This window comes from Mobula hypostoma, chromosome 12 (genome assembly GCF_963921235.1).
Source record: "Mobula hypostoma chromosome 12, sMobHyp1.1, whole genome shotgun sequence".
In the NCBI taxonomy this organism is placed as follows: Eukaryota; Metazoa; Chordata; class Chondrichthyes; order Myliobatiformes; family Myliobatidae; genus Mobula; species Mobula hypostoma.
The window spans coordinates 53,281,871-53,403,766 of NC_086108.1; the positions used below are offsets into that span (position 1 = coordinate 53,281,871).

The following is a 121,896-nucleotide window of genomic DNA, read 5'->3' on the forward strand; positions in this document are numbered from 1 at the left end:
CCATTTTTCAGCCCATTTTTCCAGCTGGTCCAAGTCTCTCTGCAAGCTTTGAAAACCTTTCTCACTGTCCACTACACCTCCAATCTTTGTATCATCAGCAAATTTGCTGATCCAATTTACCACATTATCATCCAGATCATTGGTATAGATGACAAATAACAATGGACCCAGCACTGATCCCTGTGGCACACCACTTGTCACAGGCCTCCACTCTGAGAAGCAATTCTCTACTACCACTCTTTGGCTTCTCCCATTGAGCCAATGTCTAATCCAATTTACCACCTCTCCATGAATACCTAGCGACTGAATTTTCCTAACTAACCTCCCACGCAGGACCTTGTCAAAGGCCTTACTGAAGTCCACGTAGACAACATCCACTGCCTTCCCTTCATCCACTTTCCTGGTAACCTCCTCGAAAAACTCCAATAGATTGGTCAAACATGACCTACCACGCACAAAGCCATGTTGATTCTCCCTAATAAGTCCTTGTCTATCCAAATGCTTGTAGATTCTGTCTCTTAGTACCCCCTCCAATAACTCACACACTACCAACGTCAAACATACCGGCCTATAATTTCCCGGATTACTTTTCAATCCTTTTTTAAACAACGGAACAACATGAGCCATTCTCCAATCCTCCGGCACCTCACCCGTAGACGCCGACATTTTAAATATATCTGCCAGGGCCCCTGCAATTTCAACACTAGTCTCCTTCAAGGTCCGAGGGAATACCCTGTCTGGTCCTGGGGATTTATCCACTTTAATTTGCCTCAAGATAGCAAGCACCTCCTCCTTTTCAATCGGTACAGTTTCCATGATCTCACTACTTGTTTCCCTTAATTCCATAGACTTCATGCCAGTTTCCTTAGTAAATACAGACGCAAAAAACCCATTTAAGACCTCCCCCATTTCTTTTGGTTCCACACATAGCCGACCATTCTGATCTTCAAGAGGACCAAGTTTATCCCTTACAATCCTTTTACTCTTAATATACCTGTAAAAGCTCTTTGGGTTATCCTTAACTTTGACTGCCATGGCAACCTCATGTCTTCTTTTAGCCCTCCTGATTTCCTTTTTAAGTATTTTCTTGCACTTTTTATACTCCTCAAGCACCTGATTTACTCCCTGTTTCCTATACATGTCATACAACTCTTTCTTCTTCTTTATCAGAGTTGCAATATCCCTTGAGAACCAAGGTTCCTTATTCCTATACACTCTGCCTTTAACCCTGACAGGAACATACAAGCTCTGCACTCTCAAAATTTCTCCTTTGAAGGCTTCCCACTTACCAATCACATCCTTGCCAGAGAACAACCTGTCCCAATCCACACTTTTTAGATCCTTTCTCATTTCTTCAAATTTGGCCTTCTTCCAGTTCAGAATCTCAACCCTAGGACCAGATCTATCCTTGTCCATGATCAAGTTGAAACTAATGGTGTTATGATCACTGGAACCAAAGTGCTCCCCTACACACACTTCCGTCACTTGTCCTAACTCATTTCCTAACAGGAGATCCAATATTGCATCCCCTCTAGTTGGTCCCTCTATATATTGATTTAGAAAACTTTCCTGAACACATTTTACAAACTCTAAACCATCTAGACCCCTAACAGTATGGGAGTCCCAATCAATAAGTGGAAAATTAAAATCCCCTACCACCACAACTTTATGTTTCCTGCAGTTGCCTGCTATCTCTCTGCAGATTTGCTCCTCCAATTCTCGCTGACTATTGGGTGGTCTATAATACAACCCCACTAATGTGGCCATAACTTTCCTGTTTCTCAGCTCCACCCGTAAGGACTCAGTAGACAAGCCCTCTATTCTGTTCTGCCTGAGCACTGCTGTAACATTTTCCCTGACAAGCAATGCAACCCCCCACCTTTCATTCCTCTGCCTCAATCATATCTGAAACATCGGAACCCTGGAATATTAAGCTGCCAGTCCTGCCCCTCCTGTAGCCAAGTTTCACTAATTGCTATAACGTCATAATTCCACGTGTCAATCCATGCCCTCAACTCGTCTGCCTTCCCCGCAATACTCCTAGCATTGAAATATATACACCTCAGAAGATTTTTACCATCACTCACAACCATTCTATTTGCGGCTTTGCTTGAACTTTTAACATCATTTATTTTCACCCCAGCCACACTGTCAGCTCTGGCACTCTGGTTCCCATCCCCCTGCAAATCTAGTTTAAAGCCTCCCCAACAGCACTAACGAACCTCCCTGAAAGGATATTGGTCCCTTTGTAGTTCAAGTGTAACCCATCTATCTTGTACAGGTCCCACCTGCCCCGGAAGAGGTCCCAATGATCCTGAAATCTGAAACCCTGCCCCCTACACCAGTTCCTCAGCCACTTATTCATCCTCCAGAGGATCCTATTCCTACCCTCACTGGCACGTAGCACAGGTTGCAATCCTGAGATTACCACCCTGGAGGTCCTGCTTTTCAACTTCCTACCAAGCTCTCTATACTCACTGTCCAGGACCTCCTCACTCTTCCTTGCTATGTCATTGGTACCGATGTGCACCACGACATCTGGCTGATCACCCTCCCACTTCAGAATGTCATGCAAGCGACCAGAGACATCCTTGACCCTGGCACCCGGGAGGCAACAAACCATCCTGGATTCTCTGTCACGACCACAGAACCTCCTATCTGTAGCTCTAACTATCGAGTCCCCTATCACTACTGCTCTCCTCTTTTTCCACCCTCCCTTCTGCACTGCCTTTTGTTGATTCATGCTGTGTGTTTGAGTTTGGAACACAGTTTGGAATGGTCAGTGCTGCCTGTCCAATTAGCGACCGTAAGCTCTGTAGGGTGGTGTTTGCTGAAGGGTTCGGCGCTTGGTTCTGCTGAAGTGCTGAACCTCTTCGACTGTTGACATCGGAACTGAATTGCCATTGTTTTGTCTGGTTCGCACACTTGGAAAATAACGTGAGTCAAGCTGGAAGCTTGAAGTCTTGACTGAGAGAGAAATTAAACTTACTGGGAAAACTTTGGCAACTAGAATTAGCAACTTTCAAAAGGACTATAATAAAACTGTTAAAAAGATTAAACATTTAATATTGATAATTAGAAACCTTTTACATGTAGAACAAGTGCAGTCTCATTTGGATGATTCTAAAAATCTTTGTGAAGGTGTTACTAAGCAACATAATTTTCTATTGTCTTTAATGCCTATCTCTGAGCAAGGTAAATTGAAAACTATGTGAACTTTGATACAGTTATTAATACAGTCACAGCAGAGGCTGAACAAGGGTTGAAACAAACATGTAATGTTCAAGTTCAAATTGCTGGAGGAAATGAAAATATTTATATAAGTCACCGAGCATACTGTGGCCATATATAAAACATGACTTTCAGGATAACGTAGATTCTAAAGACAGTGTGCCTAACATGCATGCCATAGGTTCTATTGCTAGCAGAGCATCCAGTGTATCTGATACCTCATTGGCACGCATTAGAAAGGAGGCTGATTTAACTGAGTTCAACAAATTTTGAAGGATACACATATATTGGAGGAACAGGCAGGGCAGATGGAAGACCAGCTTCAGAGAAACCAGGAGCACTTACAAAGATAGATGGAGCAGCTTAATTTGCAGGAAGAAATTGCAGCCAAGATGGCCAAAGGGAAAGCACTGAAGGCTTCAAGTGCTAAACATGCTCCTGCAGGACAGTTTACAGTGGGAGTTCCGATGTCGACATGACACAGAGAAAATCTAACAGACTCAATGTCAATATGGATACCTTTGTTCCTCAAATGTCCATGAGCCATGAGTTTCAACCCCAAAGGGTAGTTCTGAGTGTTCACTCTCAGCCTGCACCTAGGAGGCACCCTGAACCTATGCCATATAACCATATAACAATTACAGCATGGAAACATAGAAACATAGAAAATAGGTGCAGGAGTAGGCCATTCGGCCCTTCGAGCCTGCACCGCCATTCAGTATGATGATGGCTGATCATCCAACTCAGAACCCTGTACCTGCCTTCTCTCCATACCCCCTGATCCCTTTCGCCACAAGGGCCATATCTAATTCCCTCTTAAATATAGCCAATGAACTGGCCTCAACTGTTTCCTGTGGCAGAGAATTCCACAGATTCACCACTCTCTGTGTGAAGATGTTTTTCCTCATCTCGGTCCTAAAAGGCTTCCCCTTTATCCTCAAACTGTGACTCCTCATTCTGGACTTCCCCAACATCGGAAACAATCTTCCTGCATCTAGCCTGTCCAATCCCTTTAGGATTTTATATGTTTCAATAAGATCCCCCCTCAATCTTCTAAATTCCAGAGAGTATAAGCCTAGGTGATCCAGTCTTTCATCATATGAAAGTCCTGCCATCCCAGGAATCAATCTGGTGAACCTTCTTTGTACTCCCTCTCTGGCAAGAATGTCTTTCCTCAGATTAGGGGACCAAAACTGCACACAATACTCCAGGTGTGGTCTCACCAAGGCCTTGTACAACTGCAGCAGTACCTCCCTGCTCCTGTACTCGAATCCTCTTGCTATGAATGCCAGTATACCATTTGTCTTTTTCACCGCCTGCTGTACCTGCATGCCCACTTTCAATGACTGGTGTATAATGACACCCAGGTCTCGTTGCACCTCCCCTTTTCCTAATCGGCCACCATTCAGATAATAATCTGTTTTCCTATTTTTGCCACCAAAGTGGATAACTTCACATTTATCCACATTAAATTGCATCTGCCATGAATTTGCCCACTCACCCAACCTATCCAAGTCACCCTGCATCCTCTTAGCATCCTCCTCACAGCTAACACTGCCACCCAGCTTCGTGTCATCCGCAAACTTGGAGATGCTGCATTTAATTCCCTCGTCTAAGTCATTAATGTATATTGTAAACAACTGGGGTCCCAGCACTGAGCCTTGCGGTACCCCACTAGTCATTGCCTGCCATTCTGAAAACGTCCCGTTTATTCCCACTCTTTGCTTCCTGTCTGCCAATTCTCTATCCACATCAATACCATACCCTCAATACCGTGTCCAGCAGTTTCCCCACCACCGATGTTAGGCTAACCGGTCTATAATTCCCCAGTTTCTCTCTCTCTCCTTTTTTAAAAAGCGGGGTTACATTAGCCACCCTCCAATCCTCAGGAACTAGTCCAGAATCCAAAGAGTTCTGAAAAATTATCACTAATGCATCCACTATTTCTTGGGCTACTTCCTTAAGCACTCTGGGATGCAGACCATCTGGCCCTGGGGATTTATCTGCCTTTAATCCCTTCAATTTACCTAACACCACTTCCCTACTAACATGTATTTCCGTCAGTTCCTCCATCTCACTAGACCCTTGGTATCCTACTATTTCTGGAAGATTACTTATGTCCCCCTTAGTGAAGACAGAACCAAAGGTCTGCCATATCCTTGTTCCCCATGATCAATTCACCTGTTTCTGACTGTAAGGGACCTACATTTGTCTTAACCAATCTTTTTCTTTTCACATATCCATAAAAGCTTTTACAGTCGGTTTTTATGTTCCCTGCCGGCTTTCTCTCATAATCTTTTCTCCCTTTCCTAATTAAGCCCTTTGTCCTCCTCTGCTGGACTCTGAATTTCTCCCAGTCCTCAGGTGTACCACTTTTTCTGGCTAATTTGTATGTTTCTTCATTGGAATTGATACTATCCCTAATTTCCCTTGTCAGCTACGGGTGCACTACCTTCCCTGGTTTATTCTTTTGCCAAACTGGGATGAACAATGAAACAGGCCATCTCGGCCCTTCTAGTCTGTGCCGAACGCTTACTCTCACCTTATCCCACCGACCTGCACTCAGCCCATAACCCTCCATTCCTTTCCTGTCCATATACCTATCCAATTTTTTTAAAATGACAAAAGCCAACTGCCTCCACTACTTCTACTGGAAGCTCATTCCACACAGCTACCACTCTCTGAGTAAAGAAGTTCCCCTCATGTTACCCCTAAACTTTTGTCCCTTAACTCTCAACTCATGTCCTCTTGTTTGAATCTCTCTTACTCTCAATGGAAAAAGCCTATCCTTGTCAACTCTATCTATCCCTCTCATAATTTTAAATACCTCTATCAAGTCCCCCCTCAACTTTCTACGCTCCAAAGAATAAACACCTAACTTGTTCAACCTTTCTCTGTAACTTAGGTGCTGAAACCCAGGTAACATTCTAGTAAATCTTCTCTGTACTCTCTCTATTTTGTTGACATCTTTCCTATAATTCAGTGACCAGAACTGTACACAATACTCCAAATTTGGCCATACCAAATCCTTGTACAATTTAAACATTACATCCCAACTCCTATACTCAATGCTCTGATTTATAAAGGCCAGCATACCAAAAGCTTTCTTCACCGCCCTATCCACATGAGATTCCACCTTTAGGGAACTATGGATATTAGAGGAAGGTTTTTTACTCAGAGAGTGGTTGGTGCGTGGAATGCACTGCCTGAGTCAGTGGTGGAGGCAGATACACTAGTGAAATTTAAGAGACTACTAGACAGGTATACGCAGGAATTTAAGGTGGGGGCTTATATGGGAGACAGTGTTTGAGGGTTGGCACAACATTGTGGGCCGAAGGGCCTGTACTGTGCTGTACTATTCTATGTTCTATTATTCCTACATCACTCTGTTCTACTGCATTCCTCAATGCCCTACCATTTACCATGTATGTCCTACTTTAATTAGTTCTACCAAAATATAGCACCTCACACTTATCAGCATTCAACTCCATCTGCCATCTTTCAGCCCACTCTTCTAACTGGCCTAAATCTCTCTGCAAGCTTTGAAAACCTACTTCATTATCCACAACACCACCTATCTTAGTATCATCTGCATACTTACTAATCCAATTTACCACCCATCATCCAGATCATTAATGTATATGACAAACAACATTGGACCCAGTACAGATCCCTGAGGCACACCACTAGTCACCGGCCTCCACTCTGACAAACAGTTATCTACTACTACTCTCTGACATCTCCCATCCAGCCACTGCTAAATCCATTTTACTACTTCAATATCAATACCTAATGATTGAACCTTCCTAACTAACTTTCCATGTGGAACTTTGTCAAAGGCCTTACTGAAGTCCATATAGACAACATCCACTGCTTTACCCTTGTCAACTTTCCTAGTAACCTCTTCAAAAATTTCAGTAAGATTTGTCGAACATAACCTTCCACGCACAGATCCATGTTGACTGTTCCTAATCAGACCCTGTCTATCCAGATAATTACATATACCATCTCTAAGAATACTTTCCATCAATTTACCCATCACTGATGTCAAACTCACAGGCCGATAATTGCTAAGTTTACTCTTAGAACCCTTTTTAAACAACGGAACAACATGAGCAATATGCCAATCCTCCAGCACCATCCCCGTTTCTAATGACATTTGAAATATTTCTGTCAGAGCACCTGCTATTTCCACACTAACTACCCTCAAGGTGCTGAGGAATATCCTGCCAGGACCCGGAGACTTATGCACTTTTATATTCCTTAAAAGTGCCAGTACTTCCTCTTCTTTAATCATTATAGTTTCCATAACTTCCCTACCTGTTTCCCTTATCTTACACAATTCAATATCCTTCTCCTTAGTGAATACCGAAGAAAGGAAATTGTTCAAAATCTGCCCCATCTCTTTTGGCTCTGCACATAGCTGTCCACTCTGATTCTCTAAGGGACCAATTTTATCCCTCACTATCCTTTTGCTATTAATATAACTGTAGAAACCCTTTGGATTTATTTTCACCTTACTTGCCAAAGCAACCTCATATCTTCTTTTAGTTTTTCTAATTCCTTTCTTAAGATTCTTTGTACATTCTTTATATTCCTCCAGCACCTCATTTACTCCATGCTGCCTATATTTATTGTAGATATGTCTCTTTTTCCGAACCTAGTTTCCAATATCCCTTGAAAACCATGGCTCTCTCAAACTTTTAACCTTTCCTTTCAACCTAACAGGAACATAAAGATTCTGTATCCTCAAAATTTCACCTTTAAATGACCTCTATTTCTCTATTACATCCTTCCCATAAAACAAATTGTCCCTATCCACTCCTTCTAAATCCCTTCACATCTCCTCAAAGTTAGCCTTTCTCCAATCAAAAATCTCAACCCTGGGTCCCGTCCTATCCTTCTCCATAATTATATTGAAACTAATGGCATTGTGATCACTGCTCCCCAACACATACCTCCGTCACCTGACCTATCTCATTCCCTAAAAGGAGATCCAACACTGCCCCTTCCCTAGTTGGTACCTTTATGTATTGCTGCAAAAAACTATCCTGCACACATTTTACAAACTCCAAACCATCCAGCCCTCTTATAGGATGGGCTTCCCAGTCAATGTGTGGAAAATTAAAATCTCCCACAATCATAACCTTGTGCTTACTACAAATATTTGCTATCTCCTTACAAATTTGCTCCTCCAATTCTCACTCCCCATTAGGTGGTCTATAATACACCCCTATAAGCATTACTACACCTTTCCCATTCCTCAATTCCACCCAAATAGCCTCCCTAGACAAGCCATCTAATCTATCCTGCCAAGGCACCGCTGTAATATTTTCTCTGACAAGCAATGCAACACCTCCCCCTCTTGCCCCTCCGATTCTATCACTCATGAAACAACGAAATCCAGGAATATTTAGTTGCCAATCACACCCCTCCTGCAACCATGTTTCACTTATAGCTACAACATCATATTTCCAGGTATCAATCCATGCTCTAAGCTCATCCACCTTTCTTACAATGCTCCTAGCATTAAAATAGATGCATTTAAGAAACTCTCCACCTCTTATTTTCTGTTTTTCCTTAATGGTGCAAACAATTTTATTTTCTTTTTCTATCCTTCTCCCCTACATCTTCGGTCTGAGCGCTCCACTTCTCTGTCACCTGCCTATCCTCCCTCAGATTGTCTACTAGCTTTCTCTATTTGTGAACTCTCCTCTCTCCTAGTCTCTTCAATTTGATTCCCACCCCCCAACCATTCTAGTTTAAAGTCTCCCCAGTAGCCTTCGCAAATCTCCCCGCCAGGATATTGGTCCCCCTAGGATTCAAGTGCAACCTGTCCTTTTTGTACAGGTCACACCTGCCCCAAAAGAGGTCCCAATGATCTAGAAACTTGAATCCCTGCACCCTGCTCCAATCCTTCAGCCACACATTTATCCTCCACCTCATTCCACTCCTACTCTCACTGTCGCGTGGCACAGGCAGTAATCCCGAGATTACTACCTTTGTGGTCCTTCTTCTCAACTCCCTCCCTAACTCCCTATATTCTCCTTTCAGGACCTCTTCCCTTTTCCTACCTATGTCATTGGTACCTATATTTACCACGACCTCTGGCTCCTCACCCTCCCACTTCAGGATATCTAATAGCACAAAGTGCTTCTGAGGACATTAATTTACATAATGGTGACACTCATATTTCAGACAATAAAAGTCTAAATGCTGAGCTGGAGGCTATAAGTACACAAAAGGAAATAACAAACGTATTGATGCAATATTGCATCTCTGCCTAAAAGAAATTCAAATCTTCAATGGTGGTCCATTGTAGTATCATTCATTTATGAGAGCTTTCAAGAATAGCACTTTAGACAAGACGGATGATTATGGCAACTGTCTCTATTTTCCTGAATACTACACTGTAGGTTACCCTAGAGAGCTTGTCAAAAGTTGCCAGCAAGCCAGCCCTGAGGAAGGGTATCTAAAAGCTCAAGCTTCACTACGGGACATTTTGGAGATGAGCAGAAAATTACTGTGGCCTTTATGGAAAAGGCCCTTTCTTGGCTGCATATTAAATCGGAAGATGTGAAAGCTCTTTGGTAAGACTAGTCTTTTTCTTAGGAGCTATTGAAATGGTATGGAAGACATGCAGGGCATGCATGAGTTGAACAGGCCTGCTAATATGACAATTGTCATAAATAAATTGGCTGCTAAACTCAGGGGAAAATGGAGATTGGTGGTTTCTAAACTGCAAGAAAAGCACAACTGTAAGGTTGCTTTCACTAATATTGTTGATTTTATTGAAAGGCAAGATTGCTGTACACCTAGTGTCTGGGAATGTATACGACACCACACTACCAGCAATAAGCAAAGGTGTGAACAAAACTGGATTACAAATTCATTCTAAGGCTAAAGGAAACAGCTTTGCCACATCTGTGGCTATGGTGAAAACTGAAGCTAAAATTGAGCCTGGAACTGATGAAAAAGGGTGCAGATTTGAAAAAAGCCATGAATGAATCAAACATGGTAGCGAATAACACCCTGTATCCAATGGTCTTCTGGGGGTTGGTGATCATGACTGTAAACTTCCTGTAATTCCAGTTCCGGTGAAGTTAAGAAGAGTAACAAGACAGTGCTTTCCTAGATCCAAGTAAGTACAACAATGTTCTGTACAGTGAGCCTGAGCCTGTACCATTAAGAAGCTGAACCTGAGTGGAAAAAGCACACGCATTGTCTTATGCACCATGTGTCAGAAGAAGATTGTGAGAAGCTACGTCATTTCAGGATTGGAAGTGACTGGCTTAGATAGTGAAAACTATTGTGAACTGCCTAACATCTATATGCAGGAAAGTATGGCTGTCTACAAAGAGAACATTCCTCATCACAGAAAACTTCAGGAATGGTCTCATCTTAAGCATATTCATTTGAGAAAAATTGAGTCAGAAATTGAGTTGTTAATAGGGGTGAGTGCACCTCAGGCTTCAAAGCCATTGCAAGCGATTCAGTGTTAATGATGGAGCCTATGCAATCAGAACAATACTGGTTTGGTCTGTTAATGGACCATTGAAAGGAGACCATGGTGGTAGAAGAGACTATGCTCAGCCAAAGCTGACGGTTAACGGGATTTCAGTTTTGAACTTGAATGAACTTTGGCAGCAGCCTATCAAGACAGATTTTCCTAAACAACACACATAAAAGTTGCTGGTGAACGCTTTTTTCCTAGATGCAGTCAAGAGGAGCAACCTGGTTTTGTCAGGAGATCATGATCCAAGATAATCAGCTTACCAGAAAGATATCCATATGAATATTGAGATTTCATGTCTCCTGCATCTTGGTAGCATGTAGCTGTAATTATTATAGTATAATAATTTGGATCTGGAACGTAGGAGCAATGCATATGTTTTCTATTTGCATTATAATCTATGTCACGTGTTTATTATGGTAACTAGTCACGTGTGTGGGTTTGTGTTAAAAGCGAAGGGAATAAGTTACTTATTCGTGCTCTGTTTGGGGCAGTTTGTAGCTGGGGCCAACAGAAGTTGTATCTTTTGTTGACCACTCTATTACACTTAATTTCGCTTAAGTACACTTATGTTTCATCACTTCAAAATTGTATGTTTGCTAATTGCTAATAAAGGATCAAATACATATCTTAGACTTTTGGAACAATCATTATTGGAGCTGAGGGTGTGTCACACGAGTATAACAAATCCATGGGGGTCATCAGCAACAGCAATTTGGTATGGTTAGAATTGGCTGCAACATCTCCTTCCAATCAACTATGGCCAGCTCCTGTCTCATGCCTCTGTAATTACCTTTAGAAGAAGAAGAAAGCTCTTAACTCCGAGTGGAGTCATCGGGACGTAGTCATATCGGCGTTTTTTTTTAAGCAGCCTTTCTTATTTTTACGAAGCCGAGTTGCTAGCTTGACGCTCAACTCAGCACGGATGGAAAGCGTGCAAAGGAGCCAGCTGGATTCGAACTCAGGAGGCTTCACTCCGAAGTCCGGTGCTGATGCCACTACGCCACCAGCCAGTGAAATGACCTTTACTCCACTCTATTACTGATGCAGTTGGCCCTCCTTATCCGCGAGGGATTGGTTCCGGGACCCCTTGTGGATACCAAAAAATGCGGATACTCAAGTCCCTTATTCAACCTGTCTCAATGCAGTGGACCTGAGAACCCAGCGGAACCCCGGACCTTATTTAACCTGTCCCAGTGTGGTGGATATTAGGACCCGGTGGCGGAGCTCTGAATCCGCAGTGTTTCTGTTCACGAAAATAATCACAATCACGATTGAAAATAAAGTGGAAATAATAAAGCGATCGGAAAGAGGTGAAATGCCATCGGTCATTGGAAAAGCGTTAGGCTACAGTCGGTCAACGATCGGAACAATTTTAAAGGATAAAGAGAGAAAGGTCCTGCCCGATTAAAGGTACAATTATTACTAAGCAACGCAGTGGTTTAATTATTGAGCTTTGGGGTTTTGGGTTTTTGATTCTCACATCAACCTGGCACGGATGAAAAGCGCGCTTGGGAGCGGTCTGTCACTGGATCGAGTCCAGCGCTGCAGCATACGTTTCTTAGTTGTTTTATACGCATAGAAAGGTAAAATATATACTATATGCTAAGACAAATGTTTGACTAACTGACACTAAATAATACCGGATGTACTTGTTCCGACTTACTAAGTAAGAGATCTTCCAGTTTTTTTTCCATCCCGATCCAGGATAACCTACGCACATCCTCCCGTACACTTTAAATCATCTCTAGATTACTTATAATACCTCGTACAATGTAAATGCTATGTAAAATAGTTGTTATACTGCATTGTTTAGGGAATAATGACAAGAAAAAGAAGTCTGTACATGTTCAAACAACAAGTGCTGGAAGAGCACTTCCGGGTTTTCTCGATTCGCGGTTGGTTGAATTCGCGCATGCAGAACTCACGGATAAGGACGGCCGACCGTATATCCGATTTAACTGCAGGGTGAATTGTCATATTATGATCACTGCTTCTGAAGAGTTCCTTTTAGCTGAAGCTCCCTAAACAAATTATTACATAATATCCAATACAATGTGTATCCTTGGATGTTAAGCTCCCAACTATAATCTTCTTTCAGCCACGATTCAGTGATGCCCATTTCATACCTGCCAATCTCTAACTGTGCTTACAAAATCTACCTTATTTCGTAAACTGTGTGTATATAGATGTAACACCTTCAGTCCTGTATTCATCACCCTTTTCCATATTGTTCCCATTACATAGTAACTCCTTCCATTGACCACAAATTTGCCCTATTGTCTGCCTGTCCTTCCTGACAGTCTTGCAACACACTGCCTCTGCTTGTATACCAACTTCCCCACATTCAGCCTTATCACTCAGTTTCCCATCCCTCTGCCAAATCATTTAAAGCCTCCCCAACAGTTCTAGCAAATCTGCTCGTAAAGATATTGGTCCTCCTCAGGTTCAGGTGTAATCTATACCTTTTGTACAGTTCATATAGTTCCCAGAAGAAAATCCAACCCAGAAACCCTGAAACCCTGCCCCGTGCACCAGCTCCTCAGCCATGCATTTATCTACCAAATCATCCCATTCTTACCCTTACTGGCACATGGCACAGGTAGCAATCCAGAGATTACTACCCTGGAGGTCCTGTTTCTCAGCTTTCTACCTAGTTCCCTGAATTCTTTCTTTCGGACCTCCTCCCTTTTCCTACGTATATAGGCATCCATTAGTCTTATGAGACCATGGATTTGCGCTTTGGAAGGTTTCCAGGGCACTGGCCTGGGCAAGGTTGTATGGAAGACCGGCAGTTGCCCATGCTGCAAGTCTCCCCTCTCCATGCCACCGATGTAAGGGCACTAGGGCCGATACAGCTTGGCACCGGTGTCGTCGCAGAGCAATGTGTGGTTAAGTTCCTTGCTCAAGAACACAACACGCCAACTCAGCTGAGGCTCGAACTAGCGACCTTCAGATCACCAGACCGACATCTTAACCACTTGGCCACGCGCCAACACCTACATATATAATTGGTGCCAATATGTATCAAGACATCTGGCTACTAACCCTTCTACTTTAGAATGCTGTGGACTAAATTCAAAATGTCCCTGACCCTGGTACTTGGGAGGCAACATACATTCGGATGTCTCTACTGTGTTCACAGAATCTTCTGTCTTCTCCTCTAACTATGGAATCCCCTATCACTATTGCTGTCCTCTTCTCCCCGCTTTCCTTCTGAGCCACAGCACCAGACTCAGTGCCAGAGACCCGATTGCTGCAGCTTTTCCCAGTCACCCCCCACAACAGTATCCAAAGTGGTATACCTGTTACTGAGGGGAACTGCCACAGGGATACTCAGCACTGGCTGCCCATTTCCTTTCCCTCACCTGACATTCATCCAGGTATCTGCTTTCTGCAGCTTAGGTGTGACCACCTCCCTGTAGCTCCTACATATCATCTCCTCAGTTTCCAGTTTGAGCTGAAGGTCATCAAGCTGAAGTTCCAGTTCTTCAGTATGCTCTTGGTGCACTTGGTGCAATGTGGTTATCTGGAAAGCTGGAGATCTCCCAGAATTCTCACATCTCACACAAAGAACACAAAACACCCCCTGGAACTATTGTCATTGCACTAACTACAAACATATGTACTAACAGAGAAAGAATGAAGAAGAAACTTACCAGATACTTATCTCGCCCAAGCCTGATGAGCCAAAGCCTCCCCACTCCAACACTGATCCACTCACACAGTGGCTGCTCTGCCTGTTCCTGCCTTATTTCTATTTGGCCTTGCTAAAGAATTATAATTTGATTGGGCCACCGGAGAATGCTGAAAGCCCAGTACTTTTTAAAATCATACTCATGGACCTGTGAGTAGCCTCTCTCACTCCAATTCAATGGGGCTACTGGAAAAATTACCTTCTACAAATGCTACCTGACCTTCTGAGTTCTTCCAGCATTTTGTGTGTGTTGTTCATAACATCTAGGTTGCTGTTTCAGCACAATACACATTGTCGTATTTTCATGGATGTTACAACCAAGACCCAGTGTACACAGAATACAGGACATAGAAATTTACAGCACATTACAGGCCTTTCATCCCACAATGTTGTGGTGACCATGTAACCTACTCTAGAAACTGCCTAGAATTTCCTTAGCGCATAGTCCTCTATTTTCCTCAGCTCTATGTACCTATCTAAGAGGCTCTTAAAAGACCCTATTGTATCCACCTCCACCACTGTTGCCGGCCATGCACCCACCACTCGCTGTGGGAAAAACTTACCCGACATGCCCTTGGTACCTATTTCCAAGCATCTTAAAACTATGCCCCCTCATGTTAGCCTCTGGCTATCCACATGATCAATGCCCCTCATCATCTTATACACCTCTATCAGGTCACCTCTCATCCTCTGTCGCTCCAAAGAGAAAAGGCTAAGTACTCTCAACCTATTCTCATAAGGTACACCCTCCAAACCAGGCAACATCTTTGTAAATCTCCTCTGCACTCTCTCTATAGTTTCCACATCCTTCCTGTAATGAAGTGACCAGAACTAAACACAGCACTCCAAGTGCGGTCTGACCAAAGTCTTATATAGCTGTAACATTACCTCACGCCTCCTGATCTCAATCCCACAGTTGATGAATGCCAACACACCATACGCCTTCTTAACAACACTGTCAACCTGCACAGCAGCTTTGAGTGTCCTATCGACATGGACCCCAAGATCTCTCAGATCTTCCACACTGCCAAGAGTCTTACCATTTGTATTATATTCTATCTTCAAAATGAACCTGCAAAAATGAACCACTTCACACTTACCTGGGTTGAAGTCCATCTGCCACTTCTCAGCCCAGTTCTGCATCCTATCGATGCCCCGCTGTAACCTCTGACAACCCTCCAGACTATTCACAACACCCCCAACCTTGTGCCATCAGCAAACTTACTAAACCATCCCTTCTACTTCTTCATCCAGGTCATTTATGAAAATCACAAAGAGGAGTGCACCAGAACAGATCCCTATGGAACACCACTGGTCACCGACCTCCATGCAGAATATGACCCATCTACAACCACCCTTTGCCTTCTGTGGACAAGCCAACTCTGGATCCACAAAGCAAAGTCTCCTTGGATCCCATGCCTCCTTACTTTCTGAAGAAGTCTTACATGGGGACCCTTAGTAAATGCCTTACTGAAATCCATATACACTACATCCACTGCTCTACCTACATCAATGTGTTTTGTTACATCTTCAAAAAAATTCAGTCAGGCTTGTAAGGCATGACCTGCCCTTGACAAAGCTATGCTGACTATCCCTAATCAGATTATGTTGCTCCAAATGCTCATAAATCCTGCCTCTCAGGACCTTCTCCAACAACTGAAGTCAGACTCATTGGTCTATAATTTCTCACAATTGCAGGAGCATTCTTCTGGTGTTGTGGTTAAAATTCCTCTCACAATGAATAACAAAATGCAAATTAATATCTTATCAAGCTGCTGTATCTATAAACCTGCAATGTTTTAAAAATGATCTGAAAATGTAGAGAGTAAGCTCTCAAATGTTGAGACTAAATCATGTGTACAAACTGATTCACAGTCTTATGGAAATTAATTGGTTTGGTAAGATACTAGACTCTATGACTGTGACTAAAAATATTCCTATTAAGAAGTTACGATATGAAGGCAAGTATTGAGCAAACATAAACTTAATACTCAAATGAAACCTTTCCAAACAAAATATTTGCACTCGCTTATGGCAAATGTGATACAGGCAGCAGGAAAGGATTTATTATTTCAAGAATCACACAACGGAAATAATTTTTGGTACTGGTAGTAAGCTATCCTCTGAGGGATATAAATTAGTACCTTCAACTTTTTTCTGAAATAAAAACTTGGCTAAAGTTTTCAAAGCTTATTTTCAGTTATTCCAGGCCGATTCTTATTTTAATTGTGAGAGATTGCTTGTCAAGAATAGTACAGTGCACATCAGTTATTTTTTTTTGCCAAATCAGACAACAGAGAATGAGATTGTTTGTTTACACTCATTATACTATCTACTGAAGATCAGATTTATTCACAATTTTAGATAATCCACTGAAGCAGGAAGGAGACTGGTTTGTTTTTTTTACCGCAGTAGGCAAGTTTTATCAGGCACTACTGGTTGGGAAAGAACCACTGTTTATGAAGTGCTATACAATACCTATAGTGAATGGCAAAGATGAACAAAAAGCTGAAAAGTGCTTGAAAGCTCAAGATTAAGAAATCTGAATTTCCTTCGAAGTCCTAGCAATTGTTTGAAGCAGTCAAGCAAACAAATTATTACATATTAGTATCTTATGAGTGTTGGTGCGTGGCCAAAAGGTTAAGGCGTTTGTCTGGTGATTTGAAGGTTGCTAGTTCAAGCTTTGGCTGAGGCAGCATGTGTGTCCTTGAGCAAGGCACTTAACCACACATTGGATTTCTTGACAGAGAGACCACAGTCAGTCAGTGTTGGCAGGAACATCTCTGACTCCATCACACTGAGCACTGGATCCCCACAAGGCTGTGTGCTTAGCCCATTGCTGTTTACACTGCTCACACATGACTGTGCAGCCAGATTCAAGGAGAACCTGATCATTAAATTTGCAGATGATACCACAGTGGTGGGGCTCATCAGCAAAAATGATGAAACAATGTACAGGGAGGAGGTCAAACACCTAGAGAGCTGGTGCAGGGATAACAACTTAATGCTTAATGTCACCAAAACCAAGGAGATGATCATTGATTTCAGACGGTCTCAGCCTGAGCACACACACCCCAGCATCAGCGGCTCCACAGTGGAGAGAGTGGAAAACGTCAAGTTCCTTGGGGTGCAGATCTCGGACAATCTCACCTGGTCCAGGAACACCACTGGGATTGTGAAACGGGCCCAGCAGAGATTGCACTTTCTGAGGAAGCTTAAACAAGCATCACTCCCCACTAACATCTTAACTACATTCTACAGAGGCGTGGTTGAGAGTGTGCTGACCTTTTGCATCACAACCTAGTACTCCAGCTGCAGTGCTGTCCCAAAAAAGCCTTGCAGAGGGTGGTTAGGGGAGCAGAGAAGGTTATTGGGATCTCCCTACCTTCTGTTCAAGACCTCTTTCAGAGTCGATGCCTCCAGAAGACACGGTACATCATTAAAGACCCCTCACACCCTCTCCATGAACTGTTTGTTCTTCTGCCATCAGGCAAACGTTACAGGAGCATCAAAACTAAAACCACAAGGCTACTAAACAGCTTCCTCCCACAGGCAGTCAGACTGCTAAATAGCTGCTGTACCTGACTCTGCTTTGGACACTTTTAACTTGCACTGGACACTTATAACTTGATTTTAACTGACATGTGGCTGTTGTGTTTTACTATTTATTGTTATGTTTATTATTTAGTGTTGCGTTTGTTATGTTATGATTGCACTGCTCCTGAGAAACGCTGTCTCATTCTGCCCTGCAGAGCTGATGTACGGTTAGAATGATAATAAAGTTTTTTGAATCTTGAATTTTGCTCTGCAACAACACCGGTGCCAAGCTGTATGGGTCCTAATGCTCTTCCCTTGGACAACATCGTGGCATGGAGAGGGGAGACTTGCAGCATGGGCAACTGCTGGTCTTCCATACAACCTCGCCCAGGCCTGCACCCTGGAGACCTTCCAAGGCACAAATCCATGATCTCATGAGACTAACAGATGCCTAAGTTTCTTATGAAGCAATGGAAGAGGCTTGCTGCCAGCAACTCAGTTTATAATAAGCAATCTGTTTTAACAACTGACAATATCATAAATTATTTTACTCAATAATCGTGGACGTTGATTGGAATTCTGCGTAGATGCAACAGAAGCATTTCCGTGCAGGTCCGGCAAAGATCTTTAAAAACCCAGTCTCTATAAAAGAGGGGTACCACCTAGCGGAGCAGTCATTGTGGGAGCAGTCGTCATCAGAGTAGTAAGACTTTGGCTCAACAAGGCTTCAGCGAGAACAGGTGGAGGCAAGGTAAGTAGGTAAGTTCATTTCTCATTTATTTAAATCTTGAGAGAATAGGGGATATATCTACTGAGCCAGTGTTCTGTTCTGGATGTCAGACGTGGGATTTTTAGAAGACTTCCAGCCTCCCCGATGTCCACAACTGTACTGGGTGTATCGAGATGCAGCTCCTTAGAGACCATGTTTGGGAACTGGAACTACAGCTCGATGACCTTCAGCTTGTGCAGGAAAGTGAAGCAGTGATAGACTGGAGCTACAGGGAGGTAGTCACCCCATGACTACAGGAGACTGATAAATCAGTGACTGTCAGGAGAGGAAAGGGAGAACGTCAGATAGTGGAGAGCACTCCAAGGGCCGTCCTCCTCAACAATAAGTACTCAATTTTGAGTACTGTTGGTCGGGGGGTGGGGGGGGGGAATGACCTACCTGTGGAAAGCAACAGTGGCTGCGCTTCTGGCACTGAGTCTGGCTCTGTAGCTTAGAAGGATAAGGAACTGAAGAGTATGGCAGCAGTAATAGGGGCTCTATAGTCAGGGGGACAGATAGGCGATTCTGTGGATGCGAAAAGGAAATATGCATGGTGGTTTGCTTCCCAGTTTTCTGGACACATCCACAACATCCTGTAAAGGGAGGGTGAGCAGCCAGAAGTCGTGGTACATATTGGTACCAATGACATAGATAGAAAAAGGGAGGAGGTCCTGAAAGAAGAATACAGGGAGTTAGGAAGGAAGCTGAGAAACAGGACATCAAATGTAGGAATCTCAGGATCGCTGCCTATGCCACACGACAGTGAGGATAGAAATAGAATGAGGTGGCACATAAATGCATGGCTGAAGAATTGGAGCAGGGGTCAGGGATTCAGATTTCTGGATCTTTGGGACTCTTCTGAGGCAGGTGGGGCCTGTACAAAAGGGACTGGTTGCACTTGAATCCAAGGGGGACCAATATTGTTGCAGGCAGGTTTACTAGAGTTGTTGGAAGTGGTTTAAACTAATACGGCAGAAGGATGGGAACCAGTAGGATAGAGCTGAGGATGCACCAGCAGGTTTACAAGTAGTCAAGTAAAGTCAAGTCGCTTTTATTGTCATTTTAACCATAACTGCTGGTACAGTACACAGTAAAAACGCAACAACGATCCTCCAGGACCATGGTGCTACATGAAACAACACAAAACTACACTAAACTACGTGAAACAACACAAAACTACATCAGACTTCAGGCCTGCACGGGACTACATAAAAGTGCACAAAACAGTGCAAGACAATACAATAATTAATAAACAAGACATTAGACACAGTAAAGGACAAATTACAATATAATAATAAATAATGTAAATGTAAACAATGTTTTAGCAGGAATTAAGAAAGAAATGAGCAAAAATTGCTTAGGGATTGGAGTGATGTTCAATTGTGTGTGTGTGTGTGTGTGTGTAGGTTGGTGTCAGACTAGACTCTGGACTCTGAGAATTGAGCAGTCTAATGGCTTGGGGGAAGAAACTGTTACACAGTCTGGTCGTGAGAGCCCAAATGCTTTGGTACCTTTTGCCAGATGGCAGGAGGGAGAAGAGGGAGTAGATAATGGCCGTAACATGAAGGTAATGAAAGTCAAGCCAATGTTTGGGTACAAATGCAGACACAGCAATGAGTTAAATTGTACCACAGAGGCAAAATTCAAAAGGACAAAGAATGCAGGACTGAAGGTGCTGTATTTAAATGTGTGTAGCATTCATAACAAGGCTGACAAACTCATGGTGTAATTAAAGATTGGTCGGTATGGACGTTGTGGGCATCTCTTTCTTGTGGTTGAAAGAAGGCCATAGTTGGGAGTTTAACATCAAAGGATACACTTTGTATCAAAATGACAGGCAGGAAGGCATAGATGGTGGTGGTGTGGCTCTATTGGTAAGAGATGGAATTACATCTTTAGAAAGAGGTGACATGAGGTCAGAGAATGTTGAATCTTCGTGAGTGGAGTTACGAAACTGCAAGGGTAGAAAATAAATTATGGGAATCATATATAGGCCTCCAAATAGTAGCCGAGATGTGGGGTTGAGATTGCAAAGGGTGCTGGAAAAGGCATGTAACAAAGATGATGACACAATTGTAATGGAGGACTTCAATATGCAAAGGGATTGGGAGAATCAGGTTGGTGTCAGATCGCAATAGAGGGAAATTGTTGAATGCCTATGAGATGGCTTTTTAGAGCAGCTTGTGCTTGAGCATACTCGGGGAAGGGCTACTTTAGAATGAGTGTTGTGTAATAATCCAGATTTTATTAGGGAATTTAATGTAAAAGAACTCTTAGGAGGCAGTGATCATAATATGATTGAATTCATATTGCAATTAGAAAGGAAGAAGCATAAGTCACATGTATCAGTTTCGCAATGGAATAAAAGGAATTACAGAGGCTTGAGAGAGGAGCTTGCCCAGGTGGATTGGGGAAGGATACTGGCGGGGATGATGGCAGAGCAGAGGTGGCTGAAGTTTCTGGGAATAGTTCACAAGGCGCAGGACGGATATGTCCCACAGCAGCTTTTAAAATCCAGCAAAAGGCAACTAAAGAAGCTATAAGAAGGAAAAAGGTGCAATATGAGGGCAAACCAGCCAATAATATAAATAAGGATACCAAAAGTTTATTCAGTTACATCGTGGTGAGAGTTGATATTGGACCACTAGAAAATGATGCTGGTAAGGTAGTAATGGGGGACAAAGAAATGGCAGATGAACTTAACAGGTACTTTGCATTTGCCTTCACTGTGGAAGACACTAGCAGTGTGCCAGAGGCCCTTGAGTGGCAGGGACCAGGAGTGAGTGCTATTGCTATTACAAAGGAAAAAGTACTAGGAAAACTCAAAGGTCTTACGGTGGATAAGTCACCTGGACCAGATGGACTACATCCCAGAATCCTGAGAGAGATTGCTGAAGAGATAGCAGATGCATTGGTTATGAACTTTCAAGAACCACTTGATTCTGGCATGGTCCCAGAGGACTGGAAAATTGCAAATATCACTCCACTGTTTAAGAAGGGAGGAAGGCAAAAGAAAGGTAATTATAGGCCAGGATACTTGGAGACTAATGACAAAATAAGTCAAAGCCGACATGGTTTCTGTGAAGGGAAATCTTGCCTGACAAACTGTTAGTATTCTTTGAGGAAGTAACAAGCAGGGTGGACAAAGGAGAGGCAGTGGATGTCATTTACTTGGATTTTCAGAAGGCACTTGATAAGATGCCACACATGAGGTTGTTTAACAAGATAAAATCCTATGGCATTACAGGAAAGATACTGGTATGGATAGAGGAATGGCTGATAGGCAGGAGGCAGTGTGGGAATAAAAGGGGCCTTTTCTGTTTGGCTGCAGGTGACCAGTGGTGTTCCTCAGGGGTCAGTATTGAGACCACTGGAATTTAGAAGAATAAGTGGGGATCTCATTGAAACCTACAGAATGTTGAAAGGACTAAATAGGGTGAATGTGGAGAGGATGTTTCCTATGGTGTGAGACACAGCCTCAAAATTGAAGGGTGATCTTTTAGAACAGAGGTAAGGAAGAATTTTTTTTTAGCCAAAGAGTAGTGAATCTGTGGAATGCTCTGCCACAGACTGCGGTGGAGGAGTAGTCCGTTATATCAGAAGTTGATCATTTCCTGATCGGTCAGGGCATCAAAGGATATGGCGAGAAGGCAGGTGTATGGATTTGAGTGGGACTTGGGATCAGCCATGACGGAATGGCAGAGCACTTGATGGGCTGAATGGCCTAATTCTGCTCCTGTGTCTTATGGTCTTATGAAGAACTCCAAAGTCCATATTGATCTGGTGGCTTTCTCAGTGACAGTGCCAAGTCATTCTGACCCCAAAAGAGAATAGATGTGAAAGACAGTCATTTATTTGGGTTGTTTTTCTCTGGGAGATGTTTCAAATGCAAAGAAATTCATTAGCTGGCAAAAGAAGACTCTAGCAGGAAAAAGCTGTTGAACACCACAGCCTCCTGCATTGCATGTAACAACTCCTAAGTTTGTATAGAGGAAGTGTGTTCTATTAACCCTAAATCAGATTAGGGAAAACACTTGAATTACCAAGGGAGATAAGATTACAGCCCCGACATTGGCAAATGGGATTGGTCTAGATAGGTACAAGGATGGTGTGGATTTGGTGGGCTGAAGGGCATATTTACCGTGCTTGATGGCTATGACTTTAAATGTTGCATGAATTAAGATTCAGGTTCCTGGTTGTTTCACCAATCAAAGGAACCAGTTTTACCAATAAACTCAAGAAATCAGCCAGTTTGAATCCAAAATAAACAAATGATTTGGGATCATAAGAAAAAATTCCAATTTTTGATTGCATCTTCCAAACCAGAAGAAGGGGTCATTATCCTGCAATGATCAACAAATGGGACCTTATAAGTTCAACTTAAGCACTAAAATGAAGAAAAGAGGGAATGAATCCAGACAAGAGAAAAAGATGGCTGGCTAGATTTAGCAGTTATTAAAAAAAATGGGCACAGATAGATTGACTAAAGGTTCTAAGTTGGTAAAGGCAATTTTACTAAATTGGTTTAGAAAATAATAGACTAAAACAGCTGCTGGAAGGCTAATCATTGTCAGGGCTGTGGGAGGCTTTCAATGAGAAGATGTTGAGACTCACAACAAACAAGTAATCATGAGAAGAATTTCCAGTTCTAGCTGCCCATGGGTAGTACGAGACAGGGTAAAGTATAAGACAGACAATGAGCACGGTGCTGCAGTACATTTGAAAGTACAGGGGTGAAACTGAAAAGTTAGGAATATAAAGAGGTGAATGAAAAAATAATGGTAGAAAGAATCAAGGCATACCCTGATACGTTCTCTACATACATGAAGGGAAAGAATATGTTATTTTTTTACAGTATACCGCAACTGCAGTTCAAGTGTGGATGCAAATGATGCTTCAAGGTGCCAATAAAAGATTTACCTTCATAAAGTAAGGTAGAATACGAAAAAGTTGGACTGTTAAGCAGGGGCAACTTTGACTTTGCCAGGTCTAGAACGTTATAGTAATAAGAGAATGAATATTTTTCCTTTGGAACAAAGAGTAAGGGGAAATGTAATTAAGGAGTGTAAAACAGAAAGGACCTATTTCCCATCAGTAGAGTACTTAGTAACTCAAGGATTAAGATGCAAATTAGTAGAGGGCTAAGGAAAAAAACTGTATCACACAGTAAATTTTGGGGAACTGGATATCATATCTGAACAGGTGGTGGAAGCAGAAATCATCTCCAGCCCTGGAAACATCCTCATAAATCTCCCCTGCACCTTGTGTCGTGCCATTACATCCTTCCCTTAATGTGATAAACATAACCATGCATAGCATTCTAGCTATGGCATAAATAACTTTTGTTAAGTTTGAGCACGGCCTCCCATTCTTGTATTTGATGCATGGATGAATATGAGAAAACCATGAGGATGTGGACAAGGCTATAGACAAAGAACTTGGAACTGAGATAAAGCTAAAGTTTATGTTTGGCCTGCATAGAAATGAGCAAAATGATCTTCTTTTGTGCAATTAGTTTCTATGATTCTAGTAGATACTTGTGCAAGTAGATGATAAAAATTATTGTTTTAACATAAGATAAGCAGAATTCCAGTTGTCAGGGGAGTACTAGACTGGACTTGTGGAAAGCACAAAATGAAGCAATCCTATTCTAGGTGACTATGGAATCAATACTTTTGAAATACACTATAGATTCAGATACGATCAAAGATAGGGATACTTGGATTGAGTGCACCTCAGAGTAAAAGAACCTTATTTTGTAACAGATGGGTGTACTAAACCTGAACAGTCAGGGGGTTCTCAGCATACAATGTATGTGAGATCATCAGGAAAGGGAAAATGGTTCAGCTAGATCTCGTAGCATCTGTGGAAAGAGAATGTTAACATTTTAGGTTGAAAACCCTTTGTCAGTTTTGAAACATTAACTCAGTTTTGTTTTCTCTTTATTAGATTTCCAGCATCTGCAGTTTTGATTTCTGAAGAATGTTTCACTTCAATCTGAATGATAGTTAGAGAAGATGTTTCAAATGTTGATCCCAATTGACACCTCTTTTAACAAATAACATTGATATTTTAACTTAACTATTGAGTATAAGGTTATTTCAGGAGTATCCCTTTGGAGACAGTACACATGAAATTCAGTTTAATGTACAGCACTTTAACAAATGACAATTTTAAGAAAAAAGATTATTAATGCATCACGAAGGACAGCTATGCAGCTTTGAAAGATACAGTGAAAAAATGTATTAAAAAGTGAATTCAAAGATTTACACTTTCATCTCTCCTGAACTTTAGCAGTTCTTTTGCTTCTTTCAACTTGTGCCACTGCAACAAAAACAATAATGTACCATCATAATCTGCACTGGAACTTCACACATTTTCAGTGAGAATTAGCATTGAATACAGGGTTGATTTAGCCGATGCCTGTGAAATCATGCCTCAAGTGACCAATGGCACTCCAGATATTTCAATCATGGTAAGTGGAAAAAAAATCCAATCTATGGGTGCCCATTGGTACCAATCCCAATTTAATCTTCACTTAACCTTTATGGATAATCTCTCTAGATCAGTCAAGGTCAGCAGTATCTTATTTTTCTCCTTTATCCAGAATATGCAAAATGAAATGTATCATTTTAACAATTCTTTGCTCCAAATTAATTCATTTGGAGCAAGTGTATATATCATTGAATCATTCTAGAAACATAGAAAACCTACAGCACAATACAGGCCCTTCGGCCCACAAAGTTGTGCCGAACATATCCCTACTCAAAAGTCTCTTAAAAGACCCTATCGTATCTGCCTCCACCCCCGTTGCTGGCAGCCCATTCCACACACTCACCACTCTCTGCCTAAAAAAACTTACCCCTGACGACATCTCTGTACCTACTCCCAAGCACCTTAAACCTGTGCCCTCTTGTGGCAGCCACTTCAGCCCTGGGAAAAAGCCTCTGACTATCCACACGATCAATGCCTCTCATCATCTTATACACCTCTATCAGGTCACCTCTCATCCTCTGTCGCTTCAAGCAGAAAAGGCCAAGTTCACTCAACCTATTTTCATAAGGCATGCTCCCCAATCCAGGCAACATTCTTGTAAATCTCCTCTGCACACTTTCTATGGTTTCCACATCCTTCCTGTAGTGAGGCGATCAGAACTGAGCACAGTACTCCAAGGGGGGTCTGACCAGGGTCCTATATAGCTGCAACATTACCTCTTGGCTCCTAAATTCAATTCCACTAAACTGTTTTTTTTTGCTATCCATCCATACCTCTCTAGTTTAGGAATCATTTCCCTAGGCTTGATATTTTGAACCACTTGTCCATACTTATTTAGAAAATAGTACGAAGATACTCTCTCATCTTTACTCCCACTATAAGCCCTTACATTGTGATTTGAAGCCTAACCACGAATGTTAGTGAAATCAATAAAACAAGATTATATGCAGAAATGGTCAGTCCTGTGCCACTGCACCAATCTACACTCTGACTTACTACTATTACAATATCTAGTGCAATTAGTAACTTATTTTCAAAAATAATCTGAAAAAAGAGACTTTAATTGTATTATGTATAAGGCAATATCTGTGCACACAATGGCTACGTTTTTTTTTCATCTGTCCCCAATTCAGTTGCAAGCTACATCATTCCCATTCCCTGACATTAAATATTTGTCAACAAATACAAGTAGTACTAGTTATCCTACAGTTAACACAGGATTCTGAAAATTGGAAAACAAAACTCTGATACTTACTAAGTTCCCTGTTTCTGCGGAGCTCAGTGGCTAAGTCACCTGACTTGTTCCAGGCACCAATGATATACCCAAACTCTTTAGTGTTCTCTAAAGCCTGAAATAATAGCAAGTGACAAGCTTGTTGCATAATAAACAAAACCTATAAATAACATGGGGACATATTTTAAAAAACTACATAACTTTGTATCAACAAACTCCTTCAGCAATGTCTATTATTGCTCTTGCTTGGTTTATAACTCTACACGAGTTGACATAGAGATTTGTCACCCCTCAAAAGACTGCACACAGATACTGACCTTGAATCATAAAGTGCAGTATTCTGAATTTACTTAGAGGATTCCTGTATGTGTTGGGGGAGGGATGTTTAAAGGAAATGGGCAGGATAAGTTATGGGTGGGGTAAAAAGTTGTGGGTGCCTAGGGGTGGTGGTGGAAGCAGGCAGAATGGAAGAATTTAGACAGGCACATGAATGTGCAGGGATTGGAGGGATATGTATCATGTGCACACAGATGGGATTAGTTTAATTTAGCATGATGGTCAAAACAGATTTCATGGGTTGAAGAATTATTCCTGTGCTGTATTGTTGTATATTTTATGGTTCTGATTTACTTCTTAAATCAATAATAAACTATCAGGAGACATAATTCACACACAGGGAACAAAATCAGCTTATAGTAACAATAGGCATATCCAAAAGTTGCATTTCAGGAACCACACAATTGCTCTTATCTTCAGCTGGGCCACTAAATAATTCTAAGAGATTAAAGGTTTTTGTCAAAACGGAACTAAGAATCAATCTGACTGTATCTGCATATACATAAGAAATGGGTTGTGCAATTCTGGCAAAAATTGAAGGTGAGAAATTGAGATTGTTTACAGTGTGTTTGTTGCTCCAAAAAAGTTGTTTTTTCACAGTTCTGATATTTTTGTAAGACCTGTGAAATTTCCGACAGATAAAGGTCTCTGAAAGACAAAAGTACTGCCGATCAAGTTGTGTATTGTAGAATTCATTGGCTATAACAGCTAATTTGATTATGAATGATTGTCAATTCTGCTCCAAGAGCAAGTAGTGAAGAAACATGCAGAGAAATACGGCAACATTTTAAACGCGCTATTCATTATTTTTAATCATATAATCCATACTAACCTTCAAAGCACTCAGTTTATCTCTGATTGACTGGATAACCAAGACAGACTTCTCCACCTTTGACCTTAATATATTTAATCTATATTAAAGGAAACTATCCCAATTAGAACATGTATAAGACATCAGTACCTAGCAAATGATGTATATTTATAATCCTTTTTGAGGAAAGACTTGGAAAAATTTTTGAAAAGGAAGAATATACAAATGTGCAGGGAAAGATATGAAAGGGATTATAGTGAACAGCTCTAGTTATCACTTGACATCATGTCCGTAAACTGTATCATCTGTAATTTTTATAAATAGCGGATTTGAAATCTTGTACATGTAATCACCACTTTTAGTTTGTTACACTTTGGCTGTTCTTTTCAGTGTATTCTAATGCTCTGAGTGATAACATAAACACATTCCTATTACATATCATCTTATAAGTATATTTAGGTGGTAAATTAATTTTCCCCAGAGTGTCGGATTGCTAAGCATAGCCCTTCTTCCACTTAGCAACAGGAGGCTTCCTGTTGATTCAGTGACTCACTCTTTCTGGTCTGAATTCAGCTGCCCTCTTGTGGATACCGTTGTCTTCTCTGTCTGCAACTCTGGAGCACCTATAGGACAACAGAAAATGCAAAAATTTCAAATTGATCTTTGGAAAGTACTGTTGAATACACAATAATCCAATTTCCCAAATGTTCTTCTTGTTTGATTGACACATCTTTTGTGAAAAGGAAGAATGAGTAAATGACATGACCCTACGATCTGGCCAATGCTCCTCTGAAATTGCCTTTGGTAAATGCTCAAGACACGATTAGTATCCAGTTTTTTCTGCACCCAAACAATTGAACATTTGGTTTAAAATCAGTTTGCCTGTTTGTGCTGGAAATAGTGCAGAGTATAATCAGAGTCAAAATCAGGTTTAATATCACTGGCATATGTCATAAAATTTTTTTTGAGGCAGCAGAACATTACGAAACATAATAATAAAAACTACATGCTATAATCTATATATATATAAATTAAAGTGCAAAAAGAGAAGGAAAAATACTGAGGCAGTGTTCATGGGTTCACTGTCCATTGAGAAATCTGATGGCGGAGGGGAAGAAACTGTTGAGTGTGTGTCTTCAGGCTCCTGTATCTCCTCCTTGACGGTAGCAGTGGGAAGAGGGCATGTCCTTGGTGATGGGGGTCCTTAATGATGCTATTGCCACCTTTCTGAAGCATCACCTTTCAAAAGTTTCCTGGATGCTGGAGAGATTAGAGCCCACAATGGAGCTGGCTAAGTTTACAACTTTCTGCAGCTTTTTCCAATTCTGTAAAATGGCCCCTCCATATCAAATGATGATAAAACATCAGTACATCTGCAGAAATTTGCAAGTATCTTTGGTGACATACCAATTTTCTTCAAACTAATGAAACACAACCGCTGCCTTGCCTTCTTTGTAGTTCCATCAATATGTTAGGGCCAGGAACCTGAAACTGCTCAGCCTTTCCACTGCTAATCCCTCGATGAGGACTGGTGTGTGATGCCTTGACTTCCCTTCCTAAAGTCCGCAGTCAATTCCTTGGTCTTACTGACATTGGGTGCAAGGTTGCTGTTGCAACACCCTCAACCAGATGATTTATCTCACTCCTGTGTACCTCACCGCACCTGTCAGAGTGCAACTTCAGGTCAGCGTATTCAAAAGAACCTTGAAAAGAAAAAATAAGAGATATCAAAGACAGAAATAGAGCTGTTTCCGAAGATGCAAAGGAGTCGCTGTTTAGTGCCATCTTGACTTTGCTCCACCCTCCTCATAGACTGAGGTGATCCAAAGCCGAGTGGAGAACTAGCGTGAATGCATCTGCTGTAAACCTATTGTGGCGATATGTCAAGGTCCTTGCTTAGGCAGGAGTTGATTCTAGCCAATGTCTCAAAGCACTTCATTACAGTAGATGTGAGTGCTACTAGGCAAGTTGTTGAGGCAGTTCTTCTCGGACATAGGTCTATTTATTGCCCTCTTAAAGCAGGTGGGAACCTCCAACTGCAGCACTGAGAGACTGACGATGTCCTTGAACACTCCCACCAGTTGGATGGCACAAGTTTTCAGAGCCCTGACGCCTTGCAAAGGTTCACCCTCTTGAAAGACGTTCTTACATCAGCCTCTGTGATACAGATCTCAGGGTTACTAGATGCTGCAGGGACTCACACAGAAGCAGTTTTATTCTCCCTTTCAAAGCAGGTATAAAATGCATTGAGCTCATTGAAGAGTGAAGCATTACAGCCATTCATGATGTTAGATTTCACTTCGTAAGAAGTAATGGGATGCAAACCTTGCCAGAGTTGATGTGCATCCGATTCTGTCTCTAACCTCAATCAGAATGTTTTTTTTGCCCTTAAAATAGCTCTCTGTAGGTCGTACCTGGACTTATTGTATAGTTCTGGATCACTGATCTTGAATTCCACAGATGTTGCCCTCAGCAGACTGCGAATCTCCTGGTTCATCCACGGCTTTTAGGTATGTGTGGTATATTCTTGAAGGCACACATTCACCCACACAGGTCTTAATGAAGTCAGTGACAACTGTGGCGTATTAATTCAGACTCGAAAATGAATCTATGAATATTGCCCAGTTCACCAAATTAAAGCAGTCCTGTTAAGCACTCCTCCATCTCCTTTGACCATACCTTCTTGGTCCTCACTACTAGTGCTGTGGGCTTTAGTGTCTCCCTACACACTGGGAGTAGAAGTACAGTCAAGTGATCAGACTTTTCTAAGTGCAGGCATCGGATGGTACAGTAACCGTTCTTGATCGTGATATCACAGTGGTCATGTATTGACTCCTCTGGTTCCACGGGTGTTATGTTGGTGGTGGTTTTTCACAGACTTCTTCAAGCTGGCCTGGCTGAAATCCCCCCACGATGTTAGGGAAGGCATCAGGGTCCGTTATTTCGTGGCTGCTGATTATGTTGCTCAGCTCCTCCAGCGCCTGCCTGAAATTGACCTGAGGTGGAATGTACACCACTACCAGATAAAACAGACAACATTTGACCACTAGATATTTCAGGTTGGGTGAGCAGGACTGAGACAAAATTAGCACGTTTATGCACCACAATGAGTTAATCAAAAAGCAAACTCCACCTCCTCTATCTTTAAAAGACAGAGCTGTCCTGTCTTTGTGGAGAATGATGAAGACATTGGGCTGCAGCACTGCATCCAAAATTGTGGGTGTGAGCCAGATTTCTGTAAAGCAGAGGACACAGCAATCTCTGATGTCCCTGTGGTATAGCAATCTCCAGTTTTATTTTCCAGAGACTGTAGATTTATCAGTAGGATAGTCGGGAGTGGAAGTCTAAAGCCACTGCATTTCAACTGTACCTGTGGACCAGTGCAACATCCTCACTTCCATTTTCTTAATGGGAACTTACTCATGACCCAAGTCTGTCATACGAAGTTTGTCAACTTTGAGTATGGATAGATTTTTTTTTTGTATCTTAAAATGATGCTGCTTACTGAAGTATCCATGGTTGTGTCTGTGTATTTTAGCTGTAGTAGTCCTAAACAGGAATACATGATGATTCCCATCTGAGCTGCACGCAAAAGTCGCAACTTAATGGTGCCATTTTACCAGAAGTTGGATGTTGCCAAGGGTAGAATGGTTTAGTTATGAACAGATATTAAGTCTGCTTTCCATGGACAGCAGACTAAGAAAGGACATGACTGAGGAATATAAAATTGAGGGGTTAAGACAGGGCAGACTGCAAGAAACATCTCCCCTCAACAGAGGTGATTAAAATTAGAAGACATAGATTTAGGCCTGAAGAGTTACAGGGGATCTGATTTTTTTTTTAACCCAGAGACTGGTGAGGATATGGAATACACTGTCTGAGAGAGTGAATGGAAGAAGAGTCACTGACAGAATTTAAGAAGTAACTGGAAGAGTACTTGATGACTTACACATAGAAGGCTATGGGCCAAGTGCTGGAAGATGGGATTAAAATGGATTGGTGGCCACTGGTTGCTATGGATGTGGTGAGCTGAATGGCCTATTCTTATGCTCTATGTCTCATAGTTGAAATAGATGAGATCAGAAGCTTGCATATAAACCTTAGTAATTCAGATATTGAAAGTGTAGAAAATTAAAGTATAAATGTATTCTCTTCAGCATAGCATTTTCACATTGAATCATATTTTTACACCCATCATAAAGAAAGAATAAATTTGCATACATGAGGAAACTTCCATTAATGCCCCACCTCCCCTTCGTACCCCATCCGTTATTTATTATTTTATATATATATATATTTTTTTCTCTCTCTCTCTCCTTTTTCTCCCTCTGTCCCTCTCACTATACTACTTGCCCATCCTCTGGGCTTCCCCCCTCTCCCTTTCTTTCTTCCTAGGCCTCCTGTCCCATGATCCTCTCATATCCCTTTTGCCAATCAACTGTCCAGCTCTTGGCTCCATCCCTCCCCCTCCTATCTTCTCCTATCATTTCGGATCTCCCCCTCCCCCTTTCAAATCTCTTACTATCTCTTCTTTCAGTTAGTCCTGACGAAAGGCCCCGGCCCGAAACGTCGACTGTACCTCTTCCTATAGATGCTGCCTGGCCTGCTGTGTTCACCGGTAATTTTTATGTGTGTTGCAATAAGTTTGCATATTTATGTTTAATCAACATTGTTTTCCTTCTGCAGCCTTCCTTACATTTATTGAGACTATTAAATTACCATAATTTTGTATGCATTTTCCATTATGAATATTTCTGAAATTATCATCGACTATGTGGATTACAGCTAGTTTTGTAAAGTAATCTGTTTGTACAACAATAACTCAGCAAAACTGGAACACCAATTATACCTATTAGAAAGTAACGAAAATGAGTAAACACTGAACAATGTAACTGAATAAGAGATTAAGCAAAACTAGTGTCCAAATACATTATTAGTGTACCAGAGTATGTCCTAAAATGAGAATCCTTGGGAGTATAAGGACTAAGACGCTGTGTTCCAGTGACTGGTGAAAACATTTCCTTGGAAATCATGGGTTTCTTCTTACATGGTGTTTTCTCTGCTTCCTGCAAAATAAAAAAAAAACTCTCCCCTAGACACAATAATTCCTTTTGTTTCATTAACAAAAGTATTTACAAATTTTCATTTCCACAACACTTACCTTTTTTTCTAACTGGAGAGACCGTTTAACTCTAAAATATTAAAATAAATAGGATTTGTTAAAAAAGGAAACAAGTAAATAACTTCTAAACTCCAAATCTAATATAATTTCTCATTCCAATGTTCTCTACATTGTACATTCAGTAATGTATAGTACATTACTGTACTATATTATCTACAGTATATGAGATAATTTTTTTCATGTTCAGCGGCATTGGTTGCTTTTCAATTCCATCCCACAATATACCTTAAGTTCACCCAATATCCATTGAAAAATATTCTCATATGGGATATTATCCAAAATACAGTTTCTAAATGAGTACAAAATCAGGCAATGTATCAATACACTGTTTGGTAGTTAAAGGTTACAGACCAATGACCTAGTTCTTCTGATGTCCATTCATGTATACAGAACAAACACCGAGGCAAAACATCAGTTCCATCTCTGCTTCTCAACACAAGTTCATGATTAACACTGTAGTACATGGATTCTTCATTTCCCCTTGCAAAAAGATGAGGTTGGTTTGACAGATGAATAATTGAGTTTAATTATTGATTAAATGACCTAATAAGACTCCAAGAACAATCAATTGCAGCTGATTAATTGAAATATTTTTATGCTTAAAATTAATGACTGACCTTTCATTGATCCACTGACATGAAATCTGGCTTTGTCATTTAATGATCCTGTTTCACATCACATCAACAACATTGTTGCAATAACAAAACAATTTTTTGCAGGTTTGGGAATGAAGAATCAATACAACAATCAGATTAGCCATGATCTTATTATTGCTGTGCAAGCTTGAGAGACTGAGTTAGCCGAGTATAAATCTGCGTGTTCCAGTGTATGTTCAAATCATCATCCAATCAGTACTAATTAAGAAGCTTCAAAACCTGCACTCTCTACACATGACTGTGGGGCTACGCACAGCACACACAACATCTATAAATTTGCTGATTTTGTTGTTGTTGGCAGAATCTCAGACAGTGATGAAGAGGAATACAGGAGTGAGACACATCGGCTGGTTGATCGCTGTCGCAACAAAAACCTCACACCCAATGTCAGCAAAACCAAGGAACTTATTGTGAACCCTTACCAGCCCTCACTGAGGCATCAACAGTGGAAATGGTGAGCAGCTTGAAGTTCCAGGGCATCAGACATCTTGAAGGATCAATCATGAGCCCAACACATTGATGCAAATCATGAAGAAAGCACACTAGCAGCTATACTTCATTAGTTTATGGGGATCTGGCATGTAATTAAAGACTCTTGCAAACCTCTACGGTGAAGAGCGTTCCGACTGGTTACATCACTGCATGATATGGAGACTCCAATGTGCAGGATCAAATGAGACATAGTAATTTTTATTCCTGCACTGTATTTTGCATGTGTCAGTGATAATAAACCTGATTCTGATTCATATTCATGCAGCATCTTTAATAAAGATGGATATTCCCAGGTATTCCATAATACTGCAAAATAAAGTAAAAATTTGGAAAGGCTGGCTGGAACTGCATGGTCAGAGAAGTGCGATTTTAGAAGTGTGTTAAATAGCAAAAACAGAGAAATTCCAAATTATTTGGCTAAAGCTAGGTCTGCTAATAGCAAGGAAGAAATGTAGAAAAGGACAGAAGAGGATGTTTCAGCAATAAAAGATTACAGAGATACAGAATCTCTTTTGTTTGAATTTGCACAAATGAGTTAAAGTGAATTTTTTAGGAATTGGGAACCAATGTGATTTGCTCTGTTGGGGCTCTAAGATTTTAACCAAATGTGTTGGGAGAGCAGGGAATCATTGGAAATAAGAAAAAAAAATTGATAAAGGTTTCATAACTCATCCAAGAATGAGTCTTTCCTATCTCTGACTCAGACACATCAGTACTAATTTTGTAATATACCTTGGGAAGCATCTTGAGAAATTTACTTTATTAAAGATGTCATATAAATAGAAGCAATAACTTTTAGATAATTAGCCAAATACCATAGAGGTAGTGAAAGGATTAAAAAAAAAGCAAAGCAGTTTGTAGTTGGTACCATCAGCCTTATATGAACATACTGCAAAGCTGAAACCTAAGCCAATGGGATGAGCAAATGTATACAGTGTAATCGCAATCATTTTCAATAGAAGGGGAATCAGAATCAGCTTTATTCACTGACATGTTGTGAAATTTGTTTTTTAGCAGCAGTACAGTGCAATACAAAAACATATTGTAAGATAATAAAGATAAAAACTAAATATGTAGTGCAAAATGAGAGCAAAACAGCAAGGTAGCATTTATGAATCGTTCAGCTCGGCAGAGAAGATATTGTTCAAGAGTTGATTGTTGCTCTTCATCCTCCTTTGCCTACCCCGATGGTAGAAATGAGAAGAGGGATGCTCCAGGTGGTGAGAGTCCTTAATGATGGATGTTGCCTTCTTAAGGCATCATATTTTGAAGATGTCCTCAAAGCTGGGGAGGCTAGTGCATATGATTGAGGAGGCTGAGTTTACAACCCTCTGCAGCTTCTTCCAATTCTGCACATTGGCACTCCCAAAGGTGGCAATGCAACCAGTCGGGATGTTCTCCAGGGTACATCTGTATTAATTTACTAGTCTTCAGTGACCTAACAATTCTCCTCAAAGTCCTAATGAAATATAGTTGCTGGTGTACTTTCCTGATAATTGCATCAGTATGTTGGGTCCAGGATAGATCTTTAGAGACATTGACACCCAGCAACTTGAAGCTGCTCACCCTTTTCACTGCCAACCCCTCAAGAGGACTGATGTGTGTTCTCCCAATCTTCCCCTTCCTCAAGTCCATAATCAATTCCAGTCTTACTGATATTGAGTGCAAGGTTGTGGTTTGACACCACTCAATCAGCTGATCTATCTCACTCATGTACACCTGCTCATCATTATCTGAAATTCTGCCTATAACAGTTGTGTTCTTAGCGAATTTATAGATACCATTTGAGCTCTACGCAGTCATGAGTGCAAACCGTAGAACAGCGGGCCATGCATGCATCCTTGAGGTGCACCAGTGTTGAATGTCAGTGCGGAGATATTAATAGGAAAAGCGGGTGTGGGAAGCAGAGAAGGGAATGTACATTGTGAACTTAGTGCTGCACCTCTTCCCCACACACCACTTTCTCTACTTCACTCTCGCTTTATCCAATTACCCCTGCCCCACAATCCCTCCCTAACTCTCCGCGAACCACCCCAGTGAGCCCACCCTTTTATCCAGCATTCCTTTCTCCATCCATCCTACTCTTCTCTCCTCTCCCCTCCCACTTCTCTCTCCCACTCTACTCCCGCCATTAATCCCAATCCCACTCCCCCTCCGCCTGCCCTGCCACCATTTCCCAGTTTCACATCCCACTTTCTCCTCTCTTCCCCCCTTTTCATCCCTCCCCTTTTAATTCCGCTTTTACTCCCTCTTTCCCCCTTCACTGCCTCGCACCCACTTACGAGCGTTTCGGTCCCATTCTTAGATTTTGCGCCACGTGTTGCATTTTTATGTACCCGGAGTAACATCAGTTAGTGAAACGGTCCGTGCTTGGGGAAACTGCATCCTAATCTCCATTATCTTAATTTCGAATTTTAAAGAAGAGATAATTTGACAGTTTAAACTGGCAGATAGAACAACGCTTGAAGGAATTTTCGATAACATGCAAATAGTTACGGGCCGTTGTTTACGATTGGTCAACAATTAACTATCTATCAGTGTGCTGCATAAAATCATTTTGTATTTGCCTTGATTGGAACTGGAAAAGAAATAATCAAATCCAGGAGGTTCCGTAGACAACGTTTCAGGAACAGTTTATTTCCTTCCGCCATCAGATTTCTGAATGGACAATAGACCCTCAGTATTTTCCCTCTCTTTTTGCGTTTATTTACTGTAATACTTTTTTATTTACATAATAGTCATTTATATTTTTTATTATTTTGTATTGCAATGCACTGCTGCTGCAAACAACAAATTTCACGATATAAACTCGTGATATTAACTCTGAATCTGATTCTGAAAAGCGGAACCACCGTTTTGAGCCGAGTCCTTTTCGCAGTGGGACCGCGAGCTTCCGATTGGTTGCAGTTGTTGCTATGGTTGCGGAACGGCCTGGTCTGGGAGCAAGTGGTTAAGTGGGCGATTCAGCTCACCAACACTTATTTAGGTATTATATAGTCATAAACGACAACGTCTTAGAGAGATCAAATTTTTAATAAGCAGCCTTAAATGTTTTTCGTAAATAGGGGTGGTTTAACAGCACGCGTTTTGTTTACCATTTAATAACTGGAGGAAGTGAAGTTAAAAGTTGTGAGGTACTGGAACGGAGAAAAGGAGGACACTGAACAGGTTTTCAGAATATCAATAACGTTATGGCAAGGTGAATATGAAAGCTTTGGAGAACAGGTTTTGGAGATCATTTTGGTCATGGGTTTAGAGTGTATTTCCAGGAGATGTGAATGAAATAGAAGCCATTCCAGTTTAGAGGGAAGTTGGACAAATATTTGAAACAGTGGAAATTCCACAAGTGAGTCTTCACTGATATTAAAGTAGAATTCTATCCGTGTGAATAGGCATGCAATAAACCTCACATCTTTTAATTAGAATATGTTCAATTAAAATATCTGATTATAAGTTTCAGCTCAGATATTGTCAGTTCAGAACTATTAATAAATAAACAAGGATGAAAAGAATCCTAATGTTTTATGCAGGTAGATCTCTTAAATGAATTTCCAAGATTGTGCTTCTTCTATATATCAAGTGTAATTAATTTGTTCGTTCATAGTAAGCAATCTAACAAAGCCTTAAACCTGGCTTCTCAATGGACATTTGCTTGCTTTCTTAGAGGGGGTCTTTGTATTACTGGTATTGTATATTTAATCTAAATGTTAATAAAAACAATGTGTCCCAACTCCCATCTTGGTTAAGATTAGTTAAATTAGTGGATCATCATTTGAAACCAGGACTTTCTAAAGTTACAACAAGCTCTGCCTTTATTGAAATTCTACTTATTAATATATGACATATCTTACAACAGGCATTATAAATGTTAAGTATATGATACAAAAGTAATTTTGCCATTGTTATTCATCTTTACTGGCTTGCTGATAGTTTTGGCAATGGTCTGTATTCCATAACAACCTTAACTCACTGCAAAACTACTGACTGAAAATTTTAAAATGTCACAACTCTTTGTGAATTTTCCAGAATGTCGAATCGGCAAGGATGGATCACACCTACTACAAAAAGATCAGCACAATCTGAAGCTGGCAGATCTCAGTGCATTGAAGAAGAGACGTTTTATAGAAATTGCAGAGCAGCTTACCTGACAGTGTTTGGTACCACTTTGGAGAATATAACTTCCAAGGATCAACTCTGCCTGGGTAAATTTTATTTAATCAAGTTCATACACTGTTTATAAATTAGTGTTTTGCAGTCAAACAGAAAATATATAAACACCCTTGCAGAGTAATATGGGATGATGATAGATGAATGAAAGGGAGGTAACTTTAAATTCAGTTGTTTTATTTTTTTGCCACAGAAATTGCCAGCAATAAATAAACGATATGATTAGAAAAAATAATTGGGCAACATCTTTCTTCTGAATACTTGACAGTACCAGAGAAAAACATTGTGGATGTGGGAAGTTTAAAATAATAGCAGTTCCTAGATATTCTGAGATGAGTCAAATTAATTGAGAAATAACTGGTGTAAACATGAGCATGTTTACACTGATTAGAATTCCATTAAGTTAGTGACCAGGTCTTTTGTTGACATTGGGGGGAAAGGTTGTTGTCATGACGCTGTGTCATTAGGCTCACTATCTCCTTTCTGAACTCCAGCTAGTTGTTATTGAGATACAACTTTCTACAGTGGTGTCAAGGGATATGGGGAGAAGGCAGGAACGGGGTACTGATTGTGGATGATCAGTCATGATCACAGTGAATGGCGGTGCTGGCTCGAAGGGCCGAATGGCCTACTCCTGCACCTATTGTCTATTGTCATCCGAAAACTTGTTGACAGAGTTACAGCAGAATAAGTGGGCTGTAGTCATTAAGGCATATTACTTCATTATTCTTAGCTACCAAGATGATAATGGTCGTCTTAAAGCAGGTGGAAACTTCAGATTGAAGAAGGGAGAGGAAACAAAGTCTGCAAATACCCTCCTCAGCTGATCTGTGCAGGACCTAAGGATATGGCCAAGGACAGTGTCTCGGCCAGTTGATTTCCGTGGATCATTCTTTGGAAGACTGATCTTACATCTGTAATGGTTGTGAAAGGCTATTTATAAATGCAAGTCTGTATCTCTGTCTTCCCTTTTTTTTGTTAATTGTTAATGTGCTTAAATTATAGCTCTCCAGCAAGCTGGAAGGAATCCTTCCAGAAGGACACTTGGAAAGTACTGGACACAATTTACGAAGACGTTAAATTTTGATGACTTTTGTGAGATCTTGAAAAAAGAAGAACTAACAGATAAGAATGAATTGATGAAAGCTTTCAAAAAGATTGATTTAAATAATGATGGTTATATTGTGCAGGAAGAACTTTATAAAATACTCACTACTGTAAGTGCTTTTTTCAGCCTTTGTTCAAAATAAATATTGGTCATTTCAAAATGCACCAAAGTTAGAAATTGAATCTTTCAGTAGTGTTATCAGAAGCCAATGTACCAGTCCAATATATTAGAATGCAAGGTCACAATGTATGGGACAAATACTTGAATATTATTTTAACTGAATACATGGACCTGTTTTCCATGTAATTCTAAACATGGCTAGGTTGATTTGTGGACTTGTTACTTGATGGCAGGTGGATTGACTGAATGTAATGAAGCTTTGCATCCTTGCTCCCAAACGCCAAAATTGCAACATCATGTGCTCTGACCTCAAAAGGAATATTTGATTTTAAGTAATATACAGAAGAAAGTCTCCTCTCTGTCTCCCAAATGCAATCTTTTTAAAACATGTTTCGAATTCTTTTTTCTCAATGAAAAAGGAATTTTTCACTCTGGTTTCCTGGGCTGCATACGTCCAGGGAAGACCATCTCTGGCCCTGCCAAACATGAGGCACAAGCCCCACCCTCTATCTGTGTGGATGCTGTTACAAATTAATGCCACAAAGTAACAGACAGTACACTGTGTACGATTAAAGGAATTGTATTTATGAATCTTAACTAAAGGGTTAGTAAAGAATAACAAAAAGTAAAGGGCCCATTCTAATTAAACAGTCAAATGTGCACAAGTTGGAGCTCATCTTGAATTTCTCTGTCACCCACCCGCTGGGCCCTTGGTCAATGTGAAAGCACACGCTACCTTCCAAACTTCGCTCGCAATTCATCTCGAAAAAATGGGTCTCCCACTGGATCGTATGCTACAACCGGTTCTCCCCAGCGTATTCTCTCTTTATCTCCTCTCAAACAAAAGCCCAACACCAATCTTATTGTCCCTCACTGAGAAAAACCTCCTGCTAATTGGATGGCACACATTCCACATCATCCCTTATCTTCAACAATAACACAAACAGGCTGAAAGTAGAACAAGTAGCTCTTACAAAGCTGCTAAATGAAATACCTACAGCATAACAGTAAAGATGTGAACCAGGGCACGGCATGAAGATGACAACAATTCAAGAGCTGGAAAATTTCAGAGTAACTGGCTTGTTTTTTTTTGTAATTTTTTTAATTGAAGTTCATCAAACAAACATTTCCATCTGATGTACTTCAGATACTGTACATATATATCTAATATTTGTCACAAATCTCCACATAATATTTGTCTGAGGTATACACTTATAGAAAGGAGAGGAAAGAAAGAACAATCGAAAGAAGAAAACTATGTACAAAGTAGGGAGTGATTTTTTTTTACAACATATTCATTGACTTGTGAGTATAAAATCAGGCCGATGAGGTGTTATGGAGTTAAACCATTTTTCCCAGTATGAATCAAATTGTTCCAACTTATGATTAACAGATGCTGTTACCTTCTCTATTTTGTAAATGTCCATTGTAATTTCCATTCATACATTTAAAGTTGGACTTTCCTGTGATAATCATTTCCTGGTAAGGGCCTTTTTACCAGTCACCAGCAGTATATTCACTAAATATTTATCTCTTTTCAACCATTCTTGAGGTATATACCCAAAATATATGGTCTTACTCTCTAAGAGTATTTCACATTTAAAGATGTCTTGTAGGGCATTATGTATCCCACTCCAATAGTCTCTGATAATGGGGCATTCCCAGAAAATATGATAATGGTTTGCATTTTGATTTCCACAATTTCTCCAGCAAACAAGGAGGTTACTATCATAATGGGATTTCTGAGAGGGTGTAATAAAATATCAAGTGTTTCCACCCAAATTCCCTCCATTTCTGTGAACTGGTACACTTCCATTGATACCTCCATAATATTGTCCAGTCTTCCTCAGATATTATTATCCCTCCTTCCTTCTCCCATTTTGTTTTAAAGTATGAAGTTGAATGTGTTTTAAGATTTGACAAACCCTTATACACGCTTGAAATGATTCTACTACCGTTGTCTGAATTATATGCTTTTCTAAATACAGTAACTCTATCAGACATGTACTTTCCTTGGTTACATTCTTAACCGTCCTATTAACATACTGTCGCATCTGTAAATACTGGTAAAAGCCTTGTTTTTCTAATAAGTGTTTCTCTTTGAGCATTTCAAAACTGAACAGTGTTCCTTCTTTCATTATATTGCAAATAGTTGTCATTCTTTTAGCTGTCCAGTCCTTAAATCTAGCATCCAGTTTATTCGGCGCAAAATCCGAGTCATATGCACACCATTTAAGAATTGCAATGTTTCTGGCTATGTTTTTATACATTAAGTAAGTCTACCTCAATGCAGCATGTAAATCTGATCCTGTACACACATCAATGCAATTTACGACAAAGGGTGACTGAAGAGTTATCAACAAAAATAGTCCTGGTGCTTTTATTTTGCCCCATCTTTTATTTGAGCCTGTCATAACATTGGTAGTTCTGGTTGCAGTTCATCATTATAGGATGATGATGAACCAATAATCTGTCCAATTGGTATGAGTTTTCAAATCGCACATAAGGTTGATCTCTAGGCTTAGTGTATACCTTTTTTGAACTTCCTAAATTTTCTTCTCATGAGTCAACAGTGTGAAAATAAAAGCAAGGTAGAATACAAGAAAGATACAAGAAAATGAAGGTGCTCCATACAGGATCTTGGCCATACCTCTGCCTTCATTTATGCTGCCTGATCTGCTGAATTCCTCCAGCAGTTTGCTTTTTTGCTGTTGGGGAATTGAGGTCTAAGAAATTACAGAAGGGTTTTTTTTTTCTGAAGCCTCAAAGTCTTTTGATCAAACTGAAAATTAAGCTTGCTCATTATGAATTATGTCTGTTGAATGCTACTCCACAGTATATTGTTAGGAGATTAAAACTCCAGGTCAAAAATTGCATATGAGCCATATGATTCAATGCTGCACATTATCTTATTGAGATTTAATCAGAGAATTAAACATGACAACCCACTGTATTGCTGAAGAAGCGCCATACTATCAGAAAAGATGTTAAGCCAAAGTTCTAGCTTCCCCTTTAGATGAATCTTCCCATGGTGTTTTTACAAGAAGGATAATCTTCCTAGTGTGCTAGCAACATTTATGTTATTATTGCATTAGTTGTTGTATTTATAACTGAGCAACAATGATTACTTTGGGACGTTCTGAGGGTCTTGTAAGATGCCATGTAATTGTAAGTGATGTTTTGTTCCTTTGAGCATAGCAAAGTTCAAAGTATATATCTGTCACCATATACAACCCTGAGATTCATTTTCTCGTGAGCATACTCAATAAATTGAATAACCATAATAGATTTAATAAAAGACCACACCAACAGGATGGCCAACCAGTGTGCCAAAAGGCAACAAACTGCAAATACAAAAAGAAAAATAAGTAAATAAAGAATAAATATCAAGAACATGAGATGAAGAGTCCATGAAAGTGAGCCCTTAGATTGTGGGAACAGTTCAGTGATGGGGGAAGGTGAAGTTGAATGAAGTTATTCCCTCTGATTCAGGACCCTGATGCTTGAGGGGTAATGCCTGTTCTTAAACCTGGCGGTGTGAGCGCACTGACCTCCCCATATTCAAGAAAATCTTCAAAAGGTGGTGACTGAAGAAGGTGGCATCCATGGTGAAGGACCCTTCATCCATGATGAAAGACATGCCTTCTTTGATTACTATGGTCAAGGACGAGATGCAGGAGCTTGAAGATGTTCACTCAGCATTCTAGGAATAGTTTCTTCTGCTCTGCCATCAGGTTTTTGAAGACCTGAGACCTGAGGCTCCTGTACCTTCCTCCTGATGGTAGGAGCGAGAAAAAAGCTGGGTGGTTGGGGTACCTGATGATGGATGCTGCTTTCCTGCAACAATGCACAAAGGTGGGATGGGCTTTACCGTGAAGGACTGGGCCATATCCACTACTTTTTGGAGGAGTTTCTATTTATGGACATTGGTATTTCATATGGAGCATAGAAGCAGTGCATTTGTCTTAAGTCTTAAAGATGCCCTACTCGGCTCTTTCTCTGTTTAACTTTCCTGTCTCATTTGTGTTAGGAATTTTAAGAGCAAGAAAGGAGTATTAGGCACAATATGACTGTCTATATACTGTAGATCCCAATGTCACCAAACTGCCATATTGGTTTTCTTTTGTGTAACCCTTTTTCTTTAGGATTCAATACACTTGTTTTTCTTGGTGATTAATTTCATTTGTTTGGGAAAAGTCAATATTGGCTTTCTTTATAATTCTGATGTCCTATATTTAATATCTATGTTCCCTAATAACTGAGTCCTTTCTTATAAAAATTAAATGACATAATTTCAGCATTTCATTTCACATTGCATCACTTCTTCATTGTGAAATGTTATTAGTGGATGAGTAATTTTTACATGGCATTCTAGTCTCACAAATATTTGTGCTATTATTTTTCTGCAGAAAGGCGAGAAGATGACACATGAAGAAGTTAAAATGATTATGGATGAAACTGATGTTAATAATGATGGAAAATTGGATTATAATGAGGTATTGAAATGTAACATTAAGCTGTTCTTACATTTATCATGCTTCTCATGGAAAATCCAGGAGAAGTGTGCTCTACATTTCTGGAAGGTATTTGATCAATTTTAGTGTCCTGGAGCAATTGTAAAATATAGCTTCACCTTTTCTCCAATTTTGTCTCCTTGAAGCTTCTGAATTTATACTACCACACTTACTTCTTCTTTTAATTGTCTTTCTCAACTGAACATGTCCACTTACCTGTTGAGATTATGATTTTCCTCCTTTCCTTCTACAGACTCTGAATCTAATAATTCCACTTTTTCACAACTCTTTCCTTTTGAATTCAGTTTTTCCATTCTCCTCTAATTTGTCTGCTATCCAACCATTTTGGGTATCAGCCCCTGTGTCTACTTTTTAACCATATTCATGGATAATCTTTTATCCATATCATCTCACATTCTTTAAATACCACAGAAGGTGCTGACAAGGTAAAAGGCCAAGCATGCTCCTATCAGATCGTGGAGCAGACATAGAGGGCCAGCTCCTTCTGTTTCTTCAATATTTATGGTATTTGCCATGATATTTTGCTTAAAGAAAATTTGCAGGAACACACAAATCCTTTTGCCAGAATTACATTGTGATGTGAGAAAGCCTATTGTCTGCTCTGATGGGACAGAAGCTGAGGAAAACAGAGCATAATTAATGCTGTGCAGGGAATAGAAATGCCAAAGGAGAAAAGTTATGGGAGGGTGATGTATTTGCACGTGTGCATTGTCTAGTCCATATGGTAGGGTCTTCTCCATAATCATTTTGGACCTTCCTGCCATTGGACCAAGACTTCGCTTTGTTGAGATATGATAGCTAGTGTGCAGCAGCCATTGACTGTTAAAAGAAATCACACAGGGGCATCTCCTGTTTCTCGGAACTGGAAGCAAGGCATATTGATCCTGAGGGACACCTAAAAGGATATTTATTGAAATTTCAAGCTTGAATTTATTTTTTTGCCAATTATAATAAACGGCCACTGTAGTTCTGCATTAATTTTTATTTACGCACTAGTAAAAATCTTTGTTGCCAATTTTATCACAGTCATGTATTTTACCTCAAGAGTACAGGTTCTAAAATGCAGAGAGACTACTGGACTATTTATTTGTGCATGTTCATCAATATTGGGTGCTAGGAGAAAAACCTGGATTAATTAAATCATAAGAATCAGTGAATGACTTTGAATGTGCAGGAATTGTATATTGTCATTACCAATTTACTTATAGTTTATTATAGAACTATGAAAAAAGTGCATTTACCTGAAGTTTTTATAAACTGAAAATCCTGCTGCTGTCTGTAAGGAGTTTGTATGTTCTCCCTGTGACTGCATGGGTTTCCTTCAGGTGCTCCTGTTTCCTCCCACAGTACAAAGACATACTGGTCGGTAAGTTAATTGGTCATTGTAAATTGTCCTGTGATTACATTAGTGCTATACCTGGGATTGCTGGGTGGTGCGGTTCAAATGGCTAGAAGGGGCTATTCCATGCTCTTTCTCAATAGTAAGTAATAAAATAATAATTTACCAAATACACATATGAAAGCACATTTCTCAGCAAAACCTAAGAGTAATGCTCTTATCAGATCGTGGAGCAGACGTGGAAGGACCAAATGGCCAACTAAGAAATCAATAAAAACTTAAGAATTCTTGCTGAACATATAGTGGAATGTAGATGATTATTATTCAGCGTTTTGATATGAAAAAGTAGTTAATTGGTTGTAATTTTTTTCTGTTACCTGTAAGGCTGTGGGGTTATTTCTTTTTCAAAGTTCCATAAATTAGAAATTTATAAACTAATGGCTAAGTTTGTTTTGTAATGTTTATATCATTTGTTAAATGATTGAAATTAAATGTAGGGTACATATTTTGCACATGCAGATAGAATATAAAATAATTAGAAGGTAAAATACTCAGATAATTCCTGATTTCCCACCCCCCCCCCCAACAAACAGTATTACCTGCCAGGAATTCAAAATCACATTATCCCTTTATACCAAAGCACTTTAGTATGAGAAGTTACCCTTCCTTTAATTTAGTATAGAAAATAGTGCCATAGTTGTTGTAATATAAATATGTTAGAATTTCTCCTGGTTAAGATAGAAACACCTCAAGGTAATGTTTCTCCAGAGAGAGCAGTGCTGTAAATAACAGCTATGGGAAACTCGTTTAACTAGGTCTGTAAAAGGTATCAGGATGATTAATCAGTAATGACCAGAATTGAATTAGAATTGTTCAGTTACTGATGCTGTAGAATCCACTTTCCTGTACAGTATATGTAGTGTAAAATCTACAGAACAGCATGTTATAGAATTACTACTACCCGAAGCTATGTTGGAACATAATGGGATATTAGCATTGAACTGGATTTTATGATTTTAAAATAGTAGTGTGGCTATCTGTGTTCACCATTATTAAAGCGGGACCAGCTTCCTGTGTCTGCATGCATACAGATAATTGTGGAAATCAAGAAGTTATTGGTTTCCTTGTAGGATCTATGAATCAGAATTAGACGAATCGGAATCAGGTTTAATACCACTGGTGTATGTCATGAAATCTGTTGTTTTGAGGCAACAGTACATTGCAATACATAATAAACTATAAATTACAATAAGAAGTATATGCGTTTATTAAACCATATTAAGTAGTTCAAAAGGTGACACACTGAGTGTGTGTCTTCAGGCTCCTTTACCACCTCCCCGATGGCAACAATGAGAAGAGGGCATGTCCTGAGTGATGGGGGTCCTTCATGATGGATACCACTTTTTTGAGATACTGCCTTTTGAAGATGTCCTTGATGCTGGGGAGGCTAGTGCCCATGATGGAGCTGGCTGTAGCTCACAAATTTCTGCAGTTTTTTCCCGTCTTGTGTAGTGGGCCCTCCAAGCCAGACAGTGATGCAGCCAGTTAAAATGGTACACCTGTAGAAATTTGTGAGAGCCTTTGATGACATACCAAGTCTTCTCAAAATTAACAATGAAATATGGCTGCTGTCGTGCCTTCTTTGTAATTGCATCAATATGCTGGACTCAGGATAGATCTTCAGAGATGTAGAAACCCAGAAACTTGAAAGAATAGTTGCTGGGCAAGTCCTAACAGTTTGCCTGAACGGTTAAGTCCAAGGTGGGGAATCATAAGCAAAGCAGGGAAAACTCCAAATTCCTCGTGCACCAATTCCTAAACAATCCTTTGTTTTAAAAAATGCAGTATCTTCATAAGGAGAAACATTTCTCAACATAATACAACTTTTTTTTCCAAATGATTTGAAAACACACAAGAAATGAATCAGGTTTAATATTACTGGCATATGTTGTGAAATTTGTTGTTTTGTGGCAGCAGTACATTGTGTTGGCATTTCTCATTCTATATTGGTGATTCAACTACATAGCGTGTTCATGAAATTGCAGTATTTGGTTACCCACTAGACATGCTAGGGAAGTTAAATATTTATTGACTTTTTCTTTTAAATATTTTGTAATAGATTATAAAACATATTATGATCAAATTATAATTTGATTTTCCTCTTTCTTATTTTGCTTTGAATATGATTTGTCATTGAATTAACTATTCCAATTTGCCTTCAGTCATGCTGTTTATGATTTGTCAATTCTACACTGGGTGGTCATTTTGTTAGATGCAGGAGTGGCCTATGCTTTATGTGGTCTTATGCTGCTGTAGCCCATCCACTTTGAAGTTTAACATGTGCATTCAGAGATGCTGTCCTGCACACCTCTGTTGTAACAAGTGATTATTTGAGTTACTGTCGCCTTTCTGTAAGTTTGAAACAGTATGACCATTCTCCTCTGACCTCTTTAATTAACGGACTGTTTTTGTGTATAGAACTGCCACTTAATGGATTTTTTTTTGTATTTTGCACCATTTTCTGTAATCTCTAGAGACTGTTTGCATGAAATCCCAGGAGATTAGTAGTTTATGAAATACTCAAACCACCCCATCTGGCACCAACAATCATTCACACCAAAGTCATTTAGGTTTCATTTATTCTTCCTTCTGATGTTTGGTCCAAACAACAAATGAACAAGTTGGCCATGTCTGCATGCTTTTATGCACTGAGTTGCTGCCACATGATTGGCTGATTAGATATTTACATTAACGAGCAGATGTATCCAATAAAGTGGCCACATAGCATATGTTCTGATTTGTTAAAGAGATACCATTACTTAACATGATGTAGAGATACGAGATCCCTTGCCAATACCTCTAGAAAGTCTGAACAAGGATTAAAAAAACAGCTGATTCTCTTTACTTTGCCTTTGACTGCAAATCTGAAGTATTATATTCAGGTACCTTAATGTCTACTTTTATTGAAATTAATGTACTGATGATTCAAAATTGACTTGTATAAGCCAAGTGGATTTGTCTGTGGTTTTATTTTAATATAGATTTTGATTATATTTGGTCTTTGCTGATAGATAGAGAGAAAACAAGTGACCTGAATTGCTGGCACCTCTCAGTGTCATTTACAATTGTACATTAGAGAAAGTTATTATGCAACTAGTCTAGTAATAGGGTAAGTTTAATTTGAGGCTTAGAAGCCATCTTTTTTGGCCAATTGGTTAAGATTGACAGTCCCACTCTAAAGTACTTGTCATGCCCCTGTGTATATTTCCTCTTCCTTCAGCTGTATACACAAACTTGAACTTAAATGTGTTATTACTGGCATTTATTAAATGGGATTTAAACAGATCTAGCATTTGAAGACATATTTGTAGTGATTGATTTCAGCTGTGATAAATTGTACTTCAGTCATGTGCTTGTTAATCATTTTTAGTTCCTTGTTAAACAAAGTCACAATTTTGAAATACTCGTTCATTTTCAAATCTCCGTGCTCATCCTTCTCTATTTCTGTAATTTCATCTAGACTTGTAACCCTTCAAGCTATCTGTGCTCCTTTAATTACAACCTCTTGTTTATTCCCAAATTTCATAACTTGCCATTGGCAGCTGTGCCTTCAGCTGCTATGGTCCTAAGCTCTGGAATTCACTGCCAAAACGTCTTGGCCTCTCTATCTCTCTTTCTTTCTTAAGGACATCCCATACAATCTACCACTTTGACTGAACTTTTCACCTGCCAAATAACATTATGAGTGGTTCACATCAAATGACTTAAGAAATATTGCTTTGTTAAATATGCCATGAAATGTAAATTGTTGCAAAAACACGTGATAAAATCTCAAAAGTTAAGTTTAAGGTCAAGTTTTAGTTACCTTCTTCATAATAACATTGCAATCCTCTGAATTATCTAAAGGAGATTGACCATTCTGGGATGTGCTTTGAAGGTACAATTTGGACATAATCTGTTATTTTTGGTCCCAGACAAGAAATTACATCACTTGCACATGTATAGCTGCATCTTCCAGCTTTTATTGATAGCCATTGAAATATTTGATTCTTACTCTCCTTATAATTTTAGAAGTTATAAACATTCAGTTTGTGCTGCAATCTATGCACTTTCAAATGCTCATTTGCTGTCACTTCACTTACAAATGATTTTCTTTCTCTCTAACCTCTTATGTTTAATCTTGTTAATCTTTTCCTCTTGTGACCTTGACTAACTTCTATAAAACTTAGCAATTTACATTTAATTATGGAGCCTGAACCTGTATTATGAATTCAGAATAGCAAGTTTTCATATCAATAGAAAACTCAGTATCTAAAACTTCTGAAAAGAAAAAGATTTTGTAATTTTAACTCCTGCAAGTATATGAAGGAGTAGATATTCTTTTCCATTTTTAATTTACTGGAAAATGTTCATAATGCTGATTGTGCAAACACAGTACTGATTTATATTGCACCTCTACAGTTTTGTAGATTATTTCTGACAACAATTGAAACAAGTCAAAAGAATGCAGTAGCAAGGTTAGATGCTAATGCAAAGATGAAACAACAGCAATTTGGAAACTTGACGTCACTTGAATTTTCATCCTTACCTTCAACAAAATCACTGCAGGGAGCTTCTCAAGATCAAGAAACTGAAACAATTCCCAGAAAAGGTAATATAGCCACAACATTTATTTTATATAATATGTCACATTTTGAATAGACTGCTGTATTTTTAAAAAATAGAATCGGTACTTTAAAAATTTGTTACTTTATATTACAACTTTTAATAATGCCATGATAAATAATATAACCCACAGAACTGCAATAAATACCAGAATGCACCTGTATTAAATTTAAACTAAACTGCAATATACTGCAGTTTCATTAAAATATTGAATCCTATGATAGAGAAATATTTTGTTGAATAGATTTAATTGGATAACCTTTGTGATTGTGAAATGGCGATTCATAGTTTAATTATAGGTTTCTTAAAATGTCACTTCCAAAATATTGCAATTATATTGATATCCAAGTTAAAACAAAGGTTCTGACATTTATGTTAATTATTTGGTAGGAGGTACAGATATGAAAGGAAAAATGGCAGTTAACTCTTGAAGTTATTTTGGTGTTTTGAGAATGGATGCAAGTATATCCAAAACAAACATTTTTTTTTCTGATCAGAGATATAGGAAATGTACCTTTGAGTGGAATTACAATAATTGGTTAAAAGATTGTATTTGTAATATACGTAGCTATGCCTTTTATGTTGTTCCAAGTTCTGTGATTCTTAAAATATAAATGTAAATATAGATTCTCATTTTATTCACAATTCTATTACAGGTGATGTTAGACTTTCATCAAGACCCTCAACTGCCCAAAGTCGAAGGACATCTGTTTCTTCTACAATTAACATGGGAGCTATTACTACAAAGAGTCTTAAATTAGCAGAGCCCAAAACAATAAAGGTAATTTTCATATCTATGAAATCTGTTCTTTTATAGTTAAAAGTAAAAATTGCAGATAATGCCTCAGAAATACATACTCAGTTTGTATGTTTGTGAAACAAATAGTAATGTTTTGTTTGAGATCCAAATTCAGCATTGCACATATTATTTGTATCTTTAGCTATATGTATAAGGTCTAGTAAGGTGATAATAGAGCTTCAGAAAAATTTCTAAAGATAAAATTGTGTTGAATAAAGGGAATGAAAATTTTCACTATTTAAACTATTCTGAAAATATTGCATTATTACTTCATGTAATTCTCAGCAAAATATAGTATGATTATATAAATGTTACCTATCTACAGGTTTGTGAGTCCATACTAAAAATAATAGCTCAACATAATTAATGTTATTTACACCATTGGCTCTATTGAAAGAAGCACAGAAATGACACGGTATCCCTCAGGACATTATATCCTATATTTCTCAAGCTACTGTGGTGACATTATTGATTACTGGTTACTCTGACATGGAATTTTGTGCATTTCTTATATCAAAATGGAATGGACATAATTTTCTCCTATTGTGGGAATTCTGTGAATTTTGAAAATACTCTTTAAAAAATAAATCACATTTAATTGCAAAGTAAAGCAAAAATCTACAAATGTTGGAAATCTGAAATAAAAAAAGGCAAAATCCTGGAAGTATGTAGTGAGGCAGTCATGAAGTGGTATTTATTTGCTAACATTTCCCTACTTTTTCCCCTCAATACATCAAGCTCACTCAATGCTACAGTGCTGGCTGACCTTGGGTACCTTACCTAAGTGCCATTCTTCAAAATAAGCCCAGATAGTGTGTGGTGATATGCTGTCTGACTGACTTTAACAGGTGGTGTAGCTGAGCCTTATTTTCTGGAGTTAATTTTCAATGTCATGAATCACTTCACTCTTGTGTGAAGCTGTTGCTATTCTTTGCATGTCAGTATTGAAAGAGTTGATATTGCACCTCCAGTTGACAAAACCACAAAGCTGATAAAAGATAATAAAAGTTATTTGTCTGTAAAGATTCATAGATTTGAGAATGCCCCAGTGCAGTAAACCATCTTGGTTCACTTTATGATATACTCAACATTTATTCTGGTGATCATTTTAACTTCCTGGTGTGGTGCTACGGTCTTAGAATTTTACAAATCTAAACATGGAAAAAAAAAATTAGCTTTCCACCAAAGCCAAGTGGGATTAGGCAGTGCATATTAACCTATGGAGTTAAATGAATGAAGAAATGTTTAGGAAAAAAGGTTTAAGAACTTGTTCATTTCACTAAGTGATGTGATTATGACCTATTTTAACTTGCAGGCCCAGATTCTGTCCCAGATCTGTGCTGTGTCAGAGGTTTAATCGAAGATGATGTTAGATTGATTTTTTTCCTTCTGGGTGAGGAGAAGCTGGTTTGGGTTTTGTGGTCAGTAGCCAAGTGGCACTGCTTGACATTGACCTTATAAAAAGCAACCTTGAAATTTTCAGAAGATTTTTTTCCTAATGCCTTTGTCAAGCGTCAACAATGGAAGATTTAAAAAGCTCCTAAGAAGAGATTTTTTTGTGTAATATCAAAACAAACAGTTTCTATGAATATATAAACAGGAAGAAGGTGGCTAAAGTAGTTGTGTATCTCTGGTAAATTATCTTATTATTGTGTCATAAATCAAAATACAATGAAAAGCTGATATTTGCATGCCGTCTGACAGTTCATTCCATACATAAGTAGGTCAAGGAAGCATAAAAGATTACAGAATATAGAAACAGGTGTGGCCTCCTATATACCAGTGAGACACGATAGAGTTTGGGAGACCGCTTCACCAAGCATCTACACTCTGTCTGCTAGAAAACGCGGGAGCTCCCAGTGGCTGCCCATTTTAATTCCACTTCCCATTCCCATTTTGACATGTCAGTCCTTGGCCACCTTTACTATTGCAATGAGGCCACACTCGGGTTGGAGGAGTAACACCTTATATTCCTTCTGGGTAGCCTCCAACCTAATGGCATGAACATCGATTTCTCGAACTTCCGGTAATTTCCCTTCCCCTCCCCGCACCACTATTCCCCGTTCCCATTTACCTCTCACCTTATCTCCTTACCTGCCTATCACCTTCCTCTGGTGCTTCTCCCCCTTTCTTCCGTGGCCTTCTGTCCTCTGCTATCAGCAGGCTAGGCAGCATCTATGGAAAAGAGTACAGCTGATGTTTCGGGCTGAGACTCTTCATCAGGATTGGGAAAAAAAGATGAGTCAGTGTAAAAAAAGGGGGTGGGGTCCAATCAACTTCCCCAGCTCTTTACTTCTCCCTTCTCCCTCCTTCCTGGTTTCACCTATCACCTTGTGGTTCTTCCTTCCCTCCCCCACTTTCTTACTCTGACTCCTCATCTCTTTTTTGTCCAATCCTGATGAAGGGTCTCAGCCTGAAATGTCAACTGTACTCTTTTCCTTAGATGCTGCCTAGCCTGCTGAGATCTTTCAGCATTTTGTGTGTGTTGCTTGCAGAATATAGTATTACTGTTTCAGGGAAAGTGTACTGAAGTTAGATAAATAAGGTGCAAGAGCCATGACAATGTAGATTGAGAGATCAAGAATTTATTTTGTTGAGAGATCTGGTTAGTAGTCATAACAGTGAAATGGAAACTGCCTTTGAACCTGGTGGTGCATGTTCTTAAGCTTCTGTACCTTCTGCTTAATGGGAAGGAGAAGAGAGAGACTGACCTGGGTGGGAGGGCTCCTTGATTATGTTGCCTGTTTTCCTGAGGCAGCAAGAATTGTATAGACAGAGTTAATGGAGGGAAAGCTAGTTATTGTGATAGTTGTGAATGCATCCCAGTCTTTCTTTAGTTTCCTATGGTCTTAGGCAGCGCAGTTTCCATACTAAAACGGGTTGCATCCAGATAGGATACTTTCTGTGGTGCATCTATAAAATCTATTGAGGATTACTGGGGCCATTCCAAAGGCTAATGGATTAATAACAGGAAAAAGGAAGAGGCAGCAAAGTTAAATCAATGTCTTGCATGTGTCAACACCATGGAAGACAACTTCCATCCTCCCAAGATAGTACATAGGTTAATTTCAAATACAGAAGAACTGATAGAAATCCCAATCCCAAGGGATAAAGGCAGAAAAATCACCGGGACCCAATGGCCTGCTCCCAAGCATTCTAAAGAGGTGGGTTCATAGATAGTGGACCTATCAGTTGAAAATTCACTAAATTCTAGGTGATTACATTGGATAATAACCATTGTAACTCCCTTGCAGTAGGGAGCAAAACAAAAAGCAGAGAATTATGGGCCAACACGAGGAAATCTGCAGATGCTGGAATTTCAAGCAACACGCAGCACACATAAAAGTTGCTGGTGAGTGCAGCAGACCAGGTAGCATCTCTAGGAAGGGGTACAGTCGACGTTTTGGGCCGAGACCCTTCGTCAGGACTAACTGAAAGAAGAGCTAGTAAGAGATTATGGGCCAGTTAATTTTACAAGATGGCTAACTCAATAATCAAAGAGGAAATAACCTTTTAAGAAAGCTGAAGATAATTAAATCTGGTCAGCATGATTTTATGGAAGTTTTTTTAATGTTCTTTTGAGATCTTTATTGTCTAAAAATAATGCCATTATCCAGCAAGAACAACAGCCAATTATGTGCAAAAGATTCTTGGACAAACCAAGACGTAAATACTGTTGTTGCAAAGATAAAAGACTGGGACATATGTGATATTAAGGTAAAAGGCTACAATATAAACAATGAAAATCTGCAGATGCTGGAAATCTGAGCAACACATACAAAATGCTAGAGGCAGGCCATGTAGTATCTATAGAAAAAAATGACAGTCGACGTTGCAGTCCTGCAGAAGGATTTCGGCCCGAAACTTTGATTGTACTTTGATTGTACTTCCATAAATACTGCCTGGCCTGTTGAGGTCCACCAGCATTTTGTGTGTGAGGCTCAAATATAAACTTAACACATTGAGTTAATTTTAATTTTGATTTGGTTATCTGAATGAATGACTGTTGTTTACTTTTGAAGGGCCATGAAGATTGTACATCTGCTCTCACCCCATCCTCCTGCCACCTTACCAGGGAAAGAGTTCCTCACGTCCTCAGCTTCCACCCCACCAGCCTCTGCGTCCAGCACATAATTCCCCACAACTTGCACCATCTTCAACGGAACCCCACCACCAAGCACATCTTTCCCTCACTTGGCACTTTTTGTTTCTGCAGGGATCGCTCCTTATGCAACTTCCTTGTCCATTCGTCCCTCCCCACTGACCTCCCTTCCTGACACTTATCCTTGCAAGCGGAACAAGTGCTACACTTGCCTCTACATCTCCTCCGTCACTACCATTCAGGGCTCCAAACAGTCCTTCCAGGCGAGGCAACACTTCACCTGTGAGTCTGTTGGGGTCGTATACTGTGTTCAGGTGCTTCCAGTGTGGCCTTCTGTATATTGGTGAGACTCGAGGTAAATTGGGAGACTACTTCACCAAGCACCTACGCTCCGTCCAGCAGGAAAAAAGGGATCTCCCAGTGGCTACCCATTTTAATTCATACTTCTCATTCCCATTCCGATATGTCTATCCATGCCCTCCTCTACTGTCGCGATGAGGCCACATTCAGGTTGGAGGAACAACACCTTTATATTTCATCTGGGTAGCCTCTAACTTGATGGCATGAACATCGATTTCTTGAACTTGCGGTAATGCCTCTCCTTTTCACCATTCCTCATCTCCTCCCTTTCTTACCTTATCTCCTTGCCTGCCCATCGCCTCCCTCTGATATCCTTCCACCCTTTTTTTTCTCTGATGGCTTTCTGTCCTCTCCTATTAGCTCAGTTTGAAAATGAAAATAGGGTGCAGAGATTTTAAATGTAATAGCAGCTATTCTTTAGTTCTTTACTTCACCCTTCCCTGTCCCAGTTTCTCCTATCATCTTGTGCTTCTCCCTCCCATCTCCCCAGCTTTTAACTCTACTCCTTGTCTTTTTTTCTCTAGCCCAACACATCAACTATACTCTTTTCCATAGATGCTGCCTGGCCTTGCTGAGATCCCCCAGCATTTTGTGTGTGGCTTGGATTTCCAGCATCTGTGGATTTCCCTGTGTTTATTAAATAGCTTGATACACATTTAGTAAGGTGTAGCATTTTCCATTTTGCTTTAACAGAGAGGGTGACTCTTAAATATCTCACTTCTTATCAGTTGTAACACACAGACAAAATGCTTTAGGAGCTCAGCAGGTCAGGTAGAATCTGTGAAGGGAAATAAATAGTCAATATTTATTTCCCTCCTGATAAAGGGACTTGGCCCGAAGCATCGACTATTTATATCCCTTCATAGGTGCTGCCTGACCACTGAGTTACTCCAGTGTTTTGTGTGTTCCTCAAGATTTCTAGCATCTACAGAATTTAATGTGACTTTTTATCAGTTCACTGATTACATCAGCAATCTCTGCAAAGGGTTCCTATGTTTAAAACTGCATGCTATCATGTCATCTTTTGAGGACAAAAATCAGAATATCCAAATGTAAATAAAAATTTAATCTGTTTTATACAGTTAAATCTTATTTATTGACTGATGGGCATGTGATGGAATACAAAAGTGTGATCAGAATTAAGGGATGAGAAAGTAATTTTGTAAGTTTTTGGGAATATTGAATTGACTTTGTTACTTATATCCTTCATATACATGAGGAGTAAAAATCTTTACGTTATGTCTCTGTTCAAATGTGCAATTATAGTAATAAAAATATTATGTACAACAGGATAGTCAATATAACATAGAAATACAATTGCATCAGTATGAATTAAGCAGTTTGATGGCCTGGTGGAAGCAGCTGTCCTGGAGCCTGTTGGTCCTGCTGTTATGCTGCAGTACCGTTTCCTGGATGGTAGCAGCTGGAACAGGTCGTGGTTGGGATGTCTTGGGTCTCCAATGATCCCTTGGAACCTTTTTACACACCTGTCTTTGTAAATGTCCTGAATAGTGGAAAGTTCACATCTACAGATGCACTGGGCTGACCACACCACTCTCAGCAGAGCCCTGCGATTGAGGGAAGTACAGTTCCCATACTAGGCAGAGATGCAGCCTGTCAGGATGCTCTCAATCGTGCCCCTATAGAAAGTTCTGAGAATCTGCGGGGCCATACCAAACTTCTTCAACTATCTGAGGTGAAAGAGGCGCTGTTGTGCCTTTATCACCACATAGCTGGTATGTACAGACCACCTGAGATCCTCAGTGATGTTTATGCTGAGGAACTTAAAACTGTTCACTTTCTCAGCCCCAGATCCATTGATGTCTATAGGGGTTAGCCTGTCTCCATTCCTCCTGTAGTCCACAACCAGCTCCTTTGTTTTTGTGACGTTGAGGGAGAGGTTGTTTTCTTGACACCACTGTGTCAGGGTGATGACTTCCTCTCTGTAGGCTGCCTCATTATTACTTGAGATTAGGTCAAACAGTGTAGTGTTGTCAGCACATTTAATTAGCAGATTGAAGCTGTGGGTGTCGACAAAGTCATGGGTACATAGAGAGTAAAGGAGAGGGCTTAGTACACAGCCCTGAGGAGCACCTGTGCTGAGGGACAGAGGTGAGGGAGCCCACTCTTACCCCCTGCTGGCGATCGGACAGGAAGTCCAGGATCCAGCTACACAAGGCAGGGTGAAGGCTGAGGTCTCTGAGCTTCTTGTCAAGCCTGGAGGGAATCATGGTGTTGAATGCTGAACTGTAGTCCAAGAGCAGCATTCTCACATATGCATCCCTCTTCTCCAGATGTGTAAGAATGGTGTGTAGAGCTGTGGCTATTGTGTTGTCTGTTGATGAGTTGAGTCAGTAAGCGAATTGTAGGGGGTCCAGTGTGGGTGGCAGCAAGCTGCAGATGTAGTTCTTGACCAGCCTCTCAAAGCATTTACTTATTATCGAGGTAAGTGACTTCTGCGGGTCAATTGGTGAAGTATTTATTTAAACTGTTCTGCATCTGTTTGAAGTTCAGTTTGAATTTTTATATCTAATTTGAGCATCTGCCAATTATAGCAGTGTCCGATTTTGTAGGTTTAATAATTTTGATTTTTGCCTTATGTTACACTATGTGAACAAAAAATATAGAGAAGAAATATTGACTGCTGTTTGCTTCAAAACTAGAAGCAACCTCTTTCAATTTCCGTTCCTAAGGGGTAAAGATAACATGATATTGACTTTGTAAAGTCAATATTTGTGTAGTGTTAATGTTGATTTTTTTTGTTTTCTTTCCTCCTTTCATTGGTTATATCTTCCTTTCAACATCCAATACAATAACAGTTGTAAATGCTTGGAGAGAAAATTGGAAAATGCTACTGTTCTGGTTGTGAATGAGAGCCTGGAGACCTTCTGTAAAAATTGTGCATTGATGATTTTTGTGCTGCAGTGTGGAGAAACAACAGAGCCACATCCCACTTGACACCTTTTCCCCCATACCTATCAACCCCAAAACACAAAGGCAGCATAAATATATGATGAAATAGAAAAGACGTCATGCCTTTCTATATTAGATGTCTGAATGCAGGGTCTCAATGGGACTGTATGTCACATACTCCTTCCAAGTAATTATACCCCTTAGGTTCTTTTGAAGATAATTCCACCCCATTAATAGCTTCCACCAAAAAAAAGACATCTGATGCAAGAAAGGCCCTGGTGTTATTTTATTTTGAAATCATGTTTTGTTTAACAAAATGGTAGAATGTTGTAAATTTATTGCAGAATACATTGGAGTTTGTTAAAAGGATTGCATGTTAATTGCTTATGAATTACCTGGTCAGTTAAGCATTTTTGGGAAGAACAGAAATAGTTATGCACCACAGAAGCAGGAATATTCCTTACTTGAGTTTATGCAATCCTATTCCCATTTACCCTTGTTAAGCAAAGATTAGTTAAAATGACACAGCATTTGTAGATGCTTTTAGCTGGGGGTGACAAACTCCTTTAAAAATGAACATCTTAGCACAATAGCAAAGTGAAATATATTTTTTTTAAAAATAGCTGCAACTACATTTAAAATCTGTGCATCCTTTTCTCATTTTCAAACTGAGCTGAATATTACGCCTGGGGCATAGGGATGTTATAATGTATTACAGCCCAGCCTCTGTCTGCTCTTTGTGATCAGTAGGTCTGTCTTGTTTTTAATCTTTTGTCCCTGATACAGAAATTTTTAAAATACAAAAGACATTCATAATATATCGATCTTACAAGATATTATCTGTTCAGCAGAGTTAAAACAGATTACATTTTACTTGTAAATTATGATGAAAGTTGTGTGGTGACTTCATCAATCACACCTCATTGCTGTTAACTGTGTGGAGAATTTCACATGGCTGATGCACTGTTGCAGGAATTCTTACACAGGTGATCACAAAGAAAGATTTTGGCTTGGATATCCTGATACTAATCAGATTTTTCTATTACTTGGTTTTATTGTTGTCCCAAGTGGTTTGTTTATCTTCAAATTAATTTGGGTTTTAAGTAGTTCAAGGCTTAATGCATTTCCTGGCCATTTAGACTAGGGACTATGGATTCAATTCCAGTTGATGCTGAATGAACGATTCTCATCAGTAATAACCCTATATGTAATCCAGAGTTTCTGGGCTAGAGAAGTAAAATAAAACCCAGTGTCCAAAAGTTCATTGGTTTTCCAGTGACCCCTGCTGGAAGAAGTATCTGCACATACTGTGAAGTCTTTCACCTTTGAACAAGCTGGAAGTATTCTCTATTTTGGTGTTAAATGAGGTATCTCAGGGTCCATGGTATCTGGTATATCTCTGTATTAAAAAATAAGAGTCAAGCCCACAGATAAACAGATATTTTAAATCACTCCACTGGATTTTATGATATCATAATCTTTTGATTTGAATGTTTAGTTTAAAAGAAAGGTAAGAGTCCACGTAAATTTTCGCTATGCACATGTGAAATGAAAGAAAACAGATTAAGAACGTATTTGTTTTGCCACGATATTAATGAACTAAATTGCAAATGTTGACTTTAATTATCTGGCAAATTCTTCTCCAGGTTGGTATGCAAATTTTAAAGAGACCAAGTTTAAAAAGTAATTGTTTGAAGCTTTAAGATGAAATGTCATTCATCAAGGAAGTATTACCTTCCTAGAACGTCTATTAAACCTGTGAAAGATTCTATGTGTTTCCAGAAGTCAAGAGTTAAAGGATGTGATTAACAAGTCAAGCAATAAGATTGAAATCAACAATGAAATGGTAGAATTGCTTTACCAATATTGTAACTTTTTATATCTTGCACTATATGGCTGCCACAAAACAACAAATTTCTTGATGTATGTCAGTGATAATAAATCTAATTCTGATTCTGAACTCTCTTTTGAATGTTGCAGTTGAATCTGCTTCCACTACTACCCTGATAGTGCATTGTTGATGTTACCTGTAAAATGACCCATGAGACCTACAAGGTCAGAGCAGCTTTTTCAGGACATTGCATTAAAATCATTATCTTTCAGTGGAAAGAACCCGGAGCTGGATTTCATTTGACTTGACCAAGCTTCCTGTTTATTCATGTTGGCCGGTTCGAATTATTATAGGCTGACCTCATAAACACTCTGCACATTAGTTTAGCAATAAATGAAGCTTTAGGCAAGAGGGTTTAAGGAGTGTAGTCTTTTGATCCTATCCCTGGAATACCATGATAACTTGATGTAGATTCATCTCTGATCAAAGCCAGAACTGTAATTTAAAATTTTACCAAAGGAAAATTTTAAAATAAAATTAATTAAAATACAAAGAAGTAATTAAAATATTAAAATAAACTAAAGAAAAAATTCTCCTAATTTCATGACTGGGCACCTGCATTTGAATATGGACTCTAGCCTTACACAGGCATATGATTGGACAGGAGTGTTCCCTAGCAAGACCTATTCAGTTGCTGGAAAGTGAGTGGGATAAGTCTCAAACTTAATTATTCAGTTGTATTAGTGTGGGATTCTGAAACTTAGAGGTTTAAACATCTACAGGTCATGACTCCAGTCAGAAGAATGCGTGTCTGAAAATCTAAGTGGCTAGAGCGCCACCTGGTGCATTATGAGAAACAGAATGTCAGTGGAATGCTTTGTGAAATTTTAAGTGAAAGTAAATAAATACAACAATTTTTTCAACTCACATTTCTTGATGCATGAATAGAAGTCATAGCTTAACGAAATGGAAAACTGCGATACAAACCCCTCCTCCCAACCCTTGCAATCTGGGGTTGGGGGGGGGGGGGTCACCTGCAGATTACGGTGCTGTCCACTTATCCATTTGAAGAATTATTGATCTTCCAGGACTGGGGATTGGAAGATACTGACACACTTTCCTCAATCTGGAATGGACAACAAAATGAAAAATATCACTGCGTACTATGAAGCACAACAAATTATTTTAAATGAGTTCAGCCAAACAAAACAGATTGCTTTTTTAAACATTTTGCATATTGTTATCTCGTAGGAAAAAAATCACAGAACAAACCTAGTATAAGCTTCTAAGCCAAGTTCTGCCAGTTTACTTAGAACTTCCACTGTCCTTCGTTCATTTTTGTTTTATAAGGGGGCCACACATGCATTGATAAGGTGTTACTTGCATGGATGCTACTGAGTGATGGATTAATTATGGCTGTTGAAAATGCCTTAGCAGGAAATAAACCAGGTAATCATAGGTATGAACACCTTAGGCTTGTTCAGTACTGTCTCACATGAAAAGAAGTAGGCAAGGCTTTCAAAATTCATGCCTTAACAGAGCTGTTATATTTTGTGTGGCAAAGAAAATAATCTGAAAAAAACTTTTGAAAGAGGCAGTGGAATGCTATTAAGTAGTTGGGGGCAACCATTTTAGCAACATTATATAAAGAGAGCAAACAGAAGTGTGATGGCAGGTTAGAGAATACAGCATATTGAAATGATTACTGTCCAGCATTTAGGTGAGCTTTCATTCTGAGTAAGTTATTATTTTGGGCTCCAGTTTAGCACTGCTCGTTCTGTGACCAAGGGACTATGAAATTATTTTCTTCACTCGATGCAACCTATTCCCAAAGTGAATTTATTATTAATGCTTTTGAAGATGTTTCTCTTTATTGAGTCTTTTAAGTTGCCTGGAATAATCCATGTTATTCGTGTTTTTTTTTCTTAATGTGTAATTAGACGTAGATTAATAAGATTCCGTGAAGGTTAGATGGTTTTTTATTAGTGTACTCTAGGAAGTTGGAAGTGTCTCTACCAGTAAAAAGCTTGCTGCATGGTTATATGTTTATTTGAGCACATATTTATTTGTCATGGAATATTAGAAAATAAAAAATGCCTTTTTCCAAAATGTCCCTTCTATTAATTTTAAAACCACAATTCTATGTCCCAAGTATTTTGCATTCATGTCTTGTGTATTCCTCATTCTCACTCAGGTTACCTTGAGAAGGTGTTGAGTATTGCTAGATAACACTTGAGTAATTAATTTAAAATTGTGTACAATAACTTTTAAAAGATAAAGAAGATATTGATTTCCTAAGAGTATATAAAATTATTTTAATGGCTAATTTTAAGGATTTTGTGTGCAAATTACATGTGAGTTTACAGTCTTTAAATCTCTGTTTTGAAATTGACCCAGAAATTTTTAATATAGCATCTCTCAATTTTATCCTCAGTATGATCAAAGTTTTTGGCTATCCCAAAAGCAACCATGCAAGGCATTGGAAGTGAGTCAATTGCACTGTGAAGGGTCTTTGTGATCCCATTTAAAAAAAACATTGTGACTCTAGAGTTAGAAACTACTACCTTAACATAAAATTGTAGGCCACTCTACATCCAGAATCTTACATGATTTTTTAAAGTTAATCAAATTTCGAAGCTCGCAAATAACTAAAGTGTGCAAAATTTCACTTTTAATATATTTAATTATTTTTTCAAATTGAAATGCTATTTTGATGTCTGCCTGCATTAATGAACATTAATAAAAATCATGTCATGCACTTCTTATACAAGGCAACTTTTGATGTTTCATATTTATACCTTTTTATTATAGAATTGGCAACATGCTTGGTCAAAGGGATGCTTTTTCCTTGAAGATAATGATGGAATTGTTAGTCATCGTTATAGACTGGAATTACATCAAACTACTAATGTTTTTCTTACCATCGGACCATTAAACCTTGGCCAAACTGAAGGTATAATTTGTCAAGAATTCTGCAACAACTAAACTACAGTGGGTTGATATTTTAAATACTGCAAACAGTTTAAACAAAAAAAATATATTTCCCCGAGATTAGTTGGTCTGCTGGAAAAGGAAGACAATTTGCTTCGTGTAAGTAAGATGAGGAAAGGTATTTTAAATTAATATGAGATTTGCAAACAAAGATATAATGTGTGATTGTTTCTTGGCTCAACGTGTCTAAGAGGCCACAATGATTACAGTGTCCCTGCAGGTATACATTCATCAGTAATCATTTCAGTAATAAAAATTCACTCTTTTATCACAAGTCACCACCAAAAGATTTGAAGGAGTAATGTTAGTTCATTATTACAGAGTTTTTATGGGGAAAAAATAAAAAGCATAATATATACTTAATAATTAAATTAGTTTATCAAGGACGAATTTCTCAAGTCGCTAGTTCACAGCAGGGGGGCCTCTTCAGGGATTTGCTTTGGAAACTGACAAGTCAATCTGTTCTATTGGTACTTTATCCAGCAATAAAAATCCATTCTCTAGTTATTTAAAACAATGATCTCCCCCCACAATAAAATCAGAAATCTTTTGTCAATACACTGTACATCTACAGTGGCATTAATGTCGTGAGAAAAACTTCCCTTGAGAATGCATCTCTGTTTATAACATGGGATTCAATGGGGAAAAAAGGATTTTGCATTCCAGAAATCGCAATAGAGGTAGTTTTTTATGCCCCTTCTTAACATGGAGGTATATTGAATCTTGATGAGGTATCTGTAATTTTCCCAAGAAATGCACCTGAAGCAAAATAATCACCCTTGAATTTGAAATACCTAGGAATATATCCTTAAAAGTATCACGTTCAGTGAAATGTGGGTATTTTTTAAACAAGAAAAATGCAAATCAGACTTCCTGGTAAAGGGACTCATTGATGCTGCCTGACCTGCTGAGTTCTTCCAGCATTTTGTATTAATCAGATTAACAGTCCCTTTACCAGTGAACTGCCCAACATACTGCTTATCTATGAACACTTTGTGTATCATTTTCCATTGAGAACCTGCTGCAAGGTCTCAACTCTAAGCCCAGTGACAATGTTCAACTCTGTGGTCTATCCTATATTGGGTGAGACAGAAGTAGCCCTGATATAAAGTTTTTTATTACTAGTTATAGTATTTCTTCCTGTATTTTATTGTGGGCATAATAGTTATGGAAACTTACTCAAATAACAAAAACAAATGCAGAATTGCTGAAACGTATCTGACATTTTCTTGAAGTCTCACCTCCAAGAAAGAATAATGTTTCTGACAGTAGATTAACATTCTACAGTAAATGTCTGATGAGTTTTTAAACTTACTTAAAGCAATTTAAATGAACTCAATTTATGAAATCTAAAAATATGAGCACTTTAATCCCTTGAAACTGTTCCCCTCCATTGAAATCAAAGAGGAAAATATTTGAAACAACTTCAAATAGACTCCCCTTCTTCGCAAATGAAAATCATGCCATTGGAGCTGTGGGAAATTGCTAATGTCAGCTGCCAGTCATTTCGGGACTTGACACGTACATGGAAAGTCCAAATTAGCTGGCACTTGTACAGGAAAATTATGTCAATTCTACATGTAGCTACTGGCATTGTACTGCAAAATCCTGCCCATTAGAAGTAAAATATTAGGGAGTTGTACAGCACAAAAACTGGCCCTATGGTCCAACTTATCTTTGTTGACTAATTTGTCTACCTAAGCTAGTTCCACTTACTTATTTAGGCCGTTTCCCTAATCAGCCAATGCAATTTATTCAAATCCAGTAAAAAGGAAACAGAAGATAAACACTTGGAGAACACAGTTAGAGAGATACTCAGATTACTATAATGAGAGAATAGAAGTTGTCTAAACAACAGTAAAATGTCTTTCAGAAGTGGAACAATAAGGATGCATTTAAGGATATGAAACAAAAACGATCAACTTGAAAATGTGAGCAAGCACGAGTTTAAATATTCTGTTTGGCTAGTTTCTACAACTATTCACAAGAGGAAGTATGTCTTGTATGCTGTCTTCATGATAACACCTCAAGCAAAAACAAACCAAAATACTCAACATTAGACAGTATTTCTCTCTGTGCTTAATTGTGGGTATAATATTTATGGAAATTGCTTCAAATGAGTAAAACATAATTCAGAGCAATGGGGGTAAGATCTCTAGAATTGCATGAATGCTGAATGCAACAATGAGAATGAACTTGGGTTTGTATGGATCGATAGATGAATACCTGTGGACTGATAGTTTTCATAATTTATAATTATCTTGTAATTATGTATCAGCCAAGAATACTTGACTGATCTTTGTGTTTCTGTTAGTCTCCCTATTTGCAACAAAATACAAATTCTGAGAGTTTGTCGATGATATATGTTATCATTTCTTTTATTCCCTGTTTGTTTCTTCCTTCTAAAGAACATAATGCAAGAATGAGATGTCATTTCCTGTGCTGTTTACTTCATATGTTATATCTGTGTTCAGAATTCAGAAAAGCTACTGTATTCCACAGTAATCACCATTTTCTTTTAACTCATAACTCTGACTTTAATGACGGAAAATACCAGCTTAATTGATGTTCCTAACTTCTATCCAGTCTTCTAATGCCAGACGTACTTCAGTGAACACAAAGGTATAATGTACCGAGTCTGGTAAAAATATAAATGTGTTCATGTTATGATTTCCCTATATATTGTACACAGAACGAATCATGCCTTTTCACACAATGATTAGACTGGGTTTTGATGCCACAAATAGTCAAACGATTGTCAACACTCATGTCCAGGTATCAAACTTGAAGAATGGCTGTTTAAGTGAGGTTGGACATGGATGCCAAGCTCTAGCCAAAAGGAAATCAAATTACTAACTTGCAACTATTTTTTTCAAAAGGTTTCTAACTCTAGGTTCATTGCCTGCACAATGTTACACTGACTAATATGTATTTTATCTTATTTTTTGCATTTTACTGTTCTAGTTGGAAAATGGATGAAATGAATGTGTATGTATTATTTAATAGCATAAAAAAGTGCAGAGCAATACATTTTGTTACCTTAAAAAATGTAGAGTTTTTAATACATATTTTACTAATCCTAAGGAAGTTCCCTCCTGTTTGACAGATGCAACATCACAAATCTTGGTAATGGCAGCACATCAATCAGCCAGTTCAATCATTCACAATATGAGAAATGTGTGTTCTGTAGTTTCATCAGGTTTTTATGAATTTAGCCTGGTATGGTTGCAGAATTTCAGACAGGACTATTTATGATCTGAAATGGAAGCAAACTAATTTTGCCTCATAATTCCCTTGTAAAGTATGTTTAAATGATTCCCCAACCATTTTGAACACCTTATTGATTTTTAAATGTTTTATTCAATGTGCTGTAATCTTGTATTATTTGAATTCTGAACAACTTCTCCCCGATACAATATATCTTTATCCGTTTAACAATTGTAAAATGACATACTTCCAACACAAACTTCAGCAGAATAATAAAGACTTTTTAATACACTCTACATTTTTTTGTTGCCTATGGATTAGTCTTTAAGTCTCAGTAACTTTACATTTGTTTCTACTGCTCAGAAAAATTATCGCCCTGGATGAATGTGGATACAGGATTATATGTTTTGAGGAATGTTGGTGATCCTGAAGCTCTGGAAGTTGTGTGTGTGACAGAATTACGCGAAAAGGAGGTCAGAATTATTAACAAAAATAAAGTCTTTGAATATGGATTTGTTGATTATTGAATTGACACATGGAGAGATGAAGTATTGATGATTAGTGTGCATATGGTCTAAATTTGTTATTCATCTATATGGTATCATCACTCAACGCACAATAGCTAATTCATAAATTGATCTCTTTCTGGGCAATCTCTGCCTCTGCTTTACACACCCATTCAACTTGCAAGAGTGAACCTGAGTTTCCAGTCTTCTGTCACTTTAATTTTCTGTCATCGGGTCATTGATCTGTACAACTCAGAAATGAGCTGTTCAGCCCACTATGTCTGGGCCATCCTTTTCGCACATCTATCTAATCTCATTTCCCCACATTAGAACCATTTTCTTCTGTGCCCTGCAATTTAAGTGTCTGTCTGAATAACTCTTAAGTGTAGTAATTGTATCTTGTTCCACCACTACTTCTGAAAGCATGTTCCATATAGCAACCAGTATCCTATTCTCACCTCTGTTCTTTTTCACTTATAATGATTCAATGGAGCCCGGTGTAAGCTCTCAAATGGTATTTCATCTTTCATCAGGGCATGCTACAGCTGTCAGGACTTAATATTAAAGTTAACATTTTCAGATGATTTTTTTTCTTAGTGCTAATATGATTAGGTGTGTGGTACGTAGCTAAGTGGTTAGGGCATTGGACTCACGAACTGAAGGTCATGGGTTTGAGTCTTGGCCAAGGCAGCGTGTTGTGGCTTTGAGCAAGGCACCTAACCACACACTGCCCCTGTCCACCCAGCTGAGAATGGGTACCGGCAAATGCTGGGGTTAACCTCGCAATAGACTGGCGTCCTATCTGGGGGGAGTCTCGTACTCTCAGTCGCTTCACGCCACAGAAACTGGCATAAGCACCGGCCTGATGAGCCACAAGGCTCAGGACAGACTTTAACTTTAAATATGATTAGGCCACATTGTTTGAACTTGTTTTATTTTACCTTCTGTCCCTACTACCCAGTTTTTAAAACAGCATCCTGGAACTCTGGTGCTGGCCTGGTAGATCATGACCACAGGGGTTTCCTCCAGATGCTCTGGTTTCTTCCTACATACCAAATATTTGCAGGTTAGTTAGCTAATAGGCTACTGAAAGTGGTATCTAGTATGTAGATGAGTGCAAACTAGAGGAATTCTGCAGATGCTGGGAATTCAAGCAACACACGTCAATGTTGCTGGTGAAGGGTTGCCTTCGAAGGGTCTCGGCCTGAAACGTCAACTGTACCTCTTCCTAGAGATGCTGCCTGGCCTGCTGCGTTCACCAGCAACTTTGATTTGTGTTGCATGTAGATGAGTGATGGCTTTAGGCTGGGTCAGTGGTTTGGCATGTAAGTAGATTGGAATTTGGGGAGAATAAATTAGGTTTGTATAGGATTAGTGTAAAAATGAATGCTTTATAGGCATGGACTTGCTGTGCCTTGGGACCTGTTTGGTGCAGTTTCTCTGTATGATTCTTGTTTTCAGACTATTGAATGTTATGTTTATTACTCCAGCACACTTCTTGTATTAAAAAAATTAAAAGATATGGTACACAGAGGTTTAATAAAATTTCAGGTAAATTGAAGTATAAGGGAAAGTTGAGCATCCTTCAAACCCATAATAGAGTTCTCTAGACACTTTAAAGGGTGAAATTTTGTAATTATTGTCCCACGTGAAGTTTAACAGCAAATTAAGAATCAAAATCAGTTTTATTTCCAATGAAACTATCCTTTTTTTTTACATGAACTGAGTGAGTGAAGCTTTATCTTCAAATGGCAGTCAGATGGGTGTTTTGTATAATGAAAGGGATAAATGGATTATCTGCCCCCTCTAGAACCAGATTTTGCTTTAATATCTGTCATCTTATCACATCGATGTCAATCAAAGTCTTGGTCTGCGTCAGTTGAGAACCAACAATAGTCTGATGCATGAACAACAATAACCAACTATTCTCTTTAAAAAAAAAGGACCTGTCATGGAGAAGGCAAGTTTCACCAGTTTTGCCATTTGAAACTGCATGGATCAACTGCAGTATCCATCTTTGTTTTCCTCATTTCTTCATAAGAATCACCTGCAGTGTCAGACATTGGTCATTTGTTTGAAACATAAGGAAAACAATATCTTAGATGGATTTTTCATCTCCTTTTCTCTTGCATGCCAACAGTAGTGTTACACAGTTGTCTATTTTGCTCCACCTAAGCAAAAAGCAGAGGTGGGTATCAGCAAATATTGACTTTTTAAGTCCCACGTCATGTCTATCACAACCTGTTGATGCTCCTTACAGTTGTACTGTCAAAGCCTTAAGGCCTCCTGTGGATAAGCAGGACAATGGATTCATTCTGTCTTTGTCTTTAGCTCCTATGATCTAAAGTGCCAGAGAAAATTGTTTTAGCAAGGAAGGACTCTGACACAAGCTTTGGTAGAAATTCATATTTCCTTAAGTATGAAACCTAGAATAAGCATTTGGTAACTTTGTGCTATTCGAGCAATTCACCTGAACAATGCAATATACCAACAGCTCTTTCCAATTGTGTTGTCCAGGAGTGTTAAAATGAGCAATTTTCTTGATTTGGATTCAAAATTGGAATAAATCTTATTCTTTTATCTTGAAGCTTTATGCTAGTTATAGGGAAACCTGTCAAACTAGTTTAGATTTGAATTTGACTCCCATGGGTGTAAGAAAAGTTTGTGGCACCAATTTTTGTGCATTTAAACAAAACCTGTTTAACAAATTGAAGTAAAATGTTTGATTCTTGATTTACAGTGATAGCTTGTTTAAATTATAATTTCCTATAACAGAGATTTGGATGGAAGGGAGAGCTTCATTCAGGAGTTTATCAGCTAATCCCATTCACTACTGGCTGCAGATTAAGGAAGAGGAATAAATCAATGATCCGAGAGGCCAAATTGGTCCACAGGGAAAATGGTGACTTAATGCTCACCAAGGAATTCAGGTATGAGAGTTTATTTTAAATAAATGTTGTGCATAATAGGTAATTTTAAAAAGATGTTATTTGCAGAATATAAACAAATCATCAGTGTTAGAGGTAAAAAAAAAGAATTTTTGGAAATGCACAGCAGACTCTCAGTTTATCGAAGAGAAAATAATAAGTTAACAAATCAGTTTAACCCCTCTTTATCAGAACACCACACTCATGCTAGATAAGCCCATTAGTATTACCGAAAATGGGAGAAGTTCAAATATACTTCTCTGATGAACTGATAACTAGTTATTTGTATACATTGTAATAATTGGATAATGTTGTAAATTTTTTTGGTAATCTTTACTATTTCATATTAGACGAATAGGCTAATAGGTTAATTGTTCAAATGGGTGGCATGGGCATGTTGGCCTGGAAGGGCCTGTTACTATGCTGTATATCCAAATAAATGTTGGTACTGTAATTCTTTTAACCAGTTTTAGACAAAAATAAGATGCAAGTTATGTTGCTTCTGACTAGTAGGGAGAAAATTTGTCTTTAGAATATTATCTTAGTGCTTATTTTTGCAGTGTTTTCTGCTTTCATATTATTTTGATAATTCTAATCTTTTAGGGATGCAGTAACAAAGGGCTTAAAAAACATTGTAAAATTATGCACGTGAGGAGAAAAATGCTATTGAGTTTTCGAGGATGCAATTACCTTAGTACCTAAGGATTATTCTGTATTTTGATGATACAATCTCTCCAATTTGATTCTTTTCCTTTGCTTAGGGCTGCACTATCAGACATCTTTGAAGTTATCGATTTAGATGGCAATGGGCTTTTAAGCTTTGACGAATATAACTTCTTTGAGTTGAGAACCAGTGGAGAGAAATGTGACAGTGAGGCCTGGGTTTTGTGTCAAGGTGAGGTGAACAATATTATTTGCAGTTTGGTAATTCCCATGTTTTCTGTTTTAAACAGAAGTATTTTTAATCTGGACAATTTTTCATTGTTGTTGTGTTTAAATACCAAATCCTGTTTTTTTTTAAAAAAAGGAAGCTTAAAATTACAATAGAAGTAATGCTGAAAATTTTCATTTTGAGAGTAGCAGTACATTGTTAAAGGGAAGTATTTTATCTGGCAATTCAAGATGTAATTAGAAGTTATTGAAAGAAATAGGAAAACAAATGAGAAAAGAAGATGCAGCACACATCAAAGTTGCCGGTGAACGCAGCAGGCCAGGCAGCATCTCTAGGAAGAGGTACAGTCGACGTTTCAGGCCGAGACCCTTCGTCAGGACTAACTGAAGGAAGAGTGAGAAAAGAAGATGGCTTGTTTGGTCTAAGTTCTCATTTCCAGCTGCTCAGATTATAAAACTTATGAGTGTATTTTGGACAACATTCTATCTGTCAGTCAAAAGCATTAAAGGAGCAATGAATGTCTCGGATGTTACGAAGAGTTAAAATGGGAATTCTTTTGTACCTTGTAATGGGTGGTTTTAAGGCATCATCTAAAGATACTTGAGCCCCTTTGCCCACCCCTGTAGATGGCCTGCGTAAATTTCTGGGAAAGAAATGGGACAGTAAGAATTGCTGCATATTTTCAGTATCTTAGGGACATCAGTAAATAAGCAAACATCTCCCATTTATTGGGTCAAGCACAAGATAGTTATTTTCAGATTGGGAGTTGGAATATTTTTTCTGTATTCACTCATCTTGCTACCAAAAGTTAGAAGGATACATTTTATTATACGTACACAGTGATATTTTTGTATTTAAATAGAAACTAGGTAATTGATTTATTCAAAGAATGAGGAACAAGCCTGAGGTCACGCAAAAATTTAGGCCTTAGCACATATTTTTAAAATTGTTTTTTCAGAAGTTATTGTTAGTGTATGAAGTACCACATGAAGATTTCCTTGCAGTGATATATTCTGTATTTTTCTTTGAGTAATTCCATTTCTTATAATTTCCTCATACATTAGCTATGATTAGCAAATGTATCTTTAATTACACAACAGATATAAGTTGAAGTTGAATGTATCTCAGACTAATAGGAGATTGCCAGAGTCTTGCAGTAATAGTGGATTCATGTTGCTGCTCATCAAGAAAAAATGGAAGTTCAGGCATTTGGATGGGAGTTACATTTTCATTAACTTTGGAAAAACATAATGGATCCATGCTTGGAAAAGTGTTTAACTACTCTGCAACAGCTACGATTATAAATGAATGAGTGTGACAATAGAACAGTGTGAAAATATCTCCATGAAGCAATCCAGATTTGCCAAAATTTAATGAATGTTCCTTCATACTCAAGTTATATTAATCAGGCTTGTTATTGCAAAAGCAAACTCATTTGCCAGTAATGTTTGCCATATTTACCAGATTTTAGTTGTCAAATTCTGCATTGAAATTTATGATGCTCTGCTAAGGATACAATAGTAAACCCTTAGTATATTTAGATTTTAAATATAATGTAGTATGGAAGGCTTCCCAGTTTTATTTGTGTACATCATAGGCTCCCTTGAATGAATTCCAGAACTATCTCTGCCAATGATATGCTAAAAGTTTGAAAAATATTGATCATCATTACATATTTTTCTACTTTGAATATTTTACAAATGCTGTGGGTGGTTTTGATAAATGTTACTTTGTTTAATTCAACAAATAAGTTGGGTTAATTAGTAATGAAAACCAAACAACTGGAGAAACTCAATGCATCAAGTCACACCTATGGGAGCAAAGGAATTGTCAGCACTTTGGATGAGGACCCTGCATTAGCACATCAGCAATTCTTTTCTCCCCCCCACCCCCACAGATGATGCTCAACCTGCTGAGCTTGTGTAGCAATTTTTTTTACTTCAGATTCTAGCATTTGCAGCTTTTGTATCTCCATTGTTAATAAGTGTATATCTTTAAATGATCTAATCAAAGGTAAGTGGCGATCTGCTGCTATGTAGAAGAGATTTTCTTTCATGAACAAATGCTATGGTCTATATTTAGGGCAATGTGGCATGACATCCATAGACAAATCATGTGACATTTTTACACTTACAGTGAAGAGTAGCTAATGGTCGAGTGATTTGATTAGTGAGTATTTTTTGTTTAAAAATCTTGACTGCAGTGAATATGCAAGCATCATCATAGTAACAAATCAATTCCTATAATCTATTGATGCAAGATATTATTGAATACACATTGCACAGTCCAGAGGGAATAGCAAAGACGTTAACTACCTAAAACAGTACGAGTAATTGAAAACCAGGGATTTAAGTATTGAGCTAGGAATCTGCTAATCAAGACAGTTACGATGAGGAAGGTTATTCAGCCTATCTTCAGTCATTCTTCTGTATTTTAGCAGTTAATTAGTTTTAAAATGTTATGGGGAAATAAATTCCTCTTTTGTTGTAAGCACTAAATGTATACAGCGGTGATGTAAACACATTGAAGTCTGGTTCCGAAATTCAGTAACTAGATCTAACTTTTGGAAGCAAAGTTCAACATGTATGCATTTCTGCTCATGAGTTAGTACATACAACAGAGAGTAAATTTCTACCCAAGAGGTTTTCATCTAACTACTTGGAAAATTGTTTCATATATAGTGATCATTTTTTCTGTAAAGTACAATTTTTTGGACATTTGTCCTGAATTTGGTGGAATCTGTTTTCATTTTACCTTTCTTAAACTTAAACTTTTTTTAACCTCAATATTTTAATATCTTTGTTTTGAGAAACATATTTCTAATGCTTACATAAGGGTATTTTAAAATAGGAGATAAACATGGCCTGTATAATGAAAGGAAGACAGAATATTTGAAATGGGGAAGACATTATTTATCATCTGAAAGAGACACACAGGGTCAAGAAGTCAAAAGCGCTATGCTCAGTATTGCATAGCATTTTGTTTTAAGATGCTGGTCTGAATGTTTGCTCTGCATTCCAGAGCTAGCTGGATATACAGTATAGGATCATTTAAGTTGGCTTTTGTTTTGTCAGCAGGACAAATAGGCTTAAAACCCATTGTAAATCATTTTAGCATATCCAAGTAAGAAAAAATATTTAATCTTTTTAAAATTTTCTCTCTAATTTCTCAAAGTGATAACTTGTATTTGTGCAAGATCTTGTGGATATTTGCAGCTGTATAGTTTTTTCACATCATTTCAGAGAGCAAGGTTATTCAAGAGGTTGATAGTACAAATCAAGGCTAAACCTGAAGTTGATAGAACAAGTTAAGGCTAAATAAGTTTAGAACTATACCAAAAGGGTTCCCTTCCCTAACCCTGCAACAACAAAGCTAATCCAGAGCCAATAACATAAACCCAAAATGATGTTGTTGGATGGAAGCAACACACATCAAAGTTGCTGGTGAACACAGCAGGCCAGGCAGCATCTATAGGAAGAGGTACAGTCGACATTTCGGGCCGAGACCCTTCGTCAGGACTAACTGAAGAAAGAGCTAGTAAGAGATTTAAAAGTAGGAGGGGGAGGGGGAGATCCAAAATGATAGGAGAAGACAGGAGGGGGAGGGATGGAGCCAAGGGCTGAACAGGTGATTGGCAAAAGGGAGACGAGAGGATCATGGGACAGGAGGTCCGGGAAGAAAGACAAGGCGGGGGGAGGAACCCAGAGGATGGGCAAAATGTGTGGCCACTGGGATTAATTCCACATCCCATTCCCATTCTGACATGTCTATCCATGGCCTCCTCTACTGTAAAGATGAAGCCACACTCAGGTTGGAGGAACAACACCTTATATTCCATCTGGGTAGCCTCCAACCTGATGGCATGAACATTGACTTCTCTAACTTCTGCTAATGCCCCACCTCCCCCTCGTACCCCAAGTGTTATTTATATACACACATTCTTTCTCTCACTCTCCTTTTTCTCCCTCTGTCCCTCGGACAATACCCCTTGCCCATCCTCTGGGTTCCCCCCCCCCCCCACTTTTCCTTCTCCCTGGGCCTCCTGTCCCATGATCCTTTCATATCCCTTTTGCCAATCACCTGTCCAGCTCTTGGCTCCATTCCTCCCCCTCCTGTCTTCTCCTATCATTTTGGATCTCCCCCTCCCCCTCCCACTTTTAAATCTCTTACTAGCTCTTTCTTCAGTTAGTCCTGACGAAGGGTCTCGGCCTGAAATGTCGACTGTACCTCTTCCTAGAGATGCTGCCTGACCTGCTGTGTTCACCAGCAACTTTGATGTGTGTTGCTTGAATTTCCAGCATCTGCAGAATTTCTCGTGTTTACGTTGTTGGATGGAAACTTATTTAGTGGTAGAATAATTTGTGCAAGAACCTTTAAGGTGCAGGCATCAAGGGATCTGTTTTCCAGTTCATTATTGGTCTGCTGCTACTTTTATCATCACCATTCATTTGTTTTAAATATCTAAATTTTCTTTCTCATACTGAATTTAGGAGAATTATTTTCTCTCCAGCTTCATTAATTACTAATCCTTGGTGAATCAGCAAATCCAGATATTTACGTAGGTTTGACAGTGTGAGCAATTAGGCTGATTTTCAACTTTTAGGCTCAGAGATTGAAATGCAGAACATTCTATGTTTGGCAATGCTGGCAAATGGTACCAGCCTGCAGGCAAATGAATGGGCAGAAGGAACCAGGTGGGGGAGAGGGAGGGGTAAGATGGAGACAGTTGCTGGAGAATGATGTATAGCAAGTGGAAATGGGACTTTTAGGGGAGGGACGAAGTACAGGTTGAACCAGATGGGGAAAAGGATCTGGTGGGTGAAATGTGTATGTAGTGGGTGGATTGAACCAGGAAGGGGAGGCAGATGCAAATGTATGATGGTGAATGGGGGAGTTCAGGAAAGGGAACAAAGATGTGAGGACCAGAGATGAACTGGAAGGAGTGGAGATAATGGAGTACAGGAAATGAGGGTTACATGAAATTGGAAAATTCTGTGTTAATACCATTGGGCTATACAATACACAGATGGAATATTAGATGTTGTTTTGTCAAGTTTGCTTAAATCCTCATCTTAGCAGTTAAGTGGAAAAGACTGAGAACAGTCAGGTTGGTATGGAAATGGGGAGGTGAGTTGAAATGGCACGCAACTGGAGCTCGGGCAGGGTGCAGGTACCCTGTGAATCTACATTTGGTCTTTTGATGTAGTGGAGGCTAAAGTATAGAGGTTGGTAGAAATAAGTAAACTATTGCTGACATTATTTTGTTTTGCAGTTGTAATCATAATTCCAAAATGTCATGTTGCTGTTCTGGTGTTAGAATAAAGGGTTGAATGAATGTTGAAAATCTTTTGGAGAAGTATGCAGTGCTTTTAGAACAAATTACATGAACAAAGGTAGGTGATGTCGAGCAAAAGGAGTTTAAGATGTTAAGTGTGAAACAGAGAAAAAAAAGTCCGAAAGATCAATGCCTTTGGATTTCTTATTACATTGTAATTGTTCAGTGAAGATTTTGAAACTTAGCATAAAGGCTCAGGGTTTTTGCATATAGAAAACAGCTGGGGTGATGGTGCAATTGTAACAAATGTAACCCATTGGAAGTGAAACCCAATGATTCACCCAAATTGCTCTGACAGTTCTTGCACCTCCAGGTCATCATTCTAATTTGAAAGAATATCAGTGGTGCTTCATTGTTTCTGACTCCAATCTTGGGACTGTGTATGATGGGAGCTCCTTAATCAGATGGCCAAAGGAAGTGCTCCTTGCCAGCTTCTGAAGTGAAATTAAGGATGGGAAATAAGTGTTGGCCTTATCAGCAATGTCAATATCTTAAAATTATTGAATCCACTGTTGTGAGAAGTAATTCAGCATGAACGATATTTGCATTTGCAGTGTATTAAACCTTCAAAACAATCAATTAAACCAAGAAAATTTTGTAGTTAAGGGAGAATTTGTGAGATCTTGAAAATAACTGGATTGCACAGCCATAAGTGATATCAGCATTAATATGAAAGGATAATTATAGTTTAGTTGTGGATGCACAACATTGAACAGAACCAATAATCATAGGGTCCAAAATACAATCTTGGAGAGATTAGGTGGAAAAGAAAATAGATTTTAAGTGATGCAGAAGAATGAGCGCAGTTCGATAATATGTTTAGTTAAAAAAATCCAGAGGGAGATATTTTGAAGTGAATGTTATCATGCAAGCAAAACTGAGCTATTTGTCTCTGAATGCTAATCCAAATTCCCAGCTAATCTATTGTACTCAAGCACATCTTCAGTGTTTCTTTATTGTGTCATGACTGTGGGTTTTTATATATATATATATATATAATGTGTGTGTGTGTATATGTATATGTGAATATGTGTATATGTGTGTGTGTGTATATATATATATATATATATATATATATATAAAACATATGTAGAGTATAAAACTATAAAACATTAAAAAAACATACTTGGATATTGACTGCTCAGCTACAAATCTGACACATGGGCATGTGCAAATATTTAAATTTGACCGCCTTTGAAGTGGCAACATACACATGCACATGGCCATCGAACTTTGCAGCTCCTCCCGTGGAGGGTCAGACACCCTGAGCCAATAGGCTGGTCCTGGACTTATTTCCATTTGGCATAGTTTGCATATTGTTGTTTGATTGTTTGTGGTTTTTGTATTGCTATATTTATGCTCTATTCTTGGTTGGTGCAGCTGTAACGAAACCCAATTTCCCTCGGGATCAATAAAGTACATCTATCTATCTATCTACATTTCTTGGTTCATTTGTAGGATTCCTGTCTCTATTGCCCCCTTTGCCCTCCACCTGTCAACAGTGGTGCACCTCCCCACTTAATCATGAATAAGCCAATTAAATAAATCAGTAAAACCCAATTTAGCAACAGGCATACATTACAGGGTACAAATTCTTAGAGATGAGAGAAATGGAGCACGTTGACAAAGTATGGTAAATGAGTGCTGCTAAGAGCAGAAAATGAACTGCATTCACGTTTCCGTGCTCCTTTATTTTCTGCATATCTAGGCATGGCTTCAAAGGGAGACAGTGAGTAGGACTTTCAGAGTTAGTAGAAAGAACAAATGGTGTAGTTTTATGGGTCTAATTATGAGGTGATGCACTTTGACAAAGAAAGCAAGGGATATGAGCATACACTCAGTGGAAACTCATTCAAAGCTATTTGTTGAAACATGCATTTCCCCAAAAGTACATTTCTAGATGTCTAAATACATAAAAATGATCTGAGTTTTCAGAAATGCAAACAACAGGAATTCTGCAGATGCTGGAAATTCAAGCAACACACTTAAAAGTTGCTGGTGAATGCAGCAGGCCAGGCAGCATCTCTAGGAAGAGGAATAGTCGACGTTTCAGTTAGTCCTGATGAAGGGTCTCGGCCTGAAACGTCGACTGCACCTCTTCCTAGAGATGCTGCCTGGCCTGCTGCGTTCACCAGCAACGTTTATGTGTGTTGCCTGAGTTTTCAGAATCAGTTTTAATATCACTGGCATATGTCGTGAAATTTGTTAACTTTACAGCAGCAATGCAATGAAATAGATGATAAATATAGAGAAAAAACTGAGTTACATTAAGTATATATCTCTATTAAACAGTTAAGTTAAAATAAGTAGTGTAAAATAACAAAAATAAAAAAGTATTAAGGTAGTGTTCATGGGTTCAATGTCCATTTAGAAATCGTTTGGCAGAAGGAAAGAAGCTGAGTATGTGCCTTCAGGCTTCCGTACCTCCTTCCCTGTGGAGTGCCAGTGTTAATTGTCAGCAAAGTGAAGATGTTATTTCCAGTCCGGACCAATTGTGGTCTTCTGATTAGGAAGTCAAGGATCCAGTTACAAAGGAGGTACAAGGGCCTAGGTTCTGTAGCTTTTTGATCAGGACTGTAGGAATAATGGTGATAAATGCTGAGCCATAGTCAATGAACAGCATCCTGACATAGGTATTTGCATTGGCCAGGTGATCCAAGGCTACATGGAGAGCCATTTGAGATCACGTCTGCCGTAACCTATTGTAGCAACAGTCAAATTGCTGTGGGTCCAGGTCCTCCTTGAGACAGGTGTTGATTCTAGCCATGACCAACCTCTCAAAGCATTTCATCACCTTAGATGTGAGTGCTTCTGGATGATAGTCATTGAGGCAGCTCACACTGCTCTTCTTGAGCACTAGTATAATTGCTGCTCTTTTGCAGCAGGTGGGAATTTCCAACTGTAGCAGTGAGAGATTAAAGTATCTTTGAATACTCCCGCCAGTTGGTTGGTACAGGTTTTCAGAGCCTTACCAGGTACTCCATCAGGTCCTGCTGCCTTGCAAGACAGCCTGACATCAGCTTATGAGACAGAGATCAGAGGGTCACTAGGTGTTGCAGGGATCCTCATAAATGTGGGTTTATTCTCCCTTTTAAAGCAAGCATAAAAGATGTTGAGCTCGTCTGGTAGTGAAGCATCACTGCCATTGGGTTTTACTTAGTAGGAAGTAATGGCCTGCAAACCCTGCCAGAGTTGACATGCATCTGATGTCGCCTCCAACCTCTCCCTGAATTGTTTCTTGGCGCTTGAAATAGCTCTCCACAAGTCATACCTGGTTTTCTTATACAGACCTAGATCACCAGACTTAAGTGCCACAGATCTAGCCCTGAGCAGACTTATGAACCTCCTATATCACCCACAGCTTTCGGTTTGGGAATGTACAGTAAGATTTTGTTGGCACACGCTCATCCACATAGGTTTTAATGTAGTCGGTAACAATTGTGACATTTTCATCCAGGCTCGAAGATGATGCCCTGAAAATTGATTCAAAGCAGTCCTGTGTGTGCTTCTGTGCTTCCCTGGTCCATACCTTCTTGGTCCTCACTACTAGTACTGCAGTCTTAAGTCTCTGCCTATACTCGGGGAGTAGAAGTACAGCCAGGTGATCAGACTTACCAAAGTGTGGGCAGGGTGTGGAATAGCATGGTAGGCACTCTTGAACTTAGTGTAAGAGTGGTCCAGTGTGTATTTCCTCTGGTGATATAGGTGATTTGTTGATAATAATTATTTAGTGACTTTCGCAAGCTGGCCTGGTTAAAATCCCCCAAAATAATGGAGAAGGTATCAGGATGTGTTGTTTCATGCCTGTTGATTATATTACTCAGTTCATCTAGAGTCTGTCTGACATTAGCCTGAAGTGGAATATACACCACTACCAAAAAGATCATTGAAAACTCTTGCTGCAGGTAAAATAGCCGGCACTTAATTGCGAGGTATTCCAGGTCTGGTGAGCAATATTGGGATGTTACTGATACGATAGTACACCACAAGGAATTGATCATGAGGCATATACCTCTAACTCTGCTTTTGAGAGACTCAACCAACCTGTCTTGATGATGTATTGTGAAGCTGTCTATTCGAATCGCTGCATCTGGCACGGAAGGGGTTAACCATGATTCCGTAAAACAAAGGACACACGTGTTCCTAATGTCCCTCTGATACAGCAGCCTAACTCTGAGAACATCAGTTTTATTTACCAGAGACTGCATGTTTGCCAGCAAGATAGTTGGTATTGGGAGTCTAAAAAAATGAGGTTTTCAACTCACTTTCAGACTAGCACATCGACTCCTCTTTCGCTGGCAGCTTTTTAAAGAGGCGGTGTGCTGGCCATAGTCCAGTATATTTCCGTCGGTTTTAAGCAGTGATGGCTTGTTCAATTGCATTAGGACTTCATCACTGACTGTACACATCATAGATGCATTTATGGTTCTCAGTTGTAGCAGACTAAAATGAAAATATTTGATGTGTTCCATCATTTTCAATGAGAGCTATTTTAAGAAATAAAATCTGAGTTTTAAAAATAAAAATATGGAAATATAGAATAGAGTCACAGAAATTTGCACAGAACGCCAGTTAAATTGCAACTGAAGTAGTTTGTCTATTTTGTAAATACCATTAGAATACCATTAAAGCCATCCCGAGCTTATAGCATACATTTCACAGATTCACTCGCAAAGTACCAAGGTAGAAAACAAGTTATGAGGAGAAAATGAAATTGCTGAAACAATTTCAATGGAACCAGAGAAGGCTAAGACAATTTTTAATGTTGATTTTGTTTTAAGTTTTTTTTCCTCTATAACTACCTCTATCCAGATCACATGCAAGTGACCTGGGTTATATGAGCTGTATTTAAGTGGTTTGGTGGGTCACATGTTCCCAGTGTCTTTGGTAATATCTGCTTGAACTGTTTGCTGGAATTTGTGTTACAGCAACCTCAGATGAATGTGGTTTGCAAATCTGTACAGGGTGTTTAATTATACATTCACTTCACATCATACTTCCACATTCTGCACAGAAAACTTTGACACAAAGAAAAATCAACTGACACGACAGGGTTTCATGGAATTGAACCTGATGGAAGCCAATGATCGGGAAGGTGATCCAAGAGATCTCTGGATTACACTTGAATCAATGGGTTACAACAGAGCACTGGAAATGCAAGAGGTATGTGTTCCTTTAGCCTTAAAGCAATAAGTTGTCGACAATTTACAATAAGAGAGAAGGATGTGCTTAGTGGTGGGGTCCTGTTGAAGGTGGCAGAAGTTGCGGAGGATAATGTGTTGGATCTGGAGGTTAGTGGGGTGGTAGGTGAGGACAAGGGGAACTCTGTCCCTGTTGTGGTGGCGGGAGGATGGGGTGAGGGCTGAAGTGCGGGAAATAGAGGAGATGCGGGTGAGGGCATCATTGATGACAGCAGAAGGGAAACCATGATCCTTAAAGAAAGAGGACATTTGAGATGTCCTGGAACGGAAAACCTCATCCTCGGAGGAGATGCGGTGGAGACGGAGGAATTGGGAATAGGGAATGGCATTTTTGCATGTGGCGGGGTGGGAAGAGGTTTAGTTGAGGTAGTTATGAGAGTCAGTGGGCTTGTAGAAGATGTCAATGGACAGTCTGTCTCCAGAGATGGAGACCGAGAGATCAAGAAAGGGGAGAGAAGTGTCCGAGATAGACCAAGTGAATTTGAGGGCTGGGTGGAAGTTAGAAGTAAAGTTGTTGAAATTGACGAGTTCAGCATGGGGGCAGGAAGCAGCACCAATGTAGTCGTCAATGTACCGAAGGAAAAGTTGGGGAGCAGTACCAGAATAGGTTTGGAGCACAGACTGTTCCACAAAACCAACAAAGAGGCAGGCATAGCTAGGGCCCATGCGAGTTCCCATAGCTACACCCTTGGTCTGAAGAAAGTGGGAAGAGCCAAAAGAGAAGTTATTGAGTGTGAGAACCAGTTCCACCAACTGGAAGAGGGTAGTGGTGGTGGGGAACTGGTGAGGTCTATTATCCAGAAAGTAGCGGAGGGCTTTGAGGCCTTCTTCATGGGGAATGGAGGTGTATAGGGATTGGAAAGTCCCGACGAAGGGTTCCAGCCTGAAACGTCGACTCATCGTTTCCACGGATGCTGCCTGACCTGCTGCGTTCCTCCAGCATGTTGTGAGTGTTGCTTTGACCCCAGCATCTGCAGATTATTTTGTGTTTACAATAAAAGAGAAATGTAATTCTAAAATTTTTCATGCTTTCAGGTGTATACATTTTATAATTTATTCTGGAACATTGTTATTGCTAGGTTTATTTAACATGTAAGAAGAAAACTTGTGTTTATAATGTGTATCAGGTTAAGATTTGCTTGTACTGAATGATCATTGATACTTCCTGTTTGTCCCTAAATGCTACCTGACCTGCCGAGTATTTGTAGGTAATTTTCTTTTGGTAGTATTTTGCTTTTGCAACAGTGCTAGTGTACCTTTTTTAATTAAGCATTTAAATTTAGAACATTAACCAATAGCAGACAGATTTACTGTATGTTGAGCTCCCAATTGTGAGTCAACTGCTACTGGAAAGGCATATTGCATAATTGTTTTGTTAGGTTATTAAGAATTTCAATAAATTAAGTTTCATAATCGTAGCTTGTAACTAGTATCATTGCCCCTCGTCAGAAATAATTCGCAATTGCACTGCGTATCTTTAGATTACATTCCATCTCAAGTTCTTCTAACTTTTGGTAGCTATGCCTTCAGTCTGTTAGGCCTGGGTTCCTTAATTCCCTTCATCAAGACTCATTCTTTCCCCCTCTGTTGTTCCTCAAAATCTAGATCTAACCAAGCTTTTGATTACTCTTTCAAGCTTTCAATTACTATAATTAAGCTTCTGTGTAGAGACTTTCTGATGGTTTCTGAGATGAAAGATAATATATAAATGCAAATTATATATTTACTTCAGAGCATTGGTGTTTTTATTTATTAATTTCTCATTAAAGAATTTTTTTTATATAGGCTTGTCCATTTGTTGTTGATATCTATGCAGAAGATAGCAAAATTAAGCTGACACCAATCAGTCTGGAAGCAGATGGAAGGCTCCTGAATTTAGTTATCTGCAAAAATGTCATAAGTAAAGGAGAAGCAAAAGCCATGAAGGGTTACAATGCATTGGTGATTTACACTTACAAGACTGATACAATAATCACTTCAGTAATTGAAAATAAAGTATGTATTAACTTTTTATTAGTTTAATTTGATTTTTGTAATACTTGTAGCATCTGCACATTTTGGCAATCTTTAATGCAAATTAAAATTACAGGAATTTTAAATCTGTGTTGGCTTTTGAATAAATCCCGTTTGTTTAAGGTAAAATTCTGGGTACTCCTTAATTCCAAATTACAGGCTAATGGAGCATAATCATCCACCATCATTTGTAGCTTGCTGGACTGCAGCGTATGCTCTTACATTTTGGTTGAAGAATGCTGCATTATATCACCTCATTTTCCAAACTTATCTACTCTTAGTATTGTAAAACAATAGAAGGCATTGAATCCAGTAAAGGCAGTGGCTTTGTTTAATGTATTCTCAACATACCACTCAAGGCTTGTGGTTCAGAATTAGCTGTGCTTTGACCAGACTGCTCAAGTACAGATGTAGCAATGATGCTATCCCAACAAATTGGAAAATTTGTCGAAGTACAGGGGTGTGAGGTGTGGGATGAGTATGGTGGTGTAGTTGCAGTTCTGGGAAGAAAAGTCAGAGATACCAGTCATGTGGTTTTTGCTAAAAGGCAAAGTGAAGTTTTGGAGATTTGTTTGGTTTGGTAATCACATCAAAATACTAAGGATATGGCCAATTTAAGAAGCTATTTGTCTAATTCCCATAAACCAAATCATTTCAATTACCCTCCCATAAGTGGATGCTAAGTCATCAACAGACTATTGGAAGGTGCTTCTTCCTCCTTAGCATTAGAGTAATAGAGGATTACAGCATAGATCCAATCTCTTCAACCCATCTGGTTTGTTCAAACTGTTATTTTGCCTAGTCTGGTTGACCCACACCTGGACCATAGCTTGCCATACCCCTCCCATTTATGTACATATCCAAACTTGTCTAAAATGTTACAGACAAACTCACACACCACTTCCCCTGGTAGCGCATTCTGCAGTTGCACCACCCTCTGACTGAAGAAGGCCCCCCCACCCCAGGTTTCCTTTAAATATTTCATCTTTCACCCTTAACCTATGACCTCTAGTTACTTGGATTGTTTTGTACTTTAAGCACTTTCTCTGTTTATTTCATAGCCATCACTTCTGCTAGCAGCTTGTTCCACACTTGCACCACCTTTAAATATTTCACCTTTCACCCTTACTCTATCACCTCTAGTTAATTGGATTGTTGAGTAAGCATTTTCTCATTTTATTTCATAAATCCAAGGAATTTATTGCTGCACAATTTTTGTTTTTTTTTGGTAACATTTTGATTCTATATTCCCTTTTTGCAGTCTGAAAGCAAAGTGATCATTCATGTGGACAACGAGAAAAGTAGGAACTGTGTCAGTAGTCGGGGTCTTAATACTTTTGCAATGGAAGTATCACCAAAGGCAACTATGGTGAGTTGAATATGCAGAATTTAGAAGCAGAAACTATACAACAAGTTTGCAATTCCTTTGTAATGCACCATCAAATGAAACACTGTCTGATGCTCTGATTCCTAGTACCACTATAGAAAATGAGGGATAATGTTTTATGTATTATTTGTTTTTTTAATTGGCCCAACAAGAGAGACCCACCTTGTTTTTTTCTGGAAGTACTGACCAATATTCTACCTGGGAAAACACCAATATATGCAGAAGGATCAATTGTTTCAATTGATATTCGTGTGAATGTTGTTGGGTATGTTGTCTACGCAATGATATTGATTGCTTTTGAAAGTTATTTATTTGATATGAACTGTTATAGTTATAGACAATTACAGCACAGAAACAGGCCCTTCTGCCCATTCGGTCCATGCTGAAATATTCTGCCTAGTCCCTTTAACCTACCCCTGGACCACAGCCCTAAATACCCCTTTCATCCATGTACTTATCCAGACTTCTCAAATGTTGAAAGTACTCATATCCACAGCTTTTGTCCCACACTGTCACCTCCAGCTGAGTGAAATTCCCCCTCATGTCCCCTTGACAGTGGTGTCAAGAAAACAACCTCTTCCTCAATGTCGCAAAAACAAAGGAGCTGATTGTGAATTACAGGAGGAACGGAGACGGGCTAACCCCTATTGACATCAATGGATCTGGGGTTGAGAGGTTAAACAGCTTCAAGTTCCTCGGCTTCCACATCACCGAGGACTTCACACCAGCTGTGTGGTGAAAAAGGCACAACAGCGCCTCTTTCACCTCAGACGGTTGAGGAAGTTTGGTATGGGCCCCCAAATCTTAAGAACTTTCTACAGGGGCATAATTGAGAGCATCCTGACTGGCTGCATCACTGCCTGGAATGGGAACTGTACCTCCCTTATTTGCAGGACTCTGCAGAGAGTGGTGCGGACAGCCCAGCACATCAGTAGTTGTGAACTTCCCATGATTCAGGACATTTACAAGGGCAGGTGTGTAAAGAGGGCCCGAAGGGTCAATGGGGACCCAAGTCATCCCAACCACAATCTATTCCAGCTGCTACCATCCGGGAAACGGTACCACAGCATAAAAGCCAGGACCAACAGGCTCCGGGACAGCTTCTTCCACCAGCCCATCAGACTGATGAACTCAGGTTGACTTGAGTGTACTCTATATTACATTGACTATTTTATTTATTATAAATTACTATGATTGCACATGGCACATTTAGATGGAGACGTAACTAAGATTTTTACTTCTCATGTTTGTGAAGGATATAAGAAATAAAGTCAATTTAATTAAACATTTTACCTTTCACCTTAACTTATGTTCTCCAGTTCTAGTCTCACCCAACCTCAGTTGACAAAGCCTACCTGCATTTCCCCTATCTATACCATTATAATTTTGTATTTCTCTATCATATCTCCCCTCATTCTCCTACACTCCAGGGAATAAAGTCCAAGCCTATTCAACCTTTCCCTGGAACTCAGGTCCCAGCAACATTGTTGTAAATTTTCTCTACTCTTTCAATCTTACTTTTATCATTCCTGTAGGTATGGTAGTTGATAAGAATTGTACATAATACTCCAAATTAGGCCTCACCAATGTCTTGTACCACTTCAACATAACATCCCAACTCCTGTACTCAATATTTTGATTTATGAAGGCCAATGTACCAAAAACGCTCTTTAAAGCCCTGCCTATCTGTGACACTACTTTTAAGAAATTATGGATCTGTATTCCCAGATCCCTCTGTTCTACTGCACTCCTCAATGCCTTGCCATTCACTGTGTAAGACCTACCCTGGTTTGTCCTCCCAAAGTGCAACATGTCCCACTTGTCTGCATTAAATTCAATCTGCCATTTTCAGCCCATTCTTCCAGCTGGTCCAGATCCCACTGCAAGCATTGATAGCCTTCCTTGCTGTCCACTATGCCTGCAATCTTGGTGTCATTCGCAAATTTGCTGATCTAGTTTACCACATTATCATCATGATCTTTGTTATTATGGACCCAGCACCAATTCCAAAGGCACACCACTCGTCACAAGCTTCCAGTCAGAGGGGCAATCCCTGTGTTCGGTAAGAGGGAACATTTCTCCCATGAAGCCAATGTCAAAACCAATTTACTAATAGGGGACCGAGCATCGCACTCTAATTGGGACCTCTATATATTGATTAAAGAAGTTTTCCTGAACATATTTGACAAACTCCATCCTATCCAGCCATTGCATGTGGAAGTCTTAGTCAATATATGTAAAGTTAAAGTCATCTATTGTTACAACTTTGTTTCTTGCAAGTGTCTGCAATCTCTCTACAAATTGGTTCCTCTAAACTTTAGGCCACCTTGAGGCACTTTATTAATTTCATTTATTTGTTTCCCATATCAGTCCTTTCTTTGAACGGGTCAATTAATCATACACTTATATTGTGAGTTTAATATTACATTATACTTCAAATAACACTGTATGTCTGTTATTAATTTATGCAAGATTGATATTGTCAAATTAATTATGGTCATATCTAATTTATTTCATCAATAAAAGGCAGTCTTATATTTGAGATTTGCAAGGTAAGGAAGAAAAAAAAGATTAATGTCTGGTAAATTGATCAAAAAGAATATTTCAGTACCCCCAAACAAATTCCCTGAGGAGTCAAGTACTGAATTCACGGCGTTTGAACTAAGAAACAATAGAAGTGTCAATACTACTGCATTTTTGTTATAGGTTGTTAACCAACAGAACAGTATATTTTGGGAGAAATTAAAGGGAGGACTAAGAACTATGGAGAAGTGATAATGAGGAACTCCAAATTTCCTATTATAAACTTGGTAGTAAAACTGCAAAGGACAAAAGATAAGAAACAACATTTCAGGAATATTCAGAAGAATATGCTTAGTTAATCGATTACTGGTTCAATGAGAAGGAAATTATTGCTGGTTTTTGTTCTAAAAATATGCTGCATCAAATGGAACAAATATCACTGTGGAACATCTCAGAAGAACGGTTTCAGTAGCTAAGGAAAAGCATAAGGAACAATACAAAATTCAGGGGAAAAAATTGCAAGCAGTATGAAATTGGAAACAAAGATTGACAAATACAATGTTTATTGAAAGATCAGACATTTAAAGAAAAAAGAGCTTGAGTAATGTTCAGATACATTATTAGGATGTGAAAGGTAGGGCAACAAATGCAGTACTCCCTGGATGGTGTGAGAGAAAGAAGGGGCATGTATAGAACGTGATTGTAATGACTTTTGGAAGGAAATTTTATTTTATTTTATTTTTTTGGCGTGTGCCTGCGGGCTTACGAGTCTGTGCATCTGCGTGTGCGTGCGTGTCTGTGCGTGTCCGTGATGATGTCTTTTTCATGGCTTTTACAAGGCACTGAGCAAGAGAGAGACTGTGTGACGCACCACTCTTCACACAGACATTTTCGCAGTATTTTCCCTTTTTTATTTTACACGGTTGAGTTGAGATCTCAACATTCAACCCGGTACGGATGGAAAGTATACTTGGGGGTGGACCCGACTAGTTTCGAACCCGGGAACCTCTGCTCCTGGGTCCGGCACCGATGTCGTTGCGCCACTAGTCGGCCCTGGAAGGAAATTTTAAACAAATCTATTTTTGCATTTATGCATCTTAAGCTGCTTATTGATGTTGAAAATTGGAATGCCACTACCGTCCCATCCTCCCTCCCCTTACAGCTGCCTGTGAGAGAAAGTAAGATAAAATTAGAGAATGATATTAAGAGAATGTGAGTAAAATACGTATTGGGCAAAGGAGAACCAGGTCAAAATTAGAAATATCTGGAGGAAATTGAAAAAGGAAATAAGAGGGGCAGAGACATTGTCTGATGGCAGATTAGCAGCTAACGTAAAAGGGAACTCTAAAGTCTCAATCTACTGGATTATCATAGGAACATAGAAAATAGGTGCAGGAGTAGGCCATTTGGCCCTTCGAGCCTGCACTGCCATTCAGTATGATCATGGCTGATCATCCAACTCAGAACCCTGTACCTGCTTTCTCTCCATACCCCCTGATCCCTTTAGTCACAAGGGCCATATCTAACTCACTCTTAAATATAGCCAATGAACTGGCCTCAACTGTTTCCTGTGGCAGAGAATTCCACAGATTTACCACTCTCTGTGTGAAGAAATTTTTCCTCATCTCGATCCTGAAAGGCTTCCCCTTTATCTTTAAACTGTGACCCCTCGTTCTGGACTTCCCCAACATCGGGAATAATCTTCCTGCATCTAGCCTGTCCAATCCCTTTAGAATTTTATATGTTTCAGTAAGATCCCCCCTCAGTCTTCCAAATTCCAGCGAGTATAAGCCTAGTCAATCCAGTCTTTCTTCATATGAAAGTCCTGCCATCCCAGGAATCAATCTGGTGAACCTTCTTTGTACTCCCTCTATGGCAAGAATGTCTTTCCTCAGATTAGGGGACCAAAACTGCACACAATACTCCAGGTGTGGTCTCACCAAGGCCTTGTACAACTGCAGTAGTACCTCCCTGCTCCTGTACTCGAATCCTCTTGCTATGTATGCCAACATACCATTCGCCTTTTTCACCGCCTGTTGTACCTGCATGCCCACTTTCAATGACTGGTGTACAATGACACCCAAGTCTCGTTGCACCTCCCCTTTTCCTAATCGGCCACCATTCAGATAGTAATCTGTTTTCCTGTTCTTGCCACCAAAGTGGATAATCTCACATTTATCCACATTAAATTGCATCTGCCATGAATTCGCCCACTCACCTAACCTATCCAAGTCATCCTGCATCCTCTTAGCATCCTCCTCACAGCTAACACTGCCGCCCAGCTTCGTGTCATTCGCAAACTTGGAGATGCTGCATTTAATTCCCTCATCTAGCTCATCAATATATATTGTAAACAACTGGGGTCCCAGCACTGAGCCTTTGCTCAGTCGTTGCCTGCCATTCTGAAAAGGTCCCGTTTATTCCCACTCTTCCTGTCTACCAACCAGTTCTCTATCCACATCAATACCATAGCCCCAATACCGTGTGCTTTAAGTTTGCACACTAATCTCCTGTATGGGACCTTGTCAAAAGCCTTTTGAAAATCCAAATATACCACATCCACTGGTTCTCCCCTATCCACTCTACTAGTTACATTCTCAAAAAATTCTATAAGATTCGTCAGACATGATTTTCCTTTCACAAATCCATGTTGACTTTGTCCAATGATTTCACCACTTTCCAAATGTGCTGTTATCACATCTTTGATAACTGACTCTAGCATTTTCCCCACCACCGATGTCAGGCTAACCAGTCTATATTTCCCCGGTTTCTCTCTCCCTCCTTTTTTAAAAAGCGGGGTTACATTAGCTACGCTCCGATCCTCAGGAACTAATCCAGAATCTAAAGAGCTTTGAAAAATTATCACTAATACATCCACTATTTTCTTGGACTACTTCCTTAAGCACTCTGGGATGCAGACCATCTGGTCCTGGGGATTTATCTGCCTTTAATTCCTTCAATTTACCTAACACCACTTCCCTATTAACATGTATTTCCCTCAGTTCCTCCATCTCACTAGACCCTCGATCCCCTACTATGTTCGTATTTCCAGAAGATTATTTATGTCCTCCTTAGTGACAAGATTGCTAACCAACCCTTCCTCATTGCTCAATACCCAGTCTAGAATGGCCTGCTCTCTAGTTGGTTCCTCGACATGTTGGTTCAGAAAACCATCCCGCATACATTCCAAGAAATCCTCTTCCTCAGCACCCTTACCAATTTGGTTCACTCAATCTATATGTAGATTGAAGTCACCCATTATAGCTGCTGTTCCTTTATTGCACGCATTTCTAATTTCCTGTTTAATGCCATCCCCAACCTCACTACTACAGGTGGCCTGTACACAACTCCCACCAGCGTTTTCTGCCACTTAGTGTTATGCAGCTCTACCCATATCGATTCCACGTCCTCCAGGCTAATGTCCTTCCTTTCTATTGCGTTAATCTCCTCTCTAACCAGCAACGTTACCCCACCTCCTTTTCTTTCCTGTCTTACAATAAGAAAGGTAAGAATTGATCAGACGTAGTCACCATGGTTTTGTTGACGTGAGATCCTGTCAGACTGAGTTTTTTAAGAAAGTAAATAAAGATATTGATGAAGGCAATGTGGTAGTTTATGTATGTAGACTTCTGTAAAGCCTGTGAGAAGGTCCCACATAGAAGGCAGGTCCAAAATTTAGAGCTCATGTGACCAAGGCAGATTGGTAAATTGGATCCAAAATTGGTTTGATAATAGGAGACTGGGTGAACCTGGAGGGTTACCTTTGTGATTGGAAATCTGTGACCAGCGGTGTACCGCGGGGCTTAATTCTGGGATCAGAGGTGTTTGTTGAAAATGTGAAGGACTGATGATGAGAAGGGTAAGTTTTGCCACAGAATGATGTCATCAGTTAGTAGGTTGGGCAGGGCAATGGCAGAGAGAACTTAAGTCAAAAACAAGAGAAAATCTAAGCCTGGGTTTATTGTTAAATGTACAAAGTAGGGTGAGGTACAAGTACAATGAAAAACATGTTTACAGCAGCATCACAGGCCTGTAGAATCAGATGATACACATAAATTGTACAAGGCAGTGGGAAAAATGAATGTGCAAAACAAGACATAAGCAGGGAAAAAAACAGTCAGAGACAAGTCCATGCTAGTACATGTCAAACGTGAAGTCATGCATTGGAGTGGCGGGGTGGGTTAATACGGGTGGAACACATACCTTGGGCATAGCGAGGAACTAGACAGTTTGGGCTGGTTTTCCTTGAAGCAGAGAAGTCAGGCGGGGTGGCGGGAAACAAAATAAAGATGTACAAAATTATGAGAAACATTGATAAGATAGAGAGCAACGATCCATTTCTTGGGGCAAAGTGTGTAAGACTAGAGTATATAGGTTTAAGCCGAAGTTTAGAGGGGATCTAAGGAAGAATTTCTTTCACCTAGATAGTGGTTGCAGTCTGAAATGTTCTGCTTGAGAACTTGGCGGAGGCAAGTACCCTTACAACACTTAAGAAACATCCAGATAAGCACCTGAACCATCAGGCACAAAAGTGCTGGAAAATTGGATGAGAATGGATTGATACTACTAGTTAGTATATAGATATGGTGGGAAGAAGGCCCTGGTTTTCAGCTGTATGGCTGACTCTTTCAGAGGTAGATAAATGGGTATTAAGAGGTGGTGGACAAGAGTGCATCATTAATTAGTAACCAAATAGATATTAAATATGGATGCAGGTGGTAATGATTCTGAATGTGTACATATTTGTGATTACCAAAGAATCAGAATTAGGTTTATTTTCACCGGCATGTGACGTGATATTTGTTAACTTTGCAGCAGCAGTTCAATCTAGGAGAGAGAGGGAGGGAGAGAGAGAGAGGAGTAAAATAAAACAATAATAAGTAAGTAAATCAATTACATATATTGAATAGATTTTTTTTAATGTGCAAAATCAGAAATACTGTATATTAAAAAAAGTGAGGTAGTGTCCAAAGCTTCAATGCCCATTTAGGAATCGGATGGCAGAGGGGAAGAAGCTGTTCCTGAATCGTTGAGTGTGTGCCTTCAGGCTTCTGTACCTCCTACCTGATGGTAACAGTGAAAAAAGGGCATTCCTTGGGAGCTGGAGGTCTTTAATAATGGACACTGCCTTCCTGAGACACCGCTCCCTAAAGATGTCCTGGGTACTTTGTAGGCTAGTGCCCAAGATGGCACTGACTAGATTTACAACCTTCTGCAGCTTCTTTCGGTCCTGTGCAGTAGTCCCTCCATACCAGACAGTGATGCAGCCTGTCAGACTGCTGTCCACAGTACAACTGTAGAAGTTTTTGAGTGTATTTGTTGACATGCCAAATCTCTTCAAACTCCTAATAAAGTATAGCCGCTGTCTTGCCTTCTTTATGACTACATCAATATGTTGGGGACTACATCGATATGTTAGAATAGCTGCAAAGTCTCAAAGTAGTTGATAGCTTGGTAGTCTAAATATTGACTTGAGGAGATGTAGGAAAGATTGGGTAACTTGATGTAGATTAGTCACTAGGTGTGTTTGGAATATATCTTGGGCTGTTGAAGGAATTGAAGGTGGAAATTAGTTTTAGAGAGATGCTACATGGAAACAGGCCCTTCAATCCATGGAGTCTGTGCTGCCCATCAGCACTAATTTTACATTGATCCAATATTAATCCCATTTTTATTTTTTCCACATTTCTGTCAACTCCCACCCCACAAATCAACTGCTTACTGTGGGAACAATTTACAATGTCCAATTAACCTACGATCCTGCACATCTTTGAGCTGTGGGAAAAACTGGGGCATCTGAAAGAAACCCTAGTGGTCACCGGCAAAATAGTTCAAATCCCACACACACAGCATGTCAGTTCCAATGGGTTATTATTCCTCCAATATTCTACTTTTCAGGTGACATTTTTTATTTATTGATTTTGCATAAATAAGAGTGCATGTGACAAGCTGATTAATTTCCCAGCTCACCATAAGCGTATTATTTCACGTTTTCTCTGAAAATTATTGGTGATGGTGATTACATAATTTAAATTTTAACAAGATATTTATGCCAGTGTTTTTGTATTTACAGAATGCTCTACAGATGGCTGGGCAAACGAATACTTGTGTTAGTCAAATCAAATTCACAGCTGTTGTAATATACAGGTTATGTGGCAAGTGTTATGCTCCTATACCATAGATGTCCAGATTACAAATAAATGATGATTATTTCCAAGCAGCTAGTTCTAATACAAAACTACCACCAAGTTGCAAATTCCACGCACATCGTGGATACAAAATTGAGAATAAATGGTGTGAATTACCCCAGGAAGTAAGGATTAATCTTCAATAAACAGAAGTCTTGTTGGTATTCTAGTTATCATTTATCCTTTTATCTATCTGTGATTTTGAATCATCCTTATAAACCATCGCTGGTAGTTATAGTTACTGGTACATTAATAAAAAGATTTCTTTCTGACAGTGAAGAGACAATTGGAGTATATTTTTTAATTAGTGGTGTTGCCGCTCATCTATCTTGCTATTGATCAAAATAGCACTGATGACCAACGGTGATGCGTTGCAGACTGCACACAAAACTTCTAAATATACTGCTTCTCAACTACTATCACTGCAATCCGCAGTCTGATTTTTCCCTTTGAGTGGCGTACTATTAAACCGTCTTAACAAACTAACAGTATCCTAAAGCAGTGGTCCCCAACCGCCGAGCCGCGGACCGATACCAATCCGCGAAGCATGCAGGGGTGCAGCGGTAGCCGGAATGTACCCAACACATCTTTAAGAAAAAAGCCGAAATAAACAAGCTAATTAATTAGGTGCCGCCCGGCACGTAAATGTCGGCCCAGATCAGAGGTGATTGTGCGTCGCAGTCTCAACTCTCGGGGATGCAAGTATGGCAGCTTTTAAGCAGATGAAGGCACATCACCATGCCCAGAAGAGAGGGAGGAGGGGAGGACTGCCAGCCAGACTAAAATGCTGAAGTGTAAAACTTCCTCTATCCAGTATCTCATTAGCAAATGTAGTCACTGGAGAACAAGATTGAGGATTAAGGGCAAGATTACTGTTTCATAGAAACATAGAAACATAGAAAATAGGTGCAGGAGTAGGCCATTCGGCCCTTCGAGCCTGCACCGCCATTTATTATGATCATGGCTGATCATCCAACTCAGAACCCAGCCTTCCCTCCATACCCCCTGACCCCTGTAGCCACAAGGGCCATATCTAACTTCCTTTTAAACATAGCTAATGAACTGGCCTCAACAGTTTGCTGTGGCAGAGAATTCCACAGATTCACCACTCTCTGTGTGAAGAAGTTTTTCCTAACCTCGGTCCTAAAAGGCTTCCCCTCTATCCTCAAACTGTGACCCCTCGTTCTAGACCTCCCCAACATCGGGAACAATCTTCCTGCATCTAGCCTGTCCAATCCCTTTAGGATCTTATACGTTTCGAAGGGAAATGAGGGATTGCTGTGTTTTGTGTTTCACGGAGAAATGACTCACTCGGTCAAGCCGGATATGTTGGTAAGACCTGATGGCTTCTTGAGACACTGTATGTACAGGACTGCTGATTTTGAGGACAAAATGTGGGGGTTTATGTTTCATGATAAACTCTTCGTGGTGCTCGAACATAGTGGTTTTGTCACAGTCTTGTTTCTCCAGCCTGGAACATCTAATGATTAAATGCCACCTATTCTACTTAACAAGAGAGTTCTCCTCTGTGATCTTAACCAGGTGGTCAATGCAGTTGAGGTATTGAATGCAGCAATAAGTAAACAAGAAACTGCCTACCCCGATTCTTTGCAAATTATTGTCATGACCTTCAGTCAGACTTGTTTGAAGAATCCTCTGCCCAGTTATCATCAACATATCAACTGCAGCACAAGTGGTCCCAACACACTTGACCATTGTTACACTAGGATTAGAAATGCCTACCATTCCATGCCTAGACCACATTTTGAGTAATTTGTCCTCCTTCTACCTGTATACACACAGAGGTTAAAGCTCAAGTCTCCAGAAGTAAGAACAGCAAAGAGATGGTCACGGGTAGCAGAGGAGTGGCTACAGGACTACTTTGAGTCAGTGAACTGGGTCATGTTCAAGGACTCATCAAAAGATCTGAACAAATATGCCACAGTTGTCATGGACGAGTGTGTCCCCACAAAATCACTTAGAGTCTTCCCCAGCCAGCAGCCCTGGTTGAACCAAACGATTTGCAATCTTCTGAGGGCCAGATCAATGGAATTCAGGTCTGTAATGTACAGGAGATCCGGGTACAATCACTGGAAAGCCGTTTCAAATGCAAAGTGGTAATTCCAGTCCAAACTGGAATCTCAGAAGAATGCTTGACAGCTGTAGCAGGGCTTGAATGCTCTCACCTCCTACAAAGTAAAACCAAGCGACATATGTGGAACAAAGCTTTGCTCTAAGATGAGATCAGTGCCTTTTATGCTTGCTTTGACTGACAAAACCTGGAAGCGCCTTCACAATTTTCCACAGACCTTCAGTCTTTGATGCCAACATGAGAGCATCCTTTAGGATGGTGAACCCATGGAAAGCATCTGGCCCAGACGGGGTACCTGGCCGAGTACTGAAGACCTGTGCTGATCAGCTGGCTGGAGTATTCACTGAGATCTTTAACCTCTCATTTTGGTAGTCTGAAGTACTCGCCTGCTTCATTCAAGCTTCAGTTATACCAGTGCCTAAGAAGAATGTGGTAACCTGCCTTCTATCATCCAGTAGCACTTACAACCACTGTAATTAAGTGCTTTGAGAGGTTTGTGATGAAACATATCAACTCCTGCCTGAGGATCAACTTGGATCTCTTCTAGTTTGTCTACTGTCACAACAGGTCAACACTAGATGCCATTTCATTGGCTCTTTACTGAACCCTGGAAATCTGGATAGTAAAGATGCATCCATCAGGATGTTCTTCATTGACAACAGCCCTACATTCAATACTGTCATCCCCTCAAAACTAACCAATAAGCTCCAATACCTTGGCCTCAGTACCTCCTTGTGCAACTGGGTCCTCGATTTCCTCACTTGCAGACCCCAGTCAATTCAGATTGCAACAACATCTCCATAATCACCATCAGCACAGGTGCATCATAAGACTGTGTGTTTAGCCCCTGCTCTACTCGCTTTATACTTACGTTTGTGAGGCTTAGCACAGCTCCAATGCCTGCTAAGTTTGCTGATGACACCACTGTTGTTGGTCCAATCAAAGGTGGTGACGAATCAGCATAAAGGAGGGTGAACGAAAATTTGGCTGAGTGATGCCACAACAAGAACTTTCGCTCACTGTCAGCAAGACAAAGGATTGATTATTGACTTCATGAGGAGGAAACCAGAGCTCCGTGAGTCAGTCTCATTGGGGGATCAGAGGTGGAGAAGGTCAGCAACTTTAAATTCCTTAGTGTTCTCATTCCGGAGTATCTGTCCTGGGTCCAACACATAAGTGCAATAATGAAAGAAGCACGGCAGTGCCTCTACTTTTATTTTATTTTACTTTTTATTGAGATACGGCATGGAATAGGCACGCCACCCAGCAACCCTTGATTTAACCCTAGTCTAATCATGGGATAACTTATAATGACGAATTAACCTACTAACTGGCATGTCTTTGGACTGTGGAAAGAAACTGGAGCACCCGGAGGAAACCCACTTGGTCATGGGGAGAACATACAAACTCCTTACAGGCAGCAGCGGGATTTGAACCTGGGTTGCTGGTACTGTAAAGCGTTGTGCTAACCATTATGTTAACATGCTTTCTTTCATAGAAGTTTGTGAATATTTGGTATGTCATCTAAAGCTTTGACAAACTTCTATAGATGTGCAGTGGAGAGTATCCTGGTATGGAAGCACCAATGCCGTTGAATGGAAAAGTAGTGGGTATATCCTAGTCCATCAGTGGTAAAGCCCTCTCCGCCATTGAGCACCTCTACAAGAAGCATTGTCGCTGGAAAGCAGATCATCATCAAGGACTCCCACCAATCAGGCCATGCTCTGTTCTCGCTGCAGCCATAATGCAGGAGATACAGAAGCCTCAGGACCCACACCAACAGCTTCAGGAATAGTTATTACCCCTCAACCATCAGGTTCTTGAACCAGAGGGGATAACTTCACTCAACTTCACTTATCCCACCACTGATCTGTTTCCATATCCTATAGACTCACTTTGACACATTCTTCATCTCATATTCATGATAGTTATTGCTCTTTTCTTTTTGCACAGTTGTCTTTTGCACATTGGTTGTTTGTCCATCCTGTGTTCAGTTTTTCATTGATTCTGTGGTGTTTCCCACAAGAAAATTAATCTCAGGGTTGTATATGATGACATATATGTACTTTGATAATAAATTTACTTTGATCTTTGAACTTGCCCCATCAAAGTAGGTCATGTTTTTCAGCAAAGAATCCCTGACCTACTCCTAAATCTTTGCATCTGGTCAGATTTATTGCGCTGTATTTGCTGTGGGCCGAAACTGAGCTTTGGTGAGCTATTATTCATGAGGGGCATTGGTTGTAAACTGTTTTGGATGAAACCAAGGATCTATATGTATAAATAATCCCTTCTCAGTCATTTCAAATTTTGCCATGTAAGTATCTCTAAAAGAACATTTCAAACAGATTATTGCATATTGATCAGTAAGAAACTGATATAATTTTCCTCTCCCTTGCTCATATACAATGAAGAGAGTAATTTCAATTTTTTAAAATGATATCCTAGCTGAAATCAGCCAATATGCCATGGAGCATGGAATGATTAAAATTGGAAAAAGGATTATGTAGAAATTATTATCCCTTCTATGTCAGCCTCAAATTTGCCACAAAAGTATAACATAGAAATATTAATTTTAATATTTCTCTTGTTTGTAGGTCTGCCAACATGTGATGCCTGTCGATGAGAGGCGAGAATGGATTTACTGCTGCACAGAAAGCATTGTGACTTGAAATGCAATGTAGGAAAGGAGCTGTATTATTGAGCTCCATTATTAAGCTGCATTATAACGCATCTGGGTGACAATGTTCCTTTGTGCAAATTGTGCACGTTAAATTGACACTACTTTGTGCTTTCTAATGTATTTTTAATTGATCTAATTTATTCGCTGGCTAAATGTTTTGTATAATCATGGTTCTATGGAATATCCATTTACTAGTCAAGGGAAATTATTGATGTTGATTTGTGAAGTCACGCTATGCAAGAAAACTTCTTTTGAGAGTGGATGGGGAATAATTTCATATGATACATTATTTTCATTATATGTGTTTGTAAGCACTACTTTAATTACAACAGCACAAGATTTTTAAAATATCAGTGCTTAGTAGCCTAAAAGCATAGATATTGGAGCATATCTCGCAAGCAGATGGTCTCCTGGCCATCCATCAATCCAGTCCATCTGCTTCTACTAAAATGTGTTTTATAGGGCTTTTGGCCAGGCTACCAGATGCAGTATCTTGTGTTTGAGTGGCATTTGCCGTACCAAAACTGAAGCTGATATTCCATTATGCCACACGACATGGTTCCCTTGAAGATGCAAGTGGTCAAGGCAAACAGAGTTTTAAATAAAACCATTTAAACAAGTGTATGGATAGGAAAAGTTTAGAGGGATATGGGCCAAACACAGGCAAATGGGACTTGGCATCTTGGTCAACATGGATGAGTAGAGCTGAAAGGCCTTTATCTGTGCTGTATGACTCAATGACTTAAATAGTTATGGTATGAAATTTTGAGACTATTGGAATGTTACAATACCTCAGCTAGTAGAGCTGCTGCTTCCCAACATGAGATCCAGGCCCAATCCTGACTTCTATGTGGAGTTTACCCTTTCTCCCTGTGACTACATGGGTATAAATTGCCCCTAAAATGTAGGTGAATGGTAAAATCTGAGGGAGTCGATAGGAATGTTGGAAGATTAAAATGGGATTAATATAAGTGGATGGTTGATGGTCAGTGTCAACTTGGTGGGCCAAAGGACCTGTTTCCATACGGTACCGTTCTATGACCCTGGCTATAACACCTAGCTAGTGTGCTTTTTAATGTGAGAGGAAAGAGAGCTGAAGGTGCAAGTAACAGTGTAATAGATGTTGGACTTTAAAAGGCACAATGAACAGTAGTGTGGAGAGATTAAAGAAACTGGAACTAAAGTGTGCATATGATAAAATCAGCACCATCTTACATTACTAAATTAACGACACAGAATTCTGGTTCTTAATCTGTACAAAAGAACTGATGTAATTTTAGATGTGACATAATATCGACTGACCAGTGCAAAAAACATTTATGGAAATATCTTTTTTGGAGTAGTATTAATGACTTATCGCTTTCTCTTCAACATAACAGGCTCTGGTTACTATCTCCCTTTATAACATAAAGTCCTGGTTCCCACGTTCCTCTTAAACTCACTAGGGCTAGGTTTCCATGTTCCCTTTATTGAATTGCCAGCAGCAAAGTCCAATGGGTGTTGGATTGTTAGAGTTTTACATCATTGCAATTGGGCTTTCTCAGAAGGATTTCATTTACAAGTACAATTTGGTTTAACTGCCAGAGTCTTGCTCCCCAGGCAGCCTCCTGATTATTAGACAGTTTGTGTAACAAGGATAAAAAATTTAGAAAATTTCCTCGGACATTGGCTAACTGCAACTTAACCATATGTAAATTGGCTGTGTCTGTCTAAGAGACCACCTGGCTGGTATGAGTGGTGCAAAAGTATCAGACTGACCAAGTAACAGACACCTTTGCAAGGCTGCATGAAAACACCTAATCTTGTCATAGTTAAGTCTAGTGTATGCGATACTGAGACACGTCCTTTAAGACAGAATCTGCTCCCAATGCCTAATTCTAATGGAGCGGGAGGAGAAGATGGTGGCACGCCTGCGTGTGCACAGCCCTCCAGTGAAAAATGATATTGTATCTGTTAAAGAGGGGCCGTGGACAATTCTGATTTGATGAAGAATGGAAGTGAAAGCACAGAGGAACATCTGGAGAAATTTCTGAAACGCCCGTTCACTGCTGTCGTTACTGTGTTGTCGGGAATCTTTCAAAGGGTAGGCCTCAAAATCCCTGGCCTTGCCTGCTTTTGGCGACCAAGAAGGAGGTCGAATTGTTTGGACAGATTCGAGTGTCGGAGAGCTGATCAGAGCGCGATGTTTTCGGAAATTATGTGGTTTTGTCAGTTTTTTCAGTCTTGGTTTGTCCTGTGTTTTGTGATATCACACCGGAGGAAATAATGTATCATTTCTTAATGCATGCATTACTAAATGACAATAAGAGAGGACTACGTGTCTTCATAATCATCATAATGTCCTTCATCTTGCTAAACAAAAGTACACATATCAGACAAATTCTACATCACATGCTTTATTTTTAACATACCAGAAATTTAGCTATTGGATATTGTGGCAATTTTTATTCTATTTTCAAAAATAACATTGGTTTTGGTATTTTTTATATTAGTGGAAAAAATCAATTTACACTCAACACTAAATACTCAAGGTAATCTCACCCAACTTTTTACCCATTTCATTCACTTTTTCTGTTGCTCTGGAGGATCAATGTTGTATACCATCTGTGAACACATTGTAATTCATGAATAAAGCTTTTTCCAAAATCTGTGATTCATTGAGGTTTTGGTGTGTTTTGGCAGAGACTTCTCTGTTTACTGACTACTTTCTGTGTCTGTTAATTGTACTGTTGAAAATAACATGAAGTTGGCATGTTTCTTACGAATTGCATTTCGGCCTCTCAAATAATTCTCTGGCACTTTCCAATCTTTTCTGCTACTTGGAGCAATCTTTTAAAAACTTGCCAACCTATTTATGCACCATATCTCGTTTATTACTAGTATTCCATCATATTTCTTGCCCCAATCTCTGTATTCTGGGTGACTTCATACTACACCTCAGCTCCCTGTAATCTTTGACTTCACCAGCTACTATTCTACCTCAAAATCACCCATTCTGTAAATTCTGCAATCTGTATCCCTGCTCAAATTCATTATCTGCCCGCCCATCTCTGCATTAGCCTGGAATCAGTGGTGGGGAAGATGCTGGAGTCAATTATAAAAGATGAAATAGCAGCACATTTAGATAGCAGTAACAGGATTGGTCCGAGTCGGCATGGATTTATGAAGGGGAAATCATGCTCGAATAATCTTCTGGATTTTTTTTGAGGATGTAACTATGAAGATGGACAAGGGAGAGCCAGTGGATGTAGTGTATCTGGACTTTCAGAAAGCCTTTGATAAGGTCCCACATAGGAGATTAGTGGGCAAAATTAGAACACATGGTATTTGGGGGTAGGGTACTGACACGGATAGAAAATTGGTTGACAGACAGGAACCAAAGAGTAGGGATTAACAGGTCCCCTTCAGAATGGCAGGCAGTGACGAGTGGGGTACTGCAAGGCTTGGTGCTGGGACCGCAGCTATTTGCAATATACATTAATGATTTAGATGAAGGGATTAAAAGTAACATTAGCAAATTTGCAGATGACATAAAGCTGGGTGGCAGTGTGAAATATGAGGAGAATGTTATGAGAATGCAGGGTAACTTGGACAGGTTGGGTGAGTGGGCAGATGCAGTTTAATGTGGATAAATGTGAGGTTATCCACTATGGTGGCAAGAACAGGAAGGCAGATTACTATCTGAATGGTGTCAAGTTAGGAAAAGGTGAAGTAAAATGAGATCTAGGTGTCCTTGTTCATCAGTCACTGAAAGTAAGCATGCAGGTACAGCAGGCAGTGGAGATAGCTAATGGCATGTTGGCCTTCATAACAAGGGGAGTTGAGTATAAGAGCAAAGAGGTCCTTCTGCAGTTGTACAGGGCCCTGCTGAGACCACACCTGAAGTAGTGTGTGCAGTTTTGGTCTCCAAATTTGAGGAAGGACATTCTTGCTATTGAGGGAGTGCAGCGTAGATTCACACGGTTAATTCCCGGGATGGTGGGACTGTCATATGTTGAAAGATTGCAGCGACTGGGCTTGCATACACTGGAATTTAGAAGGATGAGAGGGGATCTGACTGAAACATATAAGATTATTACGGGTTTGGACACGCTAAAAGCAGGAAACATGTTCCAGATGTTGGGGGAGTCCAGAACCAGAGGCCACAGTTGAAGCATAAGTGGTAGGCCTTTTAGAATGGAGTTGAGGAAAAACTTTTTCACCCAGAGAGTTGTGGATCTGTGGAATACTCTGCCTCAGAAGGCAGTGGAGGCCAATTCTCTGGATGCTTTCAAGAAAGAGTTAGATTAGATTATGAGAACGCTCAGTCCTCTTTTATTATCATTTAGAAATGCATACGTGCATTAAGAAATGATACAATGTTTCTCCGGCGTGATATCACAGAAAACAAGACAGACCAAAGACTAACACTGACAAAACCACATAATTATACCATATAGTTACAGCAGTGCAAAGTAATGCCATAATTTGATGAAGAACAGTCCATAAGCATAGTAAAAAAAATAGTCTCAAAGTCCCGAGTAGATCGGCTCCCGAGTCCCCGATAGCGGCGGCAAAAGGGAGAAACTCCCTGCCATAAACCTCCAGGCACCATCACCTTGCCGATACCTTGAAAGCAGCGGACTCTGAGTCCATCCATCTGAAAACTCCGAGCTTCCGAGCAGCCTCTCCGATACAGCGTCCTGAGCGCCATCCTCTGCCGACCGCCTTTGACCTCTCCCCGGCCGCTGAAACACGCAAAGCCGAGGATTTTGAGGCCTTCAGATCCAGAGATTCCGGTTACCACACAGTAGCAGCGGTAGCAAAGCAGACATTTCAGCAATTTTCCAGATGTTCCACTATGTACTCACGTCCGTCTCCATCAAATCAGGATTGTGCACGATCCCCTACTTGACAGATAACAGATATTCATCACCGGAGAGGCTGCGCGTGCTGTCATTAGATAGAGCTCTTAAAGATAGTGGAGTCAAGGGATATGGGGAGAAGGCAGGAAAGTTTGTGGATGATCAGCCATGATCACAGTGAATGGCGGTGCTGGCTCCAAGGGCCGAATAGCCTACTCCTGGACCTATTGTCTATTATGTGTAGTTTCATCCTCTGACCACATTATATTTTTATTTTAATCACTATTTGAGTTTTGACTTTTTTTTTGTCTGAAGGAAAAGGAATTGTGAACAATGCCAAAGAAATAGTAAAAGTCTGTCCTTTGTGCTTGTGCTGCACTCAATCAGATCAAGGCCGATCTTGTGTTTCAGTCCCACTTTCATTCACTAATCTTACATTACTCAAGTACTTAAATATTCAAAAATCTCTCAATCTGTTCATCTCCATAGCCCTTTTGGATATAGGATTCGAAAGATTCACTACCATTTGAGGTAGTGAATTCTGAATGGATGATCCTTTAGTTTGATACTGTGACCTTTAGATCCCAGACATCTCAACAAGTGAATACATGTATGTGAGCTTTGTATTTTTTTTGCTGCAAAAGTTAAGGCCCATGGGCACTTAAAAAAGGATTAAACACGAACATAATTTCATTACTACTGCACTAAGTTTTGAAGATTTGTGTTAAATCCAAATTACTAGGATATATAAATCTCGCACTTACAAACTGCAGTGAGTTATTTGTCTTATCTAATGCCTGTTACAATTTTGCCCCTATTTTCAGAAATAACTGAATATGATCTGCTTAATTCTGCACTTTCACTAGTGGGAGAATCTAAAAGGATGGCTACGTTAACATAATTGCAGTTGTTTCCTTGTTCATACTGAGATGAATCAAGGTGAGAACTAATTACAAATGCGCATATTAGTTAATGAAAGTTAATGTTTCCTCTGAGATACAACAATTTAAATGATTTGAGCTTGGCCTCATTCCATAGTGTTTCATTCCACCCTAGAAAAAGAATGAAGAAATGTTCTGGCAGACATAGCAGGTTCAGATCACAAGAGGGTGCTATGGTTACACCATCAGTGATGCTGTAGTAAAATTAGTTGATGAGCAGCGTACACGCACTTTCCTATCTTCAAAAAAGATTTTGTTATCCTTTCAACTACTACTTCCATTCCAACATCCAATTCCCTTTGAAATTCTTTAATTTGTCATTTTGTCTCCCAAAACATCCTTTTGGGCTTCCCCCAGCCTGTATTCTTCTGCACTGGAACAATCCTTGCCATATTCACAAATTACATCATTAGTGACTGCAGCTAAGTGGTTTTTCTCTACCATCAAACTGGATGGGCCTATTTGCAGGGTTCCATTACTACCTATCTGAATGCAAGAAGTGCAGCTCGAGCAATGAATTTCTTCCATATACTGACCAATACTTATATTTTCAGATTCTTGCATGATAGTATATCCTATTAAAAACTGAAAATAAATTAAGCTGAAAAAAATTGGAAAGTAATTTGATCTTCCATTTTATTGTCAGTTGAGAAATAAAATAGCATTTTCTTGTTTGATTTTTTTTTTGCTTTTCTCATTCTTTTGCTAATACATTTGTCTTTATCCTTTCCTTTCTATTTTTTGTTTGGCTGTGGTCTGTTTATCTTTGTGATGTTTGTATTTGGTTACCTCCAATTGTTAATTTTGCTTTCAATTTTTTTTTCACCTTAAAATTTATTCTTCACTATACATATTCCACTTTAGTTATTAAGTGGCTTTTTTAAAACTGAATGTCTCAATTTTAATTTACTTTGAATCAGCAGATTTGGAGCCAACTTGTGGTGAAGTGCTACATTGTGTGCAGGTGATTGAAAGAAATTGATGTTTGAAGGGGATGAGAATGGGAGATTAGCAATGATGGGGATAGGAGAAAGCATTGAAGAGGCTTGGCATATGGCAGGAAGTCAGAGAAGGAAGCAATTACAGGAGGGAATGATAGCAGCTGAAAACAGTGGGGACATAGAATGTTCATGTGGTCACAGGAGGAATCATGATATGGATGTTGGAAGCACTTTTGCAGAAGCTTGAAGGTGAGGTGGTGTTGGATGATTTGTGGAAATTCTTAGCTCTTGTATAATCGCTGGCCTGCTGAAAGCAGTTGCCTGTATATCGAACGTCTTCAACTTTTTGATGCTGTCATTCCATCATTCAAAGTCGATAACAAAACATTGTACAATACCAACCCAATTTCATAATAGATACGTTAATATTATCAAAAAAAAACACCTTTGGATGTCTCAGTTCCATTAAGTGCAAAATTAAATTTTTAGTGATCACACTTAAATAACATTTGAACCACTGTGCATTTTGCCAGGCAGGTACTGGAACTTGATAAAAATGCTTAGCTTTTGTTTTTGTATTTTAAAGCTTTCTTTTAGAAAGTACACACTACAGCTGAAAAATGTGCAGTTCATTTTAAGCATCAAAAGTTAGAAGGCTCTCTTTAGCCTAAATAGGCAGTAATTTCACCATGGAACATTCAGTTTTATAAATTTTATTATTAATTTGATCCAGTCCACATTCTGATTCATATTGAGGCTACAAACCTATTGTGGGAGAGACTGCCTTCAAACTGAACCATTCTTCATATTACAGTTTAGCAAGAGTCAACATATTATTTGACATAGGAGTTATGCATCTCATAACTGAGAACCATCACTTCATATTTATGTGTGTATTTATCAACAAGATCAATATTTCCCCCTTAACATGGGGGCAACAGTTTGAGTACCTAGCACCTCAGCCGAGACCAGCTGATTCAGCACAAATCTAGGATCGGAACTGGAATCCCTGCTTTATATGGCTCACTGCCACACCACACCACATGATACATTTACTGAGTTGTTGGGGAAGATTGTTAATACAATTTGAAATATCACTTGTGGTAGTTGGAGGGAAATCAAGAATTTGAGTTCTGTTTTTGAAGTTTGTTCAAATTTTGAACATATTTCCCACTTTTAGATCTAAAACCTGAAAATCCTTTATAGATTCGTCTCAGGTCTCCTCATTTTGACAGATGAACACATTATATTATACTCAGAACTAAAACAGACTTGCTGCAGGTTATTTTAAAGTGTGCCTTAATTGCCTTAGATATGTTGGCAATGAGGAGTCTTCAAAGGCTATCTTTAACCTACTAGTGATTCCTTTGCTCTATGACTTTTTGCACTGTAATTGTAACCCAGTACTGTAAATGTCAGCTAACACATAACCCGTACTGCTCTTACAAGCACCCACTTTTAGTTTGATACTAAACATAGAAATATACATTTTTTTAAAAATTTTGTACGATGTTTAATTTTAAGTAAGTAACTCTTTAAAGTTTAATGGTAGTGTTTTGTAAGTAATATCAAACAAACTCTATTTTGTGTTGAGTTTATCCCCAAGAAACATAATGATACTTTAGTTTTTGAATTATGAGTAACTCATCCACTGACCCCTTGAATATCATTTCCTTCTTCATGTCACCAGTTTCCTTGTGAAATGCTTCTCAATATGCTTTTATTGAATTTGTTTTTATAAATGGAAGTTGTTATTAAATATGCCAAGGATAGTATGACTCAATGTCTTATTTTTCACTGCACCAATCTGGTATTGCAATGTGATCTCCCCTGAACCACAGGTGAGATACCAAGTGCAGGCCAAAGGTAATTTTTAGTTCAAGTGCAAATAGCAATAAAAGGAATGACAGCACTCCTGCTTTGAGCCTTGTCGATGATGGAAAGCCCTGCAGGGGTAAGAAAGTAAGGCAATCATCATCTGCCACGTTAATATGGTTGGTTCGAGTAAGGTTCTAGTTATTGGTAAGCTCCATTCCAAAGCCTCACCATAATGGTAGAGGGGTCAGCTAAGATGGTATTGCTGGTCATCAAGAGAAGATGAATGGGCATTCTTTAACTCAAATCTAGGACCTCTGTGGCAAGAATGCTACTTGCCACTTGCCGTGAAACTGTGCCTGATAATTTGACTTAGCCGTATTCCCATCAGGCTTTGTTGAGATCATAACGCAAGATTAGGAGTATGAGTATTCCGTGTGGCTCCTCAATGAATAGAGTTGTGGCTAGTCTGGGCCTAAATACTAGTTTCTTGCTTGACACATAACTCTGGATCAGTCGTAGCATCATAGAGTAGTACAACACAGATAAAGGTTCATCAGCCCAATAAGTCCACACCAAACATATTGCCAACCCATCTAGTTTCAGTTTCCTGCATTCAGCCCAAATCCCTCTAAGCCCTGTCTGTTGATGTACCTGTCCAAGTGCTTCTTAAATGATACTATTGTAACTGGCTTACAACTTCCTCCAGCAGCCCGTTCCATTTATTAACCACCCTCTACATGGAAAAAGTTGCCCCTCGAATCCCTTTTAAATCCTTCTCCTCTCACCGTAATTCGTTGACCCCTAATTTCAGAATCCCTACCCTGGGGGACAGGTTGCTACTATCTACTTTAATACCACTCATGATTTTATAAACCTCTATAAGATGACCTCATCATTATCCTACATCCCAAAGAATAAAGACCTATCCTGGTCAAACTCTGCCTATTACACAGGTCCTCTTGTATTGGCAGCTTCCTCAAAAATCTTTACTGTATTTGCTCCAGTTTAGCAAGGTGGTAGAAACTGTACAGCGTACTCTAAAGGCTGATTTATACTTGTACGTGCAGGCTATGCCGTAGGTCTGATTTATACTTTTGTGTAGCCCTACGCTGTAGTAAGCATGCATAGTTGTGCCTGCGTCGCTCTGCAATTCACCGCCAAAACGCTAGTTTTCAGATGTCGGCAGGTAGGTTTGACGATTTGGTTCATCGTCTCCAACCATTTGTTTTGCATCAGTGTACAGACATGGCGGAGAGAAGCAACCGGAAATGCATATGAGGAAATGTGATGCTTCCAAGTGGACCAGTCACAGTTGTTGCGGTCTGCGTTGCCACGATGCATGAGTTACATTTTTAGGGAGGTGCACGTCACCCTACGGCGTAGGGTACACGTTACCTACAGTGTACATTTGACGCACAAGTATAAATCAGCCTTTACAGTGCCCTCACCAACAAGTTATACAACTGCAACATAACATCCCAAAATGATACTCACTGCCCTGACTAACAAAGGCCAGCATGCTAAACACCTTTTTCACCACTCTGTCTTCCAGTGACATCACTTTCAACAACTATACACTTGTATTCCTAGGTCTGCCGATCCATTATTCTATGTGTCCCATCATTTCCCATCTTTTCCCAAAAAATGTTTTGTAGTAGGATACACTTTCAGGTCTCTCTTGCTTACTCTGCCTGGTGGCCATCTACTCCTTCTCTGACCATCTTTCTGAAGCTATAGGGCAAGCACTTCTTAAAGTGTCCTACCCTGATAATCCTCAGTGTATCATAGATGCACTGTGAAAGGAGAAAATGTCCTACAATTCATGGTACAAATCTTACTCTGACTTTAAATTAGCTTGGAATAGATTCCACAATCTACTGCTGCTATCTGGTTTAGGATATTCCAATGATTCACTGATTTTGAAACAAAACAAGGTTCCCCTTCATCCTATCGAATGGTTGAACTCTAAACCTTAAACTATGGGCCTCAGTTGTAAACTCTCCCACTAGGATGCCCTCAGGGCAATCAGCCTGTCAAGCCCTTTCTGAATGTGTAAGGTTTCAGTGAGATCACAGAATTGCCAGAGATAAAGGCGTTTCCTCCACTCAGTTTGCATCTCTGAGGTTGAGAGTTATCAAGGTAGCACATTTTAAGAAGTGTTTGTCTCATAGATGAGGAAAGGTAGTGAGAGAAGGATTAGATAACCATCAGACAGATTTAGGAAGGGAGACTGCTAGGAAAACCTCACAGTGTATCCCACTCCCAAAATATTTTCTCTATATTGAGGAATGATGGGACTAAGTGCATCTTTGGAGCACCCAGCCAGATGAATGATCATGGCATTGTAGGTGGCTCAGATGCACGTGGGGTAGCAAGAGTCAAAGGGGAATAGTGACAGAAGACTCAATCGGGGAAAGAAGGACATTTCTGAAGATTTGATGTGAATTCAGGATGGTGTGTTAGCTCCTAATTGAAAGAGTAAAGGGTGCCATAAAACTGCATACTGGACTCAAGATATCTAATACCTCCCATTTTAATGTTAACTCATTCTAAAATTTCACCATCCATCTCCCAGACTTTTCCCTAAATGAACAGAAGAGTATTTATTTAAAATATGACTATAAGATATAGGAGCAGAATTAGGCCATGTGGCCCATCAAGTCTGCTCCGCCATTTCATCATGGCTGATCCAATTTTCCTCTCGGCCCCAATTTCCTGCCTTTTTCTCGTATCGCTTAATGCCCTGACCAATCAAGAACCTATCAACCTCTGCCTTAAATATACATAAAGGCTTGGCCTCCACAGCTGCCTGAGGCATATAATTCCACAGATTCACCAATCTCTGGCTAAAGAAGCTTCTCCTTATCTCCATTCTAAAAGGGTGCCCTTCTATTCTGAGGTTGTGTCCTCTGGTCTTAGACTCTCCCCGCATAGGAAACTTACTCTCCACATCCACTCTTTCAAGCCCTATCACTATTCGATAGGTTTCAATGAGATCAGCCCTCATTCTTCTAAATTCTAGTGAATACAGGCCCAGAGGCATCTAACACTCTTCACGTGATAAGCCATTCAATCCTGGAATCATTTTTGTGAACTTCCTTTGAACCTTCTGCAGTTCTAGCACGTCCTTTCTAAGATAAGGGACCCAGAACTGCTCACAATACTCCAAGTGAAGCCTCCACATTCACCATGTTCTTTGACTGCATGTGTAGATTACCCTTTTATCCCTAATTAGCCCTATTCTTAATTATCCTTTCCCCCTAAGTACTCTTGTAAATATTTGACATTTACCTTAATCTTACCTGCCAATGATATTTTATGCCTAATCTGCTACCTTTTTTTTGTACTCCAACTGCGCTGTCTCTATTCTTCTCAAACTGCCCCATTTTCCCTTCATTATACCTGTCTTCCTCTTCTTCATTCAGCTAACAATATAACTTGACCTCCAGCGTTCTTGAGCGTTATTATTTTCACCCCTACAAGAGCACTTTGGTATTGTACTCTATTTCACTTTTCATTTACTACCACTTGCTGAATATAAATGTGTCTGCAGATACTGTTTCCACTCTGCTTTTGCCAAATTTTGTCTTGCTATATTCCTCCAATTGTAGGCCTTAATTTCCAGTTTATCCTTATCCTTTTCCATCAGTATTTTGAAACTTGTTTTTGGTCACCACACAACATGCTGGAGGAACTCAGTATCTGGCAACATCCGAAAATGGCTCCCAATTTGCTGAGTTCCTCCAGCATTTTGTGTGTGTTGCTCAAGATTTCCAGCATTCTTTAGAATCTCTTGTGGCTTTGCTTTTGGTCATTATCTCCCAAGTGCTCTCCCATTGACATGTCAGCTATTTGCACAGCTCCATTCACTAAGAACAGGTCTGGTACGTCCCTCTCTGAAGGACTATCTAAACGCCTGCTTAAGTCAGGTCAAGTGTCAAGTGAAGTTTACCGTCATTTAACTACATACATGTATGTAATGTATATAACCACATAATGTATAAAGAAACTAGATGATGTTTCTCTGAACCAGGGTGTAAAGCACAATAGTACACATAACACACGATAACTTATGAAGGTGAGGATAAAATCTACAGATGAATCACACATAAACAACAAACTAAAGTACATTAATATTAAATATTGTAAGGTATGGAACAGGTTAACCAGTGACACTTAAATATGATGCGGCCGGGAGTTCAGAAGCCTGAACTTGGGGAAGAAACCGTTTCTCATCCAGACCATTGTTGTTTTTTTATGCACCATAGTCTCCTGCCTTAAAGGATTCCCTTTGATGCACATGAAAAATTCCATTTCTATTTCTTTTACACAAAGGTGATCACAGTTAGGATGGTGACATCCCCTAGTACTACATACCTATTAGTCTTACACCGCTGTGTTTCGCGAATATATCTGCTTCTCTAGGTTTTGCTGCCTATTAGGACTTATGTGGCATACCCAGCAAAGTGATAGCTTTGTGAAATAGAGTATGTGACATTCCCAGCAAAGTAATAGCTCCATTTTGTTTGTAGGTTTTAAAAGTCTGCACTGCTCAGAAGAGCTTCTAGGCTATCCAGTCACATTGCTGCAGTAATAAACTTCTCAATCAATATTTCAATACCATCTCATCTTTTTCAACCTCCATCTAAAATGTCTGAAGAGAATTAGACATGGAGAAAGAGACTGGAGTTCTGGAGTTGAAGTCAAGCCAGATGAGAGAGATATTTTGACTTTATTTTAGCATGGTAACAGACCACTCCAACCCAATGAGCCCACACTGCTTTAATTCTCTTTCTTTCTTATTGCAGTTGGAGCAGTGGGCATAGTGGAATCCATCTCTTGTGGGATGTGGGAAGGGAGGGATGAATTTGTCATTATTTCACACCAGTTGTGTTTGAAGAGACTAGATTTTAGACACCAGCAGAATCAAAGGATATGGGCTTTAGAAGAGAAAACAACTTTAGAAGATCAGTGGATCAACTTCGTAAGGTTTGAGTGTTCTATCCCAGCTCTACTTCATATGTTCTATTTTTTTGTGTTTTTTATGCATTCTTCTACTTGCTCATTTCTTCTGATTGTCTGGAGTGTATCCTGCAGTGCATTATCAACACCTTTTTTTTGAAAATCCAGTTATACTACATCTACCTCAGTAGCTATTTGTCACTACCCTTTCCTGCTAGTTTAATAATTCAATAAAGCTGGCCAGGCATGAGCTTCCCTTTTGAAATCCATATTAATGTCTCCCACTGTATTTTTAATATCTGGATGCTTCTCGCTGACATCTTTGATTCTATTATCTTTTCTACAATTGAGATAGCTGATCTATCATTTTGTGAAATTGTTCTTTCTTAAAGAAATCATTGACTTCGAGTCATTTGGTACAACATTTCCTGAAGCACCTATGACTGTGTAATCTTGGCTGCTGAGAATAACTAAAAATTGAGGGGCAATTACCCTTGCTACCTAGAAACTGGTACCCTAATTTCTTTTAACATGGTGGGAGATGATAAAAGATAGGGTATCAGTTGTAGGTAGCAAACTATCTGACCAAGCCAGAGATTTTGTCTTTCATAAATATGATTAATTTATCATTTATTTACCCCTTTCTATCTTGTATATTCTTGTATATTTTTGATCCCTTTTTTCTAATATCCTGTTCACAATGTGGATTCCTTGATAAGAATAGAGGGAATGTAATTTATAAATATTTTGGGCATTTTTATCATGTGTGAGTTTATCATATGTATTATTTGGTGACTCTATCCCTATCCTAATTTTACTTTTGTTTTTTATGTGTCTGTGAAATACAACTTTTATTCCTTCACACTTGTATTTCTCCGGACATTGTGATATTGATCACAAATTTAGTTCTTATAATTTCAACAACTTATTTCTTTGGGGAATAAAGAAATGATTAGACCTGGACTGGTGAACTAAATCCTGTTCAAATCCTACCACAACAGATGAGCTATTAAAAATTAGTTGATTAAATAACCTGCAGCAAAAAGCCAGTATACCTGGTGATCAGAAAATTATGAAGTCGTAGTAAAAACCCTTGTTCAGTTAGGTCATTCAGGGAATCTGTACTCCTTATCTTTATAGCCTATCTAAGATTCTTAACTGTTCTTTGAAATGACTCAGCAAGGCACTCCATTGAAACAAACAAAGTACAGTGAAATGGGTTGGACCATTTGACGTCAATACAGATAATGGATCTGGAGATGACAAAGGTACATTCAGCCCAACGACTCCTGCAGTATTTTCTTCACAAATCAGTTTAGGGAGTTGATGGCTGAAACAAAGAAACTCGAAACATCAAATTTTACAACAATTGTTTAGATTCTACAGGTACATTTTGTTCCATTTCCGAGACAGCTATCAGGATTGGTATCACAAAGGAAGACTTGAATATGATGAACTTCTTGTGAAAAAAAAACACAAGCACAGGCAGATCCTTCTGTTTATCACCGTAACCTCACAGTCTTGTTTTCCCTCATTCTACCAAAACCAGTCCTAGTTATGTGAGTAAAGTGAAGAGCAGACTAAGATAACCTAACAATGAAGTGCTGACCAAGTGAATCGATCTGTAACGCAGGACTACATGTACCCTGCTATAGCCAGACTCAATTAATCCCATCAGCATTGAATAAGACCAAACCTCTTCCTTCCTTTCACATGATGAAGGACAATGGAAAATTAAACAGCCAGCTGGAGAAAATAATTCAATATTCATCCCTGTCATCAAGAATGTAAAAACACTGCTTGTGAGTTTAAGATTGAAACATCTGCAGTTAGTTGCAGCCACAAGTGCAGAACTGATTCTTCATCCCAGCATCTTTTCAAAGCCCTTATCATCAATAAAATTGACCTTCAACCAATTCAATGCACTCTATGTGAAATGAAGAGTTGTCTGATGTTCAGGATACAATGGAGGCAATATCACAGTCAAGAATATTCAAGATTTAACTTTAGACTCACCTTTAACCAAGTTATTCTAACAGAGCTACAACATTGGTATCTAGCAGCGGTATAGCAAATTCTTCAAAAATGTCCTTTCCACAAAAAAATAAAATTTAGTCAGGCCATTTATTGCTCCATCAGTCAACTTTCAACTGTAAATGCAATCCTGCTGAGTATTGTAAGCTCTATGCTGATTGTATTGACTTTTCATTGTCAGTAGTTCAAAATTCTACCAATCAGCAGCGTAGAGGTGGAAGACCCTTCACCACACAACTGCAATGGCTCACTGGTGCCATCCCTGGAAAACTAACATAACGCGCTGTAAGGTTTCACTGCTAATGTAGTGGCCTCTCTGTAATGTTTCACTGCTAATGTAAATCGTTTCTCTGTAGCAGCAATGTTTGGGTTATGACTAGAGATAACGGGGGCTATGGTGTGTGCACCATCCAATGAGAGGCTTGTTGTTTCTTTCTTGTGGTCTGAGAGAAGGTATTCACGGTCTTTTGTCGGCGAGAGATGAGGAGAGAAGACGCGAGTGGAGAGAGTTGGTAGACTGCCGGATGGAGTGGACTTGGAGTGAGGGTCCGAGGATTGGCGATGCTCAGAGGAAGTCGATGGGGAACGAATGGATAGAACCATGAGCTTCAATGTGCACATTAGACTGTCTCATTAAAATGGGCCCTTTTTCTTTTTATTTTCTTTACTAACCCTATAGTCAGATTAAGAATTATAATGTTCAATCATTTAATTGCATATGGTATACTGTCCGATATTTTGTGTAACGGATTTGTAACCGGGCAACATATCATGTACCATCCACACAAACGAGATTTCTCAGTTTGGCTGGGCCAGAGGCTGTCTTCCCCTGGACAAACACATGCTAGTCGAACATGAGGGTTACATTAGGGACTACCAGTAAACATTGATATGAGTGTTGCTGACATTGCTAATGTTAATTTTGCTTCATGTATGATCATTTATTGATAACTGTTTAAACAAGCATACTTTGATTTAAGCATCTCTCGGATATCTGTTAAGGACTGAATTTCTTGTGAACTGTTCACATTCCAAAAAAAGAACAAAATTCATTTAGGATGCTAATTAGATCTAATATGCAGGATACAAATAAACTACATGATAGAACTAAGTATATTCGCAATATAATTAGAAAATGGAGGGACTAGAACAAATTTCATAGATGCTTGCACCTCTGAAGCAAAATTTTCATTCACAAGGTATAGCAAAATACTTTGCAAAGGGCCATTCGCATGATAGATTGGAACTGCTCAGTTAGTAAGGTATTGTGAGACAATTTTCAAAACATTTTATAAGGATATTAACAGATTGAAAGCGGTTCAGAGAAACTTTACTAGTGTCCAGTCTAGTAAACCTCTGAACTGCTTCAAATGTATTAGCATCATTAAATAAATAAATACACAGATGTGGCTTTGTCAATGAATGCATCAAATAACAGCAGCATAACCTCACTACTTTTGTATTCAATTTCTCCAGCAATAAACAATGGAGTTCTGTTATCATCCTTAATTACATGCTGTGCCTTAATACGAGTCTTTTGGGATCAATTTTCCGGGTCACTCAGATTCCTTTGCATCTTAAAGTTCTAGAAGTATAACTCATGTCTGATTCAAATTCAGTGTAAAGTACCATTCTGAGGAGTTTCACCATGCTGGAATATGTGGGTTGTCTTACAAAAAGAGGTAAATAGGCTAGACTTATATCTGCTGATGTTTTGAAGAATGAAATGATGCAGTTGAAACATATTAGATCTGAAGGGGTTTTGATAAGGTGGGAATAAGTTTCTTGTTCTGGAAAATTGATAGTAATGGGATTACTGTCTATAACAACACATTATCCATTTAAGAAAGAGGAAGTGATTTTTTTTCTCTCAGAGAATCACATGAATTTGTAATCACCTTAAAGGGCAGTGGAAGCAGAGCCTTTGAATATTTTTAAGGTAGATATGGAGTGACTCTTGTTAACAAGTTGTGATAGGTTACCATAGATAAACAGGAAGGTGGAGTTGAAATTGAAATTGATTAGCTGTGCAAAGTCCAGAGTGTTCCACTGCAAATAATTAGTAAGTTTGTATGTATTCCAACATTGAGCAATGTCATTTGTACAATATTTATGTCAGAGGACTAAACTTCAAGCTTTAAAAATTTGATGTGTAGTTTTTTTTATCAGCTCAGATAATAAAGATAACATGCACATTAATCCAGTTTGTTGACCTACCACTGACACCATTCTCACCAAAATTAAGTCCACATGCCAAAATATAGCAGAAATGCACACTGCTTCAGCCCTTAAATCATCCTATTGTTTAATCTGATGGTTGTTGTAAAGGTGCTTAGAGATCCAGGCAAGAATAAGTTCTGACTATGACAGAGCATTCGTACTCTTCTAAGTATGATAATGAGGCCACCTCTTTAGCTTTATCATAAAGTTTTTATTTCTTGAGTTTTTGTGAACAAAAGTTGAAATGGTATTACAATGTATATGAAATACTGAATATTTAGGGTTTTTATCTTGGTTAAGAATGACTGTTAAGAAACCAGACCAGATGGAAGGTATACTCTGTAAATGATTGGCTGTGTTAATAGGGAGATCTAGATCACTGTTCCCTCTAAGCTGCATAGGTGTGTGGATGCTTAATACCTGAAATAGCCCTTGTTGCCATGCAGCTGGAATTTTCTTTTATATAATACTAATATAATTTTGAAATTATGCTAATCTGATTTTTAAATCTATGTAAATATAATTGTGCTACCCTGTAATTAATTATGTTAATGAGTATAATCCATAAATTTTCTAAATAATAAGCATACCACAACCTTTACTTTGAAACATGTTAGAGCTTCAACGTTTTAACATTGTTAGTGTTTCAAGTTACAACACTATTACAAATTGACACAGTAATTTGCAACAATAAACACAGAATAGAAATTGGTTGTCAAATGTTAATAATCCACTGGCCCACTGAACACCAACACCATCTAGTCAAAATATATCACTTTTGACGTTGTGCCTGTCAGTTGTTTTGACTCCCTGACATCATTTACTTGTGTTGTGAGTTATGAATTGTGTTTGATGTGAAAACTTACATATTCTGATTTTTTTTGGTAGGTAATCTTTCAAAGGATTATAATCTAATAAGAATATTTTAATTAAAAATTGTTAGAACAAGGTAAATTTTGTGTCTATAAAATTGTCGCATGACTGCATTCCATTCATTTAATAGGTGTGTAATCACTTGGACAGCAGATTTCCTGACAATGAGTTAACAGAATGGCAAGCCTTTGACCGTGTTGCTATTGCAAATGCAGCCACCATTTTGAATTTGGAAAAGAAACTATTGTACGACAGACAAAAAATACTCAGCTACTGTTATGAACTACAATGAAAGCAAATTTGTTTTGTCTGAGAAATTTAAGACAGGTTCAATTCAGACATTCACCGCAATGTTGAATGATGTGCTTAGAAACAGAATTTGAAGAACTGTCAATTCTTGTTGACATCGTTGGAACATTTCAAGCTTCTTGTGCCGACTGAAAATGTGGATTCAGTATTATGAATTCAATCAAATGTAAATTCAGAACAGACTGAAGTGGAATATTTGGAAGATCTAACGAGGATTAAGGCATATCTTTCAACTGGATGCAAAATCAATCTGGACAGTGTTTATAGACAATGGATTGTAATAAAGACAGATGAGAGAAAGTTTACGAAATGTGTAACATTGCCTTTGTTATTTTGTATTTCATTATACTCTTCACTTAATAAATAAAATGAAAAGTATGTGATTTTTCAATTTTCATTCTAAATATTCATAATATGAAAATATTTAAAGTTCTGCACAGTTTTTGGGCCATGTAAAAATTTACTGCTCAGAGCAATGATTGGTCCATGCAGATGTAAAAATAATGACAGGGAATGTTGAAAAATCAACTTAAAAATTTGGTAGGTAGGGCCTAACAGATAAACAACAAAAAGCATGACCACAGCATACCGGTCAGCAAGCAAGTAGGATACCAGAAGTTCAGTGCAACAGTGCCCTGGGATAACAGCTACCTTCTAAAAGCACCTCAAGTATAAGCACCATGGAAGTTATAAGTAGGCACCTGGAATGGAAAGTGAAGACACAAAAACAATATTAGTTGTACCATTGTGAAGATGTAAAGGTGTCAGGGAAAGTGCCACTAGGAAGGTTGAAAAGGGCTTCAAGTGATTAAATGAGCAAGTGCAAGAGAAACTATGAGATAAAAGCTAAGAATAAAGTGCAATAGCTGTGTGGAACAAGAGACAAATCCAATTCATGGTGAGATGGTTGAAAAGAGTAGTGAAAGTGTGAGTGTGAAGAAACAGCAGTGGTGAATGGCTTAACATGCATATAATAAACTGTAATATAGGACATAGGAGCAGAATTAGACTTCCACAATCTTTTCAGCTAACTCCTTCAGAACCCTGGGGTGTAGTTCACTTGGTCCAGATGACTTAGCTACCTTAAGACTTTTCAGCTTCCTAAGCACCTTCTGAGTAATAATGATTACATTCACTTTTGCCCTCTGACACTCTCAAATTTCTGGTATGCTACTGGTGTCTTCCACAGTGAAGCTAGACACAAAATACTTATTAATTTTGTCACTGTTTCTTTGACCCCCATCTCTACCTCTTCAGTAACTTTTTCCAGCAGTCCAATGTCCACACATGCCTCCCTTTTACTCTTTATATATCTGAAAAAAACTTTTGGTATCCTCTTTTATATTATTGGCTAGCTTATCTTCATATTTCATCTTTTCTGTTCTTATTACTTCTGTTGTTTTTTTTTACCTTAAGCTCCCTTTTTTGCTTTATCTTAAGTTTACTAATCAAATATAAGAACAGAATTGGCCCTTTTGAACAATTAAGTTTGTTCCACTATTCAATCACTTTTTATTTTTCCACCTTCTCCCCATAATCCTTAAACCTCTTACCAATCAAGAACCTATCAATCTCTGCCTTAAATACACCCAACAACTTGGCCTCCTTAGTCCTTTGAGGCAATGGCTAATTTTCTACTCTCTGGCTGAAGGTATTCCTCCTCATCTCAGTTTTGAAAGGATTCCCCTTTATTTTGAAATTGTGCCCTTGGATCTGAGGCTCTCCTACTAATGGAAACAACCTCTCCAAGTCTACTGTATCCAGGTTTCAATTAAATAACATCCCCCACCCCTCCACCACCACCATCCTTCTGAACTCCATTTAATATAGGCCCAGAGACATAAACACTCCTCATATGTTAAACCTTTCATTCCCGGGATCATATTGTGAATATCCTCTGGATCCTCTCCAGGTTCAGCACATCCTTCCTTCCATATAACGTCCAAAATTGCTTAGAATATTCCAAGTGCTTCACCTTATAAAGCCTCAGTTATAACTCCCTAGCTGCCAAAAAATTATAGAGTGAAACGGAGCCTAGTAAAGAGTTTGTGAAGATATCATATTTCAACACAAGTGTTATCATGCTGACTACATTAATTTTGAGGGGAAGTAAAAAAACAAATGAGGCACAAATAGAAAGCAATATGACAAAGAAGAGAAAAGTTGGAGAGGGCCCACAGCTGAAGGATTACAGGAGCCACATAGGAAAATTTCAAAATTGGGGATTGTACAGACCTTATTTGTTGCACCCCCATTTGATTCATGGAAATCTGAATTTTAGTCCAGTTCTTGTCCTTCACATGTGGCTCAGCTACTGACAAGAGAAGGGGCAAAGGCAGACCACTGGTGCCTCAAAACCAGTTGCTTTGTGCAGGTGGGGCTCGTCAGCCTTGGACGGCAGCCCACTTAGAAGAAGGGAAACTCTGATTTTAAACTTCCACTGCCTTCCGGCCATACCCACCCATGGGAAAGGCTTCGGGAGTAAACCTGGAGGAAGAAATCCGGAGCCAGGGTCTCTAAGGCAGCTTTTTTGTCATCTATAATTTCACTCTGGCAACCTGTGTGATGACACTGGTGCCAAGCTGTATCAGTGCTTGCCCTTCCCTTGGACTACAACAGTGACATGGAGAGAGGGAACCTACTGCATGGGCAACAGCTGGTTCTTCAAATCTTCTTGCCCAGCCTTACGCCCTGGAGGGGACACAGTCCACCAGAGGTGTAAACCCATAATCCCCTGGGATCGACGGCTGCCTACTATGACTGCTTACATGTCAGAACAGAGTAGTATGCTGGATTTGATTTAATCTATGAAATGAGACAGGCCAAGAAGACCAGAAGGGAAACATCCAGAAATAATTATCATAATATCATAAGCTTCAGGATAGCTAGGGAAAAGCTGCAAATTTCGAAGTGTGTATCTGTCACCATAGATTCATTTTCTTGTGAGCCTTCAAAGAAACACAATGAAAAGTACACACTAAGATGGACAAACAACCAATGTGCATAAGGAGAAAAAAAACAAATAATAATAATAATAATAAAATAAGTAATAAATAATATTGAGAACATGAGTTGTAGAGTCCTTGAAAGTGAGTCCATAGTTTGGGGAACAGTTGAGTGTTGAGGTGAGTGAAGTTATCCATGTTGTTTCAGGAGCCTGATGGTTGTTTCAAAGTTTCAAAGTACATTTATTATCCAAGTATGTACACAGTACACAACCCTGAGAGTTGTCTTTCCCCAGGCAGCCAGGAAACAAAGAAAAGAATGGAATCCATTCGAAGAGAACATTAAATGCTCAACATGTAAAAATAGAACAATCATGCAAATAGCAAAAAGTGAGTAAATAACACATAGAACATCATACAACGATGTCCTTGACACGGTCTAAGAGTATTCAGTTTAGTTCAGTTCATTCTGTTAGCACTGTGTCACTCATTGACTGCAGGCTGTAGAGCCAATGCACACTGAAGCGCCCCAATCAAATTGTGTAAAATATCAAAAAAAAATTAACCAGAACCAGAAACCCATGTATCAGGAGCCGCAGAGTCCTCCAAAAATGCGTACACAGATGGTCAAACCTTGCAGTGTGGGGCCCAAAATTCCTGCACATTTCTCTGGTAACAACAACCGAGAGGAAAAGGGACACTGGTCAAACACAGACAGATAGTGCTCTCACCATGTCGATTTCAATCTTGCTCGATGCTTTAATTGGTGAGATTGGCAAGGAGTAAAGGAGCCGATCATGGGTTCACACTCCACTATTAGGCTGCACACTTTGCTCTCAACCTTGTTGAATTCTCCTATAAACAGCAAAAACTCCAGAACACTCAGTTGGCCCAAAAACACATCATCAAAATGTAAATTGTAGGCTCCAATCACATGCAGTTTAGTCATGGAAGCGTATTTAAGAGGGGAAATAGTAGTTTCATGAACTGTCTGCGGCACATCAGCATTGGTTGCTAGTGCCATCTTGAAAGCTAATTACTCACCATGGACATGCTGGTGTGGGACCTAAGGCTCCTATACCTCCTCGCAGGTAGCAGCAGCAAGAAGAAAGCACGGCCTGGATGGTGGGGATCTTTGATGAGCAATGCTGCTTTCTTGTGGCAGCACTACTTGCAGATGTGCTCAGTGGTGGGGGAGGGCTTTTCCTGTGATGGACTGGGTTGTAGTCATTACTTCTTGTCAGCTTTTTCTGTTCTTGGGCATTGGTGTTTCCATACCAAGCCATGATGCAGCCATGAGGAAATCTGCAGATCCTGGAATTTCAAGCAACACACATCAAAATTGCTGGTGAATGCAGCAGGCCAGGCAGCATCTCTAGGAAGCGGTACAGTCGATGTTTCGGGCTGAGAACCTTCGTCAGGACTAATTGAAAGAAGAGCTAGTACGAGATTTGAAAGGGAGAGGGGGAGGGGGAGGGGGAGATCTGAAATGATAGGAGAAGACAGGAGGGGGAGGGATGGAGCCAGGAGCCAGACAGTTGATTGGCAAAAGGGATATGAGAGGATCTTGGGACGGGAGGCCTAGGGAGAAAGAAAGGGGGAGGGGGGAAGCCCAGAGGATGGGCAAGGGGTATAGTGAGAGGGACAGAGGGAGAAAAAGGAGAGAGAGAAAAAGAATATATATATATACACACACAAAAAACGGATGGGGTACGCGGGGGAGGTGGGGCATTAACGGAAGTTAGAGAAGTCAATGTTCATGCTATCAGGTTGGAGGCTACCATGATCCTGTCCCATGATCCTCTCATACCCCTTTTGCCAATCAACTGTCCAGCTCTTGGCTCCATCCCTCCCCCTCCTGTCTTCTCCTATCATTTCGGATCTCCCCCTCCCCCTCTCACTTTCAAATCTCTTACTAGCTCTTCTTTCAGTTAGTCCTGATGAAGGGTCTGGGCCCAAAACGTCGACTGTACCTCTTCCTAGAGATGCTGCCTGGTCTGCTGCGTTCACCAGCAACTTTTATGTGTATTGCATGATTCAACCAGTCAGGATACACTCCACCATGCATCTATAGAAGTTTGTCAAAGTTTTAGGTTGTTGTGGGATGGATGAAATCACCGGAGAGACAGAGTCACTGGTAGATACAAAGCAGCTTCTTTATTCGACACAACA

General features: G+C 39.3%; 2 protein-coding genes across 9 annotated transcripts; one reads left to right on the plus strand and one right to left on the minus strand.

Moving 5' to 3' along the window:
- Positions 1–19,799: 19,799 nt before the first annotated feature.
- Positions 19,800–44,192, minus strand: LOC134354814 (centromere protein R-like). 2 transcript variants are annotated; one of them, XM_063064123.1, is made up of 7 exons: positions 44,079–44,192; positions 32,785–32,815; positions 32,566–32,689; positions 28,177–28,246; positions 27,645–27,723; positions 26,498–26,591; positions 19,800–25,071 (listed from the first exon to the last, which is right to left on the minus strand). In XM_063064123.1, exons 1-7 carry the CDS (start codon positions 44,174–44,176, stop codon positions 25,022–25,024), a joined length of 546 nt encoding a protein of 181 aa, XP_062920193.1. In that variant the 5' UTR covers positions 44,177–44,192; the 3' UTR covers positions 19,800–25,021. The 2 variants fall into 2 exon arrangements, with proteins under 2 accessions (XP_062920193.1, XP_062920194.1); XM_063064124.1 differs by lacking the exon at positions 44,079–44,192 and adding an exon at positions 36,236–36,483.
- Positions 32,178–103,074, plus strand: efcab7 (EF-hand calcium binding domain 7). Of its 7 annotated transcripts, none has more exons than XM_063064116.1 (15): positions 36,994–37,152; positions 37,980–38,155; positions 39,126–39,337; positions 43,758–43,844; positions 49,684–49,873; positions 50,544–50,668; positions 62,704–62,845; positions 66,454–66,563; positions 69,372–69,526; positions 70,285–70,418; positions 80,765–80,913; positions 82,737–82,946; positions 84,226–84,333; positions 92,948–93,021; positions 97,752–103,074. In XM_063064116.1, the coding sequence occupies exons 1-15, from the start codon at positions 37,145–37,147 to the stop codon at positions 97,765–97,767; spliced, it is 1,896 nt and encodes a 631-aa protein (XP_062920186.1). In that variant the 5' UTR covers positions 36,994–37,144; the 3' UTR covers positions 97,768–103,074. The 7 variants fall into 7 exon arrangements, with proteins under 7 accessions (XP_062920185.1, XP_062920184.1, XP_062920186.1 ...); XM_063064118.1 differs by lacking the exon at positions 92,948–93,021 and adding an exon at positions 91,690–91,754 and having other exon boundaries at positions 36,995–37,152; XM_063064119.1 differs by lacking the exon at positions 97,752–103,074 and adding an exon at positions 91,690–91,754 and having other exon boundaries at positions 36,995–37,152; positions 92,948–93,016.
- Positions 103,075–121,896: the final 18,822 nt, after the last annotated feature.

Excerpts from the sequence above, each read along its gene's own strand:
- efcab7 (XM_063064113.1), top strand. Across the intron at positions 38,156-39,125 it reads CAAGGATCAACTCTGCCTGG|CTCTCCAGCAAGCTGGAAGG; the intron begins GTAAATTTTATT and ends CTTAAATTATAG. Across the intron at positions 39,338-43,757 it reads TTTATAAAATACTCACTACT|AAAGGCGAGAAGATGACACA; the intron begins GTAAGTGCTTTT and ends ATTTTTCTGCAG.
- LOC134354814 (XM_063064123.1), bottom strand. The coding sequence starts at position 44,176 with ATGGAAAAACTGAATTCAAAAGGAAAGAGTTGTGAAAAAGTGGAATTA. Across the intron at positions 27,724-28,176 it reads CTGAATTCAGACCAGAAAGA|ATTAAATATATTAAGGTCAA; the intron begins GTGAGTCACTGA and ends CCTTTAATATAG. Across the intron at positions 26,592-27,644 it reads ATAAACTGAGTGCTTTGAAG|GCTTTAGAGAACACTAAAGA; the intron begins GTTAGTATGGAT and ends CTATTATTTCAG.